Raw genomic sequence first — 133,778 nt, 5'->3', positions numbered from 1 at the left:
CATCTGGACGAAGGGACTGATGTGGCCTGATGTGATGTGGGGCGGGGTCCTGGCCTGAGTGTTGGGTGAATGGGAGGGTCTCCTCTGAGGTAGGAGCACAGGAGGAAGAGCAGGTTGGGGGATTTGGGGTCTGGGGGCACGGGCAAAGAATTGGGTTCCAGCGGGACTAACCATGCCTTGGCCTCGCCCCCTCCCCACCACAGCTCCCATGCCCTCCCCAGGACGATGCTGGGTGCACCCCAGGGGCTTTCCCGACAGGGCCCTGCTGTGACACTCAGATGTCTGGGGCCACCCAGGGGTGGTGACTCACATCCACTCCAACCCCACCCACCTGGGTTTGGCCCTGGGCTCAGTGGGTCCCCTGGTAACCCCCCTCCCCTCCTCTGCCTCACCCCTGTTCTCTAACCCCTCCCAGGCCCTGGCTCTTCCCCACTCTCTGCCCCAGTCTCTTACCCTGTCTCCTCCCATCCCAGCACCAAGGGCCAGCAGCCCCACTTCAGCACCAAGATCAAGAACTTAGGTCTGAGTCTGTTCACCTCCTAGCTCTGTGACTTCGGGCACATGACTTTGGCTCTCTGGGCCTCAGGGTCTTCATCTGTATGATGGGAATGCTAATAGTCCTGCCCTTGGTACCCTGATGTGAGGATTCAATGAGATGATACCTCAGAAAGTTCTTGGTGCTTCCCTAGCACACAGTGGGCTCAAAAAATAGTGTGTGTTGTGTGTGGGGACATGCAGCTAGCCATTAACGAGGGCCATCTCCGTGACCCGCATCAGAGGCTGTGGAGTCTCTCTCTGAATGTGGGATGAAGCAGCTGGTGCAGAGCCTGGGCACAGGTGTCTGGGTACGAGGCGTTGGGAATGTACAGTTATCAGTTGCTTCCCTGAACCTCAGCTTCCTGGGCTTTACTGGGGTTCACGATCCTTGTATAAAAGAAGTGGGGCACCCCTGCTTGTATCCCTTTATGATGTGCCCCACCCCACAGCTCTGGCCCGCAGCTGAGCCAGAGGGGGAGCAGGGGGCCAGCCTGATGAGCAGAACCTGCCTTTGCCCCTCGGCCTGCCCAGGTTGTGGCAGAGTTCCCGTCAGCGGGAAGGGCCGGCCTCTGGGCTGGGTTTCAGCCCGGGCCCCCGCCCCACCCCTCCAGGCTCCAAGGTGGGGCTGGGGGAGGCCGAGGACGAATCTGGCCTCTGGGATCAAAGTGTCCAGCGCTGTTTCTCTTGTGCCGGCGCCAGCTCTGTGCTCGTCCTGGGTTCTGAGGTGGGGAGGGCGAGCCAGGACACTGACCCGAGGCTGAAATTAGGGCTTGGGCGGGGGGCGCCGGGCGCCGGGCAGCACAGGACTCTGCTTAGAAATAACTCTGGTGGTGGAAACGGCAGCCAAAGGTTTCTCTGGACGCAGGAGGCAAGAGGCCTCCATGGAGGGACTTGGGTGCCTGGCTGACCCGACAGCCGTGTCTCCCCTGCCTCAGAGCTGGGATCTGTCTCTCCAGGTCTCGGTTTCCTCACCTATAAAATGGAGGCAAAGCCCTACCTGTTGCTGTCAGGCCAAGAAGCTGTCATGGCCTCTAAGGGATGTGGCATAAACCCCATGCCCAATAGGAGGGGTCCTCCCCGTCCCCCAGCAGCTGGGGCGTCCCTGGACATCCATGGCTAACTCTGGGGCAACGTTGCCAAGGAGCCAGCCGCAGGCCCAGGCCCGCCCAGTGCCAGGGGACTGGGACCTGGACGCTCTCTGCTGCTCAGGCCACAGGGGGTACTTAACCAGGGACCCTGGAATGTGGAGGTCCCTCCCTCCTTCCCTGTATCCGCCCTGCCAAGGGGACAGTCAGGGACGGAGCCTCCTGAAATAACCAGATCTGGTTAGCAAGGCTAATTTTAAAAGCCACTCTGGCTGCCCCATAGGCCCTTCTGGGAAGCCATGAATGTCCCTGTGTTTGCCCCCTGGGAGGCAGGGTGAGGGGAGAGCAGAGGGGCTGGGAGGACTCCCACCCCTGACGGCCAGTGCCGGAGACCCCAAGCTGCCTCCCAAGGCCCGCCCATCCAGGGCCCAGAGCCCTGGCCCAGTACAGGGGCTCAGGGGCCCAGCCTCTGCCCTGATCCACTCAGAATGAACCCTGGTGGGCTCTCAGGGTCCTCCACCCTCTGCACTGGTCTCCCTGAAGCAGTTCTGGGCAAGGGGCCTTAAGCTCTCTGTCTGTCTCTGTCTTGGCTATCTCCCACAGTCTCCATCTGCTTACTCTTTATGTCCCTTTATCTCTGTGTCTCTGCCTTTCTCTGTCTCTGACACTCGAGGTCCCTCTCTGCAGCTGTGACTCTATCCCCCTCTCTCTGGGTCCATCATGCAGGAGGCCCCCACAGCCTTCTGACAGTCTGTAGGCTGGACTGTGCATGCCAGGTAAGGGGTAAGTGTCTACCTGGGAGCTGGGGCTGCAGGTGGGTCCTGGTGGGGGAGGACAGTAGTCCTGGGGACCGATAGGAGCTGTACCTGGGCAGGCAGGGGCTCTGTCATGACCTGGGCCATCCATCCAGGCCAGGTGCGAGCAGAAGAATTGAGCTCCAGGGGTAGGGTGGCCAGATTTAGCAAGTAGAAACACACAGAGCCCAGTTAAACTTGAATTTCAGATAAACAAGGGATGATTTTTAGTTTAAGTATACCTCATGCAATATTTGGGACATACTTAAACTAAAAATCATCCCTTGTTTATCTGAAATTCAAGTTTGACTGGACATCCTATGTTTTATCTGGCAGCCCTATCGGGGAGGCTCTAAGAATGAGAGGAGAAATTTCTTAGCCGCAGCAGGTTCTATAGACTGAGGGAGCCCCCGCCTGGCAGGGATGTCACAGCCACGCCTGGGGGAAATCCCTGTCTGATGTGGGAGGAACAGCTCCTGCCCACAGGGAGCTTTCAGTTTTCTGGGGTGGGGCCAGTCCTCAGGAGCTTGGCTGGCGGGGTGTGGTGCACGTGATACACAGACACCAGTTACCTCCTCAGGGGAACCATAGACATCAGAAGGGAATGTCTCTCCTGAGCCCCAGTGCCTCACCCAGGTCCTGGCACACAGTAGGGGCTTCATAAATATTTGTTGAATGAATGAAGAATTCTCCCAACCCATGCCCACAGCAGTGGGGTGGTTCCTGGCCAGCAGGGGCTCCAGCACCCTACCTGCCCCTCCCAAGCTCCTTGGATCCCACGGGAGTGTGCACCGCCCTCACCCCAGGGGCTCCCCAAAGTGAGCTGTGGAGGGGAGGAGCAGGGCAGAGGGCACAGAGAGATGATGCCAGCTTTTCTCCTACCCCGCCCTCACCCCAGACCCCAATCCCAACTCGGAGTCCAGCCTGGGCAAGCATGCAGGTCGGGGCTGGGAACTAAGGCAGGGTGACCTCTGGTTTCTGGCATTGGGGGCTTTTTGGGACTAAGGCAGAGAAGCAGGCCAAAGAGGTGCTGATCAGTACTCCTTAGGGGGACATTTGGATGGTTGGGAGATTCCTGGGACCCAGAAACTTGAGGACACTTGTTTCTGGGGAGGTAAGATTTGGATCTTTTCCTGAAGCGCATTGATCTCAGGGGTCTTCCTGAAGGGGCCAACTAGGGAGAGGCCTGTGGTTCTCCCACACCTCCCCCAGGACAGAGTCCCTTAAACAGCCTTTTTGTTCATTCATTCATACATTCATTCATTTATTCACTTGCTGATCCCTCCCTCACTGCCGCCGTTCGCTGGGATGACCCGGCTCCAGGCCAGGTGATAAAGGACTGCAGCATCTCTTCTGATCTCAGTAGGAGCATACCTGTTCCAGTGCTGGCCCTGCCACTGGCTCACCGTGTGACCTTGGGCAAGTCACTGACCACTTTGAACCTCAGTTTCCCCATCCCTACAATGGGGATAACGGTAGCAGCTCCCTCCCTGGCTACTGTGAAGGGTATGAGATGATGCCAGTCCTCGGTGAGAGAGCTTCAGAGGGGGAGCCACCATGATTATTGCTGCTATTATTATTATCAGTATCATTTTTTAAAATTTTATTTATTTTTGGCTGCGTTGGGTCCTCGTTGCTGCACGCAGGCTTCCTCTAGTTGCGGCGAGTGGGGGCTACTCTTCTTTGTGGTGTGCGGGCTTCTCATTGTGGTGGCTTCTCTTTGTTGCAGAGCACGGGCTCTAGGCACGCAGGCTTCAGTAGTCGTGGCTCGCGGGCTCATTAGTTGTGGCTCGCGGGCTCATTAGTTGTGGCTCGCGGGCTCTAGAGTGCAGGCTCAGTAGTTGTGGAGCACGGGCTTAGTTGCTCCGCGGCATGTGAGATCTTCCCGGACCAGGGCTCGAACCTGTGTCCCCTGCATTGGCAGGCGGATTCTTAACCACTGTGCTACCAGGGAAGCCCCATATTATTGGTATCATTCTGAGGCCCCTGTGGGTTGGGTAGGGAGTGGCTGGCCCCAAGGCCCAGGCCCCATGGCCAGTGTCACACTGAGCCATCCCGACAGGCCAGCTTCCTCGTGGGGCTTTAGCCATCTTGGCCCCCATCCCTCTTTTTCAAGGCATGTCAGCTCCTTCAAGGTGTCTCTGGCTTCTAGATCAGCAAGAAATCCTTCAGAGAAAAGTTAGAGTTGGGGACAGAGCTTGGAGTGGCCATCCGGTGGCAGGGCCTGGGCCTGGCCCCCCAACCTGCAGTGTGAGCTGGAGCTGGTCCCTCCTGCTCAGGCCTGGTTTCCCCAGTTGTACAGCGAGGGGCGGGGCTGGACGTCCTGCCACGGCCTGGACGGGGCCCTCTGTGTGTCATCCTGTTAGAAATGGGTTAGCTCCGAGCCTATAATCACATCTGCCCTGGGAAGAACTAACAGCGTCTCTGTAAATTGAGCTCTAATTGTGGCTTTTACTGGAGTCAGCTGCTCCCCCATTCCCCCCCCCCGCCCACTGCTCTGAATCAGCGAGGTTGTCCCGGCCTGCCCTGCCAGGCCCAGGAATCCCCCAGGATTGTTCTGGCTCCCACTGAGCCAGCGATGGGTCAGGGACTAATGTCCTTCCAGGACCTACTGTGCAGGAGGCTCTGAGCCGGGTGCTTTCCATGCAGTGGACTCCAGGTCATGTGACTACAGCTCTAGGAGGCAGGGGCTACTGGGGCTGTTTTTGCAGAAGGGGAAACTGAGGCACGGGGCAGCGAAGTCACTTGCCCAAGGTCACTCAGCTAGGATGTGGCAGAGTCTGGATATAAACCTAGATCTGTCTGATTCCGAGGCTTTGTTCCCGGCCTGAGGCGGAGGAGACACGCCCCACCCCACCAGGGGCTTCGAGCCCCCCAGCTGATGCTCCTTCCCCACTGGCGTTTGCTGACAAGGTCAGAGGCAGCTCCCCTCCTCAGGCGGGGCGCAGGCCTGTGGTTTCCCTGTTTGTTCTGGAGGTCCCAGCTGCTTCCCCAAGGAGACAGCTAGTGGTTCCCAGGCCACGGCCCCTCGGGCGGAGCCAGACCGCGACTGGCCGGCCTGGGAACACTGCCCGCCAGCCCCACTGGGCTCCACCAGGCCCTGGCGCTGGGTGGTCTGGGCAGGGGCCGGGGAGGGCCTCGATCCTGGCCACGGGGCAGGAGCCACAACTGGTGCCAGACTCGAGGCTGCCCTGCCAGAGACCTGGAAGGGTCCTGAGGCCGGGGATGGCTAAACTGGGGCAAACATTGCCCTGGTGGGGAGCCCAGGAGGGAAGGCCCCAGGCCCCAGTTCTCTCTGAGGACCTCAAGAGAAACATCCACCCCCTTCAGGATTGTCATTTTTGGGTGGCTGCCACTCAACCACTGAGTTGGTTCAGACAGGAGCCCTCCTTAGAGGCTGGTGGAGAAGCCAGGGTTGACAGGTAGAAGACCTAGCGTCCAGCCCTGCCCTCCTCTGGACCTCAGTTTCTCCATCTGTACAATGGGCAGGGGTCAGGACTCCATGCTTGACCAGGGCTCCGCCAGCTGGGCAGGCTGTGGTTGTGGGGTGGGCAGCCCAGGCTGGAAGGATCTCAGTTGTTCCCAAAGTCATTTTCAGGGGCTTCTTCTTGTCCCCACCCCCAAGTCTTAAAGCCCCTGCCCACACCTCTGACACAGCCCCCTCTGTTCCCCTCTCCCAGGTGACTGCCTGATGGAGTGGAAAGAGCTCGCATGGGTTTTGGAGTCTGACAGAGCCCAGTTCAAATCCTGGCCACTGGCTCTCTGTGATTTGGGGCACGTTTCATCCTCTCCCTCCCCCATAGCTTTAAATGCCATTGTGACGCTCATCCTTCTACCTCCAGCCTGGGCTCCTCGCCTGAACTCCATCCAGACTCTTTCCCAACTACCTACCAGCATGTCCACTCCAAAGTCCAATGGGCATCTCCAAGCTAACGTGATCCAAACCAACTCTCTATTTTCTCCCCAGGTCTGCTCCCCGATATGCATAAATGGCGTTCCACCCAGGTGCTCAGACCCCAAACTGAAGGGGCATCCCTGCTTCTGCTGGTTCCTCCGCTCCCTGCATTCAGCCCGTCAGCAAGCCCGGCTGGCTTTAATTCCCAAACGTGTCTGGATGAAGCCCCTTCCCACCACACTTAGCTAGTCCAAGCCATCACCACCTCCACCCCCAGCAACGGAAAGGCCTCCAGACTGCCCTCCGGCATCTGCTCCTGACCCCTGCATGGGAGCCAGAGCAATCTTTCCATAAGCTGGATTGTGTCGCTCCCTGCATCTAACCTTCCCGTGTGACAGAGGAAGATGCAGGTGCCTATCGTGCCCCACGCAACACAGTTCCTGTCCACCACTCCCACCTCATCCCATCCACTGTCTCCCCTTTCTCTGGGCTCCAGCCACATTGGTTATTTCTGTCCCTCAAATATATTAAGAGTATTCCTGCCCCAGGGTCTTTGCACTTGCTTTATCCTACTTGGAATAATCTTTCCTCCAGCTCTTTGAAAGGCCACCTTCTTACCGACTGGGTCTCAAACCAAATGTCACCTCCTCAGACAAGTCCTCCCTGCCCACCAGCTACAGCAGGGCCCCCAGTCACTCTCTGGACCTTGGTTTTCTTATTTGTAAAATGGGGCCAGTGCCAGTGCCCTACCCAGGAGGGTGGTGAGAGATGGCTGGCGGGGAGGGGGTGCTGAGATGCCAGCGTGAGGCAGGCACTGGGCTCCTGTGTCCTCCTCTCTCACTGGCACCCACAGTCCCAAGGCATGGCTGACCCTGAGCTGGCTGGACCCAGGGTCAGGAGACTGGGAGAACCCTTTGCCCGAGGTGAAGCTGGGCTCCTCTGCCCGTTTTACTGTGTGACTTCAACTTGGTCTCTGACCCTCTCTGGGCTACCTTCCTCCCTGGCCTGCAGAAGCCAACTCCAGCCCTGAGCTTTGTCTGGGCGACAATGGAAAGAGGTCTGTCCCCAGGAGATCCCTCAGGAGGGGAGGGATCAGGGCAAAAGGCCCATTCAGCACTGAATCTTGCCTTGAGGTTGGATGTCAGGACAGCACCTGTTCATACCCTGAGAACAGGCAGCAGCTGCTCAGGCCTTAGCCCTGGAAGGGCTCTGGGAGAAGAGGGAATGATCACACCTTGAGCCTGTCCGTATCCTGCCCCAGAGCCCTCTTCTCATCCTGACCCAGCCCCCCTCCTCAGGGCACAGCCTCTTAGCTACCACTGTTCCCCAGCCAGGTCACCTGAATGGGCAGGAGGCTGATTACAGGGCCCTCAGCCAGAGTGTTCAAGCCCAGGCTGACCTCAGAGACCCTGGGGCCACCAGCCCTGGCCTGGACAGGGGGAGGGAGGGGGAGGGAGGGAGAGGCAGGGGCTCTGCCCGAGGCTGCTGGGCACTCCCCACCGGGACAAGGGCACAGGCCCAAGAGGTCAGGATCTCCTGACGGACGCCGGCAGCCCTGCTCCCTCGAACCTTTGCAGAGTTACAATCCCGACTCCCCCTTTCTGCCCGGTGCGTGATTAGATCCTGTGCTCCGCGGCCGCACCGCCTGCCTTCGCGTCCTTCTCATCTGTTAGTTGTGGGACTTCACAGAAGTTATCAGATTTCTCTCTGCTTCCTTTTCCTCATCTGTAAACCAGAGACAGTAACAGTCCCTGCCCTCTGAGAGTGGTTGGGCGGATAAATGAGTTAAGTGCACTGTGAAGCACTAGGAAGGATGCTGGCCCTCAGGGAGCACCGTGGAAATGTCCACGGCTGTGCCTATAGCCAGTGTTTCCACCACCTCAGCGATTCTAAGCCTCGGTTCCAATGGGCAGGAGGGAGAGCCAGCACTGGCCGGTGGCGGCCCCCTGCCCCGCCTGCCCCTGCTGGGCTGGTGGGTCATGTGCGTGCCCCCCATCCTGAGGTTGCGGGCAGATGGCTGAGGAGCCACAAAAGAGCCTGGAGCCATGATCAAGGCAGCATCACAAGGAGGCCCCAGGAAGCCACACAGGAACTCGGAAGCCCAAATCCTCTTCTAAGAACTTAATCCCCCACCCCATCCCCAGATCGGCTGGTACTAGATCTTGGTGGGAGGTCTCGGGGTTAGCCATCAGGGCTAATTATAAATGCTGCTGCTTTGGGGATCTCACTACCTAATCGAAGGGCGTCTGTGGCTAATGGGGCTGGGGTTGTTTTCCTTGGAGAGATTAGAGCCTCGGAGGGGCTTGGAGGAGGTGGACTGGGGGTCAGTCAGACCTGGGTTCAACTTGCAGCTGTCACTTACAAGCCATGGAACAGGTCCCTGTGCCCTGCCAAGCCTCAACTTTCTAACCTGTAAAATGGGGATGATATTGTCCAGCTCACAGGATGGTGGTGGGGTATGTGGATGTGTCTAGCATCTGGGGATGCTACTAACCATCCTACAACTTCACTGCCATGTCTTGGGTGCTTAGTAGGGCGTGCGGTGCATTGTAGGTCCCCTGCTCCCTCCTGCCTTCAATCTCAGAGCAGTAAGTTTGCCGACAATCTATCCACTTACATGCTGGTCCAGTTTCCTTCTTTACAAACAGGACTGAGACTCTCAGGCACAGGTTTGGGGACTGCTTCCTCCTCCCCACCTCCATGACCCCAGCTTCACTTGCCTGGCCTCTTGCAGCAGACTCCTTGTTGGTTTCCCAGCCTCTAATTCTTCTCAAAGCTGCCCTCAAAGCTGGCAGCCAAGATGATCTTTCAAAAATGATGCTCATGCCCCAGCTCCAGAATCTTCCATGGCTCCCCAGGGTCTTCAAGGTCAACCCCCGGCTTCTTGGAATGGCATTTGAGGCCCTCCTGCCCATCTTTCCCACAACATTTCCTCTGAATTCCCCTCTGTAGCCTCATGCCTGCCTCAGTCCTCCTCGCCTTGTCAAGCCCCAGTTCATTCTTTGCCTTCTGTCTCTGTGCCCACCCCACTTGTGCCCCCAGATGGTTAGGTGCCCCCTCCATGCCCCCACAGTTCCTTGCCTCCCCACCACCCTGGGATTCCCTCTGGTGGTCTCTGCCATGAGATATGAACTTCCTGAGGACGGAGCCTTGGGTCTGTTCGCAGTTGTCTCCCAGGCATGGCCCAGGCTGTGGCCCAGAATAAGGCAGGGGCAACAAGCTCAGTTTCCACAACGACCAGACAGGTAACACCAGTCAAGAGGGGCTTTGCATAAGGGTACAGGGAACCCTGGGGACTGAGGCAAACAGGAGAGGTACCCCCAAGATGGGCAGCCGTCTCAGCTCCAGCTGACTACTGCCCTGCAGAAATGTGGGGCAGTGCCAGCACACCTTCCAATTTTTCAAAAAAAGCCAGAAATCCAAATCTTTTGTGCAAGTTCCCAATGTTCTGAAACACTGTGAGGATACTCAGTGACGTCTGGGGAGCATGTGAGTTGGAAGGTGCCCTGAGCATAAGCGAAGCTGAGACAAGACAACCCAAGCTTCCTACACCCCTTCCTTTCTGTGGAGCAAAGGTGCTCACTGTTGAGTGGGGTGGGGGGCAGCGATTGTGTCCCCTAGAAATCTAGTGAGGAGGGGCTGGGCATGTTGCTAACCATCCTACAATGCACAGGACAGTCCTCACAACAGAGAAGCACCCAGCCCCAAGTGCCGGTAGTGCCGCGGTTGAGAACCTGCTAGAGTTATTGGTGGGAAACAGCCACTCAACTGAAGACTACATTTCCCAGCCTCCTTTGTATTTGATGGGATCATGTGACTAGTTCTCACCAATGCACTGTGAGTAGAAGGGACATATGTTACTTCCAGGAAGAAGTGGTTAAAAAGTGGGTCCCTCCCACTCTCCTCATTGGTGAGCTGGTCAGAGAGACGTTCTGGTTAGATAGAACATCTGGAACTTAGAGGACAGCAGAGCCACATAGTGGAAAGAAACTGGGTCCCAGGCACCTGACCAGAGGCACCACCAGATGTTTGAGATAGAAATAAACTCTTATTGTGTTAAGTTCTAGATTTCTCTTTAACAGAAGACAGGGTTATCTGGATGACTAGAAGAGGATTTGTCAGCTTAGCTTCAGTCTTCCTCCCTGAGAAAGCATCTTACTGTCACCCTTAGCTTCTAGTTCTGTGGGTGGATGGGTGGAGCTGGGACCTCTGCCTGGACCCCTGGCCTGGATTAGGACTCAGAGCCACCAACAGTTAGAGTAAAGGGGTGATGAGTGATGTGAAGGTGTGGGGTCCAGCCTGGGTGTGGGAGGCATGGGGAAGACTCTGGAGCAGTGGCACCTGAGCATCCTTGATTATTCTTGAAGCAGACATCAGCCCACAGCCTGGACTCATGGCAGGAGGAGCTCCTTGTTTCTCATGGGATCCTAAAGGCTCAGTATGTGTTCAGCATGGTGCTGGGACTGTACATTCAGATGCAGGAATGGAACATCAGCGAAGTTAAAGAACTCTCCTGAGTGCATAGAAACGAGAAAGTGATGGAGCAGAGACAGGAACCCCTATCTCTCTGACTCACAGCCCATGCTTTTGAACCACATACCAAAGTTTAACAGATATGATGGTGCTTTGTTTGTATCCTTTAAGCATTTACTGTTCTAGCACATGCTTGGGAGCTTTGTCTCAGCCCTTCCAGGGGCAGGTTGGAAGGGCCAGGGTGTTCATTTTCCTGGGAGCAGCCCTTAGCCAATGAGGGATTAGAGCTGGAGAATAAATACCCTGGCTCCCTCGCCCCACAGTGGTATAACTCTGAGATACATCTTCTACACAGTTTCCTGGAGGCCCACAGTGGGACTGAGCCCTAGTTGTCCAGAATGGTAACCTGCTTAATAACATATCCTTGCCTTTCCATGCTGACTTCCCCACTCTGCCTGGTGCTTTCTGGGTTCCTTTTATAAACTAGCTGTACTCAGATCCTTGTCACAGAGTCTGCCTCTGGAAAACCCAACCTAAGACACAAAGGATGGTTTGCATACCCCAGAGACATGTAAATTGATTTTGGGTGGTACTAGCGAACATTTTTAAAATTTATTTTTGGCTGCGTTGGGTCTTTGTTGCTGCACATGGGCTTTCTCTAGTTGTGGCAAGCGGGGGCTACTCTTTGTTGCGGTGCGTGGGCTTCTCATTGCAGTGGCTTCTCTTGTTGCGGAGCACGGGCTCTAGGCACGCGGGCTTCAGTAGTTGTGGCTCGCCAGCTCAGTAGTTGTGGCACACGGGCTTAGTTGCTCCACGGCATGTGGGATCTTCCTGGACCAGGGCTCGAACCTGTGTCCCCTGCATTGACAGGCAGATTCTTAACCACTGTGCCACCAGGGAAGTCCCTGGCGAACTTTTAAAAACACACTGCTTAAATGTGAATTTAAAGAAGTGTTTAGAGGGACTCCAGGGGGTAAAGACTCTGTGCTCCCAGTGCAGGGGATGTGGGTTTGATCCCTGGTCAGGGAACTAGATCCCGCATGTATGCCACAACTAAGAGTTTGCATGCCTCAACTAAGAAGTCCGCATGCCACAACTAAGGATCCTGCATGCCGCCAACTAAGACCTGGTGCAGCCAAAATAAATTTTAAAAAAGAAAAAGAGAAGTGTTTAGGAAATGATAGTACAGAGATATGACAAAAATTATGAAGATGGTATGAGAATAACAAATGAAAATGCTGTAATGTACAGTTGAAGATGAGGTCTCTGTCCTGGCGAGAATGTAGGCAGTAGTTTAATTTGTTATCCCAGCATCAGCTCAGCTGTGCTCCCCTTTTTGCCAGGACTGCTACGAAACTCAAAGAGAAATCTGCTCAGCTGCATTTTCATTCTTGAAGGATGTCTGCTTCTGACATACAATTTCTCATCTTTCCAAGTTCATATTTAACTGGCCCCTGTTATGAGTCATTAGTACTGGCTGCCTCAGAGCCTGGTTGGCAGGAGGTTGGAAATGCATTATAAATAAATAAAGGGTGTCATTAAGTATGGGAACTTTGTAATCAAATTCCAGCTCCACAACCTGAGGGACCTTGGGCACTCACATCACCTCCTGCACCCTTGGCTTCATCATCTAGAAATGTGGATGATGGAGGCCTACTTCCTAGTGAGGATTAAATGAACTGAATGCATACAAGCATCAAGCACAGAGATTGGCAGATGGTAAATGATCAATATTCATTGTTAGGATTAGTAACATTATTGGGACTTTGATTCTAATTGAGGAAAGAGGAGCAAACTTGGGGAACTCTGTATACCCCCAATATCAGGTGTAATCTTGAGTCTGGTACCCAGGCTTGACAATTAGGAATGGAAAAATCACAATCATCTAGGCTGAAGCTCTGTGAGGGCAACCACTAAATTCTTAGGACCTAGTACAGTGCCTGGCTCAGACTCAATGCTTATTGAGTGAATGAATGGAGGAACAGCTACAATGGGCCAGGGTGGGCAGTTGTTTGTGGGTGCCATGCAGCAAGGGTGTCCCGGTGCCCTTGAAGGCCTTCCTGCCGTGGGTTTCAGGGCACAGAGGCAGTCTTCTTTAATCCTCATGGCAACCCCAGAGTGGACTGTCTCCCATTTTACAGATAAGAAAATGGAGAGGCAGAGACACAAAGGACTTTGTCCAAAGTCATCCAGGTAATGAGCGGTGAAGTCCCCAGGTCAGCAGGAGACCCCTTTCTCCCCGTCCAACCCCACCTGTGCTCCTGCGCCCTGAGTCCAGTTCTTCCCAGAGAAATGATCTTATTTCAGTCTCTTCCTCACTGACCCCAAAGACTCAGTCCTGTCCTCAGAAATATTTGGAAAGTTTTATTTAAATGTTTTGTGTTCCCTTTTAACCAACATCAAAAAGAGAAAAATTTGGGGCTGTTCCAAACAGGAGAGTCACTTCAGAGAGGAGCTGGCACGTGTGTTCAGAGCTGGGAAGTGTCTGCTTTGCCAGGCTGCCCTTCCCAGCCTGGGCCACCCTGGGCTGGACGGCCAGTCCCAGGAGCTGACTTCCTGGGAGCCCCAGGCGGCCTTGGAATGAGTGAGCGAGCAAACCCCCATCCTGAGGAGGAGGACTTGGTCTCCCCTGCAGTTAGGACTGGGCTTGGGGACACGGACATGAGTCTGGTGGGCCTGGTGGGTTCCAGAGGGAAGGAGAGGGGAGTGGGAGGGATGTTCCGGAATGTTCTGTAGAAGCTCCAAGGCCTCTGGGTCTGGAGAAATATGTCTGCTAGAAAAATAAGATGCTTTGAGAAGTTCTGCAGTCTATGCTCTCTGCCTGCCCAAGAGAAACCTACCCTGTTGGCCAAAGGGGCAGCGGGTGGGGGCAGAGGCTGGAGGCCAGCAACTGGTGGAGGTTTCCAGAGGGGAGCGAGGTGGGCAGCAGGCAGACTTTGGTTTCCTGGGTCCCCTTTCTGGCAGCTGCAGAGGCTGTGGAGGCCTCTGCCTCCCGCCCCTTGAGGTGTGGGCTGCCGGGGAGTGGGCAGCACTGGGAGAGGGAGGCCAGCCATCTGTCGTGGGCTGGTAGATGCCCAGGCCCTGGGCCCTCAGAACAGGATGGCCAGGGGGAGCAGGGCCAGCAGGAACAGCAGAGGGCCTGGGGAGGGGCTGCCTGACAAGCTGGCAGAGGCACAGTGGTCGCGGTTGGCACCGATGCAGGCTGCATAAGCCATCACGTGGGGGATGTAGTTCTGCTCGTGGACGCCGTGCAGCAGGTGTGCCATGGGGCCCTTGGCGAAGACGGCTACGTCCTCCCCGCCATGGGTCTCGTGGCGCAGGGGCACGGCGGACTGTGCCTGGTAGTTGTTGTGAGCTGCGGGCCAGAAGAAACACTTGCTGAGAGCCTACCAGGGGCCTGGCACTATGCAGTAGCTTCCCTGTGCCCCTTCCAGGTTGGCTTGAATGCCCCTATTTTATAGAAGAGGAAACTGAGGCTCACTGGAGGGAAGTCGTTTCGCACCAGGCCACAGGATTTGGGCCTGAGTCTGTTCTGACACAGAAGCCTGCACTCTCAACCCTCAGACCTCATCCGATTAGAATGAGGATTAGAAGGGAAGAGTCAACCCAGGAGAGCCTCTTACCATTGGCTGTGCCATTAGGCCCCCAGGGACCCCTGGGGACATCATGAACAAACATCCAACAATATGGAATTGGATAAGCAGACTGGGAAGACTCACACACTGGAATATTATACAGCCAGTAAAAATGACAGTGTAACATAGCAAGCACCTGCACGTGCCAGGCACCATGCTAAGCTCATCAGATCTATCTAGTCCTTTAGACAAACTTAGGAGGTAGATATGGAGGAAACGGAAGCTGAGGAAGGTGAAGTTATTTGCCCAAGGTCACAGAGCTGCTAGATTTTAGGAGGGATTTAAATTAATGTTGTTCTGACTCAAGTCCTGGCTATTCTGAGACAAACCACCCCCCCAGCCTTAACCACAGGACTACACGGTTTCCAAGCTCATCCCTAAAGGGGTGCCCTGTCCCCTCCCAGCTCTGGGCCTCGCAGTCTTACCGTAGTCCACCATGGAGACGTTCTCTCGCTCACCACCCACCACCTTGTAGCCAGGCCCGTTGCCGTACAGGATGGAAGTGAAAGGCTTCTTGTCTGTGTCACTCACCATGGGAGCCAGACCTGCACAGGGAGGCACTGGTCCAGGGGTCATGTTGGAGTACAGTCCCCAGCCCCCAGCTTGGCAACCCCTGGGTCCCGTTTCAAGGAAGCCGCCTTCCAAACCCAACATTTCCAACCAGCCATCCTTCAGTTTTCACTGTGCCCACATCCTCCCATCTGTTGGTCTGTCCTTCCATCCTTCCATCCATCCATCCATCCTCTCCTCTCCCCTGTCCATTAATCCATTCTCCTTCTCATTTTTCTACCCATCCATCATCCAGGTGGCCACCCATACACCCACCCAGGCATCACTTCACTCCATCCCCCATCATGTGTTCCCCCACCTGTCAGTGACTTCTCCTCCCTACCCAATTCTGAGTCTCACACGTGCCAGGCCCTGGGCTTGCCAGATCTCCCACCCCACTCCTGCTCCCAGAGGGAAGACCCTGGGAGTGCCCAGTGCCCACCCCAATGGAGGCCCACCTACCAAAAATAGAGTTGCCACGGGGGGTGTACCCGCCAAAGGTAAAGACGTGGGAGTGGTCAGCGGTGACAACGGTCAGCGTGTCTTCCACGGAGGTCATGGTGCCTGCCTGCCCGATTGCCCGGTCCATCTCCACCGCCTCGTGCAGTGCCTGCTTGGCTTTGCCCTCATGGTGCCCGTGGTCAATCCTTCCCCCTTGGGACACCAAGGCAAAGGCCTCCAGTGAGGGGGCGGGGAAGGAGATCTGACCCCCAATTCCTATCCCGTGATGGCCAGGGGATTCCCCTGGGCCAGGCACCACACCAGGCATTTGACACAGCCATTCGACCTTCACAGTACCTCAGAAGGCGAGTTGTTGGACCCCAGGCCCACGCATGAGAGTGCAAAGCCAGGGTTTAAAGCAGATCCACCACCCCACTCTGCTCCCAGCACTGCTTCTTCAGCTGCTTGGTGGCCCTGGAGACCTCGGAGAGGTAGGGAAGGGACCCAACACGCCTGAATGGCTACTAGGTGCCAGGCATCATAAGCTGATGTCTTGTTTCCCTTTCACAACAACCGTGGGCAGAGATGGGTATGATTAGCCCCGTTTACAGATGGAGCACCTGAGGCCGGGAGTGGGAAGTGATGTGTCCAAGGTGGGATCTGCTAGGATTTGAATTCAGGTGTGACTCACTGTAAAGCCCTGTTTTTCCATCTCCGCTTTGAATACATCCCCTCCGAGGGTAAAGCACGCTCCTAAAGGGGAAAAACCCTCCATGCCTGGGCAGAGCCTACAGCAGCCTTCCATAAAGGCCTGGGGAAGCCTGCACCTCATGCCACCTCCCCCTGATGAGCACAGGAGGCCTGCGCTAAGCCTGGATTAAAGGTCACGGCTAAGGCTGTGTGACTTCAGAGAACACCTTCCATCTCAAACAGGAAGACGATGCCTGGTGGACACTCCCAACTCTGAGGGTCCTGAGCCTGGGCGCCTGGCCGCCATCCTTCCTGCGAGCCTGGGCCTCACCACTCTGGCCCGGCAGGCTGGCAGGGTGGGTCCCTCCTTTGTTGTGGCTCTGGGAGCAGCTGGTCTGGCAGGCCTAGTCTTGGCCCCGCTCACAAAGAGTACCGCTCCCGGGGGAGCCCGTGCTCACCACCACTGGTTCCTGGCTGGTTCTTCGGCATCAGAGGCCCGTTCAGGGCCAGGCCGAGACCGCCGTGCTTGAGTGGGAACCCCGGGGCTTGGCAAGAAAGCCGCCGAGTTGGGCTGGCGGCCGCTGGCCTCTGGAGGGTGGAGGGGCCTGAGCGTGTGCGTGTGTGCAGTGAGAGGATGTGTGCAAATACGTCCGTGTGTGTGTGTCCATTTAGAACATGGAAGACAATAGTTGTTAGAACCTTGGAAGATTCCAGAAACTTTATCATTTCCTCTCACTTCCTATTGTGATTGACGTCGCTACTGTGTAATCATAATAATGATAATAACAGAAACATCAAGGATTTATTCTCTTTTGGGCCCTGTTCCAAGTACATTATGTCTCTGAACTCAGTGGATGCTAATAGCCCTTCTTGGAGAGGGGGACTATTTTTGGCCTCATTTTACAGAAAGGTACAGGTAGAGGTCACAGAGGCAGTGGGGGGCAGCATCAGGACAATGACTCTGGGGCCTCACAACAGTGCGGGGACACCCCCGGAATGTCGGCATACAGCACCGCTGCCTCCTGAAGGGTCTGGCTCTCCCAACCCAGGGGACCCCAGGATATACCAGGGCCCACCCTGGGCCTTCTCCTCTCTGACCTTGTTCCCACACGGGCCCGGTAACATCAGAGGCCTGCTGTCCAGCTGCGAGGGTTCCTACAGACCGAGGACCCTGGGCCGGCGTCCTACAGAGGAGGACCCTGGGCCAGCGTCCTTGGGCCCAGCCAGGCAGCTGCTAAGAGCACATTTGTCTACCGGGGCCTGCTGATTTGTCTTTTGGGAGGAATGAAGCTGAGGGGCCTGCGCACCCCTCCAGAGCCAGGCCTTAGGGAGGTATTTCCAAAAGGAAGAAACTTGCCTCCTCTCTCAGGAAGCCTTCCTGGACTAGTAAGCCAGATGCGCCATCTCCACGCCCAGAGGAGAGCTGCTTGTTGGGCTGGGAACTTCAGCACCGCCCCCTTTCCCCCCGCTCCCTCCACAACCCATCTCCCTAAAGGAATCTCCCTGCTCATCCCCAAACTGGACAGTTCTCTCTGAGAGCTGGACTGCCCTACCCCTGAACCCATCTGGAAGCTCCCTGGGAAGTGGCCCTGCAGTCAGGCCCTGGACCCCTACCTTCCACCAGCAAGAAGAAGCCTTTAGGGTTCTTGCTCAGGATCTTGATGGCCATCTCCACCATCTCGGAGAGTGAAGGGTCAGTCACGTTGTTCCTGTTGAGCTCATACTGCATGTCCCCTGGCTCAAAGAGACCTGAGGAAGACCCGGGAGGATGTGGGTGTCTCAGGGAGCACAGGCTCCCCACACACAGCTTGGGGGTAAAGTGGGGGGATGGAAGCTCATCTGGGTGGCTCTTGCGGGCCTGACTTGTGCCAGGTGCTTTGGGCGTGCTTCCTCCTTTCATCTTCTTAGCCACGCCATGGTGAGAGGGACTACCGCGTCCATTTCACAGAGGAGGAGTCTGAGCCTCAGGTGTTTAGTACCTTGCTATTTTCAGCTGCTAAGTGGGAGACCTGGGATTGCGATCCATCAGCCCACCCTGAGCCCATAGAGCCCTGGACATGGCAGAGGACTGTGTCCTGGCCTCAACAAGGCAGCCTGGGTGTGTATTTACATGTCATTTACAGGTCAGGCTTGAAGGGCTCAGTGCCCTGTGCAGTGAAACAGAAGAAGGGTTGGGGTCACTGTCCCTTCTGTTCACCGAGCTCCGTTTTTTCCCTTGTGAAGTAAGGAGAGTGATCCATTTCTTACCCATGTCACACGATTCCACAGGTACTGGGTTGGTGTTTCCAGTTCTGGATGTCCTTCCAGAACACCTTGCCCTTCCATGAGTGCATGCAGCCAAGCAAGAGCTCCAATTAACAGAGTGCTTACTCTGTGCCACACGCTGTCCTATGTGCTTTGGAAGCACTTAGGCGCCAGTCTCTGAGATGGTGCCCAATAATCCTCCCTCCTGGAATTCATGCCCGTGTGTGCCCCTCCCTCACTGACTAGGGCTAGCCGGTGTATCCAACAGAACACTGTAGAAATGATGGTGTGTGACTTCCAGGCCAGGGCATAACACATTGTGGCCTCGGCCTTGCATACTCTTACATTTCTGGGGGAAGCCAGCTGCCACATTGTAAGGACACTCAAGCAACTCAATGGAGAGATTCATGTGGCAAGGAGCTGAGGCCTCCTGCCAACAGCCTGCACCAAGTTATGAGCCATATGAGTGGGCCACCTCGGAAGCCCCAGCCCCAGACAAGTCTTCAGATGACTGCAAGCTCACGAGAGACCCAGCTAAATCACTCGCAAGCTCCTGACCCAGAGAAACTGTGAAGGAATAAACTGTTCAACAATCATTATAAATAAAACAACTTTACAGTTGTTTTAAACTGTAAAGTTTTGGGATAATTTGTTATGCAGCAACAGGTAACATATATTAGCTCACTTAATCCTCATGACAACCCTGAGGTAGGCCCTATTGTTATCCCCATTTTACGGAGGATTCATTATCCTTATTTTATAGAAAACTGTGGCACAGAGAGGAGAAATCACTTGCCCAAGGTTGCACAGCTCATGGGTGGTAGGAGCTGGATCTGAACCCAGCACTCTGGCTCTAGGATCCATGAACAGAACTTTCTTGCTCCATGGGTACATGCATAACTACACAGCCAGTGTGGGGTATGGGGTGTGTGCTGTGTGACCCAGGCAAGTAGAGAGCTGTGTGTGTATCTGAGGGATCCTCCAGGTGCCCAGCTCTAAGCCCATAATTTCCAGTGACACACCCAGGACCCAGGGGCTGTGCTCCTTGAGAAAGATTTGCAGGAGGTTTTGCCACCACTTGCTTGGCCCAATAGCCAGAAGGGAAAGAGGACCCAGATGTCTGCATGGTGGCACTCAGGGTCTCATTCCACCTGGCCTGGAGCCACCCCCAGGCCCCACACCTGTTTCCCACTCCCTGGGGAAATGGGGGCACCCCCCCCCACCCCAATCAAGACCACTGGCGACAATCTAGCTGGCTTCTGCCCTGGCAACACAGCAGGGCTGGCTCTGGGTCCCCTTGCTCCTCAGTCTAGGATCTGTTTAAGTCCCAGCTCCAGCCAGGGTTCAAACTCACCTGGGCCCTAATTCTAACTGGCTGTGTGGCATGCCAGAAGTCGTTTCCTTTCTCTGAGCTTTGTTTCCCTTTGTGCTCAATGGAGCTATTCACCCTGCATAGCCAGCAGATTTCAGGTCTAATTCTATGAACCAGAACCCCTCCCTCACCCCTCCCAGACCCTGGAGCCTGAGGGCAAAGGTCCCTAAGTAGCGGGGGCAGCCTGGGACCACGTCCCCGGGCCACCCAGCTGGATGCCCACGCCACCCCCCTCCACTTACCCAAGAGGTAGTCCACGGTGTAGGGGTCGAGGGCCAGGAGTTCGGTGCGGTTCCAGATATAGTGAGAGTGCTGGGAAGGAGGGCGGTGTCAGCCATGCGGGGCTGGGGAAGTCGGAAGGACTAACCCCAGCTGGTCTCAGAGTCTGCGGCATGTACTGCTTCTCTTCAGGCATTTAAAATCCCTCCCCAAAGACCTACCATCCCTGCCTTCAAGAAATGGCAAATAGGGCTTCCCTGGTGGTGCAGTGGTTGAGAATCCGCCTGCCGATGCAGGGGACACGGGTTCGTGCCCCGGTCCGGGAAGATTCCACATGCCGCAGAGCGGCTGGGCCCGTGGGCCATGGCCATTGAGCCTGCGCGTCCAGAGCCTGTGCTCTGCAGCGGGAGAGGCCGCAACAGTGAGAGGCCCGCGTACCGCAAAAAAAAAAAAAAAAAAAAAAAAAGAAATGGCAAATAAATGGGAAATTTTAATGCAGGGAGATGAGAATTTGGAGACCAGAGACCACTGTGAGCCTTGAGGCAGGATCAGAGAGCTTCCTGATGTCCTAATGGGGCCTTGAAGGACAAGCAGGAATTGATCAGCCTGGGGTCAGGGAGTAGGGTTCCAAGCACGGGGAGGGATCAGGGAGCAAAGAGGGAGGCGCAGATCACAGGTGGCCTGAGTGCCCGCTGAGAGGTATGGGCTCTGTGTCTTCGGAGAGCTGTGGGGAGCCAGGGAGGAAGCAAAGCCCTAGCTCTGTGCTGGGGACCCCATCCAAGGGGGAGATAAAGGAAGTGCTGCTTCCCCAGGGCAGAGAGGCCATGGGAAGGGGCTGGCCAGCCTGCCTGGTGATGGCACCATTCAGGCCTAGACTGGGGGGTCCCGAACCACCAGGAATCAGCTGTGTGTCCGTTAGAGAGCCCCTTGCCTTCTCTGGCCAATGGCATTGGGATCAGAGGTTTCTGAACCTCAGGGGCTGCTTTGGGAAGCAGGGTGGGAAGGCTAAGAAAGTGGAGCTCCCCTCCTTCACTGAGATGATTCTCCTATGTCATGTCATTTGTCCCTCACATCACCCATACAAGGTAGGTCCTGTATTCTCATTTTACGGATGAGGACACTGAGACACACAGATTAACCCACACTAAGGCATGATTTGCGAAGAATGTGTGGCTTATCTGAAACCTCAAAGTGATACCCTGTTCGGTCCAGTGATGTGGGTGTCTCTCTCCCTCTTGGTGTCTAGACTGAGCTCCAGGGTAAGCCCCCTGCCTGGGCAAGAAGAATTATAAGCTCTGGTCCCATGTTCCAAGTAGAGAAACTGAGGCTGGGAGTGGCGGTGTCTCTCTGACTCGGGCTGGGATGGGGCTCTGGTCCAGCCTGAGCTGACTCAGGAGTGGGAAAGGTTCAAAGCAGCTCAGTCCCACCCCTACCAGCCCCGGGGGGCTGTTCCCCAGCCCCTACCCCCCACCTCGCTCCTGGCCCAGCCCTATCCCACAAGGCCTCCCCGGGGGCCAGTGCTGGAACCCTCAGAAACCCAACCCCAGAGTGACATCAAAGTGGCTGCTAGGCTGCTTCCCACTGTCTTCAGCCCTGACCGCAGTCATTTCCAGACCCCAGATGTCCCAGGCCCAGCGGCCGGCAGACGGATTTTAAGGGCCAGAGCTGCTCCAGGGAGCCAGCGCCCAGGTCTTCCCACGCTCCAGCAGGCCAGCACGTGCCCAGCCCGGCCCCTCCCTGCCACCTCTGCCTGCAAGACCCTCCCAATATTGCCTCCTCCCCCTCCTCCCCCTTGTCAGGGCTTCTCAGCCCCACCCTTGTGGTCTGTCCCCTCTGGGTTCCCGTAGCTCCTGGGCGTCTCCCATCCAAGCACACAGCATTCCACGTTTCCTTAACTGTCTGACTAATCCTCTGGGCCTCATGCCTAGCCAGGGGCCCTGCACACAGTAGGGTACAGGTGGACTGAATGTCTTTGCCCTGCACACGGTAGGGGTGCAGGTGGACTGAATGTCTCTGCAGGTTATTCCTTGGCCCACCTTCCTCCTTACTGCCTGAAGGTATTTCACTGTGGTCTTGAAGGAAGGAATTGATGGGCACCTACTATGTGCCATTCATATATCTGTAAGGCCCTCGGAGCCCGTTGAGGTAAGAATTATGACCCCATTCTACAGAAATGAACACGGATTCAGAGAGGGCTCCCGCAGCCCTGCCCACTGCAGGCGTACCCTGCAGCCATCAGGCCCCCTGACAGGCTACCTTGTGTTTCGGTTTGAAGCTCTTCCAGATGTCGATGAGGTTCAGGCCGTCCAGCCTCGTGCCCCTGGCCTTCTCGTCCATCTCATACTCCACATCGGTTCTATTCTTGGGGAACATGTACTTCCGGCCGCCCCCCATGATCACCTAAAGGGGACACAGCCATGAGGAGCCCAGGGCGCCATGACATCCAGAGGCTCCAGAGGCCCCGCCTGGAGACCTGGGCTCCTGGAGGCCCGGCCGGTGGAGTGGAAGCTTCTCCAGCATGGCGAGTCCTGGCTCCAGTCCACCCTGCCCTCCCCGAGCCTCCACTTCTCCAGCTCGGGGGCAGGGATGAAATCACGAGGCTATTGGGACTGTGATTTGGGCTTCTGGGTGAAATATTGGAGCTAACCTCCCTTGTTCCGCTTTCCAGAAGCCCGATGCATAACTTGGGCTTCTGTGAGAAAAATACCATTTACAGAGCGTGTGTCAGGTACTAAGGACTTGAGATACATGATCTTATTCAACGTCATACCGAGGCTGTAAGGGAACCCGTGTCACCTGTTTTCCAAATAAAGAAATGGGTGTAGAAATGTGATTTCTTTTCTATAAGGCCACACGGCCAGTGAGGGGCAGAGCCAGGATTCAAACCCGAGGCTCCTCCAGCCCCGGCACCAGGGCCCTGCGGCGTCCATGGAGCTGAGGATGGGGACTCTGAGAGCCTCCTCCCCCCACAGCCAGGGAGGTCTTGGGGCAGCCCAGCTGGCAGCCTGGCAAACAGCGGGCCAGTACCCACGTCTGTGTAGTCACCGCCAGGCTAATTTTACCCACTGTGCTGACCCGCTTGGGCAGACGGACACGGGACTGTTTGTTTTCCTGGGGAGTCCATGTTTGAAGTCCTGGCTATTTTTAAAATGGGGGCCAAGAGCATAATAGCCGCCGCCTGCAGGGACCACTACACCGGTGTCCTCCTGTCACCGTGGGCGTCAGCCCAGGCCGCTGCCCCTGGCTGACACCTTGGGAGAGCAGACCCAGTGACGGCTGGCCTCAGATCCACTGTCCTGGGACTGGCATTTCATGGGCATCTTTCTCAACCTTCCATTCCAGCTCCCTCCTCAGAACCCAGGCTCCACAGGGTGGAGGGGGAGCCAGGAGTCCAGGCCAGTGGTACAGGTGGTACAGGTGAGGGGTACACGCTGGCCCCAGGACCAGCCTGGATCCTGGGGAACCAGAAAGAGCTCTGAAGTCAGACTTGGGTTTGAATCTTGACTCTACTGCATCTTGACCAAGGGCTTGTCACTTAAGCTCTCTGCACCTCAGTTTCCTCAACTATAAAATGGAAGTAACGCCCACGCACAGGACTGTCCCAGCCACTGGACTGTCCCAGGAGGAAATGCAGTGACGCAGTGCAGTCCCGGCACCTGGGGCTGGCCTCCCGTGGAAGGTATTCTCAACGGCCAGAAGTAGTAGAGATCCAAGTAGTTCCAAGTTCCTCACTGCCAGCTCCAGCCAGGAGCTCTGGGGGCAGGGCAGGCTGTTAAAAAAGGAGAAGGGGACCCAGGGTCACGGGCCCCCCGCCCCCCCAAATGGTTCCCACAGAACCTGACCCCTTGGCATTTTCAGAATGGAAAATGAAGCCCCCAATCTTCTTGCCTAGAGCCTCATCATTTCCAGCCCCAGCAGGCACTTCACACACTCATTAAACTCCCAAATAACAGACTTGCTGTTTGGCTTTGGGGTTTGGGTTTGTGTCTTTCATTTTGCTTTTTCTCTTTCTTTTTTTCTTTTTTTTTTTTTAGCAAAAGATATTTATTTTCAGGGCGGACACCAGGATTTTTGTTTCATGTACGGCCTGGGGGCTGGGGGGCTTTGGAGTGGTGCTGATGCAGGGGCAGAGGGGAGACAGGAGGACGAGGACGCTGAGAGAGGAAAGGGAGGAGGGGCGGTCCTCACAGCTGCCCCACCTCCCCACTCACGCCCTAGCTCATCCCCCAGTGGCCTCTGCGGCTTACCACCCCCCTAAACCCAGTTCACACCCCTCCCCCCCCGCCCCCACCCCAGAAACCTTCCTTTAAGCTCCTGTCCCCTTCTCAGGCTGTTGCTGCCAAATCTCTCTCAAGAGCAGCCCCGTAATTACACCCTGTGCTTGTACAACAAATGTTCTCACATCCATGACCTCATCTCAGCCTCCAGCGGCCCTGCGAGGGGGCAGGTGGGGCTCTCTGCCCCTGTTGCACAGGTGGGGACACTGAGGCTTGGGGAGGGGAAGCGACTTGTCCCAGGATGTGAGTCGGGTTCAGGCAAAGTCAGAACGGTGGCTTTGCCTGAGACGGTCACTTGCTAGGAGCGATCAACGGGACTCCGTGTCCTGAGAGGGGCAACTCAGTCCACAGCTCAGAAAAATGAGGGGCTGGAAGAGGGGCCAGGTGGCACTTAGAAATTGGGGGGATGAGGGGCTTCCCTGGTGGCGCAGTGGTTGAGAGTCCGCCTGCCGATGCAGGGGACACGGGTTCGTGCCCCGGTCCGGGAAGATCCCACATGCCGCGGAGCAGCTGGGCCCGTAAGCCATGGCCGCTGAGCCTGCGCGTCCGGAGCCTGTGCTCCGCAACGGGAGAGGCCACAGCAGTGAGAGGCCCGCATACTGCAAAAAAAAAAAAAAAGAAAAAAAAAAGAAATTGGGGGGATGGCATGGGGGGCAGAGGGTGGGTCTTGGAGCCAGGAAGTTTGTCTGGTGGGGTTAGAAACAGAAGTAAGGGGTAGGAGGGACCTGGGGGCTCTCTGAGCCTCACTGAACCCCCATTCTAGGCTTGGGGGCCAAAGTCCCCTCACTCCCTCACCAGCCCCTGGCAGTAGGTAACAAGAGTCTGAAAAGGGAACAAGCCAGAGGTTCTCATTTAAGAACAGAGAGTAGGGACCCATCTGAACATCAGGTGGACAATGCTGGGGTGCACATGTGCTAAGCCTGCTCTTTATGTCAAAGCTGGTGTTTCAGGGCAGGGACATGTGTCTGCTCGTGCATAAATGCTACCACTTTCTGAGCACTCACTCGGCATTGGGCCCAGGGCTAAACTCTACAGGGATTATTTTATTTAGATCTTGCAATGGGCTTATAAGGTAGGTACATTTCACAAAAGGGTTGTAGAAGGGAAGGCTCAGAGAGGTTAAGTAACTGACCCAAGGTCACACAGCTAGCAAACAGCAGGGCAAGGATTGGAACCCAAGTTTTAAAAGTAAGAGCTAGGGCTAACCACGGCCCATACTACCTTTTCTCTGGGCATGCTGCCTGAGTGCACGGGACGCGTGCCTGTCTGTGCATGTGGGAATGTACAGGGAAGGTACTCGCCTGAGATGGCACTGTGTCACCCCCACGCTCCAGTGCAGCGCCAATTTCCAACTTACAGAATAATCCCTGTGCGCCTCGTTCTTGAGGTGTGATGGCGGCCACATCAGGATTCATCCCTCAGCACCCCCGCGGAGAAATCCTACAGTGCCTCCCTGCCCCAACCGCAAATCCCCTAATGGGCTGGGAGCCCTCCCAGGTGTGTGGGGAGCCAGGCCAAACTGCTTTTCCCGGGCCAGTCTAGGCCTGAGGCCTCGGACCCACAAGCCCCTACTCTGGCTGCACTCCCACACTCGCCTCGATGTCCCTGACGTTGTGCATGAGCTGGTAGGCGATGTCCTTGCAGCCCTGGCTCAGGGCCTCCGGGGGCATCTCGTTGTCCGAGTACCAGTCCCGGTCAGCAGAGTGGGCGTAGGCGGCGCTGGGGGTGGCGTGGTTCACTCGCGTAGTGGTCACGATGCCCACGGATTTCCCTGGGGTGTGGGAGAGGAGGGGTTGGCTTCGTCTGGAAATGGGCGTGTCCAAGCTGTCTTCCCCCTCCCTCTCCTAGCTAAAGCCAGGTCAGTTCTGCTGCCTGCCTGGGCCCCAGTCTCCCCATCCGTACTAAAGGTGGGGTTGGTGGCTTCCAAATATCCGGGCAGCTCAGATACTCTGCCTCTGTGACCCTCCCCCGTCCTGAGGGCCCTTGAGCTGTGAACACCTGGGCTGGAGCCCTCTCCTCCACCAAGGACCCTGCAGAGCCCCACCCTGCAGGAAGCCCCCCCCCCAGGCTGCCCTGCAGGAACACAAGGGCCCCTCCGAAAGGCTCTCAGGTGGAGTGTGGTTCTGTCACCTATGTCAGCCGGCCTCATAGCCTGACTCCAAAGTCCCTGGGGGCTTGTGCCAGGGCCTCCCAATTCCCAGGAGGAAGGGAGAAGGGGGAGACATTTACTGGACTCCCACGGGAACAGTGCTGGGCTCGTCCCTGACCTTCCTCACACTAAACCTGGGAGGGAGCTATGTTTTCATGCCCATTTCATAGTCAAAGGAATAGACTCAGGGAAATGAGCCGGGAGCAAATGCACACCTGAGTGACCCCCTAAACCACTAGCTTTCGCTGTCATGGAAAGGAATCCATGACTATTTCACAGAGGCCCAGAACCTCAGAGCGGGAAGGGCCCTGGAGAGCATCTTCTTCTACCCTCTCCCCATTGTACGGTTGGAAAGAGGCTCAGACAGGCCACAGAGCCAGGCCCATTCCCCACCACTCGCCCCGCTCACCTGCGTCCTTGGCCCAGCGCAGGACGGAGGTGACCTCGTTGCCCTGAGTGGTGTTGCACTCAGTGCGCTGGGTCGCTGCGCTCACTCCCACGGTGCCCTCGTTGGCCTTCACCCCGCACAAATAGGCGGTGGCGGTGCCCGCGCTGTCAGGGACCTGAGCGTTGGTGTTGTATGTCTGCAGGCGGGAAAGGAGGGTCAGGAGGTGGCCCGGCCTTGGCCCACTCTGCTGCCCTCCGACCCCCACTCACACCATGGGGCCCGGGCATGAGGGAGACAGAGGCCTCCTGCGGCCTTGGCTGAGCCCTGCTACCCACCGAGGTCCCCCCAGAGCCACAGGATCACCTAGCTGCCTGCTTCCTGCCCACGCCCTGTGCCCTGGCAGCCAGGGTAGCAGGAAGGGGCGGGACTGCAATGTTCCAATATGTGGAGACTCGTTTGGCAGAGAAATGGGGGCTGGGTCAGCTCTCTCTGGGTCTGGGGCTGCAGAAGCCAGGGAGGGGGAGGGGGAGGCAGGTGAGCCGTGGAGAAGGGAGACGGAGGGGGTTCCTGAGGGAGTGAGGGAGGCTGGGGAAGGGGAGGGAAAGTTAGGGGGAGGCAGGATCTAGGATGGGGAAATGGGGACCCCCCCACACTATTCAGACCACTGGTCTGAAACTATCTGCCCGTCTCCCTGCCCCAGCAGCCTGAGAGCTCCTTGAAGGCCAGAAAACATTACAGTCCCTGCTATTCCCCCAGAAGGGAGCCCAGGGCCTGGCCCAGAGTGTCTAAAGGACTTTATTATGTGACACCACCGCCACCAGCAACTACAACACCGGAAACAAAGCTACCGCTTTCCATCTGAGCCGCCTTGGGAGAGAACGAACGCAACAGAACCCCATGCAAAGAGTACACACTGCGTGATCCCATGTACGTCAAATACAAAAGCAGGAACAGCTAATCTATGGTGTTAGAAGTCAAGGAGCAAGGACTGGAGGTGGGCGCGGGGGGACCCCTGGCTGCTGTCATGTTCCGTTTCTCAACCTGGAGGCTGGTCATACAGACACGTGCAAAGTTTCTGAAAATTCACTCTGTACACCGGTGCACTTCTCTCTATGTATGTTATGCATCAATAGATTTTGAAATCAATGAGCTGAAATCCCCAGAGTCTTGGGAAGCAGCCGCTACTGTCCTCACTTCACAGAGGGGCCACAGAGCCCCCGGGAGGGCTGACCGCATTGCCAGCAGGTTTGAGGGTTCCAGCGAATGCCATTCCCCTGCCCTTTCCTCCTGAGAGGTGGGAGGCTTGGGGCTGGAGCTCACCTTGGAGAGGGCCACGTAGGGAAACTTGTCCATCTCCAGCCTGGTCTCCTCCCCCGGGCTGTGGTGGAGCTGACCCTTGAGGATGCGGGCCGCCGTCACCGTGGAGACGCCCATCCCTGTGGGGGGGGGCGGGGGGCTGGGGTCAGGGGGGCTCAGTCTCTCGGGCTCCCAGCCTCTCCAATCAGCCCTCTTGGGCACCCAGAGCTCCCTAGAGTTAGGTGCCAAGGCAGGCTGAGCAGTGGGCACCAGAGCATGACTGGGTGGCCCCTTTCCTCCTTCCCTCCCGAGACCCTCGGGGTCCCATCCTCTTCAACATGCCCCCAGGGCCCCAGCCTCTACAACACAGCCACCTTCACCTCTGCCTGGCTCCCTGGGCCCCCATCCAGCCCCTCCCTTGGGCCCCCAGGCTTCACCGTCTCCAAGGAACATGATGACATTCTTAGCCACGTTGGTGTTGAGAGTCTGAAGCTTCAGGGCATTTTTCAGGGTCTGCTGAGCTTGGTCTCTCCAGTACTTGGGGTCTTTCTCTTTCTCTGTACCGACAGAGAGGCAGTTATTTGGGAGGGGGTGGGGCAGCTTCCCATCCCCAGCCACTACAGACGCCGACTTCTCACTGCAGAAGGCTGCCTGGACTCGGCAGAGGAAGCAGTCGTTGCTCATCTCAGACAGCCGTCGTGAGATCTGCAAAACCTATGCCAGTCCCATCCTCCAAACGAGCCTGTGGACCCTGGGTCTTCTACCCACATCTGAGACTGGAAAAACCAAGGCTCAGAGACACCAAGCGACTTGCCCAAGAAGGCTACACGGCCCTGACAGACACTGGCAGAGCTGGGCTTCACTCCAAAGCCCAGGCTCTTTCCTTCCACCCAGCAGAGAGACATTGTGCTAAGGCAGCAAATGAATTGCGCTAGCACAATTAGGAGGGTGATGTTTAACTGATTCAAGAAAACAAACGACTTCCAACTGCAGGAGCCCCCAGATGTATCCAGCCATCAATTATAAACTCTGCTTGGCTTATTCATTAAAGTAGGCTCCGCAGGAACCTGACTTAGCAACAGCTATTTAGCTGTGCTGGAAAGCAAGACTTGCCTGTTGTTTAAGGTATCAAACTTAAAGTAGCCAAGAACAGCCTCACTCCTGTAAGGATAAATTAGCAAAGAAGACGTTCGGTGTCCCTAATCTTGAGAAAAATGGGGAACCAGGAATGCCCTCTCTCTCTCTCATGTCCACGAGTCTAGTCAATTCTCCAGTGGAAAAAACACTCTAGTGCTCGACAGTCCTCAGTTAGAACTGCATCTGTGCCAAGCAGCAGCTGTGTGGACAAGTAAGTTCCCTGGACCTCAGTCTCCTCCCTGTCAGATTCAACTGTTTGTACCTTCCTCTCGGGGTCTTCACGAGGACGGGATTTAGATAAGGCAAGCGACACACCTGACCCACAGGACAGGATCGATGCCCCCCCCACCCCAGTAAGTCCTGGAATCCCTTTTTCTTCCAAGCAGAGGCCCAGGATCCCTGTCCACGGGGGTCGGGGTCCCTGACACCATCTGCTGGTTTGTCTTCTGTACTCGGGCCCCATCAAACCTGCCCATTGAAGTACAGAAGCCTAGAGAGGGGAGCTCCTTGGGGATTCTCTCTTTCAGTGGCCTCCACTGCATGGATGGAAGGCTGAGGCCAGCAGAGGTGGGAGGGTCCTGTCCAAGGCCATGTTACACATTCATGGGCTGAAGACAAAGGCCTCATCCCTTGGCCTAGCTCAGGCCCATGCTGTGCGGGTGAAGAGCACAGCTCTCCTTTCTTACACATTCACGGTACCCAGGCTTGTGCCAGGTGCCCCGTACACGGCAACAGTGCCTTCCCCTCCCCACAGCCTTACAGGGCGGCTACCATTACTTCCTCCACATTGCGGAATGAGGAAACAGGATTCTGAGACTGAGCCGCAGGGGAACAGAAAACCCACACATCTCCATGGCTGTGCTCTGCCTGGGGCAGGTAGCGCAGGCAAGGAGACGGAAGGAAGCAGTTCTCCACCTCAAGCCTGGGACCCATCCATGCCCCACTTCTCCCCCCTAGAGGTCCCATCCCTACCCTGATCCCTTAGTCCCCCACCTTCACGCTGGCAGCCCCCAGTGCCACATCTCTCTCTGAAGCTCCCCAATTTCAGACCTCACGGGTGGAGGCCCCTGGCTGGAGCCCGGAGAGCCTTGGCCCTTCCATCCAGCTGTGCGCCTTTAGGCAAGTTCTGCCACTCGAGTTTCTGCCCCAGAAAAATAGGAGGACATAGCTACTCACAGGCAGTTCTAGGATCAAGTGAGGTAAAGCCTGGGCAAGTGCCCTGAGCCACTGTATTTTTTAAAAAACTTGGGTTTGTTTTATTTCCAAATATAAGCTTTTCTTATAAATTTATTTATTTATTTTTAATTATTTATTTATTTTATTTATTTACTTTTGGGCTGCACTGGGTCTTCGTTGTTGCATGTGGGCTTTCTCTAGTTGTGGCGAGCGGGGGCTACTCTTCGTTGCAGTGTGCGGGCTTCTCATTGCGGTGGCTTCTCTTGTTGCAGAGCATGGGCTCTAGGTGCGCGGGCTTCAGTAGTTGTGGCACATGGGCTCGGTAGTTGTGGCTCACAGGCTCTAGAGCGCAGGCTCAGTAGTTGTGGCGCACGCGCTTAGTTGCTCCACGGCACGTGGGATCTTCCCGGACCAGGGCTCGAACCCATGTCCCCTGCATTGGCAGGCGGATTCTTAACCACTGTGCCACCAAGGAAGTCCTATAAATTTATTTTTTAATTGAAGTATAGTTGACTTACAGTGTTGTGTTAATTTCTGCTGTACAGCAAAGTGACTCAGTTATACACATAGATACGTTCTTTTTCATATTCTTTTCCATTATGGTTTATCCCAGGATATTGAATATAGTTCCCTGTGCTATACAGTAGGACCTTGTTGTTTCTCCATTTTACATGTAACAGTTTGCATCTGCTAACCCCAAACTCCATGGGCTAGTGGTTTTCATCAGGGATCCCACTAGCTCTGGGCAGGTTTCAATCTCCCTCCCGCCTTCCTCCCACATACCACGGTGCCAGGGCTTTGGTCAAGGACCTTCTTTGGCCATTTGGGTGCCATCTGGGTGGTGATGAACTTCTACCCACCTTGCCCTCCCCCTAGCACCTGGCACAGCACCCCCGGGGCTGGGCTGCCATCAGCCTCCCTGGTCCCGTTGCTACTTCGCCAGGTGAGCCCTGTTACCCATTTGCCAGTTCCCTGCTGTGCCTGCTCCCTGAAGGACTGGGACTCTGGCAGAGCCCTTGTTTTTTTCACCAGTGCCATCCCAGGGTCCGAGAAGGGTTCAGTGGGTGTCAAACTGACTTTATTGTCAGAGGACTGGTTTAAGCAATGGTGGCTTTGGACAACTGAGTATCAGGAGGCCATTGTTTCTGGAGACCATTAAATGACACTCAGAAATGCTCGTGCTGTAATGAATGCCACGTGAAGAGTGCTTGTCAGTACGTACTGTATGACTCCATTTATACGAAGCTCAAAACAGGCAAAACTCAGGAGTTAGCCTAGTCACTTCCTCTGGCGTGGGGTGGGGGCAGTGGTTGGGAGGGGCACAGGAAGGCCCTTGGTGTCCCATGATCAATATTCTTTCTTGATCCGGTGATGGTTACATGGGTACAAAAATATGTCAAAACTCATCAAGCTATACATTTAAGATTTGTGCACTTTGCTGTAAGTTACACCTAAGTTTTTTTAAAAAGTTAAAGACCATGATGTAACACCATTACACACCCATCAGAATGACTAAAATGAAACATACAAAAAACTGAAGCACTGAATATTTGAAGATTTTTCATTTTGTCACTTTTTCGTCTTCTCACATTTCATCCATCTGCTCACCTTTCGCTCAGGCGGGTTGTAAGTGCTGAGAAAGCAGGGACTCGGTCCCAGAGTGACCTTGGGCCCCCAAGGACACAAGCCAAAAGGCATCATGGGATCGCAGAGGGAGCAGTGGCCTGGGAATCCAGCGGCTCAGGTTCAGTCCCCAGGGCTGCTACTGACTTACTGTGTGGCCTGGGAGGGCCAGTCCCTTCTCTGAATCCCAATTCCCTCATTTGTTGAAATATATTCTTCCTGCGAGCACCCACTCCCTGCCGGCACTGTGACTGTCCCTTATAATTCCCACAACAGCCCTAAGGAGGAGAGATTATTCTCTCCATTGGACAGATGGAGAAATTAAGGTTCGGGGAGGGCAAGTGGGAACTTCCAACCACATGACGGACTGAGCCAAGGAGGGCTCCCCTCCTACAACAGACACTAAAATGCTGAAAAAAAAAAAAAGTCAAGAACAGTATATTACTTGAAAAAGGAAGAAAAGGGGGAAGGGAAACCCCCAGGAGGCAGAAATTCAGAGGGTATTCAAAACCAGAAAGGTAAAACAGGAGCTGAGGCTGAAGGACCCTTGCAGTGTCAGACCAAATACAAGTCTAGGCTGAAACTTTTCAGGTACATGTTTTGCCTGGGAGCTATGGAAGGGATAGGGACGGAAAGCCAGTCATAACAATGTGAACTCAACTCTAAATCTGAGCCTGAATTTATAGTGTAAGAACCAAAAACTGAGAAATTGACATAAGTACGCTCATAGAATTCGTTGAAGAATCAAACACAATACTGCACTGTAGAAACACTTTTGTACGAGTTTACAACAGGAAACAAAAACAAAACAACAACAACAAAAAAACTGTTGAAGGTGAGTTTACAAGCAAGAATTACAAAATATAAGGAAATGTACTATCATGAGGGAGAGTTAAGCAGACGAAACCAACAGGAGACTTAACATACCGCGACTTGGAAGAGTTTATAGAATAAGTTCTAGTTCAGATTCTTTGAGGTAAGAGAGAATAGAAACATAGACTAATAGAAAAATAGAATAGAAATAGAGGCTGGGATTTCCTGCTCTGAACATTTGTTTCCGGCTCTTAAATACTTTGGATGGTTCTATGACCCTGAACACAGACACTGCCCTCATCGTATCCTACCTGCACCATGTCTCCTCCTCCCTCCACCCTTGCCCCCAAACCTACCTGGCACTAAGGAGTTGGTAAGGCAGGTGCCAAGGGCCAGGACTAAGAATGGTGAAATCATGGTGCGCTCCAAGACCTGCTTTATCTCTGGAGCCCAGAGGTATGATGGATATGGGTGGGAAGGGTGGGCTGCCAGTGGTCAGTAGTTAATAGATGTTCCAATCCTAGAAAAAAAAAAAAAAAGACATGAAGGTCACAGCTCCAGAGTTCATTTGTTCATTCACTTATTTATTCGTTGATTCATTCATTATTCACCTATTACAAGAGACTAGGCATTTAGATGCAAAACCTAGGTGGTCCCTCCCTCAAGAAGCTTCATCACATAAACAGTTGTATAGGCATAAATGAGTTCTATGTTGCAAAGTGGTTCCTTCTCCTTTCCCAAGTGAATTCCCACTTTCAATCCACCTGAAGCCCAGAACCCACCAGAGTTCACTTTCTGTGTAGTGCTTCTCAAACTGCAGCATGCATCAGAATCTTTTAGAGGGATTGCTGAAAGATTCCAGTACCCTCCGCCCCTCACCCAGAGACTCCAACTGCATTTCTAACAAGCTCCCAGGTGTTGCAGCTACTGCTGCTGCTGGTTCGTGGACCCCCCTTTGAGAAGCACTGTTCTAGAACATCAGCCTTTAGCCTTGAATTACCCATGCCCCAAGCACATCAGAGACAAAACAAAGAGTCCACCTTTTCTTACAGGGACACCTACATTTGCTCTTACGGGACAACTATATCTGCTACGTTCTACAGCTTGTCATTGATGGCGAGAGATATAAAAACTATAGGAGGGACATACAGGAAAAGATTGTCTTATAAGTGTGGCCATTACTGGGCAGTGACCTTTTAGATGACTTATTATTTTTTCATTGTCTTTTTTGCATTTTCCAAATTTTCCTTCTGTGTTGAGATGTTACCCTTTATAATTTTTTTTAAAAATGTTATTAAAAAAAAAAACTGGAAGGAAATACACCAAAATGTTAACTGGTTTTCTCTGGGTAGTAGGACTGTGAATGATTATTTCTTCTTTAATTTTTTTTTTGAATTTTCCAAATTGCCTAAAATGAGCATGTATTAATGGCCTAAGAATGTTTTTAAACGGTGGTCATCCTGTTAGGATCACATGGGATAATCCCATTGGCAGCTGCGAAATGTAAATACTAACCATGTTGTGTATAAATGTTACTGGAAGATGAGGAATTTTAAATGGCAAGAGTTTCACTGGGAAATAATGTTATTATTTCCACCAAAATCAAGATATAAATGATCATTTCATTTGTTGTGGGAAATGGCAGTGATACACAACATTCTACCGTTAGACAGAGTGGGCTGTTAGGTAAGAAACCACTCTAACTGGAAAAAGGGATGTTGATTCAACCTTAAAAATGTGCATGGAGGGAATTCCCTGGTGGTCCAGTGGTTAAGACTCTGCACTTCTACTGTAGGGGGGCACGGGTTCGATCCCTGGTCGGGGAACTAAGATCCCGCATGCCACGAGGTACGGCCAAAAAAAATTTTTTCTTAAGTGCACTCCGGCGCTTTTCTACCGCCTTCCTTGTCCACCTGGCTCCTTAAGAACCTGGCTTGGGGCAGGGACAGGTGGCGGGAGGGAAAGCACAGGAATTGAAAGGAAATACTTTTCATCTAACATCTAACAGCACTTAACTCTGAGTGGTGGGATTTCAGATGACTTCTAATTCTTTAAGTCTACTTTAGTTTCCAAACATTACTAGAGTAAATTCTAACATCAGAAAAAAAGTTATTAAATTGATATACAATATCAATACAATCACTGCATGTACTTCTCTGTTTTGAAAGTAATTCCTTCCTGGTCCATCTCACTTACCACACTGGGAGCTTCTAAGAGCAGAGGCTTTGCCTTGTTTGTTTCCACTCCAGTGCTTGCCACAGTAAGTATTTACATCATCAGTTGAAAGTCAGTGCTCTAAGAAGTGGAGGTAAGGAGGAATCACCCCAAAATCCTCCCTTTGTGTGTGAAGAAAAGTCCAAGTGTTGGCAAGGAATTGGGACTACCAGAGTATCTGTTCACTGCTGGTAGGGTGTAGATTGGTACAACCACTTTGGAAAACTGACAGTACTACCAAGGTGACACCATACACACGCCCTCTGACCCATTTAACTTCAACAGAAATGTACACGTGTTCACCAAAAGAATATATAAGAATGTTCATATCAGCCCTGTTCATAATGGCTTCAAAACTCTGTCCAACTTCAGCAGGATGGATAAATACATGGTGTGGGTTCACAAGAAGGCAATCCACACACAACAATGAGAATGAATAATTGAGAACTCCATACACCAACATGGATGAATCTTGCAAAGGTGAGGCTGAGTGAAGGAAGCTGACCCGAGAGTATATGTAGTGTGATTCTAATGATATAAAGCAGGGGTCCCCAACCCCGGGCCTCGGACCGGTACTGGTCCTCAGCCTGTTAGGAACCAGGCTGCACAGCAGGAGGTGAGCGGCGTGCGAGCGAGTGAAGCTTCATCTACTGCTCCCCATCGCTCGCATTACCGCCTGAACCATTCCCCACCTCCCCGTGAAAAAACCGTCTTCCACAAAACTGGTCCCTGGTGCCAAAAAGGTTGGGGATCGCTGATATAAAGTATAAAACCCAAGGAGGGGGAGGGGCAATATAGGGGTAGGGGATCAAGATGTACAAACTACTATGTATAAAATAAGCTACAGGGCTTCACTGGTGGCGCAGTGGTTGAGAGTTCGCCTGCCGATGCAGGGGACACGGGTTCGTGCCCCGGTCCGGGAAGATCCCACATGCCACGGAGCGGCTGGGCCCGTGAGCCATGGCCGCTGGGCCTGCGCGTCTGGAGCCTGTGCTCCACAGCGGGAGAGGCCACAGCAGTGAGAGGCTCGTGTACCACAAAAAAAAAAAAAAAAAAAAAGTGAAGCGTGGCTCCAGGAGCTCTAAAGGGCTCATCCAGCCCTGCACGGTTATTCTTATTTGTCTCTCTTCTCTGCTAGCCTGACACTCTGTGCGAGTCAAGACCATCTCTTCTCCATCTCTGACTCCCAACCCTGTGCACATAGAATCAGCTCTGTAAATGCTAACAAAAAACTCTCTCGTGCTGTTGCTTTGTAGTCAGAAGCTGCCCATGCCTGTACCTGGCAGCCACAGGTCTGTTCTCCATCACTATAGCTTTTTAAAAATTTTTATTTATTTATTTATTTTATTTATTTATTTTTGGCTGCGTTGGGTTCGTTGCTATGCGTGGGCTTTCTCTAGTTGCAGTGAGTGGGGGCTATTCTTTGTCGCAGTGCGCGGGTTTCTCGTTGCGGTGGCTTCTTGTTACAGAGCACAGGCTCTAGGTGCACGGGCTTCAGTAGTTGTGGCATGCAGGCTCAGTCGTTGTGGCGCACGGGCTTAGTTGTTCCGCTGCATGTGGGATCTTCCCGGCCCAGGGCTCGAACCCGTGTCCCCTGCATTGGCAGGAGGATTCTTAACCACTGTGCCACCAGGGAAGCCCCATCAGTATAGTTTTGATTGATATTGTATTAAATCTGTGGATCAATATGGGGAAGATTTGCATCTTGACAATGTTCAGTCTTCCAATCATGAACACAGTATGTCTCTCTGTGCGTTTAAATCTTATAGTCTTCATCATACAGATCCTGTTAGATTTATACCGTTGTATTGCACTTTGGGGGGAGCTATTAAAATAGCATTGCTTTTTTTTTTCTTTTGGCCACGCCATGCAGCATGTGGGATCTTAGTTCCCCGACCAGGGATCGAACCCCTGCCCCCTACAGTGGAAGTGCAGAGTCTCAACCACTGGACCCCCAGGGAAGTCCCCTTTTCTGTTTTGTTTTCTTTTTGGCTGTGCTGCGTAGCTTGCAGGACTTAGTTCCCTGACTAGGAACTGAACCTGGGTCCTTGCCATCTTCTGTGTAGTCAATCATGTCATTGACAAATAGGGACAGTTTTAGTTCTTCCTATACAATCTTTATGCCTTTTATTTCTTTTTCTTGCCTTATTGTGCTGGCTAGGACTTCCAGCACCATGCTGAATAGGAGAGGGAAGAGTGGACATCCTCACCTTGTTCCTAATCTTAGAGGAAAAGCATTCAGCCTTTCAGCATTAGGGGCAGTGTTTTGAGGTGTGAGGTGGAGTAAATTTGGTGGGGAAAATCAGGAACGTGTTTTTGGACATGTTGAGTTTAAGATGAAGTGGAGATGTTAAGCAGACCGTTGCATATAGGCATCTGGCAACCGGGAAAGAGTTCTTGGCTAGAGGTATACACTTGGGAACCCTGGGCATAAAGGTGGCATTTAAAGCCTTAATCAAACTTACAAGATCATTTAAGAAGAGGGAATGGGGGTGTAGAGAACTATATGATAAAAGCCCTCAGAAAACCAGGCATTGAAATAATTTCTTTAACTTGATAAAGACTTTATATATCCAAAAAAAACCTACAGAACCATCATATTTATTGAAGAAACTTTTGGCATGTTCTCTTTAACACTGGCTTATGATTAGAAGATTTGGGAACAACCTCTAGGTCCATAACTAGGGGAAGGAAGTTATAAAGAGTGGTGGGGCAACATCTATGTCGTAGTAGTATTAAAACTAGAAGTTAAAACAGTAGGATCGGTGGCATTTAAGAACACAGGATTTCAGTAGTTTGTATATCAATGTAAACCACACTCATATACGCAACACAGCGTTACTTGCGAGGACACTTATAAATTCAACAACATATTAAATAAAGCGGCCTTTGGAGGGTGGTGGGATTGGTACTGGGGAGCAAGGATGAAGGGGAAAATGAACAAATAAAAGAAAAACTGAGGTCATGATACTACCCCCACGCACTGAGGAATATGACTTATTCAACCCTCTGCACCGCAGGTCCAAAACAAACACATAAATAAGGTCCAAAGCAAACACATAAATAAGGAAAAATAAAAGTGAAGCGTAGGGGCTTCCCTGGTGGCGCAGTGGTTGAGAGTACGCCTGCCGATGCAGGGGACACAGGTTCGTGCCCCGGTCTGGGAAGATCCCACATGCCGCGGAGTGGCTGGGCCAGTGAGCCATGGCCACTGGGCCTGCGCGTCCGGAGCCTGTGCTCTGCAGTGGGAGAGGCCACAGCAGTGAGAGGCTTGTGTACCACAAAAAAAAAAAAAAGTGAAGCGTGGCTCCAGGAGCTCTAAAGGGCTCATCCAGCCCTGCACGGTTATTCTCATTTGTCTCTCTTCTCTGCTAGCCCGACACTCTGTGCGAGTAAAGACCATCTCTTCTCCATCTCTGACTCCCAACCCCGTACACATAGAATCAGCTCTGTAAATGCTAACTTAATGAAAAGCTCTGTGATTCAGGCCGGAATGCTCTGAATTTTGGCCCCAGGGATGTGGCATTGAGAAGGGCCTGTTCTGGAGACAGACAGGTGCCTTCTCCCATTGCCTCTGCCTGGAAAGGAGAATCTAGGAAACCCTTCAGGAGCCAGATTCTCCCCTGCTGGCTCCTCCTCACGGCCCCCGCCCCTACTCAGAGGCTCCAAGTCCACTCTCTGGCAGCCCTAGGTGATGGGCTCCGTGGGGCCCAGCCTGGGGCCGCGGGGCCCCAGCTGCCCACCACCCTCTGCCAATGCTGTACCAGTTCATAATGGAGCCTCCGGGTGTGTGCCAGCCCCATCGCTCCCCACCTCCCAGTCGAACCATCTCTGCCAGGCTCCCAGCTACGTGCCCTGACTATTCATGACAAGTGTGCAGAAGCCCTGGCTGGGCTCTGGCCTTGGAGGAGAAACAGCCACTTGGCAGGTCAGGGGAGGGAGCGGAGGCTGGGCCTTGGCCCTGGGGACTGACTCAGCATCCTGGGACAGAGGGCACTGGAGCCCTTTGGAGCTGGGCAGAAAGCCAGCCCTGGGCTGGGTCTCAAAAGGTCCAGGACAAATGACAGAATAACAGGACTGACAAGAATCACTACCACTTCTTGGGCATCTCGCTTGATACTCACAAGTGTTATGAGCTCCTGTTTTACGGTTTAGGAAACTGAGCAAAGGATCTCAGCTAGTCCATGGCCAAGTGCAACTCGATCCCAAGCTGACTCAACCTCTCTGGGCCTCAGTTTCCCCACCACGGAGAGGGAGAGAGACCGGCGCCCACCTTTCCACTATCTCTCAAGAGCAAATAGAAGCCAAATGAATTTCGGGCAGGAGATCTGGCAGAGGAAGGAGTCGGGCCGGGGTGAGTTCTACCTGAGCGGCCTGGCCAGGCGGCAGGTGAAGAAGCAGACCAGGCTCAAGGTCAGCGCCAGGAGGAGGAGGCTGAGCACCGCTGTGAGGACCACGTCCATGGTGGGGGACAGGAGGGCCATCCTGGGTGAAGAGGGCCCCACGGAGTTGCCACCACAACCTGTAACACCTAGTCACACTAGCCTTGGATGTCTGCTCCAAAGCTCTGGGTCAGCGGCTGTGACCTGGCTTTGTTCCCTGGGGTTAATCTTTGGGGCTTAGCCCAGGAGGGGTGAAATGGGAGGGAGGACAATCCATGGGGCTCCCCTCCCCCAGCCCAGTCCTTCCCCACCTGAGGCTTGTTCATTCCTCTTTGTCCCTTCATTCTTTATTCCCAAACATTTACTGAATACCTGCTATGTACCTGGCTCTGTTCTAGGTACTAAGGACTCAGTGGGGAGGAGGACAGACACGGTCTCTGATTTCTTGGAGGTTCCTGACCGGCCAGGGTAGGAAAAAGCACTACTATGTGCCAGTCGTTGTGCTGGGCACCTTGTGGGATAAAAGCACAGAAGGAAAGGAACCCCTATCTGGGGTCACAATAGTTTTTTTCCCCAGCAGCAGTGGCCGTTCCACCCCATTTACATGCCCAGGAACCTGAGTCCGCACTGAATCAGCCAGAGGGGCGAACTCATGTTCAGAATAAGAGCACCTGCCCTTACTGAGCACCAACTGTGTGCCAGGCCCCATATGAGCTAGATACTAGCATCCCCACTTCCAGATGAAGGAAACAGACGCTCAGAGGTGCAATGATGGAGTTGGAATTTGAACCCAGATCTGCTGGCCTCCACAGCTGTAACCCCAGCTCCTGCACTGCCTCAGATCTAGGATAGCACCAGCCCTGCAGGGCAGCAAGGAGGCTTCAGTCAAGTCTCGGCCAGGTGTTGGCCGTCACCAGAGAGTCAGCACATACAGGCTGGAGGTAGCTGAGCTGTCCCCTGCCTGGAGGGGTCTTTTCTGCTTCCAAAGTGTCCTCAACCCCTTTTTCATTTTCACTTGGGTTCCGACAACATCTCAAGTCAGGATGGTGACTATGGTTCTCATCTTACAGATTCAGAAGCTGAGGCTCAGAGAGGTGAAGCCACTGGACACACACAGAGCCCGGAAGCAACCCCAGCTATGTGCCTAGGAGACCAGGCCTTTTCCCATTATACTTCCTGCCTCTTGGGACACCTCAGATCCCAAGGTACAAAGCACCCAAGGTTGGGGGGAGATGCTTTTACCCTCTCGGTGCCAAGGGAGGGGCCCTGTTCCTGGCCCCAGAAAGGCCACTGAGCTCACCATGGCAACAGGAAACCCATCGCATCACTCCATTAAACCTTTTTCTTTCTCACTTTGTATCAGATCTTCCTACCGCATCAGATCTTCACCACATCTTAGTGACACAGGCAGGGTGGAGTGATTAGCCCCACTGATAGATGGGGAAACTGAGGCTTATCAGGGAAGTTACTCGGTCAGCTGTCAAACAGCCAGCAAGTCTGGTCCAAGTCCCAGCTTCACCTCCCAGCTGTGTGATGCTGGCTCAGTCCGTGCACCTGTGAGCCCATTGCCTTATCCTCCTAACATCCATCTGCCATTCAGGAGAGCCCGGAGGCGGGCCAGGCACTGAATATACCTGATCTTACTTTAATCCTTATTAACAGCTGAGAGCTAGATGCAGTTGTCCCCTTTTCCAGGTGAGGGAATAAAGGCCCAGGGGGCCATGCTGAAGATGATCCAGGGTCACACAGATGGGAGGTGCTGAGCCTGGCCCTGCACAGGACCCCACACAGGACCCACCCAGGTCACCCCTACTCCAGACTCTTTCCACCACAGCTCACCCAGGGACCCTCCCCGCCCCATCCAGCTCCCAGGCCTGGGACACCCTCTAAGGCTCCCCTACTCACCAGCCAAATAAATCAATATGAGACCCAAGAAGTTTCGCCTTGTGCTCACCAGCAGTACCTGGTGGGGCCAGAGGGACAGTTATTTGTCCTTAGGGAGCCCCCAGTCTAGAGGACACAGTCCAAAAATGTTTGAGCTGGGAAGGGTCCTTTGACCAGATTTTCCCAAATGTCCCAGACCACAAAAATCACTTGGGGTGATTGCGGGAAAAGTCCTATTCCCAAGTGGTACCCAGGGAGGTATATAGCCTAGGCAGTGTATGAGGTGGGTGATGGAAGTATTCTTTACAATGATCTGGGAGGTGTTGATAGTTTAAAGTGTATATATGTATGGGATTTCCCTGGTGGTCCAGTGGTTAAGAATCTACCTTCCAATGCAGGGGACGCGGGTTCAATCCCTGGCTGAGGAACTAAGATCCCACATGCCGCAGGGCAACTAAGCCCACGTGCCACAACTATTGAGTTCTTGTGCCTCAAGGAGAGAGCCCACGCACCACAACTAGAGAGAGAGAAAACCCGCACACCACAACTAGAGAGAAGCCTGTGTGCCACAACGAAGAGCCCATGTGCTGCAAATAAGACCCAACACAGCCTAAAGAAAGAAAGAAAATAAAGAAAACTTAAAAAAAAAAACTTAAAAAAATAAAGTGTATATATGTAAAAATTCATCCAGGGGCTAATAACCCCTACCTTGCCCATATTGTTAGGTGTGATAAAGGTCTGAGGAGATTTAAGGGAGTGTTGAGAAGGAGAAGGTGTCATGATGTGGCTGTATTCAAACTTTAAAAGAGATTAAAGAGACAGAACAACCCCTCCTCCCTAACTAATTCCCAGCCCCACCTCCCCCCCAGAACTTCTCAGTCAGAATCTCCCAGGGCAGGGCCTGGAGAGTCATCCTATGAGCAGATTAGTTTGGGAAACATTGCCTTAGACATTACCCCATTGCCCAGAGAGGAAGACTAAGGCCTAAAGAAGAGGAAAGACTGAGCCCAGGCCTCCCAGCTCCTACTCCCCGTAGTCACACACAGGGAACAATCAGAACCAGCTCAGAGCCAGTGCCCTCTGGGCTGTCAGCTGTGCCTTCTTGGCTCTTTCAAGGAGCTGTGGCTGAGGAGAAGGGCTGAATGTTCCTTGTGCTTCCAGGGGGGCGTGGGGAATGGGAGGGGAGTTGGAGGGGGTCCTGCAACATCAAACTGGGCTGCAGCAGCTGCTCGGGGAGGGAGTGCCACTAAAGATAGGCCCAGGAGCATCTCACCTGCAGGGTCAGAGAGAGGGAACATAGAACCGCTCTCTCAGCCAAGCCCAGCGTCTCTGGCAAGCCTTGCTGGCCAGGACTCTATCCATTCACGGATGGAAGTTATTTACGGCTGCCATAAAGCAGCCTCCGGGTGAAGGGCTCTGGAAGGAATGTGTGCTGGTCAGAGTAGGCTGCAGGTCAGACCCAAGGAGGGACTTCCCCAGAGGGCGGTACGCCAGGTGCTGGCATAGAGCAAGGCTCAGACCTCCAGCCGCTGCAGACAGCACCCCATCTCGACAAAAAAACAGAGGCGGGAGTGCCTGGGGAGGCTTGGCGTCAGCCCTGCCTGCTGCCAAGCCACTGCATCTTTAGGGCTGTGATGACAAGCCAGCTGTTCCCCTGAGCACCTCCAGCCTCAGCACCTCTGCACACTGCGTTCCCTGGTCTGGAATGTTCCCTGCTGTCCACCCGATAAAGTCCTCCCACCACCCTTCCCCCTCGACCTCAGCTCTGCTGGGCCGCCCTGCAGCCCAGCCCCAGCCCAGGCGGTGGTTACAGTTCCTCCCCAAGCTCCCAAAACCCAGCCGCTCAAGACCTTGGTCACGTTTATCAGGGTCAGAGAACCATGGGCGGTCGCCTCCTCACCATGGGGTGAGCTCCTAGAGAGCTGGGATCTTGCTCTGTGGATGTTGGCAGCCCCACGGCTGGCAGAGCCGGGTGCACAGCCGGCTGGCCGGGCAGGAATGTGGGTCGGTGGGTGGAAGGGTGGCGCGTCAATGGTGAGTGACCAAAGAGGCAGCTCGGCAGCAGGAAGCAAGCTCTGGAGCCAGGGCTCCAGGTTCAGCTCCTGCCTCTGCCCCTCTTGAGCCGAGTAGCTCAGGGCCAGTGACCCCACCCCTGGGGCCTCAGGTTTCTCATCTGCAAAGTGGAAGATGAATAAAATCCATAGGGTCCTTGTAAGGATTATATGAGTTCATGCACAGCAAGGCTTAAAACAGGGCCTGGGACACAGTAAGTGGACAATGAATGTCACCCAGCAGCCATGATCACCGGGCAGGGGAGGATGGAGTGAGGGGTAAGTGGGCAGGTGAGGGGCTGGAGCTGAGAAGAGACAGACCCTTCTCTGCCCACTCGGCCAGCAGCCATTTACCCTTGTGCTCATCACAGACCTGCCCACCTGAAAGGCCTACGAGGTCCTTCTAGCTCTAAGGCTCTAGAAACCAAAAAGCTTACCTGGCTGCTGTGCACCTCCACTTGGGGGAGGGGTTAATTAGGGGCTGGAGGTTCCAGTTCCTATACTCAAGGGGCGCTATGTTTCCTGAGAGGACCAGATTTGTCTGTCTGCCTGTCTCTCTCTCACAGACAAACATCCCACCAGGAGGCCTGATGCCTTCTCTTCCTCTTGAAGGAGAAAGAGAAAGAGACCACCTAGGGTCAGCCGGGAAGCTTCCATGGAGTGGGTGGGAGGAGAGCCAGGCTGGAAGGATGGTAGGGTTGAGATGAACAGAGAGAGAAACAGCGCTCCCTACAGGAGAACCTGAATGTGCAAAGGCAAGGAGGTAGGAATGAAGTATGTAGAGGTGGGGAGAAAGGCAGGAGCCGGCAGTTGGTGACAGAGGACAGAGAGGCAGCCAGGACCGACCACAAAGGGCTTCGCTCCCTGAGCTCAGCCTGGTCAAGAGCAGGCGCTTGGCATCCCCGCCTGACTTACACGTCTCTTGCCAGCCCATTTCACAGGTGAGGACTTTGCAGCTCAGATGGTCTGCCCCTCGCCCAAGGCCACACAGCACAGCTGGAATCGGAAGCCTCAGGGGTCTGGGTTCCAGAGCTAAAGAGTTTTCGGTGGCTTCCTGGGGTGCCTGGCCGGTCTGGATGCCACAGACGGGCTCTGTGGGCAGAGGACTGAAGCCAGTCAAGGTTCATCTGGTGGGAGGAGAGCTGGCAGCAGGGAGGCGGGGGAGGGAGATGGCAGGGCCCAGAGGCACCGTGCCTGGGGTGGCTGGAGCGCCTGGGCAGAGGGGTGTCAGGGATGGCTGTTCCACGGGCATGCAGGCTCCCACCATCCCACGCAGAGGACATGTTCTGTCCCAGGCCACCTTGCTCTGAGCCAAGCCTGGGAGCTGAGTGGTGGGGTGGGGGGAAGGAGCATGTGCTGTGTGTCCCTGTTGTGTCTGTCGTCCCCTGCACTCTGGCACCTCACTCAGCACTCCTGCAGTGGGAGCCCCTCTGGTACCAGGAGACGTAGCCATCCCATCCTTACTCTCACAGTGGACAACAAGAAAAGGAAGGCACAGAGAGGGTATACAACCTGCCCAGGGTCACACAGCAATCATCAGCAGGGAAAAGTCTCCCCATTAACCAGCTAAGATTTGGGAGGCTATTACCAGAAGCACAAGGCAGTCTGTGAGGCATAACAGAATTCCGGAAATCAGTGATTTCTGTCAACTGAAAAGCACATTTCAAACTGAGACTACTCTAGAAAAACCCTTACTTTATATACTTTGTCATTGTATTTGTAATAATAATAGCATACCTTTTCATAGCACTTACTATGCGCCAGACATCGTTCTAAACACTTTACCTATATTAACTCATTCAATCTCCACAACAACCTACTAGGTAAGCACTATTATTATACCCATTGTACAGGTAACAAAACAGAAGCACAGAGAGATCGTGCTTGCTCAAGGTCACACCGCCAGTAAGTGACCAAGCCAGAATTCAACGTCACCTGTAGACGTTTCTGTCTCCCAGGGCCAAGTATAAACTCCTAAAGCAGTCAGTAAGACTGAAAACAAACCACATTTGTTCTATCTGCAATATGTACATTATATGTTTGTAGATGAATGGAATACACACATCTACCATTTGACTTACACACTCTTCCCAAATGTCATTTTATCGTATGTGCATCACAGCCCCGAGGGAGGGCTTCTTATCCCTACTTTATGGAAGAGAGATGAGGTGACTTGCCCCAGGTCACACAGCATGAGAGTGGCCAAGGACTGACTGAGTCCAAGTCCTTGATCACAGGTGGCCTGCCCTGCAGAGGGGACGACCTGGGTTGTGCAGCAGAGACAGGGGGCGGGGTGGGGAGGACCTCGGCTGGAGATCTGGCTCCACCCCTGGACAGGCCAGTGACCCTGGACACACCCCTCCTCCCCCACAATCCCCTACTTCAGCTGGTCCTCATGCAGGACCCTGGACCACCGTGGCTCTTCCCCCCTCCCTGCCCCTGATGCCCCATGTGCTCTGGCAGCCTTCCCCTAGAATGGAGATGAAACCTCCATTCCATAGACAGCCCCACACAGGCCCTGTAAGAAGAGGCTGAGGCGGCTCTGGACTTCAGGGAAATAGGCCATGAACTTGTAACCTTCTGAGTGGCGGCCAACACAAGCAGCATCCCTGGGTGGCAACGGCCCGGTTTCTCGAATTCCCAGCTTGCGTCAGAACAGGGAGTACACGGATGTTCCCGGAGACAGGTCTCACTGCCCTGGGCCCAGGGTAATAGCACTCCTCATATTCCCAGAGAACCTTCCAGCTGGTGGAGGCTCCAGGCACTATTACACTTGATATCCATGGTGACCCTGGGAGGTACAGGGCAGGGATGCACCCCAACCTCCAGGCAGGAAATATGGACCCACAGAGGTGAGGGTCTCACCCAAGGGCGTACACCTGAGTAGAGCCCCGAGATTGCTTACTGGCTTTGTGACCTTGGGCACATCACTTCCCCTTTCTGGGCCTCAGTTTTCTCACGGGTCCAATGGGGATAATCACAGAGAGTGCCTATATCACTGTGTTGTTATAAGAAGGATAATTGCACAATAAACAATGAGATCAAGGCCCAGGGCTTGGCCCATATTAAACACTCAAAAAGTAAATGTTAGCTAGTAGTAAAGGTGATAACGAGTGTGCCAGGCACTGTTGTAAGTGCTTTCCAGGCATTCCTTCATCTACTCCTCACAACACCATGTGGTAGGTGCTATCATTGTTCCCACTGCACGGAGAAGTTAAGTTACTTGGCCAGGGTCACACAGCTATTAACAGGACACTATGAAGGGGGAAAAGGAGAAACTCATAATGAATGAAGCACCTATTATGTACCGGGAGCTTTTTGTTCAGCCTTCTAAGAAACCAGTCATGTGGGAATTATCAGCCCAGATCAGAAGAGAAAACTGAGGCTCAAAAGCAGGGAGGGAAGTGCAGGGTCACACAGCAACCATGTGGGAGAGCTGGGACGCAGGCCAGGCCTGTCTGGCTCCATATTCAGTGTGCTGGCTCCCCCATCTCAGTCACATGCCAGGACAACTTCCATCATGGTCACCATTATGGGCGGCAGACCCCGATGCCTCGGCCACCCCCGGTACAGGGAGCCCTGCGTCAGTGTGTCACGTGACCTCCCTCTGCCTGTGTGGCAGTGTGCGTGTGTGAGTTTGTGTGCACGTGTATGCGCGCGCATGCCGGGGTCCTGGCAGTGAGCGTGGCAGGGCTCCCACTGTGTGTGTGCCCAGCCCCGTGACCAGTCCTCACGTCAGGCTGTTCCCTCTGCCCCCAGACCAGCTCCTCCTGGGCTTTCACGTGATTGCAGCTTCCTGGGGACCTCTCATATCTGGAACGGGCGCTTCCTCCGTAAAGGGAGGGGCTTCAGTCACACTGGCTTCCTCCCGCCCAGGTCAGCCCCTCTGGGTTTATAATTTTACATAAAGAGGCTGAGATGGGTGGGGGCAGCTCAGGGTTACAAGTCAGAGTCCTGGCCAGTTACTCAAGGGCTGTTTTCTCATCTGCAAAGCAGTGATAATAAGTGCCATTCTGCTTCCAATATTGGCTTCTTAGGAGGGAAGGAACTTTGCAAACTGTAAAGTGCTATGCAGATGTTTCTATGGCTTTCTGTTGTTTCCCCTTCTGATGACTGTAGTAGATACGTGCTATAATTTTTGGCCACCCAGAATCCATTCCCCTTTCCTAACAATACCACAAAGTTTCCTTGGGAAGTGGCTCTCCCTTTTCCAGCCAACTGGTTTGGGTAGGACTGATCCTACCTCCAGCGGCTCCAGGTGGGTCCTGACTGGCTTAAGCTCAAGACTCTCTCCACCTGGATGGTGTGTTGTGAGGGAGTGGGGCGATGGGGAGGGGCACTGTGTGCAGCCTGAAGATAAGGCAAGCTCTCAGAAGGTGGAGTAGAGAGATGCAGGGAATCTGAGTCTTTGATGATGCTGCTTGAGCCCCTGGATGCAGCCACGCCTGAAGCCTGATTCTGAACATCCAAGTTACATGAGCTAATTAATTCCCCATATTGCTTACCTTGGATTTTCTGTTACTTGGAACACAGAGTCTGACCTCAGAACTCCAGTTCAGCCTGTTTTTCTCAGCCCCTTACGTTGTAAGCAACCACATCATGTCACTCATCTAGTTGTTTCTACCAAAGGAAAAATCTTGCAAACAAGCTAAAGATGGGTCACTAAGTTTCGAGTGCATGGTAAAATGAGGCCAACCAATACAGGCTTGGTTTTCTTCTTGGAATCTATAAACTTGTAGGATTGTAGGAGGTCCTTGGGCAGGATTTGCCTAAAAGCTCTACTGTGTGCAGGACTCGGACCCTCCCCTTCCAAGGTTGTTGTCAGTTGAGTTTAACAACTCTTTGACCACCAGTTTCCAAGTGTCTACTGTGTGGCTGGCCCTGCACTAAGGGCTGCAGGCACAACTTCTGCCTTCTAGGCCCTTCAGTCTAGTGATGATTGGTCACAATACACATTTTTACTATATTTTACACAAAGCCCTAGGAGGCTGGCATACAGGGGGGAAACTGCTGCATCCATTTCACAGAGGAGGAAACAGAGACTCAGAGAGGTGCAGTGATTTGCCGAACATCCCTCTGGTAAAGAGGGGCAGGGCTAGGCCATAACCCCGGATCTGCCTGCCTCCAAACCCAGTGCTTTTTCTTCTAGCCTTTGGGGTGGCAGGGATGGCACTGGGACTGACATTTCTTTGACGAAGTCTGTTCCAGTTAGGGGCAATCAAAATGGTTTAAAAAGCTAAAGAATGCAGGGAAGCCAAGTATCATGGGCTTCCTGTTTGCCCCAAGAGTCTTGGCTCCATGAGAAGCCCCAGTACTCAGGCCCATCCAGCTTTACTCTCCTAAAGGACTCACCTCCTACAGGCTGTGGCCAGAGAGGGACCAGCCACAACCTTAAAATCCAGGCCCCAGATGCTTTCATGGGCAGCCCTTGGCACCCCAAGTGAGCTGTCCTGGCCTCTCTCGTGCCTCTGTCCTGCATCTCTAAGATCCAACTGACACGGCCTCAACATCCCCTCTCCCCTAGGCTCTTCCCTATACGTTATTCAACCAACATTCATTCGACCTCTGTTTATTGGGCACCTACTATATGCCAGGGGCTGTTCTAGGTGCTCAAATCCCTGCTGGTGGGGTGAGCAGACAATAAGAAAGTAAGTAAAATCAATAGGATGCCAGGTCGTGGTAAGTGAGATGGAGAAAAAGAACGGGGGGAGCAGAGATGGTATTTGCAGTTTTAAATAGAGAGATCAGAGGAGGTCTCACCACGAAGTCATCTCACTGGAGGCTTGTAATAATCCCACGCAGGCAAGAATGTGATTCCCAAACTGCAAATAAGGAAACTGAGGCTTCAGGATTAAATCGAGTCTACACATGCCCATCTAATCAGCTGTGGAGCTGAGATCCTGGTGCAGGGCTACAGCTGCTCCCCCACGTACCCTCTCCCCTACCAAATGGTACTAGCAGCCCTTTTGCAGGCTCTGAGAGGTAAAGCCACATATCCGGACCAGCAAGAGTACAGGGCGGGGCTGGAGTCAGCCCTAGTGCCACCCTCTGGAACTGCCTCTTAGCAAGACCTACATCTGCTTCCACAGGCCTCGCTCTTCAGCTTCAGCTCTGGGCTTGCTGAATCTCAGTCCTCCTCTTTGCTGACTCCGTGCCCTCCAAGACCACTGCTCTCTTTCCCAGAGCCCCTTTGGCTCTCTATCCCAGGTCACATGAGACGCTAATCGTCCAACCCACCCTTGTTCTGCCTCCTCAATTAACTTCTGGCCCATCATTAAATCTGCGTTTGCATGAAACCTACAAAATACATCTTGTGGACGGCCTAGGCGGGCAGACAGCTGGCGTACATGTGTAGCGGGGAGGGGGAGTTTCTCACCAAGCTTTTCCATCTGGATTTGTTCAGTAATCTCCCAAAACCCCAGACTAATCTTTCTGAACACTGTGGCATAGCGGAAAGACCTTGACCATGGAGGAGCTGGCTATCGGGTTAAGTCCTGGCTGTGTAGCTTTGAAAGTGACTTTATGTTTGGGGCCGCAGGATCCTTATGCATAAAACAGGGTTACAGATCCTCATTCTGCAAGGTTGTTTTAAAGATAAAATGCAGGGACTTCCCTGGTGGCGCAGTGGTTAAGGATCCGCCTGCCAATGCAGGGGACATGGGTTTGATCCCTGTTCCAGGAAGATCCCACATGCCGCGGAGCAACTAAGCCCGTGCGCCACAACTACTTAGCCTGCGCTCTAGAGCCCACAAGCCACAACTACTGAGCCTGAGTGCCACAACTACTGAAGCCCACACGCCTAGAGCCTGTGCTCCACAACAAAGAGAAGCCACCGCAATGAGAAGCCATCACTGCAACGAAGAGTAGCCCCAGCTCGCCACAACTAGACAAAGCCCACGCGCAGCAACAGAGACCCAACACAGCCAAAAAAAAAAAAAAAAAAGATAAAAGGCAAAAAAGAGTATCTGTTAAGCAATAAAATTTGGTAGAATTTAAAAAAGCATTTAGATAGAGCCTGGCAGACAAACATCAAGATTTTGTTGAATGGAATGCAGAAGTCTGTATAATGGTGAACAACCACCAACAGCTGCATTCATTGTGCTCCTACACTCGGAGGTAGGCACCCTTAATATCAACATTATTTTACAGAAGAGGGGAACAAAAAGCACAGAGAGGCTCAGTAACTTGCCTATGGTCACACAGCAGGCAAGTGACAGAGTTGGGATTATGAACCCAAATTGTCTAACCCCAAAGTATAAGCTCTTAACCATTATGCTAGGTTAGTAAATGAGGCTTGAAACACAGCGATTAAGTCCAGAACCTTCATTCTTAACCACTGTACCAGCTTGTCAGAGCTGAAAGGGGTTCTAGGACTAATCTAACCCAGCACTCTCATTTTTTTCCCAGCAGGAGCCTAAGGTCCAGAGAGGTAGTGTGACTTTCCCAAAGTCACACAGTCAGTTAGTTGAAGAATAGGACAAGCACCCTGGTTTCCTAACTCTTGAACCCCATGTCATCACTGAGTATCACAATGACCGTGAGAGGCCTTCAGGGAAGGAGTCTCGAGGATGTACCAGAATTTTTCCAGCAGAAGTGTAGGGAAGGCAGACTAATCAGAGGGAACAGCCCATGTGAAGGTCTGGCGGCCATGAAAGTCTTTTTTTGGAGAATAGTGAGCTGTGAGGTGCATGCAAAGGTTGGGGCTGGAACCAATGATAAGGCTGGTTTTCATATTAAACCATATTTCATATTTCCACATGGTTCTTTTATTGTTTAACACTTTCTTATTCTGTCTTATGTTGCTAATATATTTCCTTGTTTCTTTCGTATGTTTCTAATGTTAATTAAAAATTCTTGGTCTATCTGTTCTAATGTCGCTGACTCCAGTGCTATCTCGAGTTAGTTTGCTGTTTTTCTTTTGAAGCCTCTGTGCTCCAGCTGGTGATACAGTGGGGGTGAGGGTGCTGCATATACCATCCCTAGAAACAGTGAGGGAAGACATATGGCTCCCGGCCCCTCGTCCTCAAATCAACACCAGAGTAACAACAGAGCAAAAACGTCACTAAGCCTAGGAAATCTTGGAGAGCAACGGAATCTCCTGGGGAGACGGAAGGGGGTTTTAACTTGGCGTGTGCAGCGCTGGAGGGTGGAAACGCAGCAGCCAGGAGAAGGGGCAGGGCCTAGTCTTAGCAGGTGGAGAACATTGTAGAGAAGACAGTCGGATGTGAGCTCTGCTCTTGCCTCTTTGCATCAAGCCTTCCCCAGCACACCTCCCCACACCCCCTGCCCCAAAACATGCCCACTTGCCCTGGAGCAACCGAGGCCTCACTTGCACATGCAGGGCCCAGGCAGACGGTCCAAGCATATGCCGGAGTAAAATCAGGGCCGTGCAGCAGGCACCGTGGAATTGCAGAAATCAAGAGGGAACTAATGGGGTGACAGGCCTCCACGGTCACTCCACCACCCCTTCTCTTCTGGACCTGGAGGCTGGTGGATTCTGACCTAGGCAGACAGCCCCCTCCCTTGGCTGCTTCTTCCTGGCATCCAGAAAGTGAGGCTCAATCCTGTAGAGTTAGTTACTTGGTGCGGGGGCTGGGGGTGAGGGTCGTGATGACAAACCCAGGGAGGAACTATGCAGTTCTGACACCTGGGGGCCTCCAATCTGGGACTGTCATCTCCTTGGGCTCATCAATGCTGACAGAGACCAGGGTCAGGCTTGGATTCTTACCCCAATAGGCAGCACCAGAGAGAATAGCTGAAACCCTCCCACTCCGAGGAATGAGCTCACGGGTTACAGAACAGGGAATCCAAGGAGTACACTGGCTTCAAAAGAAAAACAAACAGAGATACCACTGGAATTGGCCGTGTTCAACAGATGGACTGAGAATTTTAAAATAAGCATTAGATACACGTCAAAGAAATAAGGAAAGATATTAGTGAAACAAAACAGAATAAGAGAGTGTTATAGGACCCAAGTGGAAATATTCTATATGAAAAAACAGTTGAAATAACAAACATAATAGGTAGAATTAACTGCAGAATGGATACTGCAGCTGAGGAATGAAATAGGGAACTGGGATATCAGATGGAGGAATATTTCCAGGAAGAAGCCAGGAAGGATTAAGAAATCGGAAATATGAAAGAAATGGTAAAAGATCAGTTAAAAGTTAAAACAGCAGCCCTAATCCTAATCCATTAATTTGAAATGGATCATAAACCTAATTGTACAAATCTTCTTGTTTTTTTTTTTTTTTTTTTGGCCGCACCACACGGCATGTGGGATCTTAGTTCCCAGCAGTGGAAGCGCCGCGTCTTAACCCCTGGACGACCGCGGAAGTCCCCATAATCCTAACTATAAAAGCCAGAACCATAAAGCCTCTAGAAGATAACATAAGCAGATATCTTTGTGACTTTGGGGTAAGGCAAGGAGTCCTAACTTCATTAAAAAAAATGATAATTTGGACTTCATCAAAATTTTACATTTCTGCTCATCAAAAGATAGCATTAAGAAACTGAATAGACAAGACACATAATGGGAAAGAATACGCACAATACACATAGCTCCCAAAGGACTTGTATCCAGTAAATAAAGAATTCTTAAAGTTGCCAATAAAATGATTAACAACCCCCCCACACACAATGCGCAAGAGACTTAGCCACTTCAAAATGAAAACATACGGGGCCTCCCTGGTGGCGCAGTGGTTGAGAGTCCGCCTGCCGATGCAGGGGATACGGGTTCGTGCCCGGGTCTGGGAGGATCCCATATGCCGCAGAGCGGCTGGGCCCGTGAGCCATGGCTGCTGAGCCTGCGCTCCACAATGGGAGAGGCCACAACAGTGAGAGGCCCGTGTACTGAAAAAAAAAAAAAAAAAAAAGAAAACATACGAATGACCAATAGTTCATGGTGCTCCACATCATTATCATCAGGTAAATGAAAATTAAACCCGTTTCACACCCACCAGAATGACTAAAACCAAATCAAAATGACTTGCAAAATCAAACATTGGCAAGAATGTAGAAAAACTCATGGTTACGTAATAAAGTACACTGACTTTGGAAAAGAGTTTGGCAGTTAAACCAACATACACGTATCACATGATCCAGCAATTCCACTCCAAAGTATTTGCTCAAAAGAAATGAAAATACATCCAAAGGGCTTCCCTGGTGGCGCAGTGGTTGAGAATCCGCCTGCCAATGCAGGGGACACGGGTTCGAGCCCTCGTCCGGGAAGATCCCATATGCCGTGGAGCAACTAAGCCCATGCACCACAACTGCTGAGCCGGTGTGCCACAACTACTGAAGCTCGGGCACCTAGAGCCCGCGCTCTGCAACAAGAGAAGCCACCACAATGAGAAGCCCTCACACCACAACAAAGAGTAGCCCCACTCGCTGCAACTAGAGAAAGCCCTGGCGCAGCAATGAAGACTCAACGCAGCCAAAAATAAATAAATAATTTATTTAAAAAAGAAAGAAAATACACCCAAAAAGTCATACATTAAGTGTTCATAGGAACTTTATTTGTAATACCCCCAAACTGGAAAAGCTCTATTTATTTAATTTTTGGCGGCATGGCATGTGGGATCTTAGTTCCCCGACCAGGGATTGAAGCCACGCCCCCTGCATTGGAAGCATGCAGTCTTAACCACCCGACCGCCAGGGAAGTCCCTGGAAACAGTTTAAATATTCACTAACAGATCAATGAATAAACAATGGTGGTATATTAATTCAACGGAAAACCACTTGGCTAAAAAAGGAGAGAACCATTGAGGCAACAAACATAGATGAATCTCAAAAACATTATGCTAAGTGAAAGAAGCTAGACTTCTTAGAAGAGTATCTGCTGTATGATTCCATTTACATGAAACTCTAGAAAAGACCAATCTAATCTATGGTAAAAGAAATCAGAATAATGATTGCAATTTGGGAGGAAATAGACTGGAAAGGGTTGTGAGGGAACTTGCTAGAGAGATAGAAAAATTTTTTAAATCTTATTTTGGGGTTATGGTTACAAGGTAATGTAATTGGTCAAAATACCACATTGAATTGAACACTTAAGATCTGTGCATTTTATTGAATGAAATTATACATCAACCAAAAAAAAGAGAGAGATGGAAATATAAGCACCAACGTCTAGATATTAGGAGTCCCATGAGAGGAAAATAAATGAAAAGAAGAGATATTAGAAGAAATAATTAAGACAACCTTGGAACTGAAGAAAAATGATAGATCTCAGTTTGAAAGCATCCCAAATACATCAGACAGGATAGATAATGAAAAACCCACACTCAGAAATATTAGAGTGAATATCAGAAGACACATTCTCAAAGTCTAGAGAAAAACAGATCACTTACAAAGGAATAAATAACAAATTGAATTGACCAAAGTACCAAAGGAAAAGAATTTGAACTGAGAATTTTATATCCAGCTAAACTGCCATACAAATGTTAAAGGCTAAAAAAAAAAACATTCAATGGCTCAGGTTTATACAAAAAGACACCCCCCCAAAAAAAATTTTGAAGTAACTACTTCAGTAATAGAAACAAATTTCACATATGATACTAAAGATATGTGAAAGCTGAGCAAATAACTTAGTAAAGTTTAGTATTTTTTAAAAACCCCCAGATCAAAGAGAAGAACAAGACAAATATATAATATCTAAACAACTCAGAACTGTAAAACCTAGACAGTTTTAACGTGCTGTCATGGGGGCTCAAAGGCATGTCACTGAAGAGTATAAAGGTTGAAAGGGAAGAGAGAGACCAAAGGGTATAAGAAAGTGCTAATCTTGTCTTTGCAGGGAAGAGCTACAGCTAACAATTCTTTTAAAGTAATAAAATATTAAAATGAAACAGAAAAAGCAAGATAAATTGAAATTAAAAAGTAGGATACACACACATACTTTTCAGGAACACTCAAAACATTTTAAAAATTAATCACATACCAGACCACAAAACAAGTCTCACATTTTAAATAACAGGTCTTCACATAGTCCACATTTTCTGACCATTAAGTTTGAAGTTAGTTTTTAAAAGAACAATTTTCCATAAACTTAGAGATTAAAAAATCCCTAAATAACTCATAGATCAAAGAAATGTCATAGTAGAAATTAAACACCACTTAGAACTGAACGATAATAAAACACTATATATCAAAAACCGCAATGCAGCAAAGAAAGTCTAAAAATTAACGAGCTAAGCTTCCAATTTAGGAAATTAGAAAAAACAGAAACTTGAAGAAAATAAAAGGAGATTACAAAGAGCAGAAATCAACAAAACAGAAAACAAAGATTAAACTGAGAAGATCACAGCCACAAGTTGGTCCTTTAAAAAAGTCAATAAACTTGAGGCAAGATTAATTTTAAAAAATAAACAGAGGGAGGCCTTCCCTGGTGGCGCAGTGGTTGAGAGTCCGCCTGCCAGTGCAGGGGACATGGGTTCGTGACCCGGTCTGGGAAGATCCCACATGCTGTGGAGCGGCTGGGCCCGTGAGCCATGGCCACTGAGCCTGCGTGTCCGGAGCCTGTGCTTCGCAACGGGAGAGGGCACAACAGGGAGAGGCCCGTGTACCGCAAAAAAAAAAAAAAAAAAAAAAAAACAGAGGGAGAAAGAGATAATACACAATTATTACGGAAAAGAGGAATACAATAAGAAAATGCTATAAGCAATCTTGCACTGATAAATATGAAAATGCAGATTAAATGCATACATTTCTAAAAATACATACATAACATACTAAAACTGACTCAAGAAGAAAAAGGAAACTAAATTTAAAAATTGAAACAGTAGTTAAAATCTTTCCACAAAGAAAACAGGCCAAGGTGATTTTACAGGTGAGCTCTATCAGACTTCAAGAAGCAAACTATCTCAATTTTACCCAGACTTTTCCAGAAAACAGTAAAAGAGGAAATATTACCATCTACTTCTGTGAGGCCATTATTATTGCAATACCAAAGCCAGAAAAGCACAACATAAAAAATGAAAATCACAGACCCATTTTATTCATGAAAACTGATAAAATAATTCTAAACAAGATATAAGAAAATAAGCAATATACAAGTTAGACTTATCTTAGGACTGCAAGGATGGTTTAATATTAGAAGATCAAATATGTAATTTTAACTACATTAACAGATTAAAGGAGAAAAACCATATAATCATCTCAAGATACTTTCTGAAAGCATTTAATGCAAATTAATTCAACACAAATTATTATTTTTAAAAAGCTCTCGGTAAGTTATGAATAGAAGAAAGCTTCCTTAACCTAAAAAAAGCAATTTATAAAAAATCTGCAATACATATATATTAAATGGGGAAACATTAGAACATTATCTCTAAAATAAAGAACAAGACAAAGATATCTAATACCACCTTTTAAATGTTTAAGATTGTACTGGTAGTCCTAGACAGTGTAATAAGATGAGAAGAAAAGTTAAAAGCATAAAGATCTAAAAATACAAAAGGAAACTATCATTACTTGTAACTGCCTGCATAGAATCTACAGACAAATAATTGGAAATAGAGTTTAGCAAATTAGCTTGATAAGATCAAATGCAAAAAAGCCTATTGCATTTTTGTACATCAGCTACAAAGAGAACTGGAAAACATAAGAAAAAATGGGTACCCAGATGGGAAAAAAGTTGAATTGGATCCTTATCCTACACTATACACAAAATCAACTGAACATGGATCAAGGTCTTAAATGTGAAAAACAAAACTTTGAAACATTTAGTAGAAACTGTAGGTGACAGCTTTCTGATCTTGGAGTTAAGGCACACTTTCTTAAATAAGATCCAAAAAGCACTAAATATTAAATAAAACAGTGCTAGATTAGACTCTATTAAATTTTAGAATTTCAGTTTCCAAAACATCAGTAGACTCAGAAATATAAAGAACTATTACAAGGGAGTTCCCTGGTGGCCTAGTGGTTAGGATTCCAGGCTTTCACAGCCGTGGTCTGGGTCCAATCCTTGGTCAGGGAACTGAGATCCTGCAAACCACACAGTGGGGGAAGGAAGGAAGGAAGGGAGGGAAGGAGGAGAGGGAGGGAGGGAGGGAGGAAGGAAGGACTATTACAAACCAATAAGAAAAGAACAAAAAAAAAGACAAATAGAAAAATGGGCAAGGGACTTCCCTGGTGGTCCAGTGGTTGGGAATCCGCCTTCCAGTGCAGGGGACACGGGTTCGATCCCTGGTCAGGGAACTAAGATCCCACATGCTTCGGAGCAACTAAGCCTGCATGCCTCAACTAGAGAGGAGTCTGCACGCCTCAAGGAGGAGCTGGCGCACTGCAGCTGGGACCCAACACAGCCAAAAATAAATAAATAAATAAATATTTAAAAAATAAGAAAGAAAAATATGGGCAAAAGACATCTCACACACACACATTTATACACACTTCTTCAACCTCATTGGCAATCAGGGATATGTAAATCAAATCTACAATGAGAAATCGTTATACTTGTTTGGTTGGAAAAAATAAGAAGTCTGACAACACTTATGGAAGATGTAGAACAGGATCTCTCTTTTTTTTTTTTTTTTTTGCGGTACGCGGGCCTCTCACTGTTGCGGCCTCTCCCGTTGCGGAGAACAGGCTCCGGACGCGCAGGCTCAGCGGCCATGGCTCACGGGCCCAGCCGCTCCGCGGCATGTGGGATCCTCCCGGACCAGGGCATGAACCCATGTCCCCTGCATCGGCAGGTGGACTCTCAACCACTGCGCCACCAGGGAAGCCCCAGGGTCTCTTATATGTTACTGGTGGGAGTATAAGCTGATAAAATCATTTTGGAAAACAGTTTGCTCTTATCTTGTGATACTGAACAAATATTCATATACCCTATGACCCCACAATTCCACTCCTAGTTATATATCGAGAGAAAATTTCTATATATATGCATTAGCAAGCATATACATGAATACTCATAGTGCTTTTTCTACACTAGCAAAAACCTGAAAACAACCCAAATGCCATCAGCAAGCAATTGACTAAATAAAAACTGTGGTGGGAATTCCCTTGAGGTCCAGTGGTTAGGACTTGGCGCTTTCACTGCCAAGGCCCCAGGTTCAATCCCTAGTCGGGAAACTAAGATCCCACAAACAGGGCAGCATGGCCAAAAAAAAAAAAATTATGGAATGCTCAGTGGAATATTATACTGTAGTTTAAAAAAAGAATTACAGCTACATGCAACCATTGGATCAATCTCGGCAATGTAAGATTGAGTGAAAAAAAGCAAGTCCCAGGAGATTATGTAAAGCATGATACTTTCATAAAGTAAAAAAATATATTTTTACATAATGTATATAACACACACATATATATGATTTTAAATACTAATCAAAAAAAGGCAAAGGGAATGAGAAACTTCATATGTATAACACGTATATCTGTGTGTGATAATAATACTAATAAAGTATTAATCAAAATTTTAAAATAATAATTTTAAAAGGCAAGGGAGGGCTTCCTTGGTGGCACAGTGGTTGAGAGTCCGCCTGCCGATGCAGGGGACACGGGATCGTAGGGAAGATCCCACATGCCGCGGAGTGGCTGGGCCTGTGAGCCATGGCCGCTGAGCCTGCGCGTCCGGAGCCTGTGCTCCGCAACAGGAGAGGCTGCAACAGTGAGAGGCCCGCGTACCACACACACACACACAAAAAGGCAAGGGAATGAGAAAGCCCAGACTCAGGAGAGTGGTCACCCCACTTGAAGAAAGGTGGGTAGGAGACAGGTGGAGGAACCCAGAGGAAGATGTAAGGTATTGGATGATGGCTCATAGGCATTTAAGATTTATTTTTAATAATAAAATAGGGACTTCCCTGGCAGTCCAGTGGTTAAGACTCCACGCTCCCACTGCAGGGGACATGGGTTCGATCCCTGGTAGAGGAACTAAGATCCCACATGTCACGCAGTGCGGCCAAAAAAATAAATAAATAAAAATAATAAAATATACAAGAGGGCCATTATGAACCAGTGATAAATGTGCTTGAACAAGGATCATGATTAATCTACTGAAAGATCCCAGGGTCCATAAAACAACTTAAATGAAAACAAAAATGCTCAGTAAATATTCACATTTTGCCAAGCACTATAGAAACTGTTCAACATGCTTCTTCATATCTCATTGAATCCTCAACAGTTTTATGAGCTGGAAACCATTACTGTCCCCATTTTATGAGTAAACTGAGGTTCAGTCACTCGGCCAGGGTCAATCATCTGGAACCCAGGTCACCTCCTCCTGTCAAAGTAGGCAAGATATGTAACTTTCTTGGCAAACAGTAAGTGCTTAATAAGTGTTTGCCTTAATTCAGAGGGGCTGTGTGGGCATATTGGAGAGAAACTGGTTGGTGGCTAGGGGACCCAGATACAGTCCTACCACCTCCCTTCACGACCTGGGAGGCTCACTTTCCCTCTCTGTGCCTGGAGAGGGCTGGAGTGGCAAACCCCAAAGGCCATTCCTGCTTAAACAACCATTTAAGGGGCCAGCCAACAAACAGGTCACCCTTACCTTACTTCTCCTGGCAGGCCCTGCTGATTCTCCCAGAGTCGGTCTGAGGTCTGCAAGCTTTGGGTCCAGCCCACCTTCTGACATCACCTCCTGGCCCCCTCCGCTCACCACTCAGACCTTCTGTGCCCTGTTCTCTTCCCTCAGGGTTTTTGCACGGCCTGTTCCCCTGCCTGGAACACTCATCCCCAAGGTCTTTGCTTGGATCACTCCTCATTCTTCGGGTTAAAGGCCACCTCCTCTGAGCCCCTCCCGCACCCCAGTCCCTCACTATTTCACAACCCTGCTCATCACTGGCTGAAATTAACCCAATTTTATTTTATGGTCTGTCTTTTGCATTACAGAGGAGCTCCTGTATCCCCAGCACCCAGAGCCACACCTGCCTGCAGAAGATGCTCAGTATTTGTTGGAAAGAGAGAGGAAAAAAAAAAAGAATGACGCTGCCTCCCGCAGAAATTCTTTGTGGTTGTTCTGCCCGAGGCTTGGTTAGGTGGTTCCTCTGGTCCCACAGCTCTTAACCTTTCCTTCACCCTACACCACCTGGTGAGTGTGTCTGAATGTGTCTGTTTACATGACCGTCTCCTGCACACACTGGTTGATCTTTGAAGGAAAATCTAGACCAGATTGGTCTGCGAATTCCAGCAGCTAGCCTTGGGCTTAGCAGGCAGTTGGGCTAAGGAAATGTTTGTTGAATGAATGAATGAATGTTCTGTACCCATCTTTCCCCCTTCCTGACTCTGCTTCCTCCTTTTTCCAGCCTGACAGGCGCCAAGAGGTGATACCCAGGTGACCTGACAAGAAAGGCCACTCCAGCGTGAATTTTCTGAAGTGGGGACAGCCCCTCCTTCCCCCAACAGTAGTCACTTCAGACAGTGAGGGAACAAAGCCCTGCCTCTGCCACAGGAACCATCTGGGGCCTGCTCAGCAAAGCCAATGGGACGGGGTTTTCTGTGCATCTCAGCCTCGCTGATCAGAGCATGCCACAGGATGGGGAGGCTGGCAGGCCTTCCTCAGAGCCCCAGTGAGAGGCCTTGCCAAGTGAGCTCTGCCTGGCCAGGGGCCAGTGGGGAAATACTTGATTATTCCAATCAAGTAGCCACTCAAGAGGAAAGGATCTGCTTCCTCCAAAAGGACAAAGTGGGGCAGGCAGGCCAGTCCAGGGACTTGGGTGTCGAAGGGGGAAACTGCAGAGCAAAGTTCTCACACAAACCAGTGTTCTGAGATTTGCCACCCCAGGAAGACTCTGGAAGCCTGAGATGGAACTCCAGGAGGGTCAGGTCCAAGGCCAGAGCCCTGGACTGAAGCTGGGGCCAGTCCCCCACTGAGGATTCTCAGTTAGCAGTAGCTTCAGCCAGGCTAATTACTCTGGCCTCCTTCTGACCCTGGTTCTGGAGACACCGGGACTGCCCCCCTGTGCTCCCCACCCCTGTCCACTCCTCCCTTCAACCAGGATCATACAAGGGGTAGATAAACTCTGCATCCTTGGCTCAGGGGGCCAGGGAGTGTCCCGCAGCCTATTCCTGCCATTTGCTCAACTCCTGCCTTGCACCCCCTCCCTGAGTCAGGCTCTGGAAGAACCATCAGGTGCAAGAAGAGTTTATACATATGGCCTGTAGAGATTTATCTAATATTTATTAAGTGACTCCGGGCCCACACTCTGGAGCCAGGCTGCCCAGGTTCCAATTCTGGCTTAACCACTTATGAGCTACATGACCTTGGGCAAGTCCCTTCCCTTTCCCATGCTTCTCCTTTTCACCTGTAAAAGCTGGGATTGGAGTACCTACTCCGTGGGAAGTTTAAGAGGACCAAATGAAAAAGGGTGTGTAAAACACTTACTTAGCAGGCCATACATGGGGATTCAGCAAATGACAACTCTTAATATTATTAAACAAATTAAGATTGTTTGGAGGCAAGCCTAAGTCTCTGGACCAGACATCCCCAAGACAGACAATTTTTCCCTCACCAGAGGCAAAACCAGTCAGCTCAGAGTAGACTGAAAGGCAGAGGGGAAAGCCCCCAGACTCTGGGTTCAAATCCCAGCTCCTCCACCCATCAGCTCCGAAACCCTGGGCAAGTTACTTAACTACACTGAGTCTTGTTTCTGCCTCTGTGTATTATAGACCACAGTAGTACCTCCCTCAGAACTGTCACGAATCTTCCCCATCGGGAGGGCTGTTAGTCCCTGTTGCTGTCAGCTCTGAGCAGTGCCAGGGAATTAGGGAGCTGACAGGTGCAGGGGTTGCCCCAGGCAGCAGTAAGGTGATAGGCTGGTTTCCTTTCCTGAAAACCTCCGTCTGGGCCCAGCCTCAGGGTGTGATGTGGGGAAGGCTGCCCAGGAGGTGGGGAAACTCTCCTCCACTCCAAGGATCATGTAATATCAGCGTGTACACTCACACAGGCCTGCCTGCCAACAGCCAGCCCTGAGCAGAGGCGAGAGGAACTGCCCAGCAGGAAATTTCGATGAGCCTTTCCTTACAACAGGAGGCAGTATGGCCAGACTCCATAGCCTGATGGCTGGGATTTACATGCCGGCCTGCCAGCTACTAACCATTTCCCGGGCAAGTGAGTTCATTTCTCTGTTTCCTCGTCCTTGGGGTGGGGATGATTAATTATGGTGCTACCTCCCAGGGCTGATGAGTTCCTACATCTAACACACTTGGGGCAGTGTCTGCTCCTCAGGAGGTATGAGCTGATGCTGTTATAGTCATTCAAGACTGCTTTAATTTCTTCCGTGAAGGATCTCCTGGCTTTCTCCAGCAGACTCAGGTCTCCCTCCTGTGGGCTTCTATACAGGGCAGGATCCACGCCTGTTACATGGATGATGATCACAAGACCTACTATGTGCTCGGCACTGTGTTAAGCATTTTACATCCATGGAGATGTTTCCTAGTCAGGGGGCAAAACTACCACTGGACTCACCTACTACTTATGACCACAGGCTCTGGGGCAGGGGCTTCTGTGCTATGGAAAGAGGTTGGGGGAAAGTGGTCACCACATTAGATTACTTGGAATACATGTGCCCTGGAAGGTATGAAAATATTTGCACTTGGTACCAATTGTGTGACCTAGGAGACATTACTTAGACTCTCTGGGGCTCAGTTGTGAGGATAAATGAATAAATATAAGTGAAGCACTTAAAACAGAGCCTGGTCCATGACTTTTTTTTGTTTGTTTTTGGCGGTACGCAGGCCTCTCACCCTTGTGGCCTCTCCCGCTGCGGAGCACAGGCTCCGGACGCGCAGGCTCAGCGGCCACGGCTCACAGGCCCAGCTGCTCCGCGGCATGTGGGATCCTCCCGGACCAGGGCACGAACCCGTGTCCCCTGCATCGGCAGGCGGACTCTCAACCATTGCGCCACCAGGGAAGCCCCCATGACATATTTAAAACAAACATCTATTGATATATATGTATCAATCACTTCTCCGAGTACCTCTCAGGGACAGAGGAGGAAACAGGCACGGAGGTCATACAAGGTCTTAGTTCCTAAGAGATGTTATTTCCTGCAAGTATTCACTCACCCATTCACCATATATGTATTAAGTGCGTACTATGCACCAGGATGCATGTTATATAGATTCAGCAAATGATGGCTGTTACTATTTTTAAAGAAATTAAGGTTATTTGGCACTGAGGGTCCATCTGTGAACAAGAAGGTTGGTCAGAGGTAGGACGCTGGGGAAACTCAGACCTGACTAAGGGTCTGAGCCACCAATAGGGAGACTGGATTGTCCTGCTGTCCATCATTAACCAATCATTCATGAGTTGATGTCACTGATGGAGAGAAGAAGACACCAATGCAGATGTGGGAAGGGCAGCCAGGCTTAGCCTGGAGTGGCTCAGGCATTAAACCCAGCGGGACAGCCTTTCCAGATTTCCCCATGGGAACCAAGCCCAGCTGGGCTGTGGAAACCCCTGCCAGGCGGGGCAGCCTTTCGTTACGTTAACGTCATTGGACACTTGCTGAATGCGGGTACCTTGTTAGACACTGGGATTCACGAATGACTCAGATGGGGTTCCTGCCCTCCAGAAACTCACACAGAGCCAGACGCTACCTGGATGATCAGATGACAAAGGGCTGAAGATTTCCAAGCAAGATCTAGAAAAGCAGCCGTGATGCCAACTGGCAACATAGGCAGGGAGGACACTGCAGGGGAGGGGACAGCAGGTGCAAAGGCAAAGATGGGACAGGTTGGGGGACACATCTGGGCAAAGATCTTTAGCCTGGGATCCTGACCTGAGTTTGAGGGCTGGTTCTGCCATCGACTTGACCTGAGCCTGTTTCCATTTTGCAAAATGAAGATAATACTTTATTGGGCTGTTTCAAGGATTCAGTGAGTTCATGAGTAAGAAAGAGCTTTAAAAATGGAAAAGTATGGGCTTCCCTGGTGCCGCAGTGGTTCAGAGTCCACCTGCCGATGCAGGGGACACGGGTTCGTGCCCCGGTCCGGGAGGATCCCGCATGCCGCGGAGCAGCTGGGCCCGTGAGCCATGGCCACTGAGCCTGAGCATCCGGAGCCTGTGCTCTGCAACGGGAGAGGCCACAACAGTGAGAGGCCCACATACCGCAAAAAAAAAAAAAAAAAAAAAAAGGAAAAGTATAAGAGCCTGGATACTGAGGCTGGCAGTATCCAGTATTAAAGTGACTATTAAATGAGTATTAAAGTGACTCATCTACGGTCCCATGGCTGATTAAAACAGGAACTAGTTTTGGTTCATCCAGGATGGGGGGCCAGCAACTCAACCCCACCTCAGCTGCAACACTCCCATGTTCCCATCCCCCAACCCAGGCTCCCCTGGCCAATCCAGGGCCCAGGGATAACCATTTCCTCACCGTGTGATCCCAGGCCCAGTTTTCTAACCTGCAACATGGAGATGCCATTTGCTGTGCTACTCCCATGTGTACATGGAAGGCTCTGCATGCGGAAGAGTGCTTTCCACAGGTGAAGGAAGGTCAGGGTCACAAATGAGAGGTGATGATGGTGAGTGAGGAAGAGCCAGTGTGGAAACTGAGCCAGGGAGGGGAGCCAGCTTCAGGGCTGGACGGATGTGAAAATTCCAATCTCAGCAACTCCGCTGGTTCACCAGCTGAGGAAACTTGGGTAAATTATTTCACCTTCAAGTTATTTCCCTCACTTGAAAAATGGGCTGTTATAAGGATTAAAAGCATGAATGTATATAAAGCATTTAGTAGAGTGGCTTGGTGCATAACAAATATTCAGCAGATGTTAATAACTCTTATTACTACTACTATGGATATTATTATGGAGGGTGGGGGAAGGGGTAAGCGGAACTCTTTCCAGGACAATCTGAAACCAGCCTCTTCCTTCTCCTTTTTACTTTAAGCCTGAGTTGTGACCAGCCCCAGAAACCATTCCCCACCCTTCCTTGAGGAGTGAACCAGGGACACAGCTCCATGGAAGGTCTGCACCCTACACCAGAGGTGAGTTCTGGCACAGTCTAGCTCAGGAGTCCTCCTGATTTCCCAGACCAGGAAAAGAAGACAGAGGACCACAGTGACACCGACCTGGGCACCACCCTGGGCCTGTCCCTTCTCTGCCCCTGTTCACACAATGCCTAAGTCTAATTTGGTTCCGGAATGTCTTTCCATCTTGTGTGCCAATTCTAATGAGTGGATAATGGCTGCCTGGAGGACTGCATTTAGAAGGAACTTAAGGTTTAGAAGGAAAGAGAGCAGTGGCTGATTAGTCATGTCTGACATGTATAGGACAAGAGGGTGACAGCATGCATGCCAACTATTTGCCACACGTGAACTAGAAAAGTCCTAACCTTGCCTCCCTCAAACAAGCCATAGTTGTCAGGCAGGGTAACTGAAAGCCAAGAGGGAAAGGGACGTGTCCAAGGTCACACAGCTTGAAATGGCAGGGCTGGGATTCAAACTCAGGCTCCTCTGGCTTTCTGAGGATGCTTCCTGCTAGGACTGTCATTTCCTTCCTCTTGACTAGAAGAGGAGGTGTCCAGGCCAAAACCCATTGTCTGGGAGAACAGAAGCTGCTGTCCAACCAGGAGTGTGCCTGTGCTTGGTCCCCTCCCTCTGAGACCTCCCACATGACTTTGCAAACCCTAGAGACAGATGGTTCCACTGAAAACAAATATATACAGCAAGGTGCCCTGAGGGCTTGTATCCAGACAAAAAAATAGAATCCAGATGCTAATCTGATTGGGCAGGAAGGCATGAGACCTGAATTTGGGTCTCATCGCCTCTTTCTAGCTGTGTGACCTTGAGAAAGTTACTCAACTTCTCTGAGCTTTAGTTTTCGTCTCTATAAAATGGAGAGGATAACAAGTTAAATATAATAAGGTCATTAAAAGTGATTTGCTCAGTTCCTGACACAGAGTAAGACCTTAAATGTTAGTTGGAAGGATGAGGTCAAGGGGAAAATTGAAAACTCACAGCATTTTCACAATAATTACTCAGGTGATTAAGGCAAGGCTCAAATGAGCTTTTGAGAGGAACTTGTTTATCTCTGATATCCTGATAGGCTAACTGAAGCTGAAATATGAATTACGAGATATGATCATTTCAAAATAAGGAACCAGACTCTTCTAGGAAAATAGGGTGTGTCTTTCATGTCACAAAGAAGGAAGCATCCTTGAGTGGACAGATTGGCAATGGTAGGGGATGAGTGTGTATGAGTGTGAGTGTGTCTATTTCCCACTTTCCAGGCTGAGTGATTTTGTGCCTCAGTTTCCTCATCTGTAATGGGACCCAAGGAGTCCATCCCTTGAGCCTCAACTGCAAAATGGCAGGGAGTGAGGGGTAGGTGAGGTTCAAGATGATGTGGAAAGTGCCTGGTGCCCAGCGGGTGCTCACAAAATGCTACTTCCCACACAAGGTCATTCCTAGAACTCCTCTGCAGCTGCAGGGACCAGGGGCCCTGTGGCTCTGTCAGGAATCAGGGCTCCCCCTTATTCATCTTGTACCCCGCAGAGCAGTTTGCTTGTGGAGACCTTCTAGGATCTCATGCTAGGCAGCTGCCTCCAGAGCCTTCACCGTGAGCTTTAACCATGAGGTTTCATGGCCTCCTACACTGCCCTTGAGCTCAGACACGGCGATTTGGAGATCTGTGCTACAGCTGGGCTATGGCCTGTCATCAATCACCAGGCCTTGGCCCCCAGAAAAGGGGGAAGAACAGAGAGCTGTGGGTTCAGAGTGCAAGACGGTGTTTCCTGTCTGCGAAGTGACACCAATGCACAGGGGTACTGGGAGCATTAGGTGAAGTGGCAGGTGTCAAGGGAGTCCCTCCCCTCAGGGGGCTGCATAATCTCTAGTCTGAAGCACCCCAGGTTGCCTGTCCCCAAGGGGGTGGGCCCCGGGCCCAGCTTCCTAAGCACTGACAGGCTGATGCTCTGTTAGCCCCCAAACTCTAGAGCCCTTAACCTCTTCCTGGGACCAGAAAAGCAGAAAGCAAGCTCCCTCCTCCTGGCTGACATGTTTCAGAGATGCTGCCAGGCCCCGGAAGAGGGATTGGTGTCTATGTGTCCCACATTCCTAACCTGAGCCTCCTGAGGGCTGGCCCAATCCTCATGCACCTAGCCCAGAAACTGCAAACTCAGAAGGCAGGCAGGGAATAGCAATGAAGCAAATGGGCTGGGTGCGAGAGCAGGGCACAGTGGGCACTGCGGTCAAGTGGATGGAGCAGCTGCTAATCAGCTCCAGTCATGGTGGCCAGGCAGGGATGCAGCCCAGAGTGACCACATCTTTTGATCTTTTGAGAGAAGCCAGAAACCCTCATTTTTATGTAAAATGCAATCACCAGCAATGAAATCAAAGTTTTAAAATCACTGCAGGAGACTTATAGACATCGAAAACAAGCTTATGGTTACCAAAGGGGAAACGTGGCAGGGAGGGATAAACCAGGAGCTTGGGATTAACACATGCACACTACTATATATAAGATAGATGACCGACGGGGACCTACTGCATAGCATAGGGAACTCTACCCAATATTCTGTGATAACCTATATGAGAAAAGAATCTAAAAAAGAATGAATATACGTATATGTATAACTGAATCATTTTGCTGTACACCTGAAACGAACACAACATTGTAAATCAACTATATTTCAATAAAGTTTTTTAAAAATCACTGCAGGAGTCAACAATGCTCCCACCCCCACCCTTTTCTGCCTCAGGAGGGCAGTTTGTGACTGACCTGCCATAACCTAAGTCACAAATGTTTGAGGACCAACTCAAATTAAATCAGACCCATTCCAAGTCTTAGGGATGTCCCAACCCCCCAACTCTTGCTCTTCAGGCAACTTGGCTTACAGATGAGGACACTGAGGCACAGAAGGGGAAAGGGACTTGCCCAAGGTCACACAGGTAGTATATCAACAGTTCAAGGGCTTAAACTCTGCTCTGAGTTGCAGATCTTTTTCTACCAACTCATACCATCTGTATTCTTCCTTCAACAATTCTTTCTTTTTAAAAAATGGATATATTAAGGATATGCTATGGAAATGATACACACCAAAATCAAGATAGTGGTTACTTTTAGGACAGTCATGGGTGACCCTGGACAAGCCGATCCCCTCTCTGGACCTCAGTCTCCCTGGTCTGCAAAGCAGCTGGTTGACAGAGGCAGCCTTTAAATGCTTTCCAGCTCTGAGGAATCTATGAGGTCTCTTCTCTGGCCAGTACTTTGTGGCCTCAGATGAATATAAAATAGTAATAATAATAATAATGGGGATGGCAAGTCCACGGTAGCCAGGAAGGAACACTACAATTTTAAGTGAAACTTGACTCCTGGTTACTGGAATTCAGAAAGAACGATGTTAATACCCAGGCAGTTTAACCACCATCAGACAGTTAAACAAAAACACATCTGGTTTAACTTCATTTTCCTCATCTCCTCCCCCACCACCCCCTACCCTCATCTCAAATTTTACCCCTTAATTTGAGAAGTCAAATTAAATGCAAACAATTGATTTCATGCCACTGTGAGGTTGAGAATTTCAGCATGGAAAACTTTAAGCATGTCATTTTTCTGGGAGTAATTAGTAAATGTTGGGGGGTGGTATGAGGGGGGTGGAAAAATATGGAGACTACTCTTGAATGTTCTTTGGACACTGAGCATCAGAGAAGAGTTGCTGGGGGCCTACTATGAAGCCAGGACTCAGAGAGGCCAAGTGACTTGCCTCAGGTCACACAGCTAGGGATTGGAACCCAAGATGCTGATCCCAAAGCCAGCACTTTCTCTCCTGTCTAGGCCTTTGTAACCTACATAGGGCCTTCCCTCTGGCCCTTATGGATCACCTGGTAGTGGCAAAGAAACTGTCCCATAGGAAATATTAACTTCTCAACAACAATCTCCAACAGTGGGTCAGCCGCAGCTGAGCCATTCAATGGTGAAAAACCATTTATGATTTTGCTGGCCCCACACATCAACTCTGCAAAGTACATATTATTAACCCATATTACAGATGATTTCCTTACCTGAGGCTCAGAGAGGGAAATAAACTTGTCTAGGGTCACACAGCAGTGCTGGGAATGAACCTCCAATCTACTGCCCACAGCTGCCCTCTAAAAGTGAGGACATCTCTAAAAACAAAACAAAAAAACACACCGCACAGCGTAGCTCCACCCTGCTGAGGATGAGGACGACGACGTAGCACTGGAAAGTTGAGTCTGCATTCCTGTGGCCATACAGAGATTTCTGAGTGCTGGTTCTCAGCTCAGCTTGCTCACTCTCCCCGTAATGTTCTCTTCAAGCTCCGAGTTTTGTATTAATAACTCAAGGTGAGAACTCCGAGCTATGTCACAGGATCCTACCCCTGGATTAAGAGGCCTCATCCCCAAAGATGGGTACACGTGAAGATTGCTAGAGTTGATCACCAGGGCTCCAGCCCCAGCTCCCCAGGTAGCATCTGTGTGTCCTTGAACAAGTCACTTCCCTTCTCCAGGACTGATTTCTAGTCTGCAGGGAATGTTGGGTATGTAAGCCATGGGACAGGCAGGGCTTGAGTATGGTTTCACCTCATTTCAAAGCTGGGACACACAGAGGCAGAAGGCACTGTGGAGATAACAGCCCCAGGCCTGTTCCCAGCAAGGACCTCCAGGCTCCTGGCCAAGGCTGAGTTTAGGATGACAGGAGGTGGCACCTGAGTGTGGGCAAGGAAGACGCCGTGCCACTCTACAGCACAACCCATCAGGGAAAGGACAGGGCCTAGGCGGTGGGTGACAGGTTTCTAGGGTTTAGGGGCAGCGACATAACCCTATGCCCAGTCTCAGGGTTGCATTTTCTGCTGAGATTAGAGCTGATTATAGACAATATTTTCTTAGGCACAGACACCAGCTAAACACCTTGCATACATTAATCATATTATTTATTGATCTCCTCAGCTTAAAGGAGGAGACTGGGACATGACAGAGAACAGAATTTGTCCCAGGTCACACAGCTAGGTTGCCTTTTCTATTAGTGAAAACCAAAGGTTGGCTGATCAGTTTTACCCATGTTATTGCATTTTAATCTCCTTCCTTGTGAATTGCTTAACTCCAATTCTAAAGTGTCAACTTCAGAGCCTGAAAACATTTTGTTACACAAGCGTCCAGAAGGCTGTTTAATTTACCGCTGCATTCTCAGCACCTAGAACAGGGCTTGGTGCATTCATAAGTATTTGTTAAATGACGATAGCATTTTCTTTCTGGCCTCAGTTCAGTTTTATTCCTCACAATAGTCTCATGAGAGAGGCATACTCCCTATTTTCCAGGTGGGGTCACAGATACAGACAGGGGCCATCACTCAAGTATGTCTTACTCCAGGGGCTGGGAAGTTAGGAAGCCATGTCCAGGAGCCTCTTCTGCTTAGGGAGTTCAGAGGCATAAAGTTCAGGAAGAAAAAAGGAGGCAAAGGGTCAAGAAGAGCAGGGGCAGGGAGTGGAGTAGGTGGTGGTGGCGGGGGGGGAACAACACAGTGGGGAGGACTAAAGATTTGAAGAAGGAAGGTCTAGAGCATGGGCGGAGGCAAGACTGAGCACCAGCAGGGCCAGAAGAGGAAAGGTCAGCCCCTCATCTCTTGGGTCATATAATGGGCTGCAGGGAGCTAAGGCTGTAGGGTTTAGAGTCTGGGTTCACATCCTGGTTTCATATTTACTTAACTTCTCCAGGCCTCAGTCTTCCTATTTGTAAACAAGACGATGCATGTGAAGTGTTGGAGCCTGGCACACAGTAGGCATTCGATACACAGTTGCTGTCATCTTTGCTGGTGCGGGAGCCAACCCCTTGCTTACCAGGGAAGCCCGGCCCACCGGGGGAGTCTTTCTTTCCCAGGGCCCAGAGGCCCTTTCTGGCCTGAGAATTGCCCCATTTTGATCTCCAGGGTTTTCCCCCTCCACCCTCAGGCCTTTATAAAGCCCCCCTCCCCCAATCCCATTACGCTTGGAAAAAGGGTCAGAAGGGACAATGTAGGGGAAGGATGGGGCTTTCCTTAGCTTCCCGCCCCACCATTGTTACCATGCATTTAACCCTTTCTTATCAAGACTAGGCATGGGAACCAACCCTGAGCTATCCGCTCACCTGCACATGCCCAGGGATGGATCGCAAACTCCCTCAGCTTCCGGGGCTCCGGAGCTTTGCCCTAAGGCTGCTGTGCCCACCCCGGACTCCCAAACAGACTCCAACACGCCGGATGTCCGTTCCCCCCACTCCCACCCCCCTGCGGCTCCCGGACCCAAGTGCCTCCCTCCCTCTACTGTTCCCAGCTCTGGCCCAAACTACTTTGGAGCCCACCCAGGCAGACCAGCCCCCTCCCCGACTACTGTGGCAAGACCTAGAGATTACTAGGTGGTTGGCAGTTCTGGGTGGGCAACCTGACTCGCTTGATCTCGGACCAAGGGGATTCCGTAGAAGCCGCTCAGTCACGGAGCACCGGGAGGAGGTGCCTAGACTGAAGGTGGGGGTCTCGGGCAGCGGCCCGGGAGGTAGGAGACCCCAGGGCTGCAGCAGCGGTCACGAGCGCAGTCCCCTTGACTCGCCGGCTCCGCGAGCGCCAAGTCCGATTTCCAGCCCGGCCCAGCGCGCCCGCCGGAAGCCTCGGATGCACGCGAGTACGGGAGCGGGGCAGGTGGCTGGGGGTTCCGAGTGGGCTGCCTTGGGAGGGGTCGGGGCGCGGAGGTCCCTGCCCCGCCACTGATAACCGACCTCGCCACTGTCCCCAGGCGAGGGGAGGATGGGGGAGGGGCCGGGAATCGACCACATCCCTGGGGCCGCGGGGAGCCTGGAGCCAGCGTCGTCTTTACCTGCGCAGAGTTCGTGGGCGAAGGTCTGTCCTGGCACAAGTGACGAGAGGTCGGTGCGCTGGGACGGAAGGCGCGGAGTGGCGGGAGCGCGACGCTGCCGGGGCCACCTCCCCCGCGGGCTTATAAAGGCGACCGCGGGGCCCGAGCGCGGCCGGGGCAGCCCTCCCGTGCTCCCGACCCCGCCCCCGGCCGGGGCCCCGGCCCTCCCCGCCCCCGCCCCGCCCCCGGCCCCGGCTGGAGCGATGCCCGCCGGTCCGCCGCGTGGCCAGGGCGCCCCCTGCCGGGGAGTGGGGCACCCTCCCCCTTCCCGCGCCCCGGCTCGGCTCGGGTCTCGCGCGCGGTTGGGGCGGGCTGGGGTGCCGCTGTCTCCGTGTTCTCCTGCTGTGTCCGGCTCCGCGCTCCTCTCTCTCTCTCTCTCTCTCTCTCTCTCTCTGTCTCTCTCTCTGTCTGTCTCTCTCTCTCAACTTTCTCTCCGCGAGCTCCGGCTCTGAGTCCGTCTCTGTGCGCGACTCTTTGGGGTTGCCTTTAGCTTTGGCTCCAACTTCCTTCTGTGTCTCTTTGTGGCTGTCTTTCTCGGAGCCCTCTGTCTTGTCTGCCCCTCTCTGTGTGTCTGCCTCTGTGTCTGATAACCTGTCTCTATTTGGGTCTCTGTCTCTACCCATCTCTGTGCACGAGTCTGTCTCTCCGTCTCTGTGCACCTGTGTCTCTGACTCTCCTCACTGTCCCCTCTCTCCTTCCCACTCCAACCAGACCACTAGCCTGTCTCTCTCTCCCCTGCCCTTGGGCTGTCTCTTTTGCTAGGGGCTGAGGAAGCAGAGGGAGACCTAGAAGGGGGTGGCTTCGGGGAGGGGAGCGTCCCCTAGACAGGGCCAACTCTCCTAGACAGGGACTGTTCCCTCTTTCTCCTTAGAGCCAGCTAGGGTTCCTGCAGACTGCATCCCAGCCAGAGCCTGAGGACCTGTCTCCTGGGTGACCAGAGGAGGAAGCCAACACGCCCCATGCAGTAGAAACAGACAGCCCAGGTTCAAGACTCCACCCTGGTGACCTTGGGCAAATCATTTGAGCCCTGTGGCATGGCCAGCCCCTTAATAGGCAGACATGATCTCCCCTGGCTTCCCTTATCACATGCTGAGAGGCAGGTTAATATGAGACAGGGTTGAAAAGTGCACAGGAAACTCTAAAGTTCTAGATAAAGGGGGTTGGAGCTGGGACTGGAGGGGATTGAGGCCAGAGCAGAGCAGAGAAGGTGTCAGCACCAGCAGAAGCAATACCAGCCCAGAATTCTCTCTCTTGCCTACTCCATGCCAGCTCAGAGCAAGGCATCTTGCATACATTATCTCCCAACAACCCCATTTTAGGGAGGAGAAAACAGAGGTCCAGAGAGAACATGCAGGCGGCTTGTCAGTATAACTGGAACAAAAGCTGGGGCCTGGCACCAGAAACCAAGAATGTATTTATTTTTCTCTTTTCTTGTATTTTTAGCAACTGATACTGCTTCTTTATTTACAGGAGTGATATGAAGTTTCTTTTTTGACATAAGTTTATGTTTTTAGAAAGTGAAGCAAAACATTGATTAAATATTATTTATTTATGTATTCAGTGGGTTAGATTATTATGGCAAAAATCATGGAGGTGGTAAATGAATCAAGTTTGGGAAACAACACTTTTGAATAAGAAATTGTGGGTGAAAGCATCCAGAACCTGGGAGGGGTTCTGTAATTGCTCACAAACTCCAAAGAAGGATTTAGGGATAAGAAGAAGCTTGAGATGGTGTCACCATCAGTGAGCCAGGGGCAAATCCCCAGGTACGGGAGGTCTGCCCGTCCCAGCCTGAACAGAGGCTGGGGGGCTGAGGCAACAGGGAGTTGGAAGGACCCCATTTCACCAATCATGGGCCCCCATGCCTGCCCCTGACTTCTGAGCTCCCCAAGGCTGGTGGGGGGTGGACACTTCTGGTTGCACCACATGGCCAGCATTGGGCCTCCTGTGTGTCGATGATTTTTCCCCAGGTACCACCTTGGGAGTCCAGGGATTGGTTATGAGCAAGACAGACCACTGCCTTGCCAGTCCTGCTACCTTCCTCCCTCACTCTTCCTACCCTGCTCCTGGGCTCTGTCCCCCAAGAATTCAACTGAGGTGGAGTCACCCAGCAGCCATTGCCTCCCCTGTTCCCTGGCTGCCACCCCTCCTGGTGCTGTCAACACAGCAGGAAGGAGGCCTGGACTGGAAACCAGGAGCCCCATCTTCCAGCTCTGCTTCCTGGGGGAGCTGAGCAATCGCTTTCCCTGTCCAGGCCTAGATTTCCTCTGGCTGGCTGGACTGGACAACCTCTAGAATTCCAGGATTCCTGGACCACTCAGCTGTAAGAAAACAGTTCATTATATTAGGTTTCTCTGCATCTATACATATACCGTGTCTCTGGAGGTTTGTTTCCTTCTTGAAAAAATAAGCAAATCGGACTGCGTGACCTCCAAGCTCCCTTTATTCTAAGAGCTGATGATCTCATTTGATTCTTACAACAGTTTTTTAAGGTGGACAGGGAAGGCATTTATAACCCTCATTAGAGATGAGGAAACCGAAGGCCAGAGATGTTAGTTACCTAATGGTCAGGGTCAGAGCTGGGGCTTTTCCTATTCATTCATTCACTCCATGTCTATTAAATGCACGCCATGAGCCCCCTGCCTTGAGCAAGGTCTGCAGCTCACCAGGCATCAGAAGCTGAGTTAGAGGTGAAAAGACCCAGGAGCTCAGAATTTTCTCATTTCCACTAACCCTGGGGAGGTTCCTACAGGGATAAAGGCTGAGATGGAGATCACAGGGGTGTCAGGTCCTCAGGGTGAAGGATGAAGGAGAAAGGATGGAGAGAGAAGAACAAAACTCCAAGGCCTATTTATGGGTGGCATCAAGGAGTCAGCTGTGACCCAGCGCTGGAGGATGGCGCGCCTGAAATCTAGGCAGATACTTAAAGGGGAGGGAGTCTGGAAACCTTTTGTCTGTTTTAAGCCTTGGATTTGAGGGATCATTTTATCTTAAGCCTAAGCATAACCAGAGGTTCAACCATTTGACTCCCAGAGTCACTTCCAGCCTCTCCTTCAACTCAATAAAACAAGGACTCAAAAGCCTGAGATGGAAGGAAATAAGGGTGGTACTGCCCAGCGTTACTGAACGCTGACCTCATGTGAGGCTCTGACCTAATATGAGGCTTTGTGCATATTAACTCAGCTAACCCTCACAACAACTTTTATTCCCACTTTACAGATGAGGAAACTGAGGCATATACGAGTTGTCATTTGCAGAAGTGCCCGCCAGCCTGGTGCAAAGCTCTTCACAGGCAAGATCTCATTAGCTCCTCCCTGCAACACCGAGGCAGCATCATTAACGTCATCCTCGCTTTTCTTTTTTTTATTATTAATTTATTTTATTTATTTTATTTTTGGCTGCGTTGGGTCTTTGTTGTTGTGCGCAGGCTTTCTCTAGTTGTGGTGAGCAGGGGCTACTCTTCTTGTGGTGCATGGGCTTCTCACTGCAGTGGTTTCTCTTCTTGCGGCGGGCTCTAGGCACGCAAGCTTCAGTAGTTGTGGCGCGCGGGCTCTAGAGCGCACGCTCCGTAGTTGTGGCGCACGGGCTTAGTTGCTCCTCGGCATGTGGGATCTTCCTGGACCAGGGCTCGAACCCGTGTCCCCTGCATTGGCAGGCGGATTCTTAACCACTGTGCCACTGGGGAAGCCCTCATCCTCGCTTTTCAAATGAGAAAGCTCTCTGCTCAGAGAGGCTTAACAACTTTATTCACTCAACAAATATTTATTGGATGCCTGCTCAGTGCCAGGCACCGTGCTAGGATCTGGGGACACAAGTGAACAAGATAAAGATTTCTGTCCTCATGGAACTGACATTCTAGTTAAGGAAGACAGATAAACAATAAACATTATAATTAAGTAAATTATATAGTAAATGAGAAGATGTTAAGGGAATGAGTAAAGAACGAGCACAGATATAGGGGGAGGAGGAGTGCCAAGGGGGCCAGATGGTGGCCTTAAATGGAGTGTTCAGGGGAGAGAAGATGGGATCAGAGTGTAGATGGAAGCCGAGAGCCTGCCTGAGACCACCCAGACAGTCAGGGAAGAACCCAGGCCGCCCATGGCTAAAGCCTGGGCTTTGAGCAGTGTACAACGCTCTCCCAGGACCAGCTCTAACCCCCAAGCCTCTTCCTAGCTTCCCAGCCCTGGCTGCAGCCCCAGGTCTAAACTTACCCACCCGCCCCAGTCCTGCTCTGGCCCCTGTGCTGTCCCATCTTGAGGCTTGCCCTCGCTCAGCCCTCGTCTTCTCTCTTAGGCCAATCTCTCAGGCAGAATTAACTCAAGCACACTTCCAGCCCCATCTGTAGTCCCAGGCCCCACCCTCCACCCCCCGCAGTCAGCCCTGTGCTCAGGCTGAGGCCGGAGGGTGTCCTCCATCCCCGGCTGCACTTAAAGGAAGCTTTCCTCACAAAGGCCTGGGTAGCCCACCCTGTGAGAAAACCCCATTGTCCAAGGAACAGTGTCCCCATTTTGCCCTTTATTTCTAAAGGGACTTGTGAGCAGGCTCCAAGCTCCAAGAGGGAGTATGTTGCTTCCTCTTCTCAGCCCTGGAGAAGGCTGCAGGCCAAAAGGAAGGGTCAAGGCTGTCTGCTGGGGGCTGGATTCCAGAGGTCAGAGCAGATTCAGGCAGGCCCAGCCATAGCAGTCCCATGGCATTTCCAGAATGAAGGCAGGAAGGAAGCCATCCCAAATAAGCAGAAAGAGAGTTTGGCTGTACGCAGGATGGCGGAGAGATCTCCTCCACCCTCGCCCCCCTCTGCCCCATGCATATAATGGCTTTTGTCATCACTGATAAAATCTTCCTGAAGATTCATCCATCCTCCTGGCTGTGCATCAGTCTGTCCATCCATCTCCCTGTCTTCGATGGACACACCTGAGATGGACCTTGGAGATGCTCTCCCTGGGGGCTGTACCACTTTAGCATCCCACTTCCTGTTAGATGCAAATTTGGGGGCCCAAGAATACTTTAGGCCTTGGGCAATAGCAGGCTGATATTGGCAGAATGGGGATTACTTTAGCAATGTTCTAGAAGGCTCAGGAGGTGTCTGACCTATTTGCTTTTAGCCAAATACATGGAGACTTTGCCACTTTTCTGTGTCTAGGACATGACCTGGGGATATTCATCTCCTGACAACTAACCTTGGGCTCAGTGCTTACCCCCTGCCCTGGGTTTAATGGGTGGCTTCTTCCTTGACATGTCAAAGCCATAGCAGGTGTGGAGAGATATTGCTAATTGACCTCTTGTCCACAGTCTGCATCCTAGCAGAAGCGTGAGAGGAGGAGTTTGGTCTCCTTGTCAAACAAAGAACGCTTGGGAATTCCCTGGTGGTCCAGTGGCTAGGACTCAGCACTTTCACTCCTGCGCCCCGAGTTCAATCCCTGGCTGAGGAATGAAGATCCCACAAGTCGCGTGGCGCAGCAAAAAAAAAAAAAAAAAAAAAACATCTCAGACAAAGAATGCTTAATGGGATGAGTTTGGGAAGGACCTGAGGGGTCTTCAGCTTTATCTCCTGCTAAGTCCCCCACCTCCTGGTCTCTGCTTACACTAAATATAGCTGGGCATGGAGAATTCAGCTTTTTGGCTGTAATCCTGGACTCACCGTTAACTTGGATCACAGGCCTCAGGTCTAAAGTGTCTAGTTCTTCTTTCTCCTCTTTCAAACAGGCCAATTTCAAAGGAACCATGCATGTCTCTTTCTTGTAGGAATTTACTAAGGACTACAAGACATGAACAACCTCCAAAATCCTGAAATTTTCCCACAAGTCTCACAAAAGAGCAGCCTTGGAGGTACCTTGGTTTGAATTCCAAGATTCAGACTACAGCCTAACTGACTTCTTCACCGCCAGCTTTTTGAGAACTGCCAACCTCCCAGGCAGAAGCCCTGGCTCCACCTACACCATACATCCCTCCTCAGCCCCACTAGTTCTGCACCACAGGGTCTATTATTTGCCATATCCCACTTCAGGTCCCTGTTTCTTTATCAGTTAGGAAGTTGTAAATAACAAAATCTAACTTCTCAAACTGGTTTTGAAATAAAGGAAATTTACTGGCTCGTGAAACAGAAAAGTCTACATTCAGGAGAGGCTTTTTTCCCCAGTGGTTCAGTGATGTAATCAGGACCTGGTTTCCCTCTCTTTCCACTTCTCAGCTCCTTTTCCTCTCTTTTGGCCCCAATTTCACCCAGGTGGAGGTTCCCAGGTGACATATGGATATATGTCACCTAAAATATATCAAAAATGTGGAAATCTGTTTCCCCAGACAAACACAAGGCTTGGAATTAAGTCTCGTGCGCCAAACCTCCATCACGGACTCCCTAGTCCAGTCACCACAATGACTGATTTAAGCCGATCCAGGCCCACCTGTGGAGATAGGATAAGGTCCCCACCTACCCAATCTGCTCCAAACGCAGAAGAAGGAAGTGGATGTGAGAAAGGCAACTCACAAATGTCCCCCACACGTGACTCTAGGACTTGGGCAAGTACTCACATTCTACATTTATGGGCTCTATACTTGCCAAAGCACTTTGAAGTAAATAATAATAAAAATATTTTATATGTGTAAAGTAAGATATATATATATATATATATATATATATATATATATATATATTTTTTTTTTTTTTTTTTTTGCGGTATGTAGGCCTCTCACTGTTGTGGCCTCTCCCGTTGCAGAGCACAGGCTCCGGACGCGCAGGCCCAGCGGCCATGGCTCATGGGCCCAGCCGCTCCGCGGCACGTGGGATCTTCCCGGACCGGGGCACAAACCCGTGTCCCCTGCATCGGCAGGCGGACTCTCAACCACTGTGCCACCAGGGAAGCCCATAACCCCCATTTTACAGATAACAAATCCAAGGCTTGGAGATCAAGTTAGGAGCAGGCAGCCAGGGTGCAATTCCCAGCCCAGGCCCCTCACCATGGTGGCTTCAAGTGGGAGAAGTGGCACTTCAGGAAGTGCCCAGAAGCAATTCTGGAAGGTGAGAGTGACCACGTGCTGCACCTCTTGAACAGTCTTGTCCCCTTTCCAGCCTCCTTCGAGGTGGTTCCAGAGGTCTCTGGGCACTCAGAAGAAGGAAGACCAATGGGTTTAATGTTTACCACCCCAAAGTGCAGTGTCATGGAAACCCAGGGACTCTGGACTCTCCCTCTACTTCTGGGGGTGGGGTAGGCAGGGCAGGGGGCAGAGGGCAAGCACTCCCCCTCAGAGGCCAACTCCTCCAGCTTGAGTTTTCTGTGTGGGTGCAGGGCTGGAATGAGCATGTGATGCGGGGGAGCTCAGAAGGCCTGAATCCCCACCTCCCAGCGCTCTCAACTGAAAAGGCTGTCATAATGGACAGTGGCCCAGACTCTGAAACCAGACGACCTGTGGTCAAATCTGGCTCCACTAGCTGTGTGACCTTGAGCAAGTGAACCTATCTGTGCTCAGTTTCTTCAGCTGTGAAATGGGAATAATAATACATACCCCTACAGAGTTGTTGAGGGGTTTAAATAAGATAATCTATATTAAACCCTTTGGGAGAGTGTATGCCATATAATAAGCATTCAATAAATATCAGCTATTATTATTATTATTTTATTAAATATATGTGTTAATGAGTATTCTAGTTGCAGGCAATAGAAAACCACTCCTGCTGGACTAACAGAAAAGAGGAATTTATTAAAGGGAAGATTGTCATGAAGGGAGGCAGCCAGGGTTCCAGAAGCGACTGGAAGCAGGGATTTTTTTTTTTTTTTTTTTTTTGGCTGGGGGAAACATTCAAAAGCCTTTGTATTCAATTCTTTTTTTAATTGAGATATAGATGATGTACAATATTATATAAGTTTTAGGTGTACAACATAGTGGTTCACAATTTTTTAATGTTTTACTACATTTATATTATTGTAAAATATTGGCTATATTCCATGTGCTGTACAATATAACCTTGTAGCTTATTTATTTTATACATAGTAGTTTGTACCTCTTAATCCACTACCCCTATCTTGCCCCTCCCTGCTTCCCTCTCCCCACTGGTAACCACTAGTTTGTTCTCTATATGTGTGGGTCTGTTTCTTTTTTTGTTATATGCATTAGTTTGTTTTATCTTTTAGATTCCACACGTAAGGGATATCAAACAATATTTGTCTTTCTCTGTCTGACTTGTTTCACCAGGCATAATACCTTCCAAGTCCATCCATGTTGTTGCAAATGGCAAAATTTCATTCGTTTTTATGGCTGAGTAGTATTCCATTGTATATATATGTACCACATCTTTATCCATTCGTCTGTCGATGGACACTTAGGTTGCTTCCATATCTTGGCTATCATAAATAGTGCTGCTATAAACATTGGGTGCATGTATCTTTTTGAATTGGTGTTTTCATTTTTTTTCAGCTATACACTCAGGAGTGGAATTGCTGGGTCATATGGTAGTTCTGTTTGTAGTTTTTTGAGAAACCTCCATACGTTTTCCACAGTGACTACAAGCAGGGATCTGATCAGTCACCAGTTCAGACCATTTTCAAACTTAGTTTCTTCTCTCTGTTCCTGCTTCCCGCTGCCCTCCCTGCAGACCCGCTTTCTCTTCTTGCCAGTCGTTGTGGCAGGACCTGGCCCCCCAGGGCTATCTGGCAAGTGCACTGAGGCATTGCAGTGCCAGTGCCCAGGAGAGAGAATTGGATTGTCCCATCTGGGTCACATGTCCACTCCTGGTCCAATCAACTATGGATGGGGTCGGGGTCATGCAGTGCCAACATGGAAGCTCTTAAAGAATTGGGGACTGGCCTGTGAAGGGGTCTGGACACTCAGATGATGAGAGGCCATCATCCCACTTCCTTCTGTTACAAACCACGTTTGCTCCTTGGTTCTTAAACTGAGAGAACAAACTCTCATTCCCACTCTACCACACTTACTTAGAGGGCCTGCTTGCAGTGTCCCTCATCCCAGGGGAAACCCTACCATAGCATCTGTTACTCTAGGTAGCCACCACAACACACCCCTTCACACACACACACACACACACACACACACACACACACACCCCTCTGGACATAGCTGATCAGCTCAGGTTCAGCCAATCCCTAGACTTGTCCCCTGACTCCACAATCAATCAGAATCTGAACCAAGAAGCACTAATGGGAGGGCAGTTGCTGACCACGAGAAAGGAAAGGCCAGGTTCTCCTGGGTGCCAGGGGCCATGTGGAGCTATGTGGAATCTGAGGAAGTGGGTGTGTCTGCTGGATGAGAGGAGAAGGGAGCAGTTGCTCAGAAAGAAACTGAGGTAAGAGAGACCTGCAGCCCAAGGCACTGGGCAGGTAGCTTCAGTCTCCAGCTCTCCAGTTCCCATGCCCAGCACCAGAGGGACCTGGCTGCGTTTAGCTTTCCTGGGCCCATGGAGCTCCCTGGAAATTCCAATATGGCCTCACAATGCCCTCCACCCAAAGTTTTGTTTCATGTCACCAAACGTGCCCTGCCCAGAAAAAATTCACTTCCTTATTTCTCCTAAAACAAATAATCCAACGTCCTTATTTCTCCGAGGAGAGAAGATGCCACAACCAACCCACCCCCTTATTTCTTCTACTTAAAGCCCCATGGACATGTGTGCATAGAGCGTGTACCAGAAACACCCATTTAAGGACACTTAGAACAATGGTTGGCACCACAATACTCTCCTTGTCCCAACGCCACCTGACCTCCCCCAGGAGAGAGGGGACAGAAAGCAACGTTGCCAAAATGGCTGGTAGAAACAATCGTTATGACTGCCAACTCCAGATTGTGGGCATGGCATCCCTGGGGGCAGAAGGGGACGATCCCTGTGCAGGCCCTTCTCCACGCCTCAGAGCTGGGCTGGTCATGGCACGTCAAAGTGGGGCCAGAGTAGGACTTTGAGGAAAATATCTCCTCTGAAGCACCACTCTCAGTGCTTCTGCACTTAATTAGATGCAGAAGTTGTTTGTAGACTAAGCAACCATTCACTGGGAGGGAGGTGGGTTAGAATCTGCCACGGAGGCCACCTCTCTCTCTCTCTTTTTAATATATATTTTATTTATTTGTTTATTATTTATTTTTGGCTGCGTGGGGTCTTCATTGCTGCGCGTGGGCTTTCTCTAGGTGCGGCGAGCGGGGGATACTCTTCGTTGCGGTGCGTAGGCTTCTCACTGCGGTGGCTTCTCTTGTTATGGAGCACGGGCTCTAGGCACGCGGGCTTCAGTAGTTGTGGCACACGGGCTTAGTTGCTCTGCAGCATGTGGGATCTTGCCGGACCAGGGCTCGAACCCGTAGTTAAGAATCCGCCCCTGGCAGGCAGATTCTTAACCACTGCAACACCAGAAGTCCCTAGAGGCCACCTCTCTTCCCATCACGTCCCCACCACGGGTAAGTAGCTCAACCAAGACCTGGTTCCAACATCCTCTCTCCTGCAGCAAATCAGAAGATTTATTTGAATTCAGTGATGATTTTTTTTTTTGAGCCCATGGTGTGCTAGGACCTGCCCATGATTAAATTACACACATGCTAATTCCTCCTTGGCAGGAGCCACTGTTAACACCCAAATCTTATTTCCTTATTTGTAAAATGACAAGGTTGGACAAGGTATGGTCTCAGGCCCCGACTTGCTCTGATGGTCTAGAAATGAGGTGTCTCATTGCTACCGTGTGTTATGATAGTGGATAGTAGACTGTTTTATTCTTTATTCTTGGGCCATTTTCTACACCTGTTTCCTGATCTCTCGGTGTCCCCAACACAGAGAGTCTGTGTGGAGTAAACTGATAATTGCTTGCTGAGAATCCAGCTAGTAGTACCTGTGACATGAGGCAGGTTCCTGTTCGGCTGGCTAATAGCCTGATGTCAGACTGACAGCAGAGAGAGATCCTGACAGGTGACATGTCGGCATTCTGAGCCTAGGTGCAGCGGCAGTACCGGGGCTGGCCCGGGTCACACTCTAACCTCATCTCGCTCCACACCCACCCTCCCTCAGCAACTAGTGGTTAGGCGAAAAAAATGTGGCCAGGGTGCCAGAAAAGTGAAAGAATCACCCCCAGTCCAAACAATACCCAAGAACAGAAGTTCAGTTCAATAATCTTATTCAAATTCTGCAATCAGTAAGTTTAAAATATGGAAGTATAAGCTAATTTTAACTTTGGCATATCTGTTAGGTGTTTGTTGTGGTTTAATGTTATTTATATTTCAAATTACATGGGAAGAGGGTAGTAAGGGGCAACACAGTGCTCAGGCAGCTAAAGGTCTAAAGCGGGCCCTGGTGCCGGAAGTCGGGTCCGCAACCTTGGAACTGGTGGCCCCAAATCATCACTTTTCTCTTTCTCTGGGTGGACGGCCCTGTCTGTTTTCTTATCACCATCTCTTAAAATATCTTAAGACCTTAGTTGCAAAACAACGCTCAACTCACCCAAACAACACTTAACTAGTTGAGTCCAGGTGGCTTTGTTTATATTAATTTGTTTTCCCAGGAGGAGGGGTTGGAGGGAGGAAAACACTCCCTGCAGAAAATAATACCAAGGTTGTTAATTGCTCTTTATCCCAAGCAGGTTGAGTTGATCCCAGACCAAAAGGAAAATCCTCCATTCTCTGAGTATTTTGGAAATAGGTGGGACAGGGATTCCACGGGATAGTCGCGAGTCTGTGGGGCTGGGTGGAGACAGTGTGTTTCTCTTTGCTTACCTCCAGGTGGTTGTTGGCCTGTCTGTGGGTCACCACCTGTGCTATTACTGGTTGCTACGCTTCCTCAAGTGGGCGCAGGTTTACCTTTTTTTAATCCCAATAGATTCATTTTAGAATTAAATCACTATTCAAAATGGGAAACCAATTTCATTTGCCATAATTAGAAGCTAACCATGACCATAGATTCAATGAATTCTAGCTTGAATCTGTTGCCTGCCAAGGGCTTTTAACAAGTGGTGGGGAGGTGTTGATGATGTATTGGCCCAGGGAGAGTGAAATAAAATTGAAAAAGGAAAGCTTTCTCAATATGTGATTTGAGGTTATTTAAGATCACATCTGGATACCACCCCAGATGTGATTATGGGTCATTTTTTTTAAACATCTTTATTAGAGTATAATTGCTTTACTATGGTGTGTTAGTTTGTGCTGTATCACAAAGTGAATCAGTTATACATATACATATATCCCCATATCTCTTCCCTCTTCCATCTCCCTCCCTCCCTGGGTCATTTTTATGAGGCTGTGAGCTCTCTGGGAGAGAGAGGTGGGTTGATGTCCTTGTTAGCAGAATGTCTTACATATATTGAGTGCACAGTAAATATGTCTACGTGTTGGGTGCCCTGAGCACAATGGCAGCCTGCCAGGGCTGTGACAACCCAGAGGCCAGGTCCTCCCTCAGACTTCTAACTTGGTGAGAGGTGGAAGAGCCTATGGATAGGAGTGGGGGATGGAGCTTCACGATCTTGAACTGCCACTAGGTCCCAGGGTCTTACAAGCAGGGCAGGGCTGGGGTGAAAGTTCCCCACTTGCCTCACCCTGGTGTGACCCAAAAGGGTCTGGAGAGCTGGGTGAGGCTGACCTCTTTTCTCGGAGAACAACGCCCCAACACAATCCATGAATTGGCCTTTTGGTATTTGTAATTCTTAAAAGAACAATAATTTGTTGCCACTTTTCCTGTGGCCTCCAGCCAATGTTTGCTTTCTTCCTATTTTCAGCGTTCACTGCTAATTTGAGGCAAATTGCCAAGTGTTTGAATAGGATGGAATTATATTCTCAGCTTGGGAATTTTATCTCTTCCCCCACCACCCAGGAGTGGGGGAGGTGTTTTGGAACTTGAAATTCAACTTTGGCAATTATATTTCATCTTTTCAAATTTCCGAGCCCTGGGGGCTTCAGAACCAACCTTGACCTCATTGTTCTGATACCTAGTTCCTGCCTTGGGTAGGGTATCAGCTCCGAGGTCCCCAGCCTGGAGGTTCTGGGCCCACTTCAGCAGAGGGCCATTGGTCACTGAACACCTACTGTGTACCAGGCACTGTGCACTGTCAGCCAGGTGGCTACTGCCAGGATATTCTTGTGCTCTTAGGAAACTGTTTCTTGGCTTCGTTCTCGCTGGCTCTGTCGTCCATCTGAGGTGTGAAGTTGATTCCAGAATGCCCAGACAAGAATGCTCCCAGATCTTAAGCAGTGGAGCATTTCTAACTACCACCTCCACTCCCCACCCCACCCCTACACACCAGCTGGAAATTTCCTCAGGAGCAGCAGGTGTTCAGAATAGCATTACCACCCATCCCCACCTCATCCTGCCATCTGGCCATAACCAGTTCCTTTACCTCGCAGAACCTTGGCTTCTCCAGCTCAGAATGGTCTCCCGACCCCTCAGGTCTGGTCCCCACCAAGAGTTCCTACCTCACTGGCATTGCCTTTTATCCATGGCTCACACCAGTGTCCTCCCTGGCTCTCCCTCCTTATGTCCAGACCATCTCCAAATCCTGCTTGTTTTACCTGATAAATCCCTAAATATTTCTAAATTTTGACCACTCCCCTTCATGCCCACCACCACCATCCTGTTCCAGGAAACCAGTTCCTCACCAAGATGAGTGCAGGTCCTCCCCATGGTCTCAGGATGTGACACTGCTTTCTCTTCTCAGGGCAGATCTGATCATATCATGCTCCTGTGCTAAAGACCTGATTTCTAACTATGGCTGCCTGAGCCTTGTGAGGTCTGGCCCTCACCACCTTCAGCTACATCTGGCCCTTGCTGTAGCTACCTGGGCCTTCCTTTAGTTCCTTGAATACACCATGCTCTTGCCTGCCACAGGGCATTTGCACACCCTGTTTCTTCTTCCTGGAAATCCATCCTTTACGCCCCCAAAGCCTTGTTTCATTCTGTCCTATTTACTAAGTTCTTAGCTAAAGGGGCACCTCCTCCTCGATGCCCTCTCTGATCAGCAGCCCTGAGAGAGTCAGGACCTCATTATACCCTCTCAGAGCACTGGGTACTTCTTCACCTTACTCTAATATGGTCATTTGATTAACCATCTTCTTGACTGTAACCTTCATGAAAGGAGGGACACTGGCTATTTAAAGTCACATTGTTGCCCCAGAGCTTAGCACCTGACACATAGTAATTGAGTGAATAAACGATTGTATGAAGGCTGTTCTGAGAATCAAATAAGGAAGAGGGAGTGGGAAATGGAGAAGGAATTAATGTTTGGAAGGTGCCCACATGGTGCCAGGTGTTTCAGATACATTGTTCTAACTAATTTTCACGAACCACCAATTTTACATTTGAGAAAACTGAGACTTAAAGATATTAGGTAACCCACCCATAGTACACAGCCAATAAATGGTAGAGTTAGGATAAGAGCAGATTCTATTTAACTCCAATGCTCATGATCTCCCTTGTTCCCCAGTCTGCCTCCAAGTTAAAAACCTGAAAGAATGTGTTTTGCAAATTCTTGAGATAAATATTAGTCTTTTATGACCATCCCCAGAGCTATCATTACCATATTCATAATAGATGTGGAGGGAGGTGGGGGAGTTGTTGGAAAGAAAAATGCTCGGGGTAATGGAAAGGTCTGTACTCTGCTTGGGGTGGTGGTAGCACAGGTATGTATATATTTATTGTAACTCATTGAAATGTGCACCTAAGAGCTGTAAATTTTACCATATATAAATTTTACCTCCATGCCACAGCTATGAATAGTTGGTACTACTGAGGAAATTTGACTATGTCTCCATTAGCTAATATTATTGTATCAATGCTAAATTCTGTCAAAGTTTAACCACAGAGTTACCATGTAACCCAGCAATTCATTCCTAGTACCTAAGAGAATTGAAAACACGTATACACCCACACAAAAAAATTGTACATAAATGTTCATAGCAGCATATTCAGAATAACCCCAAGGTGGAGATAACACAAATGTCCATCAGCTGATGAATATATGAATAAAATGTGTTTTTTTAAAGTAGAAAGAACATGAACAAATAATTTTCAAAGAAAAAAATCTCAACCTGAAAAAAATAAAAATAAAACAAAATGTGAGCTACATATACAAGAATGAAATTAGAACACTTCCTAACACCATACACAAAAATAAACTCAAAATGGATTAAAAACCTAAACGTAAGGCCAGACACTATAAAACTCTTAGAGGAAAACATAGCAGAACACTCTATGACATAAATCACAGCAAGATCCTTTTTGACCCACCTCCTAGAGAAATGGAAATAAAAACAAAAATAAACAAATGGGACCTAATGAAACTTAATTTGCACAGCAAAGGAAACCATAAACGAGATGAAAAGACAACCCTCAGAGAAAGTATTTGCAAATGAAGCAACTGACAAAGGATTAATCTCCAAAATATACAAACAGCTCATGCAGCTCAATATCCAAAAAACAAACAACGCAATCCAAAAATGGGCAGAAGACCTAAATAGATATTACTTCAAAGAGACATACAGATGGCCAAGAAGCACATGAAAAGCTGCTCAACATCACTAATCATTAGAGAAATGCAAATCAAAACTACAATGAGGTATCACCTCACACTGGTCAGAATGGCCATCATCAGAAAATCTACAAACAGTAAAGGCTGGAGAGGGTGTGGAGAAAAGGGAACCCTCTTGCACTGTTGGTGGGAATGTAAATTGATACAGCCACTATGGAGAACAGTATGGAGGTTCCTTAAAAAACTAAAACTAAAACTACCATATGACCTAGCAATCCCACTACTGGGCATATACCCAGAGAAAACCATACTTCAAAAAGAGTCATGTACCACCATGTTCATTGCAGCTCTATTTACAGTAGCCCGGACATGCAAGCAACCTAAGTGTCCACTGACAGATGAACGGATAAAGATGTGGCACAGAGAAGCAAGAAGAACTACAATCCTACAGCCTGTGGAACAAAAACCACATTCACAGAAAGAGAGACAAGATGAAAAGGCAGAGAGCTATGTACCAGATGAAGGAACAAGATAAAACCCCAGAAAAACAACTAAATGAAGTGGAGATAAGCAACCTTCCAGAAAAAGAATTCAGAATAATGGTAGTGAAGATGATCCAGGACCTCGGAAAAAGAATGGAGGCAAAGATGGAGAAGATGCAAGAAATATTTAACAAAGACCTTGAAGAATTAAAGAACAAACAAACAGACATGAACAATACAATAACTGAAGTGAAAAATACACTAGAAGGAATCAATAGCAGAATAACTGAGGCAGAAGAACAGATAAGTGACCTGGAAGACAGAACGGTGGAATTCACTGCTGCAGAACAGAATAAAGAAAAAAGTATGAAAAGAAATGAAGACAGCCTAAGAGACCTCTGGGACAATATTAAACACAACAACATTTGCATTATAGGAGTCCCAGAAGGAGAAGAGAGAGGGAAAAGATCCGAGAAAATATTTGAAGAGATTATAGTGGAAAAATTCCCTAACATGGGAAAGGAAACAGCCACCCAAGTCCAGGAAGTGCACAGGGTCCCAGGCAGGATAAACCCAAGGAGAAACATGCCAAGACACAGAGTATCAAACTGGCAAAAATTAAAAACAAAGAAAAATTATTGAAGCAGCAAGGGGAAAAAAGACAAATAACATACAAGGGAATTCCCATAAGGTTAACAGCTGATTTCTCAGCAGAAACGCTACAAGCCAGAAGGGAATGGCATGACATATTTAAAGTGATGAAAGGGAAGAACCTACAACCAAGATTAGCAAGGATCTCATTCAGATTTGATGGAGAAATCAAAAGCTTTACAGACAAGCAAAAGCTAAGAGAATTCAGCACCACCAAACCAACTCTACAACAAATGCTAAAGGAACTTCTCTAAGTGGGAAACACAAGAGAAGAAAAGGACCTACAAAAACAAACCCAAAACAATTAAGAAAATGGTCATAGGAACATACATATCAATAATTACCTTAAACGTGAATGGATTAAATGCTCCAACCAAAAGACACAGGCTCACTGAATGGATACAAAAACAAGACCCATCTATATATAGGCTGTCTACAAGAGACCCACTTCAGACCTAGGGACACATAGAGACCGAAAGTGAGGGGATGGAAAAAGATATTCCATGTAAATGGAAATCAAAAGAAAGCTGGGGTAGCAATACTTGTATCAGATAAAATAGATTTTAAAGTAAAGAATGTTACAAGAGACAAGGAAGGACACTACGTAATGATCAAGGGATCAATCCAAGAAGAAGATAAAACTATTGTAAATATTTATGCACCCAACATAGGAGCACCTCAATACATAAGGCAACTGCTAACAGCTATAAAAGAGGAAATTGACAGTAACACAGAAATAGTGGGGGACTTTAACACCTCACTTACACCAATGGACAGATCATCCAAACAGAAAATTAATAAGGAAACACAAGCTTTAAATGACACAATAGACCAGATAGATTTAATTGATATTTATAGGACATTCCATCCAAAAACAGCAGATTACACTTTCTTCTCAAGTGCACATGGAACATTCTCCAGGATAGATCACATCTTGGGTCACAAATCAAGCCTCAGTAAATTTAAGAAAATTGAAATCATATCAAGCATCTTTTCTGACCACAATGCTATGAGATTAGAAATCAATTACAGGGCTTCCCTGGTGGCGCAGTGGTTGAGAGTCCACCTGCCAATGCAGGGGACACGGGTTCGTGCCCTGGTCCGGGAAGATCCCACATGCAGCGGAGCGGCTAGGCCCGTGAGCCATGGCCACTGAGTCTGCGCGTCCGGAGCCTGTGCTCCGCAATGGGAGAGGCCACAACGGTGAGAGGCCCGCGTACCGCAAAAAAAAAAAAAAAAAAAAGAAAAGAAATCAATTACAGGGAAAAAATGTAAAAAATACAAACACATGGAGGCTAAACAATACGTTACTAAATAACCAAGAGATCACTGAAGAAATCAAAGAGGAAATCAAAAAATGCCTAGAGACAAATGACAATGAAAACACCACGATCCAAAACCTATGGGATGCAGCAAAGGCAGTTCTAAGAGGGAAGTTTATAGCAATACAAGATTACCTCAAGAAACAAGAAAAATCTCAAATAAACAATCTAACCTTATACCTAAAGGAACTAGAGAAAGAAGAACAAGCAAAACCCAAAGTTAGCAGAAGGGAAGAAATCATAAAGACCAGAGCATAAATTAATGAAATAGAAACAAAGAAAACAAAAGCAAAGATCAATAAAACTAAAAGCTGGTTCTTTGAGAAGATAAACAAAATTGATAAACCGTTAGCCAGACTCATCAAGAAAAAGAGGGAGAGGGCTCAAATCAATGAAATTAGAAATGAAAAAGGAGAAGTTTTTCACAGGAGAGAAAAACAAATACCATATGCTAACACATGTATATGGAATCTAAAATAATAAAAAATGGTTCTAATGAACCTAGGGGCAGGACAGGAATAAAGACACAGACGTAGAGAATGGACTTGAGGACATGGGGAGGGGGAAGGGTAAGCTGGGACGAAGTGAGAGAGTAGCATTGACATATATACACTACCAAATGTAAAACAGATAGCTAGTGGGAAGCAGCCGCATAGGACAGGGAGATCACCTTGGTGCTTTGTGACCACCTAGAGGGGTGGGTTAGGGAGGTGGGAGGGAGACGCAAGAGGGAGGGGATATGGGGATATATGTATATGTATAACTGATGCACTTTGTTATAAAGCAGAAACTAACACACCATTGTAAAGCAATTATATTCCAATAAAGATGTTAAAAAAATGTGGTAGGGCTTCCCTGGTGGCGCAGTGGTTGAGAGTCCGCCTGCCGATGCAGGGGACACGGGTTCATGCCCCGGTCCAGGAAGATCCCACATGCCGCGGAGCAGCTGGGCCCGTGATCCATGGCCGCTGAGCCTGCGCGTCTGGAGCCTGTGCTCTGTAATGGGAGAGGCCACAACAGTGAGAGGCCCACATACCGCAAAAAAAAAAAAAAAAAAAAAAAAGTGGTATATCTGTCTAGTGGAATATTATTTGGGAATAAAAAGAAACAAAGAGATGCAGTGAAAGCAGTGCTCAGAGGGAAATTTATACCTATATATCCCTACACTATAAAAGAAGAAAGATCTCATATCAATGACCTAATCGTCCACCTTAAAGAACTAGAAACAAAGGAGCAAACTAACCCCAAAGCAAGTGTAAGGAAGGAAATAAAAAAGATCACAGTGGAGATAAATGAAATTAAAAACAGAATAACAATAGAGAGGATCAATGAAACCAGAAGTTGGTTCTTTGAAAAGATCAAATTTTTTTATCAAGAAGTTGGCAAAGCTTTAGCTAGACTGACTAAGAAAAAAAAAGAGAGAAGACTCAAATGACTAAAAATCAGAAATGAAACTGGGGACATTACTACCAAACTTATAGAAATAAAAAGGATTATAGGAGAACACTATCAACAACTGTATGACAATAAATTAGATAATGTAAATGAAATGGAAAAATCCTAGAAAGACACAAACTGCCAAAAAAACTAAAGATAGCACCACTATATGATCCAGCAACTCCACTCCTGGTTATATATCCGAAGAAAATGAAAACACTAATTTGAAAAGATAGATGCACCCCAATATTCATAGCAACATTACTTACAATAGCCAAGGTAGGAAGCAACCTAAGTGTGCATCAACAAATTAATAGATAAAGAAGATGTGGTATATATATACAATGGAATATTACTCAGTCATAGAAAAAGAATGAAATTCTGCTATTTGCAATATGGATGGACCTAGAGAGTATTATGCTTAGTGAAATAAGTCAGACAGAAAAAGACAAATACTGTATGTTACCACTGATATGTGGAATCTAAAAAATAAAACAAACAAATGAATATAACGAAACAGAAACAGACTCACAGATACAGAGAAAAAACTAGTGGTTACCAGTGGGGAGAGAGGAGGGGGAGGGGCAATTGTAGGGGTGGTAGATCAAGAGGTACAAACTGCTATGTATAAAATAAGTTACAAGAATATATTATACAGCACAGGGAGATATAACCATTATTTTATAATAATTTTAAATGGAGTATAGTCTATAGAAATATTGTATTCCTATGTTATATGCCTGAAGCTAATATATCAATCATATTGTAAATTTAAAAAAAATCTGAATAGATACATAGTAAGTAAGGAGATTGAGTCAGTAGTCAAAAAATTTCCGGCAAAGAAAAGTTCAGGACTAGATGGTTTTACTGTTAAATTATATCAACATTTCAAGGAAGAATTAGCACCAATCCTTCCAAAACTCTTCCAAAAAAATAGAGGAGGAGGGAACACTTCCCAGCCCATTCTATGAGCCCAGTATTACTCTGATACCAAAGCCAAAGACATTAAAGGAAAAGAAAACTACGGACCAATATCCCTTATGAATATACATGCAGAAATTCTCAACAAAATACTAGTAAACCAAATACAAACCAAATATACTGTGACCAAGTGGGACTTTTCCCAGGAATGCAAGATTGGTTTAATATGCAAAAATCAATCAATGTAATATACCATATTAATACAATAAAGGGAGAAAACCACATGATCATCCCAATTGATGCCAAAAAAAAAAAAAAAAAAGAGGGTTTGAAAAGCTCCAACATCCTTTCATGATAAAGACACTCAACAAACTAGGAAGGGCAAGAAATTTTCCTCAACCTGATAAAGGGCATCTGTGAAAATCCCACAGCTAACATCAGACTGGTGATGCTTTCCCCCTAAGATAAAGAACAAGACAGGGATGTCTGCTCTCACCACTTCTATTCAACATTGTACTGGGGGTCCTAGCAAGAGCAAATAGGCAAGAAAAAGAAATAAAAATCATATAGATGAGAAAGAAAGAAGTAGAATTATCTCTATTCTCAAATGACATGATGTTATATATGGAAAATCTTAAGGAATCCATTAAAAAAACTATTAGAACCAACAAACAAGTTCAGCAAGGTTGGAGAATACAAAATCAATATACAAAAATAAATTGTATTTCTATGTACTAAGCGATAAACAATCCAAAAATGAATAAGAAAATTCCACTTACATTTCGTTGAAAAATAAAATATTTAGGAATAAACTTAACAAAGGAGATATAATATATGTACACTAAAATTTACAAAACACTGTTAATAGAAATTTAATAACCCTTAAGTAAATAGAAAAATATCTCATGTTCATGGATTGGAAGACAATATTTATATGATGGCAATACCAGATTGATCTACAGATTCAATGCATTTCCTATCAAAATTCCACCTGATATTTTTGCAGAAATGGACAAGATAATCGTAAAATTCATGGGGAAACTCAAGGGACCCAGAATAGTCAAAACAATCTCGAAAGAAAAAAACAACAAAATTGGAGAATTCACAATTCCTGATTTCAAAACTTACTACAAAGTTACAATATTCAAGACATTGTCAAACTGACATAATGGAACAGATCTGAGAGCCCAGAAATAAACCCATAAATCTATGGTCAATTGATTTTCTACAAGAGTGCCAAGACCTTCAATAAGGAAAAATGGTCTTACCAATAAAAGGTGCTGGGACAACTGGATATCCACATGCAAAAGAATGAAAATGAAGTAGAACCCTTATCTCACACCATATGCAAAAATTAACTAAAAATTGATCAAAGACCTAAACATAAGAGCTGTAACCATAAATTCCTAGAAGAAAGCATAGAGTTAAATCTTCATGACCATGGGTTTGGAAATGGATTCTTACATGTGACACCAAAAATACAAGCAACAAAAGAAAAACTAGATAAATTGGATTTCATCAACATTAAAAAAATTTGTGCATCAAAGAACACCATCAAGAAAGTGAAAAGACTTAACACAACATTGTAAATCAACTATATTTCAATAAAAAAGGAAAGTGAAAAGACAATCCACAGAATGGGAGAAAATATTTGCAAATCATGTCTGATAAAGGTCTAGTATCCAGAATATGTAAAGAATTCTTACAGTGCAACAACAAAAAGACAACCCAATTACAAGATGGACAAAGGACTTGAATTGACATTTCTCCAAAGAAGATACACAAATGGCCAATACCACATGAAATGATACTGGGCATCATTAGTCATTAGGGAAATGCAATTAAAAACCATGAGATGCCACTTCACACCCACTAGGATGGTTCAGATATAAAACATTTCTATCATCACAGAAATTTTTATTGGCCACTGTTGATATACATAGAGATAAAGCAAGTGTGGTAAAATGTTAGCAAATGGGAAATCTTGGTGAAGCATATATAGGTGTTTCTTATATTTCTGTCAACAGAGGGATAATAAAATGGCAAAGAATTTCCAAAGTTCATTCCATGGGCCCAAGCACCATGTGAATACAAGTTCTTTGGAAATTCCGAGATCCTTGTCCCAACAGTCTGTTTTGCTTATTAACACGTTGTTCCCAGGATCCTCTCCCTAAAGTGTGGGAGGTGTGTGCATAGTATACAATGCTCTTTGTACCCCCGTTCATCTACTTCCTTAGAGAGGAATTACAGGGTAGTGGTTTTGGAGCTAGACAGACTCAGGTTTAAATTTCTGCTCCGTCACTTAATTAACTGTGTAACCTTGGTCACATTACTTAACCTCTTAGTCATAGGTCTCTCACCTGTAAGAAGAGGCTGAGGATAGAGATTGTCTCTTGCATTATGGAGGACATTTAGCTTTGGTCCTAGCACAAAGCAAGTGTTTATTACAAGCAGCTAGGCTTGTTCTAGGGTAATGGAGAGATGGATTGGCTGAGACTGAGGGTTGAACTGCCATGGCTTTTTGGTTTTTTGTTTGTTTTGTTGTTGTTTTGGCATTTTGTTGGGGATTTTTTTTGGCATTTCTTTTTTTAATTTTTATTGGAGTATAGTTGATTTACAATGTTGTGTTAGTTTCTGCTGTGCAGCAAAGTGAATCAGTTATACTAATATATATCCACTCTTTCTTAGATTCTTTTCCCATATAGGTCATTACAGAGTGTTGAGTAGAGTTCCCTGTGCTATACAGTAGGTCCTTATTAGTTATCTATTTTATATATAGTAGTGTGTATATGTCAGTCCCAACCTTCCAATTTATCCCTCCCTCCCTTCCCGCCCTGGTAACCATGAAATTGTTTTCTACATCTGTGACTCTAATTTTGTTTTGTAGATAAATTCATTTGTACCTTTTTTTTTTAGATCCCACATATAAGCCATATCATACAATATCTGTCCTTCTCTGACTTACTTTACTCAGTATGAGAAACTCTAGGTCCATCCAGGTTGCTGCAAGTAGCATTATTTCATTCTTTTTTAATGGATGAATAATATTCCATTATATATATGTACCACATCTTCTTTATCCATTCCTCTGTTGATGGATATTTAGGTTGCTTCCATGTCCTGGCTATTGTAAATAGTGCTGCAATGAATATTGGGGTGCATGTATCTTTTCGAATTATGGTTTTCTCTGGGTATATGCCCAGGAACGGAATTGCTGGATCATATGGTAGCTCTATTTTTAGCTTTTTAAGGAACCTCTGTACTGTTCTCCATATTGGCTGTACCAATTTACATTCCCACCAACAATGTAGAAGGGTTCCCTTTTCTCCACACCCTCTCCAGCATTTATTTTTTTATTTTTATTTTTACATCTTTATTGGAGTATAATTGCTTTACAATGTTGTATTCATTTCTGCTGTACAATAAAATGAATCAGCTGTATGTATACCTATATCCCCATATCCCCTTCCTCTTGAGCCTCCCTCCCACCCTCCCTATCCCATCCCTCTAGGTCATCACAAAGCATCGAGCTGATCTCCCTGTGCTATGCAGCAGCTTCCCACTAGCCATCCATTTTACATTTGGTAGTATATATATGTCAATGCTACTCTCTCACTTCGTCCCAGCTTCCCCTTCCCACTCTGTGTCCTCAAGTCCATTCTCTACATCTGCATCTTTATTCCTGCCCAGCCACTAGGTTCATCAGTACTGTTTTTTTAGATTCCATAGACGTGCGTTAGCCTACGGTATTTATTTTTCTCTATCTGACTTACTTTACTCTGTACGACAGACTGTAGGTCCATCCACCTCAACACAAATAACTCAATTCCGTTCCTTTTTATGGCTGAGTAATATTCCATTGTATGTATGTGCCACATCTTCTTTATCCATTCATCTGTCGATGGACATTTAAGTTATTTCCTTGTCCTGGCTATTGTAAATAGTGCTGCAATGAACACAGTGGTACATGACTCTTTTTGAATTATGGTTTTCTTGGGGTGTATGCCCAGTAGTGGGATCGCTAGGTCATATGGTAGTTCTATTTTTAGTTTTTTAAGGAACCTCCATACTGTTCTCCATAGTGGCTGTATCAATTTACATTCCTACCAATAGTGCAAGAGGGTTCCCTTTCTCCACACCCTCTCCAGCATTTATTGTTTGTAGATTTTCTGATGATGCCCATTCTAACCAGTGTGAGGTGATACCTCATTGTAGTTTTGATTTTCATTTCTCTAATGATTAGTGATGTTGAGCATCTTTTCATGTGCATTTTGGCCATCTGTATGTCTTCTTTGGAGAAATGTCTATTTAGGTCTTTTGCCCATTTTTGGATGGGGTTGTTTGTTTTTTTTTGATATTGAGCTGCATAAGCTGTTTGTATATTTTGGAGATTAATCCTTTGTCAGTTGCTTCATTTGCAAATGTTTTCTCCCATTCTGAGGGTTGTCTTTTCATCTTGTTTATCGTTTCCTTTGCTGTGCAAAAGCTTTTAAGTTTAATTAGGTCCCATTTTTTAATTTCTGGTTTTATTCTCATTACTCTAGGAGGTGGGTCAAAAAAGATCTTGCTTCGATTTATGTCAGAGAGTGTCCTGCCTGTTTTCCTCTAAGAGCTTTATAGTATCTGGTCTTACAGTTAGGTCTTTAATCCATTTGCCATGGCTTCTTACCTCAAGGAGTTTCTAGTCTAAAACAGAGGTTAGCCATCTGCCGGGGGACCAGGATAGCTGTGCTGACAATTGAGCACATAATTTTGTCAGCAATAAAAGAACAAGTGTTATAACTATTCAATAAAATTAAGTATGCCCCTATGCTTGCATTAAAATGACCTTAATTTCTGGACAAATGGAGCTATGTTGCCAGGATTTGTGGTTTTTAATGACCTTATATGGCAATTCTACGTCAGTCCCTGTGTCTTTTGACACTGTACAGGCTTGTGAAACCCCAAGTCTGAGAACCACTAACTCAAAGGACACTTGAAGGGGGCTCAGTGGACAGGGAGAGCCAAACTTCGGAGTCAATAAATTGAATTCACTCAAGTATTTGCATGTTTATAACCAGTCAGCGAAGTAGTAGACATTTGCCTGTGGGAACAAGTTCCTAGGAAGGCTTTTTTCTATTATCTTTTGCTTGAGCAATTGTTTCTCTGGGGCTGGCATTTCCTTCCTGTGTCTGCCTGTTCCCTGTTACCCAGATTTGGGACAGAGAAGGGCAAGGGTGAGGTGAGGCTCTGCAGAGCAGGAAAGAGGCAAGGTCAGGAGAGAAGGCTGAGCTGGACCCCTAGGTGTCAGAATCGTATCCTGCCACTCTCCTGCTTTGTGATCCAGGGAACTCATTTCACCTCTCTGAGCCTCCATTTTCTCATCCATTAAAATAACATCTCTTCCCAGTGTTGGAGAGTTTCTGCTTTTATGCTCAATTTTAAGGCTCAATTTCCTCAGCTGTAAAATGGGCATAAAAATCTTACCCACCTTCTAGCATGGAGGTGAGGATTAACACTTAGCACAGTTCCTGGCACATAGTAAGTGCTCAGGAAATGCTTGCTAATGCTGGCCATTAGCTTTTACTACAGATCTACAATCCCTTATCTGCAATTTGAAATTCATAAAGCTCTGAAAACGCAAGTGTTTTTGTAAGTTTGCCACCAAAACTCATTTGATGGCAGAACCTGATCTGAATTGATGCCAAGCTATTTATAGTCTTAATGGAATAACCCACTGATTGTATGTTAATGTGGTTGATTACCAGGTGCGGTTCCAGAGTATGCACCAAATCACCTATTTACAATCTGAAAAATTTTGAATTCTGAATCACCTTAGGCCCCTAGAGCTTAGATAGAGGACATTGAGCTTATAGTAAGGGAGATATGATAGAGGCATAAAATGATGACTGATTATAGCCAGGCCTTGCTGGCTGCAGGGAGGGGGAGATCCTTTGTGCTGCAGGAGCCTTAGAAGTGAGAGAGAAGGACAACCAAGAAGGACCTAGCAGAGGGGGGTCTTGGTTACAACAAAAAGTGACTCTGGGTAATTTAAGGAGCAAGGAGACTTGTTGGAAGAGTATCGGGTTCATTCCAGGGTATTGGTAGGAGGGAGAACCAGGCTCAGAGACCTCAAGGCCAAGAAACTACCGAAATCACCCACAGAACTGGTCAGGTGAATAATAGCCGAGCCCCAAAGCCACAGCCTGCAGTGCCAATCCTGACCCACAACTGGCACCAGATGAGGGCAGCCACTTCCAGCCTAGCTGCTGCTGCCCCACTGGGCACAGTCTCTCTGTTCCTGCTTTGAATTCAAAGTTTAGAGTGGGAACATCTGATTGACAGAACCAGGTGATGTGACCATGCCCAGACTGCAAGGGAAGCTGGGAAAACAAACATCTAGAAATGTTTGCTTTTAAAATGGGAGGCAGTTCTGCCTCCTCCCACAACTCCTAAGGAAGAGACTCCTCCAGAATAGGAAAAAGGGTTCAGATGTCAGGCAGTCAAAACAAACAAGAGCAGGCAAAGGCTCAAGCAACAGTTTCTCAGAGGAGGCATTGATTCTACCAGTGCCTTGAAGAGTGATCAGACTTAGGCTGGAAGCGGTATGAAGGGTGGAGGGGTTCAGACCAGGGCAGGGGCTTACGTGTCTGGCTGGAGAGTGCTTATTAGATGACAGTCACTGAGCTCAGCACTTTATTCACATTTAATTCTCACAAATGTAGGCAGCAGGGGAACTATTATTAGCAACATTTTTCAGACAAAGAACCTGAGGGTCAAAGTGGTTAGGTCAACTTGCCCAAGATCATACAACTAGAAGGTGGCAGAGCTGAGATCTGAATGCAGGCAATCTGACACCTGGCCCATAACCCCTACACTCTACAGGAAATAGGTTCCCTATTGAGGTCATACTCCTATCAATTGATAGTGGCTGCCTGGAGCCCTATGTTGAGAAGGATTCTGAGGTTGTCTCTGATATATAATGTAAGAAGGGCTGTGATCAATTAGTGATATTTTCTTAACAAATTTGATCTGAGATCTCAAAATTCACGTTTTCAAGTGAACATGCAATATTTACCAAAATTGACTATATACTGGCCCATAAAAAAAGACTCAACATATTTCAAAAGATTGAAATTATTCAGACTATATTCTCTAACCACAAAGGAACTAAACTATAAATCAATAACAAAAAAGAAAAATTGGGCTTCCCTGGTGGCGCAGTGGTTGAGAGTCTGCCTGCCGATGCAGGGGACACGGGTTTGTGCCCCCGTCCAGGAAGATCCCACATGCCGCAGAGCGGCTGGGCCCGTGAGCCATGACCGCTGAGTCTGCGCATCCGGAGCCTGTGCTCTGCAATGGGAGAGGCCACAACAGTGAGAGGCCCGCATACCGCAAAAAAAAAAAAAAAAAAAAAGAAAGAAAAATTAAAAACCCCAAGTGCCTGGAAATTAAACATTAAACTCATCAAAGGATAAATCAGAAAACTTTTTGGACTGAATGATAATAAAGATACCTCATATTAAAACTTGAAGGATGCAGCTAATGCAGTTCTTAAAGGAAAATTTGTAGCCTCAAAATGGGTATATTAGAAAAGGAGAAAGATTTGGAAATTAGTGATTAAAGTGTCCATCTCAAGAAGCTGAAAAGTAACAGCAAAGGGGAAAAAAAAAAAAGAAAAAAGGAAAGAAGAAAACAACAAAGATAAGAGCATAAATCAACAATGCTAATAGTTGGTTCTTTGAAAGTATCAATATTAACAAAAAATTGAGTAAGTCATATCTACCATAGACAGGGTATTGAAGTAATGACAGAACATGTGCCAGAAAGTACCTATCCTTGGAGCCCTCTACCTTTTATATGGTATATGCTTACAATAGTATTAGTTAAACTGAATTTGAACAAGGGCAGAGAGACACAATGTTTAAGGGATGATGAGTAATTCAGTTAGGTTGGAGTTGAAATGCTGTGAGGGAGACGAATTAGACTGGATTCTGTTGTAGGTGACAGAAACCCATATCAAATTGACTTAAGCAAATAAGAGACTTTATTTGTTTGCATAACTGAAAAGTCCAGGGGGAAGTCTGGCTCCACACACAGTTGGCTCTAAGTGTTTAAGTGTTGCTGCAGGACTTTGTGCTTTTTATCCTCATATTTCTGTATTCATTTAATTCTCAGGCAGACTCTCCAGCCTAGGCTGGAAGGGCAGTGAGCTACTTGGGTGTTTTCATGGTGATGGCAGAAGTGCAAGAGAACAAGAGCACAAGCATATTTCAGGCAGCTAAATGTGACTCATTTGCCAATACACTATTGGTCAAAGTAAGTCACATGACCAACCCCAAAGTCTAGGGCTTGGGAAATTCTCTCTGCCCATCCTGAGGTTGTGGCAAGGATATAAAATAAATAATTAGGGGCACTATTCAGTCTACATAGATTCTAACTCAGCATTGGGCTTTCTGGGTCATAGGGTACGTGCATGCTTAATTTCACTTACAAACTGCCCGACTGTTCTCCAGAATGGCTGCACCAGTCTACATTCCCACCAGCAATTCACAAGGGTGTCTCCCTGAATCCTCACCAATGTTCAGCATTATCCACTTCTCTCATTTTTTGCCAGCCTGATGGATGTGAAATGGCATCTCACTGATGGTTTAATTCGTGTTTCTCTGATTATGGATGCATCTAAGTATCTCTGCACCTTGTTAGTCATTTGGATTCCCTTTCTGTGGGTCACCTATTCTCATCCTTCACTCATTTGCCCTCGTGTTTTGGTTCCTTTTCTTATTGATTTGCAGGAGTTCCATGTATAGTCTAGATATGAATCCCTTGTCAGCTTTTGACATTGAAAACATCTTTTACAAATCAGTTTTCCATCTGTTAATTTTGTTTACAGGGTCCTTCACTGAACAAAAATCTTTGATATCATCAAATTCAACATTTCTTCTCATGGCTTTTGCTTTTTGGGTCTAGTTTAGGAGGTGCTTTCCCCATTTCTAGATCACAAAATATTCTACATTTTTTTTCTTTCACATCTAGGTCTTTCATACAGCTGGAATCCACGTTTGTGGTGGCCAAGGGCAAGGAGTCAGTTTTGTTCTAAAAAGTCTGTTCCTTCCTTCTTTGATTCATGGTGCCATCTTTGTTATATATCAGATCTATCTATCTATCATTTATTTTTATCTATCATCACCATCATCATCATCATTGTCATCATCTGTATCTATATTTGTATCTATGTCTATCTATCTATCTGTATATATGATAAGACAAGTTCTCCCATTTAGTTTTTCTTTTACAAACTTGACTTAACTCTTTGTGGACCTTATTCTTGCATATATAATTTAGAACAAGCTTGATGAGTTTCTCCAAAATGAAATCCATCTAGAATTTTGCTGGGATTGTACTGATTCTGTAGCTCAATTTGAGAAGAACCAGCAAGTTTATGATGTTAAGTTACCCTAACCATGAGTATGGAGTAGGTAGCCATTTATATCTTCTTTTATAATCTTTAATAGAATTTTAAAATTTTCACCTTAGGGATCTTTTGCATTCCTTAAGTTAATTTCTAGAGATTTTTAATGTAAATCTTAGGATTAAAAAAATTAAATAATCTTAAACATACAGGAGAGTTGTAAGAACAATACAAAGAGTTTTTTTCCTGAACCATTTGAGTTTTTGTTGCCAACCTGATGCCCCATCTTCCTCACATACTTTATTGGGTATTCCATACAAACAAGGACACTCTCATACATAGCTACCATGTAACCATCAACGTTGGGAAGTTAACACTGATGCATTACTATCATCTCTTCCCCAGACCTCATTCAAGTTTCAACAATTGTCCCAATAATGTTCTTTTTTTTAATATAAATTTATTTATTTAGTTTTGGCTGTGTTGGGTCTTTGTTGCTGCACGCGGGGCTTTCTTTAGTTGCAGTGAGTGGGGGCTACTCTTCTTTGCGGTGCGCGGGCTTCTCATTGCAGTAGCTCCTCTCATTGTGGAGCACGGGCTCTAGGCACGCGGGCTTCAGTAGTTGTGGCACGGGGGCTCAGTAGTTATGGCTCACGGGCTCTAGAGCACAGGCTCAGTAGTTGTGGTGCACGGTCTTAGTTGCTCCACGGCATGTGGGATCTTCCCGGACCAGGGATCGAACCCGTGTCCCCTGCATTGGCAGGCGGATTCTCAACCACTGCGCCACCAGGGAAGCCCCCCAATAATGTTCTTAATGGCAAAAGGAATCACATGTTCAGACCACGTCTTGCATTTGCTTTTCGTGTCTCTTTAATCTCCTTTGGTTTGGAACTGTTTCTCAGTCTTTCTTTGACTCACATGACCTTGATACTTTTGAAGATCACAGGCAAGTTATTTTACAGAATGTTCCTCAATTTAGATTTGTCTAATATTTCCTTATGATTAGATCCAGATTATGCATCTTTGGCAGGAACATCACAGAAGTGATGCTGCATTCTTCCTGGCATCCTACCAGATGGCACACAGCTTCAGTTTGTCCTGTTGCTAATGGTGTTTACTTTGATCGCTTGATTAAGGTGGCATCTGCCAGCTTTTACCATTGTAAAGTTACTCTTTTTCCTTTTGTAATTAAAAGTATTTCGTGGAGTGGTACTTTAAAATTAGGTAAATAATCTATTTTCATGAAACTTTCAATTTATTCATGGTTTTCATTTTATTCAATCCATTATTATCATTATTTATTTTGCTCTCAGTTTGTCCTATTTTTGTCTAGTGGAAGCCCTTCCAAGTTGGACATGTCCTTTTGGCATGTCCTCATCATTCTTTGAGCCCTTCCTTGCTTTCTCTTATAACAAGATGATCTAGGCTGCTTTTCTACTTTCTCTGCCCGCAACCTGGAATCAGCGATTCATCCAAAGACACCTGGTTCCTTTTAGTGGAGAATAGTATTCAGAAACTAAGAGCTGAGAATTGGTGTGCTTATTGCTGCTGGAGTATCACTGCTCCCAGGCCCTCTCAAAGCTAGAGAATATATGTTGCTCTCTTCACCTGTCTCAGGCCCCAGCTTCTCATGCCAGGCTTGCCCCATGCTGGATGCCTTCCTCACCCCACTTGGGCCCCAACACCCCACACAGGCTGCCCCTCTGCACAGATGTCACTTTTCTGTGTGCCGCCTAATGGCTTTAGGACTGAATTTCTGAGGGAAGAGCAGGAAAAAGAATAAAAAGGAAGAGGAAGCTAATTTCCCTGTTACTTTAGTATTTTATTTTCCTTTATATTTTTCAGTTGGCTATTGCTGATATGGAAAAATGCTTTCACTTTTTATAAGTAGGTCTTTTATATGGTGATTATTGCATTGGTTTTTCTGTGTAGGTGATTAGTAAGTAGTCTGCAAGTAATGACAGGTTTACCTGTTATCTTCTAATCCTTACATTTCTTTTGCTTTTCTTTGTAATGTGGGCTAGAATCTTGGGGCTAAGTTATATAGTAGCTGTGATAGCAGGCATCTTTGAGTTGTTTCTGATCTTAGAGGCATCTAAAGTTTGTCCATTAAGAATATATTTGTTGGACTTCCCTGGTGGCGCAGTGGTTAAGAATCCGCCTGCCAATGCTGGGGACACGGGTTTGAGCCCTGGTCTGGGAAGATCCCACATGCCGCGGAGCAACTAAGCTCGTGCGCCACAACTACTGAGCCTGTGCTCTAAGAGAGCCCATGAGCCACAACTACTGAATCCCGTGCTCCTAGAGCCCGTGCTCCACAACAAGAGAAGCCACCACAGTGAGAAGCTGGCACACCACAACAAAGAGTAGCCCCGCTCGCTGCAACTAGAGAGAGCCCGCACGCAACAACAAAGACCCAACGCAGCCAAAAATAAATAAATAAGTTTATTTTTAAAAAAAGAAAGAATACATTTGTTCTAAATTTTTGGCATATAATTTTTATCAAAATTTGCAGGTTATTTTCTACTTCTAGTTTGTAAAAGAGAATTTTTTAAATCATAAATTATTGCTAAATTTATCAAAACCCTTTTTTGTGTATATGTGCCTATAATGAAACAAATACGATTTTTCTCCTTCAGTCTATTAATTAACATGGAAAATTTAAAGAAATAATTTTCTGATGATTAATTCTCGTTTCTTCTTTTTTTTTTTTTTGCGGTATGCGGGCCTCTCACTGTTGTAGCCTCTCCCGCTGCGGAGCACAGGATCTGGGCGCACAGGCTCAGCGGCCATGGCTTATGGGCCCAGCCACTCCGCGGTATGTGGGATCTTCCTGGACCGGGACACGAACCCGTGTCCCCTGCATCGGCAGGTGGACTTTCAACCACTGCTCCACCAGGGAAGCCCAATTCTCATTTCTTATATGTGATAAACCCCATTTGGCTGTGATTTTATAACATCAACAACAACATAGGATCCAGTTAGCCAATATTTTGTTTAGGATTTTCATCTTCATGTTCATAGGTGAAAGAACCTATAATTCTTGCCTTGTTTATTTTTCCAATTTTGAAAGTAAGATTATACCACCTCATCGAATGTCTTAAACAATTTCTTCTCGCCCTTTTTTCTGATCCTTCTGCTTGAGAATTGAAACTTTGATACCCAGAGAGAAGGATGGATTTAACAAAGATCACAGAGAGAGGAGAGAGCTTGTGACATTTTCTACCCTGAAAAAAATCCCATCACTTTGTTATAAAGCAGAAACTAAAAAAAAAAAAAAAAAAAAAAAAAAATCCCTCTTGGAGATGTCACCCATCTGGGCTCCTTTGTCAGGCAGAAGTGCTCCAGCCACTGCATGATTATCTATACTTTGTGTGACCAATCAGGTAGAACACTTGGGGTCTCAGGTTCAAGTGCTTGCTTTGCCACAGGACTTTGCCTCTATGACCTTGTGCATTGGTTTCCTCCTCCTTAAAATGGGAACACGGGATCAGGCAACCCTGAGCCTGTTCTATCCCTGACAGTTGAGGCCTTTGTCATTCTCAGACACCCTCCTGCGGTTTTAGGCCAAGCTTCGGGGCACAAATAGAATGAAAAGGGAAGTGAAGGGGGTGAAAAGGGAAGTACTTGATGGGAGCATCATCTACACGGGCAGCCAGGGTCTTGTTTGTGATTCCAGTCTTGGCCTTGATTGCAGCCTTGTGTGGATCTCCACATCTGAGAGAATGGGCTCTGGGTGATGTGTCCGCTGAGGCCATGGGCAGGGTAGTGAAGGAACCTGGGAGAAGCAGCAGGAAGAAGAACAGACTGCCTTACAACTGACTAGCAGTGGAGTCAAGCCTGGTGGGGCACCGGCCCCGCACCAGGACCTCCCTAACCCTTCAGAGGCCTCGTCTGGGTAGAGGAGTGCTTGAGGCCAGGGGAGGCCAGCTCAGCCTGGCTCTGGCTGCTGGGTCTGGGACTCCAGCAGAAAGCTGCATCTGGGGCCTGACTCTCCTGGAGGCCTGATTGGTTTTCCCTGGCCCTCCTCCTTGGGCACCTCCACCATGATTCCCTGCCCCGGCCCTGGATGCAAACTCAGCTTTCCAACTCCCAACTGCAAAGCCCATTTCACACCCCAAGCCCCAGCCCCCAAATCCCAGCCTAAACTCTGCCCTTTCAATCCCAGTATAATTCCTTCCCCACACTTACCTAAGCGAGGCTCATTCTTAACTGAGTTCTTCATCTCATTCTCCCCAAGGTGTCCTTGGTCACCCACACAGGTCTGCTTTGGGCCCAGGGAAATATCTAGTATTGATCTATTTCCCTCTTGACTCATCCAGGCTGCCCATGAAGCTGTCCTAACTATTCCCAGGGACACTCTGTGAGTCCACCCGCTGGCTCCCACCCCACCTGAGCTGGAGCTCCCCCTCCTCTGCCACTCCTAACCTTATTACCTACCATATTGGGGCTCCATGCTGGCCTGGGCCCCCTCCAGCCTGCATCATTGCCCCCTTGGGTACTACAACCTGAAGGTTTGCACCAAGTCCTTCCCTCCATGGACATGCTGCCCCCTGCTGGTCGGTTGGTTATAAAACATGAACGGTTTTCCAGGCCCAGGGAGGCTTGCAGAGCTGCCCTGCTGCGCTCTTACCACAAGTTGTAAGCACTTAATATGCTTTATCTCATTGAATCTTCACAGCAGCTTCATGAGGAAGCTTCCGTTATTACCCCTATTTTACAGGTTGGGATGAATGGAGCTGGTTTTGAACCCAGTACAACTAGGAATAAGAAAAGGAGCAGCTCATCAACCCAGCTCTTCCTTAGGATTCAGAACTGCATTAGGCCTTTCCAACGAGTTGTCTCCTTAAACCTTCTCTCCCACTTTCCACAACCTGGTATCAAAGGTTCTCCATGGGCCCCACACGGCAACCACCCTGTCCACAAACACAGCCTGCATGGTGTCCCCCGCTCTCAGCTAGGGAGCCTCAAACTGCCCACAACACGTGCCAAACTCCCCACACCTGCATCCCTCCTCAACTTCCTTCCCACTACGCACCGCAGGCCCGTCTGCCTCGGTCCTCTGGGTCCTACTCCTTCCTGTCGCCAATTAATTATCCCTCTTTCTCCAGCTCCTTCCATCCCCCATCTCAACCAAAACTTTCCCGGAGACATTTAAAATGCTCAAGTCTTTCTCCTCTTAAAAATATAAGCTAACAGGACTTCCCTGGTGGAGCAGTGGTTGAGAGTCGGCCTGCCGATGCAGGGGACACAGGTTCGTGCCCTGGTCCGGGAAGATGCCGTGGAGTGGCTGGGCCCGTGAGCCATGGCTGCTGAGCCTGCGCGTCCGGAGCCTGTGCTCCGCAACGGGAGAGGCCACAACAGTGAGAGGCCCGCGTACCGCACACACACACACACACACACACACAATATATATATATATATATATATATATATATATATATATATATATATATATATATATAAGCAAACCACCCCTCCGCCCCCTGCCCTTCAACTCCAGCTACCCTCCTATTTCTCCTCACAGCAAAAGTTCTGGAAGGGCTGTCTACACACACTGTGCTCAGTTCCTCACTTCCTCATTTTTCAGCCCAGGCCATTTTGGCTTTTGGCCCACAGCTTCAGCAAAGCATCCTAAGGTCACCACTCAGGGGACATTGTTCAGGCTCTGGGCACTTGATTTCTCTCTCAGCTGCTCTTAACGCTGTTGGCCACACCCTCCTTCTGGCAAGAGTCCCTCACCTGTGTTTCTGGCTTCTGGTTCTCCTCCCACCTCTCAAGCCTCTCCTCCCCAGCCTCCTCTGATGGCCTGTTATAATTATCTGGCCATTAGATGCTGGCGCTCCTCAACACTCGGTCCTGGACCCTCTCCTCTTTTCATCCCATTCTCTCACCCTGGGTAATCTCATCCACACCCGTATAGATGCTGATGACCCCCAAGTGTACACCTCTAACCCAGGGTCCCAACTGGGAGCAGTTTGGCCCTCCAAGGGACATTCAGCAATGTCTGAAGACATTTGCGGTTGTCACAGCTATGGAGGGATGCTACTGACATCTAGTGGGCAGAGGCCAGGGATGCTGCTAAACATCCTACAATGCGCAGGACGGCCCCCACAGCAAAGAGTTGTCTAAGCCGCCAATGTCAACAATACCCAGGTTGAGGACCCCATTCTAGCCTAGCCCTTCCTCTGAACCCCAGGTTGGTACATCCAACCACTTGTACCACATCTCCACTTGGATGTCTCAAACATACCTCAAACTCAACTTGTGCACGTTGAACTCATGATCTACCCCAACCTGATTCTCTAACAATCTTACTCACCTCAGTTGCACCCTGTTATGTGAGCTACAAACCTGGGAGTCATCCTGGAAACCTCCCCCTCCCTCACGTCAGTATCCAGTCCATCGCCAGCTACTGACCATGTTCTCTTACCATCTCTCCAGCACCGTACTCCAGATACCATCATCTCCTGCCTAGGCTTTTATAAAAGCATCCTGTCCAGTCTCCTGGCAACGTCTCAGGGGATTCCCTCCAATCTTTTCACCACACAGCAGCCAGAGTGGTCCACATCAAACTGCGGATCTGATTGTGACACCTCCTTATTTGAAACACTGAAAGCTTCCCATTGCTCTTTGGATTAAGACCCAAAACTTTAACACAGCCTGCAAGGCCACATGTTCTGGACCCTGGCAATTCTCCAGCCTCTTGTAAAGCCCTTGCCCACCCCACTTTCTGCACTCTAGTCACCATTGCTCTATTTTTCAGTTCTTCAAATCCACTGAGCTCCCTCCCACCCCAGGGCCTTTGCATATGCTGTTCCCCTGCCTGGACTGTTCTCCTTCTGCTTCCATTCCCTTCACCTAGTTGACTCCTACTCATCCTTTAGATATATCAATAACTTCAGAGGTCACCACTTCAGGGAGACGTTACATGACCCCAGCATCTAGGTCAAGTTCTATGGTAAACCCTATCAAAGAGCCATGTTTCTTTCCTCACAAAACTTAGTTCAGCACGTAATTTCCCTGCTTATCCATGCAATGACCTGATTAATGTCTGTCTCTCTGAGTTGATTCTGTGCCCACCAGGTGGGACCACATCTGTGCTTGCTCACCAGCCCCTAGCATAGGCCGAGCACTTAGAGGGGGTCAATCTCTGAAGGATAGAGTGAGTGATATCTGATCTTTCCTTCTGGCAATGCAATGAATCACATCAAGAAGAAGCATCTGAGTCATCACCTTTTCTTTTCCCCTGAAAGGCATTGCTTCTATTCCTTCCTTATCACAAAAGCAATCCATGCTTGTGATGGTAAAATCAGAAATACAAATAAACAAAAGGAAGAAAATATAATCCTGCTGCACATACTATTTCGCAAACTACTTTTTAACCTGAGCAATAAAACATGAACAATAGGTATAGAGGTGTGTCAGGAGTTACATTTCTTTATTATTGTTTTTCCTGCATAATATCCCATTATATGTACAGTGTATAGATTCTTTCTCAATGGACCTGCTGCATTAGAATACCAGGAAGCTCTTTAAAATACAGATTTCAAGCTCTACGCCCAGGAGACTGATTTGGGAAGACTTGGGTGGGTCCCAGGTATTGCTACTTTAAAATTTCCCCTGGAGATTCTACTGGACTTGCCGAGGTTGGGAACCACTAATTGAACGAATCCTATATTTTGGGCCACAAAGGGAGCACCCAACATTTTGTTATTCCTAGTTGTGCAGCAATGAGAATCCTTATGTCTGCACTAGCAAATGACCTCAGTTTTTTCAGAAAGCTGGTTCCCAGGGTGGCCTTGTACAGTGGTAAGCCTGGCTGGGCCATGCTGCCAAACCGCTTTGAGTTTTCAACCCCCTTTCTCTTGATTGGGTCTCTTCTCCCCAGTAGAGTCAAGACTGACTTGATCTGGGAAGGGTAAAGCAGTGGTGGGAGAAGCATGATTTTCATTTCTTTACTTTATACTCTTCTGAATAGTTTGATTTTGTGATGACTGGCATGTATTCTTTTTTTTTTAATTACTTTTACACTGACTTGGGATTTTTATTTTATTTTAAATGTTTTGTTTATTTTATTTTATTTATTTATTTTTGGCTACTTTGGGTTTTTGTTGCTGCCCGTGGACTTTCTTCTAGTTGTGGTGAGCGGGGGGCTGCTCTTTGTTGCGGTGCATGGGCTTCTCATTGCGGTGGCTTCTCCTGTTGCAGAGCACGGGCTTTAGGCACACAGGCTTCAGTAGTTGTGGCACACGGGCTGTAGAGCGCAGGCTCAGTAGCTGTGGCGCACGGGCTTAGTTGCTCCGTGGCATGTGGGATCTTCCCGGACCAGGGCTCGAACCCGTGTCTCCTGCATTGGCAGGCGGATTCTTAACCACTGCGCCACCAGGGAAGCCCGGTATGTATTCTTTTTGCAATTAAAAAAAAAATAGGATTTTCTGAAATGTCAAATGAGCTTCCAGCCTGGATGGATCGCTTTTGCTGAGCTCTGACCTTGCTCTCCAGCTGCTTCCTTGTGACCCTCAGTTGTCGAACAGATATCTCAAAATTGACACACATGTGAAAATTAACAGAGCCAAACTCATTCTCCCCTCTCAAACTTGCTTCACCACAGTAAACGGCACCTCCACTCACCTAGCTGCTTGGACAGAAGCAGGGAGCCCTCAGCACCCTCTCCCTCAGCCCCAATATCCACCCTTCCCAAGCCCTGGGGATTCTGTCTACAGATCCCATCTCACACTGGTCCAGTTCTCTCCATCCCCACCACCATCATCTTGGTCTAAGCTGTCTTCATCACTTGCTGGACTTCTGCATCTCACCCCCAAACAAGCCATTTTACCCGTGGTAACCAGAGTGGTCTTTCAAAACCTAAGTTATATCAAGACAACCTGACTCAGGATTTTCTGATAACTTCCTGTTGTACTTAGGATGAAATCCAAGTCTTGAAGGTGGCTTACCAGCTCCATGTGGTCTGGCCTTTGCCCACCTCTTCTTGCTTTACCTCTCTCTTGACTGCAACAGCCCTGGCCTCCAGTGACTCCTCATGACAGGAGGTGAAGCTCCTTCCCACCTGAATGCCTTCACACATCTCTGGAACATTCTTCTCACCAAGCCTCACCTTCCCTTGGCTCTCAACTTGAGTGTCCTTCTCCAGGGGTTTCTCTGACCTGATCTAGGGTAGAGTCCCCCTCCACCTTCTTTCTAGCTGCTTGTGCTTCTTCATAACCCTCAGCCTCCATTGCAATGATATGTTTAGGTGTCTGATAATCGGCTATTGTTGGCTTCACTTACTGGAATGTAAGCTCCCTGAGAGAGTAGAGACATGGCTGTTTGTTCACCATGAATCCAGCACTAGCACAGTACCTGACACATGTAAGTTCTAAGTACATGTTCATTAAAGACATTGAAGGACAAGGGGTAAGAGTATCATTCTTCCTGTTTTAAAGGGGAGACAATACAGGCCTGAAATGTAAAGGGACTTACCTGATGTCATACAGCAAGTCAGTGGAGCTCAGGGAACTCACCCTGTAGACCCTGGTTGCAGTGCTCCCCTACCATTTTAGGCTGCCCATCATTTAAACTCACCATAACTCTGAGAGGAAAGGGATGGTCTCCTCATGTCACAGGTAACTGTGCAAATTCAGGCCCACTGAGGTCATGTGACTTACCGAAAGTCACCGGGTTAAGAAAGTGGACACTGTACTCACACCCAGTCTGTTCTCTCTCTGTTCTTTCTCCTACAACAAACTACAGTCCACACATTTTTACTGAGTACCTACTAAGTGCCGGGCACTGTGCTGGGAGCTGGGGAAGTGGAGTGAACCAGAAGACACATCCCTGCTCTCCTGGCACTCACATCACTGTGGAAGGAGGCAGGAAAGCACCGCAGAGAAAAGCCCACTAATAATTATGAGTTGTGATATCAGGCTTAGAAACCCAGCCAAGTGCTTTAGGCATCATCCCTGGCACCACCTCTGTCTCTGGATATCTGGAAGTTCTTCTGCTCCCAGCCCTTCCCCGGGGCCTCCTTAGTTTGCCAAAGCTGGCCCCTTATCAGAAATAATAAAGGTCAGAGTGGAAATAAATGAAATAGCAACTAAAAAACATTTAGAAAAGATCAATGAACAGAGCTGGTTCTTTGAAAAGGTAAACAAAATCAACAAACCTTTAGCCAGACTAACCAAGAAAAAAGAGAGAGGACTCAAATAAATAAGATAAGAAATGAAAGAGGAGAAGGTACAGCTGATAACTCAGAAATACAAAGAATCACAAGAGACTACTATGAACAATTATACACCAATAAATTGGACAAACTAGAAGAAACGGGTATTTTCCTAGAAACATACAATCTTTCAAGACTGAATCATGAAGAAAGAGAAAATCTGAATAGACTGATTACTAGTAAGGGGATTGAAACAGTAATCAAAAATCTCCCAACAGCAACAACAACAAAACCCCGGACCATATGGCTTCACTGGTGAATTCTACCAAACCCTCAAAGAAAAATTAATACCAATCCTTTTCAAACTCTTCCAAAGTAGAAGAGGGGGGAATTCTTCCAAACACATTTTATGAGGTCAGCATTATCCTGATACCCAAAGCAGACAAAGATACGACAAAATAGAAAACTACAGGCCAATATCCTTGTTGAACATAGATGCAAAAATCCCCAACAAAAGATTAGCAAACTGAATTCAACAATACATTAAAAGGATCATACACTATGATCAAGTGGGATTTATTCTAGGGGTGCAATGATGGTTCAGTATCCACAAATCAATTAATTTGATACATCACATTCACAAAATGAAGGATAAAAATTATGATCATCTCAATAGATACAGAAAGAGCATTTGACAATATTCAACATCCATTTATGATACAACTCTCAACAAAATGACTATGGAGGAATGTACCTCACCATAATAAAAGCCACATGTAACAAACCCATAGTTAACATCATACTCAGTGGTGAAAAGCTGACACTTTCCCTCTAAGATCAGGAACAAGACAAGGATATTCACTCTTGCCACTTGTATTCAACATAGTATTGGAAGTCCTAGCCACAGCAATTAGGCAAGAAAAAGAAATAAATGGCATCCAAATTGGAAAGGAAGAAGTAAAACTCACAATCTGCAGATGACAGGACTCTATGTACAGAAAACCCTAATGACCACCAAAAAATATTTAGAGCTAGTAAATGAATTCAGTAAAGTTGTAGAATACAAAATCAATATACAGAAATACATGACATTTCTATACACTAATAATGAAATATTACAAATTAAGAAAACAATCCCATTTACAGTTGCATGAAAAAGAATAAAATACCTGGGAACAGATTTAACCAAGGAGGTAAAAGACCTGTAAACTGAAAACTGCTAGATACTGATGAAATAATTTGAAGAAGACACACACAAAAAATGGAGAGATAGTCCATGCTCATGCATTGGAAAAATTAATATTGTTTAAAATGTCCATACTACACAAAGCAATTCACAGATTCAATGCAATCTGTATCAAAATTCCAATGGCACATTTTATGAACTAGACAAATAATTCTAAAATTTGTAGGAACCACAAAAGACTCTGAATAGCAAAAACAATCTTGAGAAAGAAGAGCAAAGCTGGAGGTATCACAAGCTTTGATTTCAAACTATACTACAAAGCTGTAGTAATCAAAACAGTATGGTACTGGCACAGAAACAGACACACAGATGAACGAAACAGAATTGAGAGTCCAGAAATAAACTCAAACATATATGGACAACTAATTTACAACAAAAGAGCAAAGAATATACAATAGAGAAAGGATAGTCTCTTCAATAAATGGTGTTGGTAAAACTGGACAGCCACACACAAAAGAATGAAACAGGACCATTATTTTACACCATACACAAAAACTAACTCAAAACGGATTAAAGACCTGAAACCATAAAATTCCTAGACTAAAACATAGGCCGTAACCTCACTGACATTGGTCTTAGTGATGTTTTAGTGGATCTGACTCTAAAAGCAAGGGAAACAAAAGAAAAAGTAAGCAAATGGGACTACATCAAACTAAAAATTCTGCACAGCGAAGGAAACCATCATCAAATCAAAAAGGCAACCTACTGAATGGGAGAAGATATTTGCAAATTATATATCCAATAAGGGATTAACATCCAAAATCTGTAAAGAACTCACACGACTCCACAATAGAAGAACAAACAACCCTATTAAGAAATGAGGATCTGAAATAGATTTTTCCAAAAAAGACAGAGAGATGGCCAACAGGTACATGAAAAGTTGTTCAACATCACTGACTACTAGGAAAAAGCAAATCAAAGCCACAATGAGATATCACTTCACACCTAATAGAATAGCTATTATTATTATTATTATTTTTTGTGTGTGTGTGTGGTGCACGGGCCTCTCACTGTTGTGGCCTCTCCCATTGCGGAGCACAGGCTCCAGACACGCAGGCTCAGCGGCCATGGCTCACAGGCCCAGCCGCTCCGCGGCATGTGGGATCTTCCCAGACCGGGGCACGAACCCGTGTCCCCTGCATCGGCAGGCGGACTCTCAACCACTGCGCCACCAGGGAAGCCCGAATAGCTATTATTGAAATGACAAGAAGTAACAAATGTCGGAGAGGCTAGAAACCCTTGCACACTGTTGGCAAGACTGTAAATTGGTGCAGCCACTATGGGAAAAGGTATGGAGATTCCTCAGAAAAAAAAAGAATAGAACTACCATATGACCCAGCTATTCCACTTCTGGGTATTTATCCCAAGAACAGGAAAACACTAATTCAAAAAGACATATGCACCTCTATGTTCATTGCAGCATTATTTACAATAGCCAAGATATGGAAACAGCTTAAGTGTCCATAGATGGATGAACAGGTAAAGAAGATGTGGTATATATAAAATGAAATACTACTCAGCCATAAAAAAGAGTGAAATCCTGCCATTTACAGCAACATGGATGGAACCTGAAGGTATTACGCCAAGTGAAATAAGTCAGATGGGGAAAGACAAATACCATATGATCTCACTCATGTATGGAATCCAGGTAACAGCAGCAACAACAAACAAACGAAAACAAACTCACAGATACAGAGATCAGAGACGTAGTTAGCAAAGAAGGGTACTGGGAGGGGGACGAAATGAGTGAAGGGGGATCAGCTGTATGGTGATGGATGGTGACTGGACTTGTGGTGGTGATCACTTTGTAGTGTATACAGATGTCAAATGATAGTATTGTACACCTGAAACTTATATTAAAAAAAACAGCTGGCCTCTTCCCCAGGTCTGTCCCCACCACCACATTCCCACATTGGACTACCACCAGGGGGCAGTTGTGCTCCATCTCAGATGGTTCCTCCATCAGCGCAGCTTGGGCTGGGGAGAGAAGGGGAGGGAAGCAGATATCTAGGGGACAGAAGGGAGCTAAAAGGCTGCCAGGCTCCCCAGCTCGGGTGTCTTAGGGAATCGGCTCTGCCCAGATCTAGAGAAAAGTTTCTCAATTGTTTTTCCTCCCTTGTCTCCCTCCTACTTTTATGTCTCCTCATTCATTCATTTAATAAACTTTTAAAATAGGTTTATTGAGATAATCTCTATCCCATAAAAGTTCACCCCCTTAAAGTGGACAAGACAATGATTTCTAGTATATTTACAGAGTTGTGCAACTGTTACCATGATCCTATTTCAGGACATTTTCATCCCCCAAAGAAGCCTTGTACCCATCAGCAATCACTTCCCAGGTTTCCATCCCCTGTTCCTCTCCCTCCCTGCTCTAGGCAACCACTAATCTACTTTCTGTCTCTATAAATTTACCTATTCTGGATGTCTCCTATAAATGGAATCATAGAATATGCAGCCTTTTGCGGCTGGTTTCTTTCACTTAGTGTAATGTTGTCAATGTTCAACCATGTTGTAGCCTGTATCAGTACTTACTTCCTTTTTATGGCTGAATAATATTCCATTGCATGGATAGACCACACTTTATCTGTTAATCAGTGGATGGACATTTGGGTTTTTTTCTACTTTTGGGCTATCGTGAATAACACTGCTATGAACATTAGCATTCCAGTTTTTTAAATTGAGATATAATTCACATACCATAAACTTCGTCCTTTTAAGGACTACAATTCAGTGGTTCTTAGTATATTCACAGGGTTGTGCAACCGTCACCACTACCTAATTCCAGAACATTTCATCATCCTACAAAAGACCCCATACTCATTAACAGTCATTCTCTATCCCCTTCCCTCTAGCCCCTGGAAACCACGAATCTACTTTCTGTCTCTGTGTATTTGTCTGTTCTGGACATTTCATGTAAATGAAATCATACAATATGTGGCCTTTTGTGTCTGCCTTTTTTACTTTGTATATGTTTTTGAGGTTTGTCCATGTTGTAACATGTATCATTACTGTATTCTTTTTGTTGCTGAATAATATTGCATTGTAATGATATACTACATTTTATTTATGTATTTGTCAGCTGGTAGATATTTGGGTTGTTTCCAATTTTTGGCAATTATGAATGGTGCTTCTATGAACATTCATGAACAAGTTTTTTTTTTTTTTTTTTTTTTTTGCGGTACACGGGCCTCTCACTGTTGTGGCCTCTCCCCTTGCGGAGCACAGGCTCCAGATGCACAGGCTCAGCGGCCATGGCTCACGGGCCCAGCCACTCCACGGCATGTGGGATCTTTCCTGGACCGGGGCACGAACCCGCGTCCCCTGCATCAGCAGGCGGACTCTCAACAACTGCGCCACCAGGGAAGCCCCCATGAACAAGTTTTTGTGTAGACATATGTTTTCATTCGCTTGTGTATATACCTCAGATTGGAATTGCAGGGTCATATGGCACACAAATCAGCCGCACCATTTTCCATTCCTACCAGCAATGTACAGAAATTCTAATTTCTCCGCATCCTCGACCTTTTGATTCTAGCCATTCTCGTGGGTATGAAATGTTATCTCATTTACTCAATATGCTTTTACGGAGCACCGAACTATGTGCCAAGCCTGTTCTAGGTGCTAGAGATGAGCCGTGAGAAGGACAGAGATGGCCCTGCCCTCATGGGGGCCCAAGACCTACTATAGATTTAGATGTTCAAGGAGTAATGAATACATTAACCAGACAAGTTCAGGAAGTGTGATGATGACTTGAGGCAGAGCATGGGTGGCAGGGCAAGGGCAGTGGGGGCGGAGCTGCCTCATCCAGGGGATCAGGGGAAATGGCGCCGCTGGGAAGGTGACATTTGTGATGAGACGTAACAGGTAAGAAGGAGCCATCCTGCTCAGCCCTGGAGGACAAGGTCCCAAGTACAGGTAACAGCAAGGGCAAAGGCCCTGAAACCTGATGAGTGTGGTGTCTTCTAGGGACAGCAGGAGAACAGTGTGGTGGGAGCTAAGTGGGCAAAGGCAAGGACAGGAGGTGACAGGGGTTGTGGAGGAAGATCACTCATGCCTTTGGAGGCTACCATGAGGAGCCTGAATTTAATTCTGAGCTTGGTGAGAAGGCACTAAAGTTTTGAGAGCAGAGTATCTACATTCTCAGAATCTCCCTCTTTCTGTGTGTGGGAAAGTGGCTCTCGGGAGACAAGGGCAGAGCAGGGAGACTGATGAGGGCACCATTTGCACAGTGCAGGTGAAGGATGGCGGAGGCTGGGAGGGTTAGGCCTGGGTCTGGACATGCTTTGGAGGTAGAACGGAACAATTTACTGGAGGATTGCATGTGAAGGATGAAGAGAGGAGAAGCATGTTCTTTCTGGCCCCTCGCATTTGGCAAACATGCAGTGAGGCCTCAGTGTACTGATTCGATCCAGTGGACCCACTGGGACCAGAAGAGGTACATCTTCTGCCTTCAGCCCGGAGAGCCAGGACTTTCCCCCACCAGAAACTTGCAGGCTGGTTGCCAGTCTTCATCAAGCTCCTGTGGTATCCTGGGTCCTACCCTTGGCACTGTGAGGGCTCAAAAGAAGACCCTTATTTTTGCCCTTAGGAGTTCAAGCCTCATGCCAACCCTACTCTTAACTGCTTCTGGTCATCCAGAACACGCTGCCCAATTCATCTCCCTGGCACCGTGCTCCCACCAGCTCATCCCCAACTCGGAGCCCTTCAGTAGGTCGCTGTGCCCCTAGCCGTGTTTCCCAACTTGAGTAATGTATAGACAGGCTCTCCAAAAAGAAGAAGATCCTCCCATGCTAGATACTGTTGATTTAAAATGCTTTTATTATACTATTCCTTAAGATATAAAGCTAGGTACAAACTCCAAGGGCTCCTATACAACCATAAAACCGAGTTATAAATTAAATACAAACACAACTACAAACCTGGTAACACTCAGACGAATGTTATTCATTTAATGTGCTGGATGATGTTGTTTTGCAGAATCAAAATCACCCCCTTGCAATTTTGAGCATTTTATTGGCTGTGCCAGTGTGGTGTTTTGTTTTGTCTTTGTTTGTTTGTTTTTACTTTGGAGCTCCTACACGACTGTGTGGGCTGAATCGATTTGCTCACTTCTTTTCTCATGTGGGTGAGGGGAACCCTCTCAAAGGGTGAGCGCATAGCCTCATCATTTGGCTCCCTTGCTGTGGGCATGTCCATTCCTTTGTGTTTTAAGCCCAGGACTGTTATAAGGACCTTCATAGGCCCCCAGAATTCTTACCTTTGGAGGCTCCACCTCACCCCTTGTCAAACATATGAAAATGTACCCACACTTCACATCAACTATACTTTTTCTTTTTGCTATTAAAAGGGATTTATTTTTATAATTCTGCAGTTGAAATTATTTAAGGAACAATGTTTGTGGGTGTGTCTGTTATTTTAGTTGTTGTTGTTTGTTACTTCAGAGTCATTAACATTCTTTTTTCAGATGTGAAACATTGTCTGGGCCCTTGGAATTCTCCCAGGCCCAAGGGCTGAGCTCACCGTGCTGGAAGATAAACCAGTCAAGCCGAGGCCTGCTTCTTTCTTTCCTCATCAGCCCAAGACTATTAAAGTGGGGCAGTTGGCACCAACCTGACCCCAAGCACAGACCAACATGGGCATGAAAATGGGGTTGGCTGCTCTGGGTTATGAGACCTGGGTCATTCAGAGGAGTCAGAATTATGCTTATACTTGTTGTTTTTAGATTATCAGTGAAATGAAAGCCCTAAATTATGAAAACCCTAGTGAAGCCAGATTACTGGGAACATGCCTGAGGTTCCTCAGAGGTCAGAGACCCCAGTTTGAGGCCCCTTGGCCTTCAAGGTCAAGTCGCGGTACCTTGGCCTGGGACCAAGCGCTGCACATTGTACGGCTAGTTCTCCTTTCCAGAGGTTTTGTCCACATCACTCCCCTACCCGATACCAGATATAGGAGCTTCTCCACAGCCAGCCTTTGATCCTACTGTTGTCTCTGCTCAAAATGACCCCCTTACAGTTTTCAGACTATTTTATTTTTTAAAGGTTTTAAAACATTGTGCGGGTTATACATGTTAACTATAGGAAAATCAGAAAATACAGGTATAGGAAAATTAAAAAATAAAAATAGTCAGTGATCTCATCACAGAGAAATAATCATGATTAACTGATTATTTGCTATATATACTCTTTAAACTTCAGTTTTCCACATGCATATATTTATATTAACAAAATATAATGAGTGTGATTTTTCAAATGAAGTATCGTAAGTAAACAAAAACAGAGAGAGGACTATAACATGTACTCCTCACAACCGAGTTTTGACAAAACTTAACACTTTTAGCATATTTGCTTCAGCTCCTTAAAAAAAAGAATAAAACCTGACAGATGTGGCTGGAGCACCCTCTACCCCTGAGCTAGTGCTCTTTGGCAATCCCTCCCCTGCATCCCCCTACCAGAGTCAATCTCTCCTACAAATTTGGGGTTTAGCTTTCCCATCCATGCTCTGGATATTGTTAAACTTCAAATGAATTGCATTGTTGTGCATATATCCTTCTGCAATCTGCCTTTGGGTCTGACACTATGTCCTACAGGTGCGTTGGTGTTGATTCATGTCACCTAGTTTGTTCATTCACACTGCCATTCACAATTCCGTGGAATGAATGGACCACAGTTTCTTTACCAATTCCACTGATAATTGATTGTGCAGACTGTGCTACGGAACACCTTGGTATGTACAGTCTTCTTGTGTTGGGAACATGAATTTCTCTGGGATCAATACCCAAGACAGAACTGCTGAGTTGTAGGGCACATGCAATATCATAACCTTCCTTTTTCTTAATTCACTCACAATTCATGAACATTTTCCCATTTCAATACCTATCCCACATCAATATATTTTGTTTGTTTTTTTGGTTTGTTTTTTATAAATTTATTTGTTTATTTTTGGCTGCTTTGGGTCTTCGTTGCTGTGCATGAGCTTTCTCTAGTTGCAGTGAGCAGGGGCTACTCTTCATTGCGGTGCGTGGGCTTCTCATTGTGGTGGCTTCTCTCGTTGTGGAGCACGGGCTCTAGGCTCGCAGGCGTCAGTAGTTGTGGCATGTGGGCTCAGTAGTTGTGGCTCGCAGGCTCTAGAGCACAGGCTTAGTAGTTGTGGTGCACAGGCTTAGTTGCTCCACAGCATGTGGGATCTTCCCGGACCAGGGCTCGAACCTGTGTTCCCTGCACTGGCAGGAGGATTCTTAACCACTGCACCACCAGGGAAGTCTTGATATATTTTTAACAGCTATAGCAGTTCTGCCAAAAATTTCTCAACATAATCAAGATAGGCATAATTAGTTTCTATTAAAATCTACTCTGTGAGGGAGTATCTTTGCAGCTATATTTTTGTGCATATCTTTATTTCTGTAGGAGGAATGCCTAAAGGTAGAACTTCTGGGTCAAAAGAGATATGTATTTTCAAAACCAACTTCCCTGAGAATTCTTGAACCAACTGCTCCTTCCACCAGCTCCCACCTCCTACAAGGGTACGAGGGCCTGTTTCCCCTAAATCTGGCCCAGTCACACCCTTAAAGCTTTTGCCTCTGGAAATAGTGTCCTTACACCTTCACCTCTCCTGCCGCTTCTCCTCTTCTCTCGGCCAAAATCTGGCTTGTGGACTTTCAAAGCCCTTAATAACTCTTGTATAACATTCATTACTTTCTCATTTCCTCCACAGCTATTTTGGTGTGTGATTTATCTTTGCTCCAGATATAAATATTTAATATCAGGAATTCTATTTTCTTCAATGTTATTCTTTCATAATTTATACACCTCCAAGTAACATATACAACATCTATAGTAAACTACACATGCAGACTGTTAAAAAATACATGGAGTTCTGGAAAATATTTGATTAAAATGTTCTAAGTCAGTGAAGTTACTGCATTTCCATTCCATTCCACCCAACCGACATTTGTTGAGAAAGCTCTCCGGGATAGGAGCTGTGCCAGGCCCCAGGGAACCAGAGGCAAATAGGCCCTGGTCCCTGTCCTCCAGGAGTTCACAGTCAATTAAATGTTGCCCTGAGCATCCTCTCATGCAAGGCAAAAAGGGAAACATGATGTATTATCTCCAACTCATGATTAAAGAACGAAGGCTATTTCAGCTGTGAAAGACCCTTTACCTGGTGTTAAAGTACAAGAAGGATTTTTCACATAAGTGCTGCTATATGAACCTATGTTTTGAACAATCTCTTTAGCAGTCTTTTAGAGACAATGCAGAGATGCTCCGCTCCATGTGGATTTAATTCCGCCATCATACGTCAGAGAGGCAAGGACATACTATTAAGACATCATTCAGCAGCTTTCCTGGTGGCGCAGTGGTTAAGAATCCGCCTGCCGATGCAGGGGACACGGGTTCGAGCCCTGGTCCGGGAAGATCCCACATGCCGCGGAGCAACTAAGCCCGTGCGCCACAACTACTGAGCCTGTGCTCTAGAGCCCGCGTGCAAAAACTACTGAAGCCCACACGCCTAGAGTCTGTGCTCCACAACAAGGGAAGCCACTGCAATGAGAAGCCCGCGCACCTCAATGAAGAGTAGCCCCGGCTCCCCGCAACTAGAGAAAGCCCGTGTGCAACAACGAAGACCCAACGCAGACAAAAATAAATAAATAAATAAAGATTTTTTTCAAAAAGAAAGACATCATTCAGTAAAGGTCCTTCTGGGGGTTGGGGTCGGGGTTCCACCAATGTAGCCTGGGTATAAAGTGGCTTAATGTCTGCTGGCTTAATGTCAACCCCAGAGGAGGACAGCCACTGGGTGATTAGCACAGTGTTAGACGCCTAGTAGGGGTCTAACCACACGCCAGTTCAGCCAGCATTTGTTTACTCACTTATTTAACTGACTGCTTACTATGTGCCAGGCATTCAGGCTAAATCCTGGGGACATTTTGGTAGATAAAAGACATGTTGCCACCTCATACACTGCTGGTGGGAATGTAAAATGATATGGCCACTTTGGAAAAGAGTTTGACAGTCTCTGAGGAAGTTGAACATACACTGACCATAAAACCCAGCAATTCCATTCATAGGTATCCAGGTATTTACTCCAGCAAAATGAAAATGTGTGTCCACACAAAGACTTGTAGGCAAATGTTCATATCAGCATTATTCTATAGAGAAAACTGGAAGCAATCCAAAATTGAAAAGGTGAATGGATAAACAAAATGTAACACAACCATGTTAGGGAATACTACTCAGCAATAAAAAGAAACAGACTTCCAATACTCGCAATACGGATGGAGCTCAGACTTCATGCTCGGTGAAAGAAGCCAGACACAGAAGGTCTCATATTATACTGATTCCATTTATGTGACATTCCCAGAAAAGGCAAAACTGGAGAGACAGAAAGCAGATCGGTGATTGCCTGGCGATGAGGGTAAAAGCAGGGATTAACTGCAAACAGGGCTGAGGGATCTTTTGTGGGTGATGAAAGTTCTAAAACTGGATTGTGGTGATGGTCATGCAATTCTGAGAATTTACTAAAAATCATGGAATTATACACTTAAAATGGGTGAGTTTTGTGGCATGTCTTGTAAAGAGACATGACAAAACAAAAAAGACACAGGCCCTACATTTATGGGTTTTATCATCTAATTAGGGAGAGAGCAATCAAGCACCTAAGTATAGAATAATAAAGTCTGTCAAATAGAAGGAAGGAAATACAGTGGGTGCAGTGACAGAAAATAAAAAGGGGAAGCTCCTTGGAGAGGTGGCCAGCGAAGGCCTATCTGAAGAGATGTCATTTGGATGGAGACCTACAAGGAGGAGATGGGAAGGGCACTCCAGGAGAGGGAACGTCATGGTCAAAGTCAGAGTTGGAAGCCCATGAGCTATACTTTTATGCATATTTTGTAGTGCTTCAAAGAGGTGCCCTGACCTACTAACCACATGGCGCATGAGTGATGGGGCAGGTGTTTAAAACAAGGTCTGCTTGTGCCTTAAGTTGGCATCAGTCTTCCTGCCAGTTTGTTCCTGCAGCCGATGCGACTGCCCCAGTCACACACGAGCTGCCCAGCATGTCCACACTGGCCTGCCGCTGCCCAGGGCTTGGGGCACAGTGGGTAGTCAAGGCGCCTGGCCACATGCTAGGCAAGGAGACGGCCAAGGTGTGTGTGACCTCATGCTGCCCCAGCACCTGCTTCCCAAACTGTAAGTTATGGGGCAGGGATGACTGCAGGGTCCCCCTTGACAGACTCCGCCCGGGCTTAGGCAGTCCAGAGGGCCAGGGGAGCTACAGGCTCCAAGTGAACCTGCCTGCCTGCACCTCCTCTCCATATCCAGACCTAACGCCCCTGAGGGCAGACCTGGATTCAAACTGCCACAGTGGCACTTCTGAGTTGTGTGACCTTGGGCTTCACTGAGCCTTGCTCTCCTCCTTTGCAGGATGAGGACATTGGGGTATGGGAAAGAGCAGATCTGGGATTAGAACCCACATCCGCTTGGTTCTGAAGCCCTGGTTTCTCTGCCATGCCAGATGGAATGGCTTCTTGCAAAGGGCCTCACTGAGGGGCTATTTGGGTGTTCTCAGCCCTGACCGTGCAATCAGATCACTGGGGAGTTTGATGAACTTTGGGATCCACCCTCAGGGATCAGGTTTAATTGACCTGAGGTGGGGCCCAGGTGCCAGTACATTTTAAAAGCTCTCCAGATAGTTCAAATAAATAGGCTGCCAGGGTTGAGAATCACTGATCCAACCCCTTCATTTTCTTTCCTTTTTTAAACCCCTTCATTTTAGAGGTTCGTGCCCCAGTCCGGGAGGATCCCACATGCCGCGGAGCGGCTGGGCCCGTGAGCCATGGCCACTGAGCCTATGCGTCTGGAGCCTGTGCTCCGCAATGGGAGAGGCCGCGACAGTGAGAGGCCCGCGTACCACAAAAAAAATAAATAAATTAAAAAATTAAAAAAAAATAAAAGAGAGATTGAAAGCCACTAGAAAGAGATAGGGAGAAATCTATCAGGCTTCTGGACCAAATTAGTAACTGAGGTTCAATATATAACTTACCTAAGAGCTTCCTAGCAGCCAAAGCAAAAGGGGAAATATACTGGGTTAGAGTAGTCTGGCTCTGGGGTGACTTGGTCTCTTGAAAAAACACATCCTTACTCCTCCCACTGAGAGGGGCTGTATATAGAAGAGCTGCTATTGGCAGGGAAGGCCTTTGAGCCTATGTCCCTCAAATGATCTTTCAAAGCTCAGGCTGCACTGTTCTTGCCTCCTTGGTCCCTGCTCTAGCCTCTCCCATCTTTTCCCACCCAGCAATCTCTGCCCTTTCTCTCCTAGCTTGTTTCTTTCCCCTCCCTCCTCCTGTTACTTGGAGGGAGTGGTTTTCCATTCTCTCTGCACTCCTGTCCCTGCTGGCAGTCTCCGTGCTTGTCCCAGCTAACTCTCAGGCATTTCATCTGCTTCACTGCTCCAGCCTGGCCTACTTTCCCCGGCTCTGGGCTCCGCAAAAGTAGTGGGTTTCCCATCAGCAGAGGTGTTCAGACTTGGGCCATGTGACCTCTGTGGAGGAAGCAGCAGAGGAGATTTATAAATGGAAACAGGGACTAGAATAGATGACTTTTCACATCTCTTTCAGGTCCAGCCCTCAGGGTCTGTGACTCTGTGCCTGGGTGACCGAGATGTAGCCCAGATCCCCACCCCGGCTCCAGCTCCTGTATGGTCCTTCAGAGAAAACACAGTTGAGTTCAAACCCCATGACACAACTTAAAAGCTGCCTTACTCTAGATTAGTGATCATGTCCCACTCAGCTTCAGGTTCTTAACGTAGAAAACAGGGGTAATACTGACTGCAGGGAATTGTGGGGTAAACGACAGTGCATGCCTAACTTTTATTTAGGTATATTCCTTCCCGATCACAAGCAGAAAGGGGTTTGAAGCTCCTTAACAAATAAACACACAAATAACAACAACAACAAAAACTAAGCAACTACATAGCAGACGATTAAAATAATGGAAAAGTTATCTCATCCCAGCTCCCCCACGTGCTGGCTGTGTGACCTTGGGCAAGTTGTTTTACCTCTCTGAGCCTCAGCTTCCTCATTTGTAAAATGAGATAACAGTAGTACCTGCTCCCATTGGGGTATTACAGAATTAAATAAAGTTTAATTCCGGAAGAATATTTAGCACAATGCCTGGCATATAGTTAATAGTCAATACATTTTAGCTATTATTAATATTATGTAATCTCATTTTTTTGTTTATAAAAAGGTAACCTGGGTACAGCTGAGCCACTTTGAGGCCAGTCTCAAATCACTATTGAATTAGAAAGAAACACCAGTTCCTCCCCTCCCCCCCAGCACCAAAAAATTGAAAGGCAATTTAAAGAGCTTTTTTTTTTTTTTAATTTATTTTTGGCTGCGTTGGGTCTTCGATGCTGCGCGCAGGTTTTCTCTAGTTGCGGCAAGCGGGGGCTACTTTTCATTGTGGTGTGTGGGCTTCTCATTGCGGTGGCTTCTCTTGTTGTGGAGCACGGGCTGTAGGCGAGCAGGCTTCAGTAGTTGTGGCACACGGGCTCAGTAGTTGTGGCACACGGGCTCAGTACTTGTGGCACACCGGCTCAGTACTTGTGGTGCACAGGCTTAGTTGCTCTGTGGCATGTGGGGGTCTTCCCAGCCCAGGGCTCGAACCCGTGTCCCCTGCATTGGCAGGCGGATTCTTAACCACTGCGCCACCAGGGAAGTCCAAAAGGCAATTTAAATATTTATTCAATTCTTTTGAAAATGTTAAAGGCAATTTTATTCATAATCTCAAAAAAACTTAACATTCCTTTTCCTCTGTTTCTTTTTCTCGTCTTCCCCCCACCCTCGGCAGACAGCCTCCAAATCTGTATCCTGAGTCCCTCAGGCTGCACTGTTCTTACCTCCTTGCCCCCTGCTCCAGCCTCTCCCATCTTTTCCCACCCAGCAACCTCTGCTCTTTCTCTCTTAGCTCGTTTCCTTCCCTTCCCTCCTCCTGTTACTCAGATCCACAGGCTGAAGCTACCTGAACTACAGAGTTTTCTTCCTCAAAGGCAGGGAGGAAAGGAGGCTATGAACAGGTGAATAATGTAATGTTCTTCCTCTCACAGAACAGACTACATCTGTTAATACAGCTAAATGCAGAATCTCATCAAGGAGTTAACAGTGGTTGATATTTGAGGAGTAGGATTATGGGGGACTTTTTCCCTATTGTATTCATTTCCATATTGTTTACATTATTTTACAGTGAGCACATATTAATTGCACTTGAAATCAGGGAAAAGGGGGAAAATAGCAGAAAGAGTAAAGCAAAAGCAGGGATAATGTGAGTATCCAAAATATATTCCACTGGTCCTGTATTTAAATCATGCAAAGTGCCAACTATGGGGCCCAGCACACACTTGATAAATAGCAGCTATTGTTAGTCAAGACCTAATGGACCTCCAGTCCCTCATGGAAACTCAAACTGCCCAATTGAATCAGAGTAGCTGGTGGCCCAAGGAGAAAGGGATCAGGCTGGGACATGCCGGTCCCCAGCCCCACCCCAGGGTTGTAGAAATAGTCTGATTGGGTCTGCCAAGTTCTGCCTGCTCCTCCCGGCCCAGCCTCCTAACGGGCTCTTTCTGATGCTTTCCTGACTATATCCTCCTAGGCTGGTGGTTGGATGTGTGTGATGGGGGAGTCTGTTCCTGGAGGGTCTGGTGATGCCCCCAGGAGCTCTAGACTGTAGCTTCAGTTCAGTTACGGAAGAAAAAACAAAATAAAAGATTAAATAGTTCTCATAATGAGTCTCATCCTGTCTGCAGGCCTGTGGGCTGTCCAATTTGTCCAGACTCTATCTGACTTGGTACATGGCATCAGCAGCCCCCCACTTCCCCCAAAAATCAGTCAACCACTAAGGATTCTTTGGGTACCTACTGTATGCTAGACATTACTGAATGTCTCTTCTGTACAAGATGATGACAGAGGCAAAGCAGAGGAAGAAGAATACCAATAAGAACTGTTGCCATTTATTGAAGGCCTATGAAATGTAAGCCTCTCCACAAATTCGGGAGGATTCTTCTTGGACCTTGGTGAGTCCTGAGGCTCAGATGGCTAGAAATCACACCTAGACTCAAATGCCAGGTACCTCTGAGGCCCTCACTCTCCATGGCCTAGCCAGTCAGAACCCTTGGCCACAGTGATTGGCCAAGGAATGGATACATGTCTCAGTAAGAGCCAATGAGACTTGGTTTAAGGAATGTTGTTGGAACTGTTGAGGAAAGGGTCCCTGTTTCTGTTGCAGCTGCTGAGAGACTAGGATACCTGGCTGGTGCTACTGGCAGCCACCTTGTGATCATGAGGAGAGAGTCTGCCAGAGAACGAGGCCAGCAGAGAGGGAAACAGTCTGGAGAGACCAAGGGAAGGACACTGAATCCTGACAACATCATCTGAGCTCCTCAATGCAGCCATGACTAAAGCTAGCTCTACCCCTGTACTTTTCAGTTTAAGAGAGTTTTTCTGCCAGTTTGAGCCCTGATGCTCTGACTGCTGTGCCCAGAAACCTGAGTTGGAGGAAGCACCCTCACCATCCAGTCTATAGGAGCCTGATAAGGGAAACATGTTTCCTTCCACACAACCAGCCAGGTTTCTGTCAGAGAGCACAGCAAGCCCACAAATGTCAACAGAAGCAGCATGATGCCAGCAAAGGACCAAATCCTCTTTGACTGGCTGTGCCACCTTGGGGAAGTCACTTTCCCTCTCTGAACATTAATTTTCCTCACCTGTAACATGGGGCTGGGGTGGGAATCATAGCATCTATAGAATAGAATTGTTCCTAGAAGGCTGTTTGGTGGAGGTGAATTCTGAGGATCCTCAAGGAGCTGGGGGTTAGGGTCAGAGTTAGCAGCAAACCTTCTCACTGTTCTCCCCTGAGCAGCATAAGACCAGGGCCTGTCTCTCCCAGGCAGCCTGGTGGAATGGAAGAGACTCAGCCATAGCACTAGGAGTCCTTCATTCTAGTCCTGGTTCTGCTGCCAGCACAGGGAGTGGCTCTGGGCAAGCCCCTCCCCTGCCAGTGTGCCCCCTTCAGAGGTGAGAAAGCCACGCCCTTTCTCCTCTTTTCTTCATAGAGTCGGGATCACATCATGTTCACTGTTGTATCCCCAATACTCAGCCCGGTTCCTGCCTCGTTGATAGAGCATTCCAGAATGCCCATCGTGTGAGTGAATAAAATGTGGTCAGGATGCCTGACCTTTCTTTTCTTTTTTTTGCAACATGTTGTTGTAGTATAACATATACAGAAAAAAATGCACAGATCCTAAGGCATCTTCACAAACTGAACACAGCCCTGTCCCCAGTCCTTCCATCCCAAAACCACCTTACCAGCAGCTGAAAGTCCCCCTGTTGCCCCCTTTCAGTCATTCCCTCCCCAAAGGCAACACTGGCCAGACTTCTGACAGCGTTGAAGTGCTTTGAACTTCATATAAATGGAGCAACGCTTAACATTTTCCAGTGGCTCATAGCTTACACAGGGCCCATGTGTACATTAACTCATCAAATCTTCACATCAGTACTGGGGGGTAGGCAGGAATTACAAATCCTATTTTACAGAGGAGAAAACTGAGGCTCAGAGAGGAGAAGGGAATCCCCCAGAATCACACCGCTGGCAAGTGGAAAGCCAGGATAACTGGTTCCATTTTCGTGTCTCCCTGGATTTCAGAATGTCCCTCCAGGCATCAGATATGGTCACGAATCTGAAACAAGGAACGGTCAGGAATCTGAAACCAGTCCAGGCCTGGGCAGCTGATGGTGTAAGTTACCAGTCCTCCAGGATGGAAAGAGGGTCTGGGCATCCAGGTCCAGAGAAGTTCTGGTCATCTTTTGGGCAGGGCCCACCCCTCCCTTCTAGTCTGCGGCACTCAACAAGCTTTGTGAATGCTGACAATTGGCCTCCTCCCTGTCTCCTTCCCTCCACACTGGAGAATTCAGAGGGCTGTTGAATGGAAACAGGGAGAGTTATTTCCACAGCTCCCTCCCTGCCCTCCAGGTGGCCACACACACTGCCCAGGAGCAGATGGTCCCTCTGTAACCTTGCACTGTGTGCCCAGACCCCTCCTCTGCATGCTCAGAATCACTCTGGGCCAGCTCCTGACCAGGGGTGGTTGCCAGCTGCTCCTACTCCCTCTCCTGGCAGTAGATGCCCTGTCTTCCAGAATCCACCTCTGTCACCCGTGACTGGTAGGCAAGATTCCCCAGGTCTTTCCTTCTGGCCTCATGAACTCCTATACATCCTTCAAAGCCCAAACACCATCTCCTCTGGAATGTCTTTGTCTTTCCTAAACATTCACTTATCATGGTCCCTGCATATTAGTTTCTCTTTCTCAACACAATATAGAGATAATCACAAAGTCACATAAACAAAACACATTTTCACCTCACCTACAATCTTTCTCTCTCTCTTTTTTGCAAACTGGGCTACACACACAGTTGTCCCAAATAACAGCCTTGCTCCTCTCAAGTGCACATGCCACACCACAAAACCAGAGGGGTTTGGGCTCTACTTGTTTACAGCAGGGACACAAAGTCTCTTTCTACCACACCAAAGTGCATGCAAAACAGGCCCCAAAAGTACAGATCACACATTCATACAAATACACAGACACACACCTCTTTCACTCAGGCAGTTACACAACCACATGTAGAGACAGTTTCTCCTCTGACAAACGTAGAGGCATGGAGAAACATCCATCCTTCTCTCTGCTTCCCTTCTACCTTCTCCTCTCAACCCTCTCTCACTCTTACACACACACACACACACACACACACACACACACACACACGGAAGCAGGCAGTAACAAACTCCCAAAATAGTCAGTCTCTGCCTTCCCGTCACACATAAACACACAGGCACGCGGGATCCATCCCCCCTCCGCTTTTTCTGTCTCCTCCTCCCTTCTTACACACACACACACACACACACACACACACCCCACATAAACACACACACGCAGCTGCAGCACGCTGGGTCACACTCCTTGCTGGCGCCAGGCAGGAGACAAAGGTCGCCGAGGCTCCCGGCGCCGCGCACCTGACACAGCTGAGCCGCTCCCCGGGCTCCGCCAGCCCCGAGCCAGTCTCGGCGAGGTCTGGACCCCGCACCCTGAAGCCGGAGACCAAGGCCGTTTCTGTCCTCGGGGGTCCGCACGCCGCCCCAACCCCGGCCCCAGTCCCAGCGCGCAGAGGGTTAAGGCGCGGGCGCGGGCGGGGGAGGCGGCCCCCGGGCGTGATTGGCTGCGCTGCCCGGGCCCCGCGCCCCGCCATTGGCCCCTCGGCGGGCACGCCTCCTGGGACTCCGCGCCGGTGCCGCGCTCAGCATCGGGGCCCCAGCGCGCCGCCGCGGCAAGCAGCCGCGGCGTCCGAGGAGTGCGGCTGGGAACGGGGAGTGGGGCCCGGGGAGCAGTGCAGGGCCGGAGCGAAGCGCGCGAGCTATGGTGAGTGCTGCGCCCGGCCCGCCTCGACGGTCCCCCGCGGCGGCGCCGGAGTGAGACTCGGGGCCAGCTCGGCTCGCGGGGGCTGGGCGCAGGCAGCAGCCCTGGGAGGGCGTGGAGTCGGGGGGCGCGCGGGCAGGGCTCGGCTCGCCTGGCGGCGTCGCGCTCGGTCCCGTCGGGGGCGGCCGCGCCGAGCTTGGTTCTGGGCGGCTGGACCCGGCTGGGTTTGGAGGTCTTGGGGTGGCCGATTCGGTTCGGGGTCCCTTGGTGCGGTTCTGGGCTGGGGCGTCCGGAAATCCCTGGACCCGGCTGGGCTTGGAGAACCTCGGCTGGTTCCGTAAGGGGGTCGGGGGCAATCTGAAGAGGCTGTATTCGGTAGGACCTGAGTGTGTCCCGAGCCTCTGAGGTGGTTCCGGGGCTCGGCTTGGGGCATCGTGGGTGGCGGCGCCGAGCGCGTTCGTAAGGCTAGGTCGGGCGCCCTGGGTCCGGTATTCCCCTAGGGGGTTGAGAGTGGAGGCTGGGCAGCCAGGTTGACGGCTGTCAGAGTCCAGGGGCCACTTGGGGACCCTAGGCCCAGCGATCTGGTGTCCCCAGCATCTCCCAGTAATGGGTCTTCAGAGGAGGGGGTTGCTGAGACCAAGCACTGACTTGGATGGGCAGTGGCACCGGGGAGAAGGGAGCTGGGCATGGGGATTTCAGAGGGGTTTCTGAAGCTTTAGGAGAGAAACCCATTTGGTCGGCCGGAGTTGTTGAGGCTGTGTTAGAGAGGAGGGTTGTCTCTGGAAGGAAAGCTAAGACCTTTCAATATCTCTCTGGGCCCCAGTGATCACCTCTCCATCTTGGGGGCCAAGGCCACCTACTTCTCTGTGACTTCTTTCGCCAAGGACAGGCCCCTCTGATTCTCTCTCTAGTCCAGTTCTGTACCCTGCGGAGTGGATACAAGTCACCACGTAGGGCCTGAGGAGGGCACGTGCCAGTGATGGTGGCTGCCAGTCCCGGGGATGCAGCCACCTCCACTTCTCCGTGGCAGTGCTGCCAAGCCTGTGGGGGCCCGGGTGGGGGCAGGATGGGATCCCCTGTAGACTGACGAGTCCCCCCAGGGGCTCCCCAGGACCAGCCCCTACTCTGCCCAGGGCTGGAGTGCCCTTACAACATCCCTTTCCTCTTCCCTCCAAGCCAGTCCCCTCTTTTCTCGCTCCACGAGTGTCCGCCTCCCCTGCACCACCTGCCTCTCCGGAGTCAGTAGTAATGCAGGTATGGCTTGACTCCTCACCCAAAGGTGCTTAGAGACCATCGTGGATCCAGCCCACCTCGTGGATCAGGAACCTGCCCCTGGATTGCTCTGCTTGCACAGTTTCAGTGGTAGGGTGCTCACTCCCCGTGGACCGGCACTTGATTTAAGGTCTCAGTATATGGGAAATAAAAAAGGGTGTCTTTGAGGTCATATCATCCACTTTGCCTCCAAGCCCACCCTGACCTCAGTTACTCAGAAAGAGAACTGTTTTCTCCTTAAAAATCAGTAAAGAAGGGCCTCCCTGGTGGCGCAGTGGTTGAGAGTCCGCCTGCCGATGCAGGGGATACGGGTTCGTGCCCCGGTCTGGGAGGATCCCATATGCCGCGGAGCGGCTGGGCCCGTGAGCCATGGCCGCTGGGCCTGCGCATCCGGAGCCTGTGCTCCGCAACGGGAGAGGCCACAACAGTGAGAGGCCCGCATACCGCAAAAAGAAAAAAAAAAAAAAAAAAAAAATCAGTAAAGAAAGAGAGGTCACCTTGCATTGGTGACACTTTTCAGAGCCTTACAACCTAAGAAGCCTCCCAGCCTGTCAGAGAGGCCCTGGCTTTGGCATCAAACAGATTTGGATTTGAATTCTGGTTCCTCTACTTCCCCAGAGGGACAAATTACGTCATCACCTCCCAGTATCAGTTTCCTCATCTGTGAAGGGAGATGATGGGTCTTATCTCACAGGGATGGTGTACAGATTCAGTGAGATAACCCAGTGAGAGTGCTTTGCTCGAATACAGCTAACTTGCCTTTCTTGTACAACCTTAAGCTCAAGGTGGGAAGTTCTGCCTGACATCTAACCTATTTGCTAAGTCTGGAAGAAGGATTAAAATTTATCATGTTGTGGGAAGAAGGGAAGAGTGATACTTAGAGAATGGGTCACTGGCTCATCTTTTAACAAAGGTTTATTGAACACTTACTATATGCCAAGCCCTGTCTAGGGACGGAAAAACAGTCGTAAACACTGTCAGGAGAGCTTCCACCAGTTCATAAATGTCCACGCAATCCTCAGGCTAGGTGGCATATCTTTAGGAGAGGTAGAGAGATCCTGCCAGGTGAGGGCTCCCTTCTGTATGGAGAGGTGAGAGAAAGCTTCACCGAGCAGGTGACATCTGAATTGGAAAGAACATCCCAGGTAGGGGAACATGTATGAGCAGAGGACCAGAGGTGTGGGGGTACGGGAGAGGCCTGAGTGGGGCTTGCCTGACACCTGCGCATCAGAGAGGCAGGAGAGAGGAGAGAGAGTGGGCAAGGGATCTTGTTGGGGCTGGATGGCTGGAGGCTTAGGCAGACCGAGGAGCCAGAGCTCCACTGTGGATTGTTGGTCCACTGCATGTGGGTGCAGAGGAGGCTGATGTGAGGCCTCCTTGGCCCCCGTCATTTTGGTTTCCCCTAAACACTAGTCCCTGTGCTCATTCCTGAGGTGGGGGTGATTCAGGGCCGCTAGAGTGTTTATTCCTTGGATCTCCTGCTCCATGGATTTTAAACAATTCAGCATTCCCTCCATCGTTGCCAAGTTTCCCCTGGCCCCTGGGTTCCTAGTGGGGCTCCTTTGGAGAGTGTGTGGGCTGTTTCCTGTTGTCCTGGCTCAATCTCCCTGATGGTTCCAAGCTCCCCACCCAGGTCTCTCACCCCTTGGCAGGGAGTCAGCGCTGTTCTCAAAGACCTCAAGTAGACCCCCCCAGTGCAGGCTTGACATGAGGGTTCTCAGGAGGCTTTTTGTGTCTCCTGGCTCTGGCTGTCCCCATACTGCCCAGCAGCAGGCACAGAGGGGTGAAGGAGATTGCCCAGGGTCACACAGCAAGATAGTACCAGAGCGGGCACAGACCTCCTAGATGTTTGGAGGGTTACCAGACGGACAGGTTGGGGGAAGGAGGCCC

The 133,778-nt window shown here is 48.7% G+C and overlaps 2 protein-coding genes across 4 annotated transcripts in view; one reads left to right on the top strand and one right to left on the bottom strand.

The window, feature by feature from the left end:
• Positions 1 to 13,133: 13,133 nt before the first annotated feature.
• Positions 13,134 to 72,214, bottom strand: ALPL (alkaline phosphatase, biomineralization associated). 3 transcript variants are annotated; one of them, XM_082614517.1, is made up of 12 exons: positions 72,078 to 72,214; positions 33,150 to 33,313; positions 28,482 to 28,601; positions 28,069 to 28,184; positions 26,770 to 26,944; positions 25,807 to 25,982; positions 22,191 to 22,334; positions 19,958 to 20,027; positions 17,714 to 17,848; positions 15,431 to 15,622; positions 14,845 to 14,964; positions 13,134 to 14,139 (listed from the first exon to the last, which is right to left on the bottom strand). In XM_082614517.1, exons 2-12 carry the CDS (start codon positions 33,208 to 33,210, stop codon positions 13,874 to 13,876), a joined length of 1,575 nt encoding a protein of 524 aa, XP_082470643.1. In that variant the 5' UTR covers positions 33,211 to 33,313; positions 72,078 to 72,214; the 3' UTR covers positions 13,134 to 13,873. The 3 variants fall into 3 exon arrangements, with proteins under 3 accessions (XP_082470643.1, XP_082470644.1, XP_082470645.1); XM_082614518.1 differs by lacking the exon at positions 72,078 to 72,214 and adding an exon at positions 44,240 to 44,290; XM_082614519.1 differs by lacking the exons at positions 33,150 to 33,313; positions 72,078 to 72,214 and adding an exon at positions 30,512 to 31,753.
• Positions 72,215 to 130,531: 58,317 nt separating this feature from the next.
• Positions 130,532 to 133,778, top strand: part of ECE1 (endothelin converting enzyme 1) — a 114,782-nt gene continuing 111,535 nt past the window's right edge. Inside the window, exon 1 of the mRNA XM_082615634.1 lies at positions 130,532 to 130,619. Coding sequence (XP_082471760.1) covers positions 130,617 to 130,619 — 3 coding nt within the window. The 5' untranslated portion in view covers positions 130,532 to 130,616. The remainder of the gene's footprint in view (positions 130,620 to 133,778) is intronic.

This window comes from Mesoplodon mirus, assembly GCF_964341445.2.
Source record: "Mesoplodon mirus genome assembly, chromosome: 3".
Classification (NCBI taxonomy): Eukaryota; Metazoa; Chordata; class Mammalia; order Artiodactyla; family Ziphiidae; genus Mesoplodon; species Mesoplodon mirus.
The sequence above is the reverse complement of the archived record's forward strand: the minus strand, read 5'-3'. Positions and strand labels throughout refer to the sequence as shown.

Coding starts and splice junctions, on each gene's coding strand:
- ALPL (XM_082614517.1), bottom strand. CDS start 33,210: ATGATTTCACCATTCTTAGTCCTGGCCCTTGGCACCTGCCTTACCAAC. Junction 28,602..33,149: donor TACCAACTCCTTAGTGCCAG/GTAGGTTTGGGG, acceptor CTGTCGGTACAG/AGAAAGAGAAAGACCCCAAG. Junction 14,140..14,844: donor CGTCTCCATGGTGGACTACG/GTAAGACTGCGA, acceptor TCTGGCCCGCAG/CTCACAACAACTACCAGGCA.